At 44.0% G+C, this 143,662-nt stretch overlaps 3 protein-coding genes across 6 annotated transcripts in view; 2 read left to right on the top strand and 1 right to left on the bottom strand.

The window, feature by feature from the left end:
* AGO4 (argonaute RISC component 4) overlaps positions 1 to 43,821 on the bottom strand; it is a 51,552-nt gene extending 7,731 nt beyond the window's left edge. The window contains exons 1-16 of the mRNA XM_030823415.1: positions 43,405 to 43,821; positions 34,773 to 34,938; positions 28,445 to 28,565; positions 25,962 to 26,143; positions 25,641 to 25,777; positions 25,388 to 25,522; positions 24,608 to 24,695; positions 19,590 to 19,737; positions 19,233 to 19,352; positions 18,979 to 19,107; positions 18,592 to 18,725; positions 16,986 to 17,170; positions 15,217 to 15,376; positions 10,123 to 10,438; positions 9,853 to 9,987; positions 194 to 295 (exon numbers count right to left, since the gene is read on the bottom strand). Coding sequence (XP_030679275.1) covers positions 194 to 295; positions 9,853 to 9,987; positions 10,123 to 10,438; positions 15,217 to 15,376; positions 16,986 to 17,170; positions 18,592 to 18,725; positions 18,979 to 19,107; positions 19,233 to 19,352; positions 19,590 to 19,737; positions 24,608 to 24,695; positions 25,388 to 25,522; positions 25,641 to 25,777; positions 25,962 to 26,143; positions 28,445 to 28,565; positions 34,773 to 34,938; positions 43,405 to 43,423 — 2,277 coding nt within the window. The 5' untranslated portion in view covers positions 43,424 to 43,821. The remainder of the gene's footprint in view (positions 1 to 193; positions 296 to 9,852; positions 9,988 to 10,122; positions 10,439 to 15,216; positions 15,377 to 16,985; positions 17,171 to 18,591; positions 18,726 to 18,978; positions 19,108 to 19,232; positions 19,353 to 19,589; positions 19,738 to 24,607; positions 24,696 to 25,387; positions 25,523 to 25,640; positions 25,778 to 25,961; positions 26,144 to 28,444; positions 28,566 to 34,772; positions 34,939 to 43,404) is intronic.
* A 41,617-nt stretch (positions 43,822 to 85,438) lies between these two features.
* On the top strand, positions 85,439 to 135,446 carry CLSPN (claspin). 4 transcript variants are annotated; one of them, XM_030823174.1, is made up of 25 exons: positions 85,439 to 85,570; positions 89,623 to 89,731; positions 90,238 to 90,686; positions 91,942 to 92,103; positions 92,792 to 92,869; positions 93,203 to 93,275; positions 94,367 to 94,475; positions 94,655 to 95,229; positions 101,738 to 101,929; positions 104,453 to 104,703; positions 106,146 to 106,324; positions 106,426 to 106,490; positions 107,353 to 107,552; positions 107,896 to 108,050; positions 108,651 to 108,877; positions 110,076 to 110,187; positions 112,124 to 112,199; positions 112,413 to 112,513; positions 116,138 to 116,302; positions 116,410 to 116,531; positions 117,085 to 117,212; positions 117,518 to 117,623; positions 118,198 to 118,280; positions 118,544 to 118,705; positions 134,687 to 135,446. In XM_030823174.1, the coding sequence occupies exons 1-25, from the start codon at positions 85,547 to 85,549 to the stop codon at positions 134,774 to 134,776; spliced, it is 3,993 nt and encodes a 1,330-aa protein (XP_030679034.1). In that variant the 5' UTR covers positions 85,439 to 85,546; the 3' UTR covers positions 134,777 to 135,446. The 4 variants fall into 4 exon arrangements, with proteins under 4 accessions (XP_030679034.1, XP_030679033.1, XP_030679035.1 ...); XM_030823173.1 differs by lacking the exon at positions 134,687 to 135,446 and adding an exon at positions 119,011 to 119,322; XM_030823175.1 differs by lacking the exon at positions 134,687 to 135,446 and adding an exon at positions 119,011 to 119,212 and having other exon boundaries at positions 106,305 to 106,324.
* A 962-nt stretch (positions 135,447 to 136,408) lies between these two features.
* On the top strand, positions 136,409 to 141,783 carry C12H1orf216 (chromosome 12 C1orf216 homolog). Its single transcript, XM_003273409.2, has 2 exons — positions 136,409 to 136,923; positions 139,334 to 141,783. The coding sequence occupies exon 2, from the start codon at positions 139,339 to 139,341 to the stop codon at positions 140,026 to 140,028; it is 690 nt and encodes a 229-aa protein (XP_003273457.1). The 5' UTR covers positions 136,409 to 136,923; positions 139,334 to 139,338; the 3' UTR covers positions 140,029 to 141,783.
* The last annotated feature ends 1,879 nt before the right edge of the window (positions 141,784 to 143,662 follow it).

Below are 143,662 nucleotides of genomic sequence, written 5' to 3'. Positions count from 1 at the left end.
TACTCCTTAAACTCAGAAATACTTCTGCCTAGCACACCTACAAGCAGATATCTAGACCAAAAGATAACAATTCTAGGATACAAGCATTAACAAAGTTAGGCACGGTGGTAAATAACAAGTCTACTCGAGCTAGTTGCTGAATTTGCAAACATCTCCCTATCAAGTCAAAGATCTGAACCAGCTTCCAAATTACCTGAATTCCTGCATGACTACAGAGGTAAAAGTCAAACTCAGATGGATGTGTGATGGTACTATCCACTGTAGTGCCCGCTGGTACATTGCCACTTTTCCCTACCTACAAAAAACAAAAAAAAAGTAATTAGTCATCAAAGTGCCAAACTGTGCTCAGGCCATTTTTTTTTCTTTTGTGTGTTAATTGGGAGCAAGTTGGTAAATGTCTCTTAAGTTAGTTGTCTTGAAAATCACTTTCATTCAAGATGTTGAATCTTCTGTAACTTTCCCTTAGCCCAACCATTTTAATCTATAGTATTTTCACAAACAAATATGTTCCAGGATCTCTTCAGGAGGATACGGACAAAAAATATTTTACCCATGCCTTTGGGCTACAACATTATTATATATTTACAGATGACACAGTGGTATGTTCACAAAGGGAAAAAACATTTAACATTTAAGATAGATAAACTTTCTGAGAAAAAAACAGTTTTATTCCTTACTTGGAGTAAAAAAAATTCACAATTTTCAGTAAAAGATTAAGGAATCTTTAAACTGGTTTACCAGGTTCAACATAACTAGTAGTTTTTGGTTTTTTTTTTTGAGACAGGGTCTCACTCTGTCACCCAGGCTGGAGTGCACTGGGAGGATCACAGCTGACTGCAACCTTGGACTCCTGGACTCAAGGAATCCTTTCATCTCAGCCTCCTGAGCAGCGGGGGCTATAGGCACACATGCCATCATGTCTATTTTTTTTTTTTTTTTTTTTTTGAGAGACAGGCTCTAATTTTGTTGCCCAGGCGGACTCAAACTCCTGGGCTCAAGCAATTCTCCCACCTTGGCCTCCCAAAGTGCTAGGACTACAGGTGTGAGCTACCACACCTGGCAATAGCAAATACTTCATTAATAATAATAAAAAAAAAAGTCACTGGCAAATGGTTATCAGGAAGAAAGCACTGAAATGGGAACTAAAAAATCAGTTTCAGATCTAGGCCTAGCCTTGCAACTATATACCTTGAACAAAGCTTATTATCTTTACACCTCAATCTAATCAACTGTAAAATTAGATGATGTTCTCTTACCCTTTTAGAATTCCAAGCAAAAACTCTACAGACAAAATTTGAAAATCAAACTTCTAGGAAGGCAAGAGGGGAACTTCAGAAATGGATTACAAGGGAAGGAATTACATCTTGCTATTTGGTCACCCTCTTCTGCTGTACAGCAGAGTTCAGTATGAACACATTTATTTAGCATACAGGCACAAATTTGATGGGAGTTTATTTGGCTCCATTTTAACTATTGTTACCTTCAGCTGAAGATCATATACCTATGCATACATAACTCTATGAGTATAGAAAAATTTCCTTCCATCAAATGCATATGTCATCTTGGGTTCCTAGCTGGATCAGAAGAAATCTAATTGGTTCTAGCATTTTTTTTTCCCCCAAAGTGTGTTCTTTAGGAATATTAGCTTTGCAGGATGTGTTTAGGTATTTTATGGTGGAACAAACCTGAAAAATATGGGATCAAATTAAAGTTAAAAGTATTTTTCTACTGTATGACTTCTCAAAACCTTTATTTAGTCATGTATAATCTTTAAAAGGGATATAGAGTATATAGCATTTTCTAAATTTATTTTACCCTTAAAAAAAAAAACCCTCTCTGGTTCTACATATGACAGCCTGAAGAGGTGATGCCTTGGAGAAAAGGGACTCCAGGCCTTTTCAATTCACCAGTTATTGCTTGAGCACCCATGTGACTGTTAGGCTCCGCAGCAGATGTTGGGGATGACAGTCAGGGGCATCAAGAGAACTAATAAACTTGCCTTCCTGACTTCATGAAAAGTGTACACAATAAACTGTAACACAATGTCATAAGGGCATATGGGAAGCATTGGGAAAAGCTGATGAGGAGGAAATAGGTGAGCCATGCCTTATAAGATAAGTAGGAGCTGAAAAGGGAAGTTGGGTAAAAAACAGGAAACACTCCAAATACCCCTAAACTCAGAAATGGATAAGCAAACTGTGGCTCATCCATATTATGAAATACCACTCAGCAATAAAAAGGGGCAAATTACTGATATATACACAACTTGGATGAATCTCAAATGCCAGACTCAAAGGCTATGATTCTATCTATATGATGTGCTGGAAAAAGCAAAACTGTAGGAACAGAATACATATCAGTGGTTGCCAAGGGCTGGGAGTGAAGGAGAAAGGTTAACTACAAAAGGACACCTGAAGATTCTTTGGTATGACAGAATTATTATACAGTCAGCCCTTGGTATCCACAGGTTCTGCATTCAGGAATTCAACCAACTGTGGATATTCTTTAAAAAGGTTTAGATATTCTAATTATACCCTGATTTGATCACTGTGCATTATTTGTATAAAAACTCCTATGTAACCCATAAATGTGTATAATTATTATGTGTCAATTAAAAAATAAATAAAAATATAAATTTTAAAGACCTGACACAAATACAGAAAATTGTTAACATGTTTAAAAATTTAATTTTAATATGAAAAAATTAAAAACAATAAAACATAGCATTTACACTGTATTCAGTACTAAAGCAACCTAGAAAAATATTTAAAATAATTCAACAGTAAAAACTTATAGACATTTTAAAATACAGTATAACAACTATTTAAGCCTTTATGTTGTATTAGGTATTATAAGTAATCTAGAGATCTTTTAAAGCAAGCTTGTCCAACCCGCAGCCCGTGGGCTGCATGCGGCCCAGGACGGCTTTGAATGTGGCCCAGTACACATTTGTAAACTTGGGCCAGGAGGAGTGGCTTTCATGCCTGCAATCCCAGCACTTTGGGAGGCCAAGCTAGGCAGATTACTTGAGGTCAGGAGTTTAAGACTAGCCTGGCCAACATGGTGAAACCCCATCTCTACTAAAAATCCAAAAATTAGCTGGGCATGGTGGCATGTGCCTGTAATGCCAGCTACTCGGGAGGCTGAGGCAGGAGAATCACTTGAACCCTGGAGGCAGAGGTTGCGGTGAGCTGAGACTGAGCCATTGCACTCCAGCCTGGGTGACAGAGCGAGACCCAGTCTCAAAAAAAAAAAAAAAAAAAAAAGACCAAAAACAAATTTGTAGACTTTCTTAAAACATTATGAGATTTGTTTGTGATTTTTTTTTTAGCCCATCAGCTATGGTTAGTGTATTTTATGCGTGGCCCAAGAAAATTCTTCTTCCAATGTGGTCCAAGGAAGCCAAAAGATTGGACACCCCTGTTTTAAAATATATGGGAGGATGTGCATAGGTTATATACAATTACTATACCATTTTTGTTTTTTGAGATGGAGTCTTGCTATGTTGCCCAGGCTTGTCTCAAACTCCTGGACTCAAGTGATCCTACTGTCTCAGCTTCCTAAGTAGCTGCGACTATAGGTATGCACCACCACACCTTGCTTACTGTACCATTTTATATCAGGCACTTGAGCATCTGTGGATTTTGGTATCTGCAGCAGGTCCTGGAACCAATCCCCCATGGATTCTGAGGGATGACTGTGTATTTTTATTGTAGTGATGGCTACAGAACTGTATGTATTTGTCAAAACTAGGGCCACGTATGGTGGCTTATGCCTGTAATGCCAACACTTTGGGAGACTGAGGCAGGAGGACCATTTGAGTCCAGGAACTCAAGACCAAACTGGGGAACAAAGTTAGACCCTGTCCCTAAATATATATATATGTATCTTTTTTTGAGATGGAGTCTTGCTCTGTCTCCCAGGCTGGAGTGCAGTGGCATGATCTCAGCTCACTGCAAGCTCCACCTCCCGGATTCACGCCATTCTCCTGTCTCAGCCTCCCGAGTAGCTGGGACTATAGGCACCCGCCACCACAGCCGGCTAATTTTTTGTATTTTTAGTAGAGACGGGGTTTCACCGTGGTAGCCAGGATGGTCTCGATCTCCTGACCTTGTGATCCGCCCACCTCAGCCTCCCAAAGTGCTGGGATTACAGGCGTGAGCCACCACACTGGCCAAAAAATATATATATATATTTTAAATTAGCCAAGTGTGGTGGCACTGGCCTGTAGTTCCAGCTACTCAGGAGGCTGAGATGGGAGGCCTGCTTGAGCCTAGAAGGCTGAGGCTGCAGTGAGCCATGATTATATACATCACTGCACTCCAGCCTAGGTGACAGGGCAAGACCATCTCAAAAAAATGAAAAAACAAAACAAAACAAAACAAAACAAAACAAAAAGCTTAAGTATGCACTCAACTAAAACTAGACACTAAAAAATTAGGGTACATTTTACTGTATCTATATTATACCTTAATAAAAATAATGAAAACAGTGGATGGAATGGATGTACTGGTTCCAGGGGTAAGAATGTACAGTGGATATGGGAAGTAGAAGATGTATAAGGTTATGGTGAAAGATAAAATGAAAATGTTGTTTTGGCCACCTTGGGAAAACACTAAACACCACAGGAATGCATTTGGTAAGCAAGGGGAAATACCCGAAGATTTCTGAGCAGTGGAGTGGCACAAAAAGATCTGTGTTTTCACAGCAGGGTAGAGGATGCATTTGTGAAGGAAGAATGGAGACAAGGAGACTGCTAGGAGTCTCCTGCAATAAAACAGTTCTGCCTAGAGCAGTGGGAACATACAACAGGAAGAACTGAGACAAGAGAGATTTCAGGGCAGAACACAGAGGACTATTTTCTTTTTCTTTTTCTTTCTTTCTTTTTTCTTTTGAGACAGTCTTGCTCTGTCGGCCAGGCTGGAGTGCAATGGTGCGATCTCGGCTCCCTGCAACCTCCACCTCTCAGGTTCAACCGATTCTCCTGCCTCATCCCCCTGAGTAGCTGGGATTACAAGCACATGCTACCACATCCGGCTAATTTTTGTATTTTTAGTAGAGGCGGGGTTTCACCATGTTGGCCAGGCTGGTCTCAAACTCCTGACCTCAGGTGATCCACTTGCCTTGGCCTCCCAAAGTGCTGAGATTACAGGTGTGAGCCACCACGCCCAGCCTTTTTAATTTTTTTTTTTTTTTTTTTTTTTTTTTGAGACAGAGTTTCACTCTTGTTGCCCAGGCAGGAGTGCAGTTGCACAAACTCCTGACCTCAGGTGATTCACCCATCTTGGCCTCCCAAAGTGCTGGGATTACAGGTGTCAGCCACCGCACCTGGCCCACAGAGGACTATTTTCTAAATGCGTATGGAGGGACTGGAAATGGGGAAAAGAATTTAAAGACAACTCTGAAGTTTCTAGCTTGGCCAACTTTATATACAGTGATGCCAAGTAATAGAATAAAAGGAAAATTGGGGAGGAATAGGTTTTGGATGGGGATAAAACAATAAATAGAAGGTTTAGACATGCTTTGCTTGAAATGCCTGTGGTAGATTGTATTACTGGTGCCAAACATTCCCATGCCCCTGCCTGGGGGAGGATTATACATCCACACCCAATTATCTCAGGAGTGACTTGCTTTGGCTGATAAAATGTGGCCTGAAATGTGTTACTTCTGGGCCAGCACATGGCTTGTCATGTATCTTTTTTCCTCTCTGCCAGGATGACTGGCAATGTTCCAGATAGATGCTTCTTTGTCAGCCTAGGTTCCAAAGGGAGGACAGCAGGGTCACAGCTGCAGCAGAGCCACAATGAATGTGTAATGTGATCAAAAAACAAGTCTTTGTAAGCCACTAAGATTTGGGTTTTTGTTGTTGTTGTTGGCCTATCTTGACTGATGCAGTGCCTATAGAGAATCTAAGCAAATATGTCTGATAGATAACTGGGAGTACAGATCAGGAGCTGAAGAGTAGATTGGGGCTGGAAATACAGATTTAGGAATCTACAAGCAAGGGAATTAGCCCAGAAAAGTGGATGACACTATAGAGAGGGCTGAAATTGAGAAGAGAAGAGAGAGAAGTATGAAATGTCGGGAAATATCAGTGTTTAATGGACAGAAGGAGAAAGAGGAATCAAAAAAAGTCTGGTTACAGGCTGGGCACGGTGGCTCACATCTGTAATCCCAGCACTTTGGGAGGCCGAGGTGGGTGAAATCTCTTGAGGTCAGGAGTTCGAGAACAGTCTGGCCAACATAGTGAAACCCCGTCTCTACCACAAATACAAAAATTAGTTGGGCATGGTGGTATGCGCCTGTAATCCCAACTACTCGGTAGGCTGAGGCAGGAGAATCATTTGAACCCGGGAGGCAGAGATTGCAGCGAGCCAAGATCATGACAGAGTGAAACTCCATCTTAAAAAAAAAAAAAAAAAAAAAAGTCTGATTATAGAAACTCCATTTCAAAAAAAAAAAAAAAAGTCTGATTACAGAAACTCCATTTCAAAAAAAAAAAAAGTCTGATTACAAAGGTGGGTAGTAAAGCTGGAAAGTCATTTTGTTAAGGCCAAATAAGGCAATCATTGTCTTAAGTGCTACAAAGAAGTCAGTGTGGGAATCTGACAAAGTATCTCTAGATTTGAAATGAGCAAGTCATTGAGACAACAACTTCAATGGAGTCACTGAAATTGAAGTTAGGCTACAGAAAATTAAAGTATGATGTGAGAAAGTACAGATAGAAAGTCAAGTGATTGTTTTTCTCAAAGTTTAGTCGTGAAAGGAAGAAAAGATAAGGTAGCAGTGAGACTGAGGGAGAAGCAGGGTGAGGTGAACTCAGGAAGATTTAAGCCACCTTTATAGGGCGAGAAGGAGGCAACAGAACACGAAAGAGTGAAGTTTTGAAAAATAATGCATAATTAACCAAGTAAGGCTCTAGAGAAGTCAGGAGGGATTAGGATTGAAAGCATAGGATGGGGGAAAGAAAGCATAGGTGGAGAGATACGAGGAAGGAGATAAGAAAATACAAGATGTAACTGAGTTTGAAAGTAGAGGAGAGGCAGCTGAGAAAACTCTTGCCTTCTAGATCTTGTTTTTGGAGGGAAATAGACGATAGGACTTTGTTGGCAATAGAGTTATTATGAATAGGGTAGGGGACTTGAGAAGAGTATAAAGGTGTGGAACAGATGCTATGGGGAATAGGGTAAATGAAAAAATGGCAGCATCCAAGGCCTGGCTGAGATTTGCTCTCATGAATTTGTAATATAGTTCTTTATTAAACAGACACTTTTGGCCAGGTGTGGTGGCTGACGCCTGTAATCCTAGCACTTTGACAGGCTGAGGTGAGCTGATCACTTGAGCCCAAGAGTTCAAGATCAGCCTGGACAACATGGCGAAACCCCATCTCTACAAAAAATACAAAAAAATTAGCCAAGAGTGATGGTGAGTGCCTGTAGTCCCAGCTACTTGGGAGGCTCAGGTAGGAGGATCACCTGAGCCTGGGGGCGTCTAGGCTGCCATGAGCCATAATCATGCCACTGCACTCCACCCTGGGTGACAGAGTGAGACCCTGTCTCAAAAAAATAAAATCCACCACTTTTCCCCCAGCAATTTCTATCAGCCTAAGAGTAGAGGCAAAATAAATGGGCAAGTGGATTGGCAAGAGGCATGCTTAGAGAATAGAAGATATTAGTAAATGTCAGGGTACAAAGTAGACCAAGAACTGGGACTGTCAATTTTGAAAGGTTTAAAGAATAAAACTATGAGATAGCTTAATAATAGCTTAATAGATAGTTTAGGAAGACAAGCCTAAAGAAGATCTTAAATCTACATGGATAACAAGTTGACAGACAGGTGGAGAGATGACAACAGTTAAGGAGAAGGTGGCAGGAGGTTTTGTGCCCACAGGTCAGGCAAGAGTTCAAAGAATTTGTATTAGCAAAGTCTAAGAAGTACTATTTTTTTTTTTTTTTTTTTGCACAGCATATCTTTTATTTATTTATTTTATTTGACATGTGCTGGTCTACTTTTTATTTAAATTTTTATATATTTTGGGGGCACAGGTACAGATTTCTTATATGTGTATATTACAGAGAGGTAAAGCCCAGTTGGTAAGAAGTACTATTAACTCATGGTTTCAGCAATTTAAAGACAGCCCTTTTAATTTAAAACAGCCCTTTTAATTTAAGACCGTCCTTTTAATCTAAGCTGATTGGATCTGGGGCCCAATGAGAAAACAACCTTGATTCAGAAAACAAAAAGAAACAGTTCAGGCCAGGCATGGCGGCTCACACCTGTAATCCCAGAACTTGGGGAGGCCAAGGCAGGTGGATCACCTGAGGTCAGGAGTTCAAGACTGGATTGGCTAACATGGTGAAACCCCGTCTCAACTAAATATACAAGAATTAGCTGGGCATGGTGGTGGGCACCTGTAATCCCAGCTACTCAGGAGGCTGAGGCAGGAGAATCGCTTGAAACTCGGGAGGCAGAGGTTGCAGTGAGCCAAGATTGTGCCATTGCATTGCAGCCTGGGTGACAAGAGCAAAACTCCATCTCAAAAAAAGAGAAAAAAGAAACAGTTCATCCTCGGATTAGAGACAAAAAAACTAGAGTGTACTAGAAAATAATGGGAGTGGCAAACAAGATTACATGATTAGGCAACAGAAAGATCTGGTCTTCCTAGGGGTCGATCAGAGAGGGCCTGGACAAGATGAAGTAAAGTCATTAAAAAATATCAAAGCAGCAAGATTATCTATTAATAATATAGGTTGGGCATTCTCTATCTGAAATGCCTGGGGATTAGAGGTGTTTTGGATTTTAATTTTTCTTTTTTTTCTTTTAGGCAGAGTCTTGCTCTGTGCAGGCTGGAGTGCAGTAGTATGATCTCAGCTCACTGCAACCTCTGGCTCCTGGGTTCAAGCGGTTCTCCTGCCTCAGCCTCCTGGATACCTGGGACTGCAGGCATGCACCATTACGCCCAGCTAATTTTTGTATTTTTAGTAGAGACAGAGTCTCGCCATGTTGGCCAGGCTGGCCTCGAACTCCTGACCTCAAGTGATCACCCGCCTCAGCCTCCCAAAGTGCTGGGATTACAGGCGTGAGCCACAGCACCCGGTCAGATATTGTTCTTAACCACATTTTACAGATGAGAATATTATGGCTTAGAGAAGTTGAGTAATTTGACTGTGGTTTAAGTGTGACACTATAAATATTCAAAGTTTGTGCCCTATGAATCTCCTATGCCAGCAGTCCTCAACTTTTTTGGCAGCAAGGACAGGTTTCATGGAAGACAATTTTTACATGGATGAGGGTAGGGGAGTGGGGGGAGATGGTTTTGGGATGAAACTGTTCCACCACTGCTGATCTGACAGGAGGCAGAGCTAAGGTGGTAATGATCATTCACTGACCGCTCACATTCTGCTGCGCAGCCTGGTTCCTAACAGGCCACAGACTGTTACCAGTTCACAGTCTGGGGGTTGGGGACCCCTGTCCTATGCTGATATAAAATTATTTGGAAGATAAATTCTTCTTTATATCCTAGAACTGTGCAGCAAAAAGTAACAAATAACAAAAAGCACCCCTTAGAAGGTTGCCTATATCATCACAATGTACCTGGCATGTTTCTGACCTACTCCCCCCGACACAAAAACAACTTGAGAAATCAGCATTTCTGTTATACAAGAGAAAGAAAATATTCAGTCTCAAAACTCATATCATTCAGAATTGGTCATCTAAACCCAACTGCAGTTATTGTATTTATTAAATTTTTATCAGGCATTTCTGCTTTTAAGAAAAAAATTGTATAAAAATGGTATATATACATCTCTTGCCAGAGCCTCAGATAACAAAGCTTATACTCTATCTTCTTACCCTTTCTGTTTTATCTGCACAGAAGAGTCGTGTGTGATGTCTTTTTTGCACCACAATATATGTTATTCCTGGCCGGTAATCTTCTTCCAAGCTAATACATGCCTTTCGAATTGCTATTAGTTCTGGCCAAGCTACCTAGAAGGCAGAAATGGAATTATGTTTAATTGAGAATTTGCCTAGTATCTCTCAGATCTACCCAGAACGGTAGATGAGAGGAATCTCCCTCAGACTCCTAGAGGCCCCGAAGGGCAACAGGGATAATGAGAGTACCTGCTTCATTTGTCCCTCAGACACCCCTCCACGGTAATAGATGATCCGAGTGGGTTTGAAGCGTGTGGATTTGTAGAACTGAATCAGCAGCTCTCGAACCATGTTAGTCAGGTCCTGGATGACCTCTTGACTGTAGAGAAGCTCTTGGGAGATCTCCTGCCGGGAAGTCTGCACCCGAACGGTGGCACAGTAGCGGCTGGGGTGGCCATCCATACTGCCAACCACGGCAGCAATGGAAGGTTTCTTCCCATCCCCTGCTGGGGGGTGTGTGACATCCGCTCCCAGGAAGATGACAGGCTGCTGGAACACCGAGGGCCTGCTCAGATTTAAGGAGATGTTGCCACTCAGACATATAAGTGAAAACGTTTGAGTTTAGCAAGATTATATCACCAGATATAATCAGATATAACCTTATAAGAGAGAACAAAGACTTAACCCCATTGGGAAAGAACACTACGGACCACTGAATATTGATGTCACCCAGTACAGTGACTCTGGACTGACTGAAGAAGTGAATCTGGCTCTTCTATAACAGTAGGAAGAGAAGATTTAAAAAACGGGACCTAGGCTGGGCACCGTGGCTCATACCTATAATCTCAGCACTTTGAAAGGCCAAGGAGGAAGGACTGCTTGAGCCCAGAAGTTCAAGGCCAGCCTGGGCAATATATCAAGACCCAGGTCTCTACAAAAAATAAGAAAGCCCAGCGTGGCAGCGCCTGCCTGTAGTCCCAGTTACTTGGGAGGCTGAGGCAGAAAAAAACATTTAAGCCCAGGAGTTTGAGGCTGCAGTGAGCTATATACTATACTACACTACATTGTACGGTGTCACATCACTGCCCTCCAGCCTGGGCGACAGAGCAAGACCCTGTCTCAAAAAAAAAAAATTAGACCGGCATGGAGGGGCTCACCTGTAATCCCAGCTACTTGGGAGGCTGAGGCGGGGGAATCACTTGAACCCAGGAGGTAGAGGTTGCAGTGAGCCAGGATCACGCCACTGCACTCCAGCCTGGGTGACAGAGGAAGACTCTATCTCAAAACAAAACAAAACAATACCCCCCCCCCTTTTTTTTTTTGAGACAGAGTCTCACTCTGTTGCCCAGGCTAGAGTGCAGTGGCATGATCTCAGCTCACTGTAGCCTCAACCTCCTGGACTCAGGTGATTCTCCCGCTTTAGCCTTCCAGGTAGCTGGGATAAATTCTTAAAAGTAGGATTTGGGACTGCGAGTGTTAATTCTTCAAGTGTAATTTAGAGGCATACCATACTTGACAATCTCATGTAATAGGTACTAAAGGTGAGGTCCCATGGGAGAAGAGGCTGTGTCCCATTTATCTCTCTGTATCATCACAGAACATAAGCCTGGCACAGAGAAGTTAATAACAGTGAACATATATAGGCAACATACATATACATAACGTAACAGCTTACATATACAACATACCAGCCACTATGCTAAGCATTTCACACATGTTAACTCATTTAGTTCTTAAAATTTTATGAGGGTGGTACAATTATTATCTCAATTTTTCCAGATAAAAAATAAGACATAAGAGGATAAAGAATGTTCCCAAGATCACACAGCTAGGAGTGGAAAAGCTGGAATCCAAACCCAAGAAGTTTAACGCCAAAGTATGCACTCTAAGCCACTAAGCTATATTGTCTCAAATGTTTGGGGTAAAATTAAATGAAGACAGACTTTAGGTTAACTTCCCCTATGGCCCATATATCTCATCACTAATGTTTAAGGGGGGATTTATTTACCTAGAAGTTTCATTCCAGGACAAAAATGAGAACTGTGTTGGGAGGCTGAGCGGGTGGATAGCTTGAGCTCAGGAGTTTGAGACCAGTGTGGGCAACATGGAGAAACCTCGTCTGTACCAAAAATACAAAAAATAAGCCAGGCGTGGTGGTGCACGCCTGTGGTCCCAGCTAGTTGGGAGGCTGAGGTGGGAAGATTGCTTGAGCCTGGGAGGCGGAGTTTGCAGTGAGCCGAGATTGTGCCACTGCACTCCAGCCTGGGTGACTAAGTGAGACCCTGTCTCAAAAAAATAAATAAATAAGAAATAAGAAATCAACTAATCAAGTTGACAAAATATGCTAAGATTAAATTAAAAAAAAGAGAACTGTGATATGATTGCATAAGAGCAAGGCACTCAATTTTATCTTCAAGTATGGCAATGACTAATATCACAGCCCTAAATTTAACTCTTCAAATCACTTTCACACATAGTATTTCACAGAAAAACAACACTTTCAAGTTAACAAGGCAGATATTATTATCTTGATAGAGAAGGAACTGAGGCCCAGAGATATTAGAAATTCACATGCGTAACAATACTCAAATCTCCCAATTCCCAGCCAGCACTTTGTCTATTATATCCCTGTCTTGCCTTGGTGTTTGTTTACTCTAGAGTCAATCTGACAAACTCAAATTTAAACAAACAAAAAAAACCTATGAAGGGAGGGGCAGACAGGGTTTCTTAAAAGGACATAAAAAGATTGATTCAACTCAGTCCTATTAACATTTTCTGTTCATCAAAAGCCACTATTGACCAGGCATGGTGGCTCACGTCTATAATTCCAACACTTTGAGAGGCCAAGGTGGAAGGATCACTTAAGCCTAGGAGTTCAAGACCAGCCTGGACAACATAGCAAGACCTCATCTTTAAAAAAAAATTTAAGGCTGGGCATAGTGGCTCATGCCTATAATCCCAGCACTTTGGGAGGCCAAGGTGGCCCAATTGCTTGAGGTCAGGAGTTCAAGACCACCAGCCTGGCCAACATGGTAAAGCCCTGTCTCTAATAAAAATACAAAAATTAGCCAAGTATGGTGGCGTGCGCCTGTAATTCCAGCTACTCGGGAGGCTGAGGCAGGAGAATCGCTTGAACTCAGGAGGCAGAGGTTGCAGTGAGCCGAGATTGCATCACTGTACTCCAGTCTGGGTGACAGAGTGAGACTCTATCTCAGTAAATAAATAAATAAATAAATAAATAATTAGGCAGGCATGGTGGCACATTCCTGTAGTCCCAGCTACTCAGGAGACTAAAGCGGGAGAATCACTTGAGCTGGGGAGATTGAGGTTGCAGTGAGTCATGATTGCCCCACTGTGCTCCAGCCTGGGTGACAGAGTGAGACCTTGTCTTAAAAAGAAAAAAACAGAAAACCCACAATTTAGGACAGTGAAAAGGCAAAACACAGACTAGGAGAAGATAATCTGCCTATCCTGTTTGCCTATAGGATATCTGTATCTTGTGAAGGACCAGAAACCACAAAGAACTACTACAAATTAATGAAAAAGACTCACAACCCAATATAAAAAAATGAGCAAAGGACTGAACAGGTCCATTATAAAAGAAGATGTTTAGGCTAGGCATGATGGCTCATGCCTGTAATCCTGGCACTTCGGGAGGCTGAGGCAGGAGGACTGTTTGAGCTCAAGAGTTCTAGACCAGCCTGGTCAACAGGACAAAACTCTGTCTCTATAAAAAATAAAAACATTAGCCAAGCATGGTGGTATGAGCCTGTAGTCCTAGCTACTTGGGAGGCTGAGGTGGGAGGATCAGTTGAAGGCCAGGAGTTTGGGTCTTCAGTGAGCCATGATCACATCACTGCACTCCAGCCTGGAAGACAGAGTGAGACCCTGTCCCAAAAAACAAAACAGGCCAGGCGTGGTGCCTCATGCCTGTAATCTCAGCATTTTGGGAGGCCAAGGTAGGCGGATCACTTGAGGTCAGGAGTTTGAGTCTAGCCTGGCCAACATGGTGAAACCCTGTCTCTACTAAAAATACAAAAAAAATTAGTGGGGCACAGTGGTGTGCACCTGTAATCCTAGCTACTCAAGAAGCTGAGGTGGTAGCATTGGTTGAACCTGGGAGGTGGAGGTTGCAGTGAGCCAAGATCATGCCATTGCACTCCAGCCTGAGTGACAGAGCAAGACTCCATCTCAAAACAAAACAAACAAACAAAAATATAAAGATGTTCAAATGGCTAACGAGCATATGAAAATGTGCTTAACATCATTACTCATTAAGGGAATGCAAATTAAAACTATAATGAGATACTATTATCCCCAAGCAAAATGGCTAAAATTAAAAGGACTGATACTACCAAGTGTTGGTAAGAATATAGAGCAAGTAGAACTCTCAGTGTAAGTGTAAATTGGTACAACCACTTTGGAAAACTATTTGACTGTATCTATTAATAGTAAATATATGTATTCTCTGTAACTCTATTCTCTGTAACTCAGTAATTACACTCCTGGAATTCCACACAAGAGAAAGAGTGTTTCAGTTCACCAAAAATGTAGAATTGTATAATGAATGTATGAAAATATCCAGGGCCGGGTGCGGTGGCTCACGCCTGTAATCCCAGCACTTTGGGAGGCCGAGATGGGCGGATCACGAGGTCAGGAGATTGAGACCATCCTGGCTAACACGGTGAAACTCTGTCTCTACTAAAAATACAAAAAATTCACCGGGCATGGTGGCAGGTGTCTGTAGTCCCAGCCACTTGGGAGGCTGAGGCAGAAGAATGGCGTGAACCCGGGAGGCGGAGCTTGCAGTAAGCCGAGATCGCATCACTGCACTCCAGCCTTGGGGGACAGAGCGAGACTCCGTCTCAAAAAAAAAAAAAAAAAAAAAAAAAAGATCCATCGATAGTAGAATAAATTAAAATTGTGTGGTTTATTCATGTAATGAAATCATACACAGCAATGAAAAAGAATAAACTACTCCTAAGTGCAACAACACAAATTAATCTCACAGACATAATGTTGAACAAAAGAAGACCAACACAAAATAGTACATACTGTACGATTCCATTTATATGAAGCTCAAAAATGGGCAAAAGTAATCTGGATAGGTGATAGACATCAGAATGGTGGTCACCTTTGGGGGTTATCTATTTGGAGGGGCCATAAGGAAGGCTGATGGGGTGCTGGAAATGTTATATATCTTTATCTGGGTGTTGGGTATATGGGTGCATATATATACAAGAGAAAAGGTAATCTAGATGCATATATAATATTTGTGTGCTTTCCCATAAATTATGTAAGTTAGATCTTCAACGAAAGTGGGGAAAGCATTCAGAATCTTACCTTTGATGAGGCACAAGCACATTGTTAATTCCTCCAAGTTTTGCATTTATCTTCAGGCAAAGATTGGAAAGGGTTTGAGGTGAGGTCTTCACTACATTTTTTACCTGGACACACTGTGTGGCCATACCTAGAAGGGTATCTCCAACACGTTTCACCTCCGCTACAAAAACAATTTATTAATTTTAACATGTTTAAATGGTCTCCTAATTACTAAAAGCAAAAGGAAAAAAACCCCACACATTAACTTTATAACCTACTATATACCGTACACTGTGCTAGATGCTTCTCATGTGTCTTCCTTTTAACTGCTAAACCCCCAGGGCAATTTTTTGCCTGTGTTTGGATAGGCCCTCCCTTCTCTCCTTTTTTCCCTCCTGCAGGCCCTGCAGCCAGCCTGCTTCCTTTATTCTCCGTGCTGCCTGCCACGACTTGCTCAGCTCCTTGATGCTCCTCTTCCCACATGACTGATTTAGCAAAAGAATCAATCTTCCCAGCTCCTCCCTCTCAGTACACCAGTACACACACTGGCTCTTTGAATTTTATTTTATTTTGTATTTTTTGCTTTTTTTTTTTCTTTCTTTAAGTACTAGAGATAACTGTAGAGAGAAGGTTAAAGATATTTTATAAAGTTTAAAACTGGGGCCAGCCACAGTGGCTCACATCTGTAATCCCAGCACTTTGGGAGGCCCAGGTGGGTGGATCACTTGAGGTCAGGAGTTCAAGACCAGCCTGGCCAACATGGTGAAACCCCATCTCTACTAAAAATACAAAAATTAGCTGGGTGTGATGGCACGTGCCTGTAGTCCCAGCTACTTGGGGGGCTGAGGCAGGAGAATCACTTGAACCCAAGAGGCAGAGGCTGCAGTGAGTCACGACTGCGCCACTGCACCACAGCCTGGATGACAGAGCAGGATCCTGCCTCAAAAAAAAAAAAAAAGTTTAAAACTGGCTGGGCATGCTGGCCCATGCCGGTAATCCCAATGCTTTGGGAAGCCCAAGGCAGGGGGACGGCTTGAGCCCAGGAGTTCAAGACCATCCTGGGCAACATGGCAAAACCCTATTTCTATAAAAAATACAAAAATTAGCTGGGTGTGGTGGCGGGCACCTGTACTCCCAGCTACTCGAGAGCCTGAGATGGGAGAATCACTTGAGCCCGGGATTTTGAGGCTGAGATGAGCAGTGATCATGACACTGCACTCCAGCCTGGGTGACAGAGCTGAGATTCTGTCTCATCAATAATAATAGTTCCTCCATCGTTTACTTAAATGATAGCCAAAATAACTTTGTATCATTCTTCTTATAATAGATACAAACTAAGCAAATCTTCTTAGGGAAGTGGCACTCTTCCTCACTCTCATATTCCTAAGTGCTTTTCACCAAATATTTCCAGTTCTCTCAGCTTCCAGGACTATGGTAGTATCACACTACATTCTCAACCCCCATCCCCACTGCTCCCACGCAAGTTGGGTAAGGCCATATGGCTGGTTGTGGCCAAGGAGTTGCAGAGAGAAAAAAGAATGTGGGGCCAGCAACATTCCAAATAGCAGCTGCTCTGCCAAGCTGGGTCCCCAAATGGAGATGACATGATGACACAGAGCAGAGGCCACAGTCTATCTTCAGTGGATGCATAACAGGAGCAAGAAACAAATCTTCGTTGTTGTGAACCACTGAGAGTTTGAGGTTTGTGACTGCAGCATAACCTGGCTTATCCTGACTGTTATATCTACTGCTTGAAATCATCTCTCATTCAGCATTAAAAGGGTCCATACCATATACTGGTGTCTTTCCAGGCAGGATAACCACTATTAGCTGTAGGCCCACATAAGTCATTTTCAGATGTTTAAACATAGGCTCCACACTGTCTGCACCTTGTGCATACTTGCAGAAACATGGCTGACCCTGGATGGGCATTCCTGCATCCTTAGAGATTTTACGCAGCTGGTCAGTGAAACTCCTGTTAAAATAGAACCAGTAGCACAGTTTTTTCATTTCAGAGTACATTTCTAGCATTCATTTTCCTCTGAAATACTTCCTTCAGTTTTGTAAATTTCTTAGGCAAATTTAGAAACAAGTAAACAAATAAATAAAAATCTCTAACTGGTTGCCAAAAATGGACGGGCAATTGCAATTAAACTTGCAATTTAACTTGCAGTTAAACAGAAAAGAATCTGTATTACTAAGCTGTCAGATTATCAACTGAAATTTTTAAATAATTATGCGCAGCTGAACTAGAATCGCATTGCTGTTCAAAGATCTTTTAAACATTCGAATCAATAATTCTGGACTGAAGAAAAGCAGGGTCAAAATTTCAGGTAACATGCATTTTGGTAAGCCTGATACAGAAATAGCTGGGTAAGCTTGTGCTCAACTGAGAACACAGAAACATGCTGTTACAAAATCAGTGTATTTAGGACTACATTCAAACTTGGAACAGATTTGGTTCAATAAAAATGTCAAAAGAAATCATCACTTAAAAAAAGCAAAATTCACTTTGAAGTTTTAAATTTTAGATTTAAGAAGTTACTTCAATCTATGTATAAAGCTTTCAGAATATTCCTTTGGTGCATTTGCCAATATTTTGTAGAATTCCTTTCTTTCACTCTAGTTCCCTTTTCTTAATTTATTTTCACTCTTCTCACTAACTTTATTTTTTTATTTTTATTTTTTTGAGACGGAGTCTTGCTCTGTCGCGAGGCTGGAGTGCAGTGGCGAGATCTTGGCTCCCGGTAACCTCTGCCTCCTGGATTCAAGTGATTCCCCTGCCTCAGCCTCCCCAGTAGCTGGGACTACAGGTGCGTGCCACCATGCCTGGCTAATTTTTTGTATTTTAGTAGAGACGGGGTTTCACCATGCTGGCCAGGATGATCTAGATCTCCTGACCCCATGATCCACCCACCTCGGCCTCCCAAAGTGCTGGGATTACAGGCGTGAGCCACTGAGCCCGGCTGCTAACTTCTTTTACATAGATAGCTGCATCTGTAAGATGTGAACCTACTCTTACCCAGAGACCTTGCAATGAAACAAGCTCATTAGTAAATTATAATGATTAAAAGTAAGCTAGTTTTTGATCTTAGCTGAAAAGATACAATTAATACCAAAGGAAGCTTCAATAAGAACTCAAGAATTTGCCAACCAACATTGTCTCTGCCTTGTCACTCACAAATTTCTGCTCTACATATAAGGAAGCTGAGTCAGATTCTTAATGTAATTCCCAAGTTTGCAAATTACTATAATACAAGGTCTTTTTCATATAGCCAGATGGTGTCACTATGGGAGTCAGGGATTTAGTGCCAGTGTACACAGCACATTCACATAAAGACAGTATTTTCATATCTGGAAGGGATATTACTAAGCTGAAAATATGAAGATACTCACTTTAGTAAATCTTCCCTACATTGTTTCTGAGGTGCAAAACAAGCAACTGCCCAAACTTTAATTTCAATGCCAGCATAAAACTGCTTTCCTCGCATGTCCCAGACACCCTGGTTGGGTGTGGCTACTGTTTTATTCTTTGAAAAAAAAAAAAGAAGAAGAAGAAGAAGAAGAAGAAACAAAAGAAAAGAGAAAAGACATTACAATCTAAGGCCATTTTACTATTGACGAGTGAATAAACAAAATTCTATTAGGTATGAGCCAGAACACAAAAGGCAATAATGAACAAAACTATGGGTAAATTCAGCAGTGGCAGAGTAGAGAAACCCTGGATTATTCTCTTTTTGACTGGTTGTGGAAGAAGCTTGCTGAATAAAACAAAAAGCTTACCCGGCCTCCATATTGCAGCATTGGTGCTGGAAGTACCCTGCCTGTGAGCTCTGTCATTTCATTGTGGACAACGATACCAAATTCTTTAAGGTATGGATCAGGTCCACCCACCATACTGTTGCTCTTCACCTAAAGAACAGGAAAGCCTGCATATATAAAAACCAGAGAGTAACTATGTCCCAGGAGGAGTTTTCTATTCTTTTGTTTTTTGTCATCTCAAAGCTAGCTCATCTTGAAGACCATGCCTTACTGACCAGTCTACTGATCTCTTCTTGTCTGTCAGGAGCAGATCTCGCTGTAGCTTTGATCATTGTGGAAGTCTGATTGTCTGTGAGCTTCTTGATACATCGCTGTCCTGCCACTATGTTACAGACCTGCCAAGAGACAAAGAGAAATTGGTTTGTGTAAAGGGTTCTACATCTTAAACCTTTGCCAAACCATATCTTATATCCACTATTTCCAGAAACATTAAAATTTGGTTATATAGTGAAATCATCTGCCAAAAATATTTTAGAAATTAACACTACATTTTACCACTAGTTTAGAACTCTACTTAAAAATATATACTCATTCAAGAGATCGGCAAATTGGCAAAAGAAAATTTAACTTACCTCGAGTGGCAAGTATGTATGCTTTTGTTCTTGTCCCACTTGGAGACAGGGAAGATGGGGGTATTTCAGCTGCAGACTATACTTTTGCTTAAAATATTGAGCTACTGTACATTCCATAGCTTGACCGTTTTCTAGCTGCAAAGGAAAACTATAGGAGAGAATGTCTTTTTTAGAATATTTCTTCAAGTTCTTTCTTTTCTTCTTTTTCTTTTTCTTTTTTTTTGAGACAGTGTCTCACTCTGTCGCCCAGGTTGGAGTGCATGGCGTGATCTCAACCTCCGCCTCCCGGGTTCAATGGATTCTCATGCCTCATCTTCCCAAGCAGTTGGGATTATAGGCATGTGCCACCATGCCCAGCTAATTTTTGTATTTTTAGTAGACAGGGTTTCACCACGTTGGCCAGGCTGGTCTCTAACTCCTGACCTCAGGTGATCCGCCCACCTCGGCCTCCCAAAGTGCTGGGATTACAGGCATGAGCCACTGTGTCTGGCCAAATTCTTTCTTTTCTAAACAATAAACAAACAAAGCCCACTAATAATTCCTACCTTCATCAGTCACTTAAAAAACAAAGGTCAGGCCGGGCGCGGTGGCTCATGCCTGTAATCCCAGCACTTTGGGAGGCCGAGGAGGGCGGATCACGAGGTCAGGAGATCGAGATCACGGTGAAACCCCGTCTCTACTAAAAATACAAAAAAAAAAATTAGCCGGGCATGGTGGCGGGTGCCTGTAGTCCCAGCTACTCGGAGAGGCTGAGGCAGGAGAATGGCGTGAACCCGGGAGGTGGAGCTTGCAGTGAGCCGAGATCGCGCCACTGCACTCCGGCCTGGGCGACAGAGTGAGACTCCGTCTCAAAAAAAAAAAAAAAAAAAAAAACAAAGGTCAATCTTTTTTTTTTTTTTTTTTTTTTTTTGTGAGACAGAGACTCACTCTGTTGCCCAGGCTGGAGTGCAGTGGCACCATCTTGGTTCACTGCAATCTCCACCTCCCGGGTTCAAGCGGTTCTCCTGCCGCAGGCTCCCGAGTAGCTGGAATTACAAGTGTGCGCCACCACCTGTAATTTTTGTATTTTTAGTAGAGATGGGGTTTCACCGCATTGGCCAGGCTGATCTAGAACTCCTGACTTCAGGTGATCCACCTGCCTCGGCCTCCCAAAGTGCTGGGATCAAAGGTGTGAGCCACATGCCCAGCCAAAAAACAAAAGTTAATCTTTATTTGAGCATTTTCACTTAAGTAAGTTTAGTATTTAACCAGAACAATGATTCCATTGAAATTTTCCGTGTTTGCTAAAGCTTGGATGAGAAATTTTTTAAAATTAAAATTTAAAAAGAATTAAAAAAAAAATAAGAAGATACTGCAGAACCAGAACATACATAGACTCACTTGAGGTCAGGTAACACCTACAGGTACAAATACAACCTCTTGCTGGCTTCGAATTAACATAAGGACTTGGAGTAATCCATGTAGGTGTTTTGTTCCCTTAAGATAACTTTTTGTAAAATGAGTGTAGCATAATTATTGGGGCTACATTTTTAGATTCCCAAATTTTCAGATCCTAAAACTAGAACAAATACATGTGGATCTGGAGAAAACAAGACCAAATACATGAATCTGAGACTGTGCCAGAATATTTGGCATAATTAAGATACTCTATTTGGCTTTTCCAGTGGGCAAATTATCTCAAATACTTAGTACAATAATAACTTTAATCTTGCTTTTTTTTTTTTTTTGAGACAGAGTCTCACTCTGTCACCTAGGCTGGAGTGCAGTGGCATGATTTTGGCTTACTGCAACCTCCACCACCTGGGCTCAAGCAATTCTCCCACCTCAGCCTCCCAACTAGCTGGGACAAATGCCTGGCTAATTTTTTTGTATTTTTTGTAGAGGGGTCTTGCCACATTGCCCAGGCTGGTCTCGAACTCCTGGGCTCAAGGAATCCTCTTTCCTCAGCCTCCCAAAGTATTGGGATTACAGTTGTCAGCCACCATGCCGGGTTTTAATCTTGCTCTTTTTTTTTTTTTTTTAAGTCTCACTCTGTTGCCCAGGCTAGAGTGCAATCTCAGCTCACTGCAACCTCTGCCTCCCGGGTTCAGGTGATTCTCCTGCCTCAGCCTCCCAAGTACCTGGGATTACAGGCACCTGCCACCACGCCTGCCACCATGCCCAGCTAATTTTTGTATTTTTAGTAGACACAGGGTTTCACCATGTTGGCCAGGCTGGTCTTGAACTCCTGACCTCTAGTGATCTGCCTGCCTCGGCCTCCCAAAATGCTGGGATTTAGAGGCGTGAGCCACTGCGCCCAGCCCGCTAATCTTGCTTTCTTAACTGCCACAGCCTTACAAAGTAATGATGCAGTAAGGGTCATCTATGTGATATTTAAAGATATGAGTTATAATCTTTCAGCAAAGATTATATATGTCTATAAGTCTAATTATTCTAGCAGGGTTATGTGAAATAATTAAATAATGAAAAGAGCACAGTTCTTGAACAAATGCTACAATTCTCAACAGTGACTTCATAAGGTTTTGGTAACTTTTTTTTTTTCTGAGAAAGAAGTCAATGGTATAATACAAATAATACATGAAATACCAATTTACCACTCTTAAGAAATTCATGTAGTGTGTACATGAGGTCATACTGAAGAATTTATTCAAATCAGACTGAAGTAATACACTTTATTTATCCAGAAGCCATCTGAAAATTTCAACTATCTAGACAAAGCCCTCTGGGTGATTTTGATATGCACTAAAGTTTGAAAATTAAGAATCATGAATCTAAAACAAAGTCAGATTAGAATATAAGCAAAAAAACGTGTGTGTGGTGGGGGGGCTCTGAGTAACCAAAATAATGTAAATGTAGTAAAGCGTATACTGTATATTTAACTCTTTATTTAAAAGAGCCAATATTTATGTTTAGTCAGACATGATCTTGATTACAATAAGATACAGATATAATTTTTAAAGCACTTTCACATATAGTGTCTCACTGAGGCACAGTTTTCAGTAGATTAGAAGTATTGGGTGATGGGCTGGGCGCAGTGGCTCACGCCTGTAATCCCAGGACTTTGGGAGGGCCAAGGCGGGTGGATTGCCTGAGGTCAGGAGTTCAAGACCTGCCTGGCCAACATACAGGAACCCCGTCTCTACCAAAAATACAAAAAATTAGCTGGGCATGGTGGCAGGTGCCTGTAATCCCAGCTACTCAGGAAGCTGAGGCAGGAGAATCGCTTGATCCCGGGAGGCGGAGGTTGCAGTGAGCAGAGATCGCGACATTGCACTCCAACCTGGGCAACAAGAGCAAAACTCCGTCTCAAAAAAAAAAAAAAAAAAAAAGAAGTGTTGGGTAATTAGGAAAATGAGATTGGGGAAATGGAAAGGAGTATGCTGCTGGAGGATGCCAGACACCAACAGCTGTTAAGAAGTGACAGCTACCTACAAAGGGAGGGAGAGAAATCCACACAAAACACAAAGCAATAGATGTCTTCTCCCAGCCTGGGCAACAAAGTGGGACCCCGTCTCTATTAAAAATACAAAAATTAGCCAGGCGTGGTGGCACATGCCTGTAGTCCCAGATACTCAGGAGGCTGAGGTGGGAGGATTGCTTGAGCCCAGGAAGTTGAGGCTGCAGTGGGCCATGACGGTGCCAAGCACTATATATATACGTGTGTCTGTATTTTTTTTAGAAGATACATATATACATATAAAATGCCTTCTCATATATTTTATTTATATGTATATCTTCTCCTGACAGCCTTATATGATATCTAGGCCTTAACAGACCTTTTGAGCCATGTATTAAGAATTATAACAGTAGGCTGGGTGTGCTGGTTCACACCTGTAGTCCCAGCACTTTGGGAGGCTGAGGCGGGCAAACCATTTGAGCCCAGGAATTCAAAACCAGACTGGGCAACATAGCGAAACCCCACCTCTACAAAAAAAATTAGGCGAGTGTGGTGGTGCATGCCTGTAATCCCACTACTTGGAAGTCTGAGGTGGGAGGTTCACTTGAGCCCAGGAGGTGACAGTGTGAGACCCTGTCTCCAAAAGAAAAAAAAAAAAAAGAATGACAACAGTATAATAAAAAAAAGCTTATAATGACTCTGCATCATTAAATAAAAAGATTAAATAAAACATAGATTAAATAAAAGTTAATCTATATTTAACATACTCTACTTAAGAGGTAAATTGAATTAAAGGCAAGGAATGTGTTTTATAAATATCTCTACCAAAAACATTCAGAAAATGTTTTAAAACTTTGGTGTTAAAAGCAAAGATTCTGGTGATCTTGAAAATTTCAGTATAAGATAAGCAATTTCTTTCTTTTTTTCTTTTGAGATGGAGTTTCACTCTGTCACCCAGGCTGGAGTGCAATGGCGTGATCTTGGCTTACTGCAAATTCTGCCTCCTGGGTTCAAGTGATTCTCCTGCCTCAGCCTCCCAAGTAGCTGGGATTACAAGTGCCTGCCACCAAGCCTGGCTGATTTTTGTAGTTTTTAGTAGAGACGGGGTTTTCACCATGTTGGCCAGGCTGGTCTCGAATGCCTGACCTCAAGTGATCCGCCTGGCTTGGCCTCCCAAAGTGCTAGGATAACAGGTGTGAGCTACCATGCCCGGCCAAGATAACCAATTTCTTTTTATTTATTTATTTATTTTTTTTCAGACAGAGTCTTGCTCTGTTGCCCAGGCTGGAGTGCAGTGGTACGACCTCGGCTCACTTTAACCTCTGCTTCCCAGGTTCAAACAATTCTCTGCCTCAGCCTCCCAAGTACCTGGGGTTACAGGTGCCCACCACCACACCCAGCTAATTTTTTTGTATTTTTAGTAGAGACAGGGTTTCACCATCTTGGCCAGGCTGGTCTTGAACTCCTGACCTCATGATCCACCCACCTCGGCCTCTCAAAGTGCTGGGATTACAGGTGTGAGCCACTGTGCCCGGCCAATAACCAATTTCTTAAACAATTATAGTAGCTCCCTCTGTTACTAAAAATGTAATTGTATTACTTTAGATGTGGTTTAACATACGTTTGATGACTGGCTGGCCGTCTAGTCACATTACAAACTCGGTATTTTCGTTTCATCTGTCCACAGTGGGTCACCTCAACTTTGAGACCTGAAATTTTTTTTAAAAGGCAAAACATCAGTTAATTAAAATCATAGTGACAAAAACAGATTCAAATGTTGTCTTCAAAATGTCATGACATTGGACAGGATAAAAATTGCAAGAATATGGGGACAATTTCATCATTATAGGCAAAAAATCTGAGCTAAGCAGAATAAATTAGAACTCAGATGACCTAAGATGCTCAATCTCCTTTAGTTCATTATTTCATCCAATAAATATTTATTAAGCATCAACTATGTTCTGACGCTTATTTTCAGGTCTGGAGACAGCTTTCGTGAAGTTTATATTCTAGTGAGGGAAGCTAACTAATAACAAGTAAAGAAGAAAAGAAATTCCAGAAGGATAATAAATGAATTTATGTTATTTTATTAAAATGGAAGTTTTTAAGTGGGTAAGGGTAGCATTTACTGAGTGCCTGATATGTGACAGGTACTATGCGAGAAAGCTTTATAAGCCTAATTGCATTTAATTCTCACAACAACTCTACAAGGTATATATTATTATTTTTACCTTAGAGATGAATACACTAAGGTTCACAGTGGTTAAGGAACTTGACCAAGGTCCCATTGATAGAACTGGTTAGCCTGAGACCGAAGCCCAGGTCTGTGTGACTCCAGAGCACAGGCAACGTGCAGCATGCTGAGCTGCTTCTCCAAGACTATATTAATGCAAACACTTACCTCTGATTTCTTTGGTAAACTTGACACGCTGGGAGTCTGTTAGAGGTTTGGTCTGTTCATTGATGTTCTGAATGTCTAAAACCTCACACATGAACTCAATGATAGGCTGAGCCCGGTAGAAAGCAGTTGCAGATACTAACAAACAGAGAAGGATACTCCACTTCAGGGAAAAGGGAAGGGCCAAAACAAACAAACAAACAAACAAACAAAAACCAGCCCAAAGAGTTACTGGATAAAGAGAGTTACTTCCTACCATCAATATTGAGCATCATATTCCACATGGCAGGTCTCACAGACTGATGAAAACCAAACCAGACCTCCCTGCCCCCTCCCAGAGGGTGGTAGTAACCTTCCGGGGGTGAGAAAAAGGAACGGCCCACTGGGGTGTACCTGAAGAAATAAAAGTTTGCATGTGTCACATTAAACATGTGAAAGGTCCTTCATTTCACTCTCAACTCTGGGAGCTGAAATCAAATTTGAACTATGACTTATGCAGAAATTTTTCAATGGCTACAGTACAACCTACGAAAAAAGTTTGACATTTGTAGGAAATAATCCAAACCAAGGTACTAACCTCATGGAGGGAAGGTGTCTTGTGATAACATCAAGTGCTTGTACTGAGTCATCTGGGACTTCATTCAAGTGCCCAGCCAAAGCTTCTAAAAGCAACTGAAGGCTCACAACTGACACCCACTGAACAGACACTTTAAATGTTTGGTCTTTACCCTCGCCTGGAAGAGTCACCTCCATATCAACCTAAGGAAAAAAATACATGAATACAAACATAAATGTTTACAATGGCTGTGGGAAAAATCCCAAGAATATACAGTACGATATATGTATAAGGATATTTCTTTTAACTTTTTTTTTACAATTGCGTAACATTGGAAACAACTTAGTGTCCATGAGTAGGGGTATAATTTAATATGTAACATTATACAATAGTGAAAAAATAAGGTAGATGTTACAACATGGATGAACCTTGAAAACATTATGCTAAATGAAACAAGCCAGATACAAAAAGGCAAATATTTCATAATTCTATTTCTATGAAGTACACTGAATAGTCAAATTTAAAGAGACAGAAAGTAGAATAGTGGTTATCGGGGACCAGGGACAGTAGGGTATGGGGAATTATTGTTTAAATTTGTTTGGAATGATGAAAAAGTTCTGAAAATGGATAGTGGTGATGGATGCACAACAATGTGAATGTACATAATGCCATTAAACTGTAACATAAAATCATATTTTTTTTTTTGAAACAGGGTCCTGCTCTGTCATCCAACCTGGAGTACAGTGGTGCAATAATAACTTATTGTAGCCTCAAAGTCCTGGGCTCAAGGGATCCTCCCACTTTAGCCTCCCAAGCAGCTGGAACTGCAAGTGCACACCACCATGCCTGGCTAATTGAAAATTTTTTTTTTGTAGAGATGGGTCTCCCTGTGTGGCTCAGGGTGGTCTCAAACTACTGGCCTCAAGCAATCCTCCCACCTCAATCTCCCACAGCACTGGGATTTTTGGCTGGGTGAAGCACTACACCCAGCCAAAAATAGTAAATTTTATGTTATATGTTATTTTACAACAATAAAAAACTTAAATTTGAAAAAAAAATAAGGTAGATATAAATGTATAGAAATGGAAAGATCTTTCAGGCATATTGTTAAATGAAAGGCAAATCATAGAATGACATGCAAAACAATAAGAATACACATCAACAGATGTATAAATAGCTAATATACATAACATATCTAAAAAGATACATACCAAACTACTATAGTAGTTTCCTTTGAAAAGGAAGATGGTAGTGAGGGTGCAGATAAGTGGTGGAGGCAGTAAATCACAGCATTTCTAGATTGTCTGGATAAGTTTATTATGAGCATATGTTCACACAGTACTTTTCTAATTTAAAAAAAGTTTAAAAAAGTATTGTGCTATTATAATCTATTTTCATAAGTGAGTATTACATAGTTTTCTATAACTTATAAAACCCTGTTGTTCAGATTCAGGTAGTACTTTGTTAAAGTACATGGTTAATGTGAGAAATTATGTAAAGATGACATAATCAACCTAAATCTTAATGCTCATCTCATTTTCAATTATCAATTAACTGAGACAAGAGAATATGGACAGAATAACAAATCTATCAACACTATAAAAAACAACTCTGGCTGGGTGTGGTGGCTCATGCCTGTAATTCCAGCACTTTGGGAGGCTGAGATGGTGGATTACCTGGGGTTAGGAGTTTGACACCAGCCTGTCCAACGTGGTGAAACCCCATCTGTACTAAAAATAATAATAATAATAATAAAAATTAAGGCCAGGTGCAGTGGCTCATGCCTGTAATCCCAGCACTTTGGGAGGCTGAGGCGGGTGGATCACCTGAGTTCAGGAGTTCGAGACCAGCCTGGCCAACATATAGTGAAACCCCCATTTCTACTAATAAAATACAAAAATGATCTGGGCGTGGTGGCACATGCCTATAGTCCCAGATACTTGGGAAGCTGAGGCAGGAGAATCGCTTGAACCCAGGAAGTGGAAGTTGCAATGAGCCGAGATCACAACACTGCACTCCAGCCTGGGCGACAGAGCAAGGCTCCGTCTCTCAAGGAAAAAAATAAAATAAAAATTAGCCAGGTGTGGTGGCACATGCCTGTAATCCCAGCTACTTTGAAGGCTGGGGCAGGAGAATCACTTGAACCTGGGAGGCAGAGGTTTCACTGAGCGGAGACCAAACCACTGCATTCCAGCCTGGGTGACAGAGCGAGATCCCATCTCAAAAAAAAAAAAAATTCTAAGAATTGATGTGTTATTACAGAAACTTTTCTTTCTTCTCACATACAGATTTTTTTAAATTGATATATCACAGTTGTACATACTTTTGGGGTACATGTGGTATTTTGATATCTGTATGCAATGTGTAATAATGAAATCAGGGTAATTAGGATACCATCACCTCAAACATTTATGTTTTTTGCATTTGCCGGGAAGAAAAGGAAACATTTTTGTCATGTATAATTACTACTAAATGAACTAAGTATTTCTTGCTCTTAAACTTACCCTATCCCGTCCAATTGGCAGTGGATGTGCTGTGTACATGTTTCTTTTGCCATCATACCCAGGCTGCCGATCACCAAATATTTGCATCTTGAAGTGCCGCACCATTGTATCTACTACCTCCCTTCACGGTAATGGAGATAATGGCAATTAGCTTTCAGAAATGGTGAACAGTAAGAAAAGCATCATCACACCTTAATCATTTAAATTTGATTCAGTATTACTTGGAAAAAGTAAGAGTTAAGGTTACAATTGATTCGAGTACTTTAAAAAATAGTTAACTAAAGAAAGGTAGCAACAAGTGTACAAAAACAACTATAAGATGATACCAGAAATGGGGAATAAAAGAGAGAATAACATTTATGGTATCCTCTCAACCTCCTCTTTCCAAAATCCTCTCCTGTGATAAACACAGCCTTATAAGAATAACCTGGCTGGGTGTGGTGGCTCACGTCTATAATCCCAGCACTCTGGGAGGCTGAGGTGGGTGGATCACTTGAGGTCAGGAGTTCAAGATCAGCCTGAACAACACGGGGAAACCCTGTCTCTACTAAAAATACAAAATTAGCCGGCATGGTGGCACGTGCCTGTAATCCCAGCTACTCGGGAGGCTGAGGCAGGAGAATCGCTTGAACCCGGGAAGCGGAGGTTGCAGTGAACCGAGATCGCGCCATTGCACTCCATCCTGGGCAACAAGAGCGAAACTCCGTCTTAAAAAAAAAAAAGAATAACCTATCTTGGATTTCTAAGTTTGACAGAGAGGTACATCACTGAATGATGATAAGTTTGTCATCAAATCAATATCCTGGCTGGGCGCGGTGGCTCATGCCTGCAATTCTAGCACTTTGGGAGGCTGAGGCAGGTGGATCACCTGAGGTCAGGAGTTCGAGACTAGCCTGGCCAGCACGGTGAAACCCAGTGTCAACTAAAAAAAATAGAAAACTTAGTCAGGCACGGTGTAATCCCGGGGACTTGGGAGGCTGAGGCACGAGAATCGCTTGAACCCAGAAGGCAGAGGTTGCAGTGAGCTGAGATCGCGCCACTGTACTCCAGCCTGGGCAACAGAGTAAAACTCTGTCAAAAAAAAAAAATCCTTATTCAAGTATATTGGTTTTGAGAAAGAGAATCAGCAGGAATTCAAAAATCTGAGGATCAGTAAATCTAAGATCCATGACACACAAACAAATAAGTCAACCCCTTTGCCTAATGCTGGTGATTTATTATTCTGTATACCGTCTTGTCTTATTCCAAAGTGCTTGTCTAATTTCAAAGTGCTTATTCCAAGCAGTGTAGACAAGGGAATGATGTAAAATATTCTCTTTCCAAAAAGATTATTATTATAGCTTCTTTGTTTTTAGAATGGAAGTCTTTTTCTCAATCAAGCATGCAGAGCTTTACTTAAGTGTTCTTGCATATATGCCAGATCACACTGTATGCAGGCTGTGGAATAAATGCAGTGGCAAAAAAACTGGTGTATAGAGTTTAAGATATGGACAGACCAGGGTTTGCGAGATTTCTGAATGCTAGAGTCAATGAAAAGTTAGGTGCTTTGACTTAGCAACATTTGTGAGTTTCATGTGTGGGAACGATATCTTAAAAGCCAAAATACATCACAACTAGCTAACACATTTATATTACTACGAATGAAATCTATGGGAAAGTCATGTTTACAAACCAAATCATGCGATTGAAAAAAATTGATGGAGAGACGTGGTATTGTACAATCTCCATTTTAAAGAGCTAGCTTGGCCAGGCGCAGTGGCTCACGCCTATAATCTCAGCACTTTGGGAGGCCGAGGCGGGCGGATCACGAGGTCAGGAGATCGAGACCATCCTGGCTAACACGGTGAAACCCTGTCTCTACTAAAATTACAAAAAATTAGCCGGGCGTGGTGGTGGGCGCCTGTAGTCCCAGCTACTCGGGAGGCTGAGGCAGGAGAACGGCGTGAACCCCGGGGGGTGGAGCCTGCAGTGAGCCGAGATCACGCCACTGCACTCCAGCCTGGGCGACAGCGAGACTCTGTCTCAAAAAATAAAATAAAATAAAATAAAATAAAATAAAATAAAAAAATAAAGAGCTAACTTAAGAACTATACATTTTCATACTAGAAAAGAGTAATTTCTCATCTTACATTCTTAAATTCTGACCAAAAAGTTTTAGAGTAAAGAGCTACTTTCACCTCTATTCTCATTTAATCTTCACAGCAACCTCGTAAAACAAATAGGAAAATGATTATGGTCCTCATATTAAAGAAAAGAAAAAAGAAAAATTCAGAATGGGCAAGTGACCTGTCCCTGGTCACACAATGATTAAGTGGCAGAACTGCATGACCCATGACCTTGGACAAGTTACTTAATCTTTCACATGTCTGTTTCTTCACATGTAAAGTTATGATAATAATAATAATAATAATAATACTTCCCTTGAAAAGTGGTTGTCTTAATTGAGCAAATACACAGAGTATTTATTTATTTATACAGTGTTAGGCATAACACATAGAGTATTTAGAATGGTGCTTGTCCCACAATAAGCCTTTTTACTCTGATCTGCTTATGGATATCATTCCAAGAATTGTCTTCTCTCCTAAATCATCAAATTTTTCCTTTTTACTGGATTATTCCCTTCAGCATACAAATACGCTCTAATTTCTCTCATCTTAAAAAAAAAATCAAACTTTCTTGGGCCAGGTGTGGTGGCTCATGCCTGTAATCCTAGCACTTTGGGAGGCCGAGGCAGGCAGATCACTTGAGGTCAGGAGTTTGAGACAAGCCTGACCAACATGGTGAAACCTCGTCTCTACTAAAAATACAAAAATTAGCCAGGTGTGGTGGTGCATGCCTGTAATCCCCGCTACCTGGGAGGCTGAGGCAAGGGAATCAGTTGAATCCCAGAGGTGGAGGTTTCAGTGAGCCAGGATCACACCACTGCACTCCAACCTGGGTGACAGAGTGAGACTCCATCTAAAAAAAAATACATAAATAAAAAATTAAACTTTCTTAATCTCAGTTTCTCCTCGTCTGAACATTCTATTTCTGTGCTCCCTTTCGTATGAAAATCCCTTGAAAGAGTTGTCTGTAATTCCTCTTCCCCTTTCTCCCTTGAACTTTCTCCAGTAAGGCTTTTTCTCTACCAAACTACTCTTATCAAAGTCCTCCAGTGGGCTCCATATAGCTAAATTCAATGCTCTTTGAACATTAGATAATCCATCCTTCCAAATTAAAACATCTTCTTCCTTTGCCTCCAGAGCACCACTCCCCTGGTTTTCTCCTATCCCAGTGTTCTCTCCATGCCAATCTTCCTGCTGATACTTCCTCATCGCCTTTAATCTTTAAGTTAAATCTTTAAATATTGGAGTGCTTCAAGACCCAGCGTAGAAGCCTTATTTTCTCCACACACACTCACTTTCAACATAGTCTCATCCAGTCTCATGGCTTTATCATCAATAAGCTCATGATTCTCAAATGTTTGTCTCCAGCCTCGATCTGTTCCCTGAATCCAACCTTAATACTGTATTCAACCTCCTTTTTTTTTTTTTTTTTTTAAGACTCAGAGTCTCACTCTGTCACCTGGGCTGGAGTGCAGTGGTGCAATCATGGTACACTGCAGCCTTGACCCCTGGGATCAAGCGATCCACCTGCCTCAGCCTCCTGAGGTGGGACTACCGGCATTTGCCACCGTGCCCAGCTATTTTTTTTTTTTTTCTGAGACGGAGTCTCACTCTGTCGAACAGGCTGATGATGTAGAGTAGCACGATCTCAGCTCACTGCAACCTCCGTCTCCCGGGTTCAAGCGATTCTTCTGCCTCAGCCTCCCGAGTAGTTGGGACTACAGGCACACACCACCATGCCCAGTTAATTTTTGTATCATTAGTAGAGACAGGGTTTCACCATATTAGCTAGGCTGGTCTCAATCTCCTGACCTCGTGATCCACCCACCTCGGCCTCCCAAAGTGCTCACATCCAAAGATGTGAGCCACTGCGCCTGGCCTTTTATTTTCTTTAATATAGACAGAGTCTAGCCACGTTGCCTAAGCTTGCTGCAAACTCCTGGCTTCAAGCAGTCCTACCACCTCAGCCTCCTAAAGTGCTGGGATTACAGGTACGAGCTACCACAGCCAATTTCCACTAGCATGTCTAATAGTCATCTCAACCCTGATGTCCAAAACGCACAGGTCTCCTGATCTGCTACTCCCTGCTTCTGCTTCTCTTGCACTTTTCCCCATCTGATAAATGATAACTCCTTTTTTTCCAGTAGCTCAGGACATAAACCCTGGAATTAATCACGACTCATTTCTTTCTTTAACACCACATGTTCAATCCATCAGTAAATCTTATTGACACTAGTGTGAAAATATTTGCAGGATCTGACCACTTCTCATCACTATCAATTATACTACTCAAGTCTAAACCACCATTACTTTTCACCTGAATCATTCCAGGTGCCTCTTAATTAATTTCTATGCTTTTTCACCCTTACCTGCTAGGGTCTAATTTCAGCACAGCATCCAGCGCAATCCATTAAAAATATAAGTTTGTCATGTCTTAGATTTATTTAGTCATGTTGTGGGTTTAGTATTTAAAACTCACCTAACCAGAATAAATGACAAAGTGTTATGAATGCCTACAAGTTCTGCATGATAGAGGCCTTCTGAAGTTTCTCCAACCTCATCTCCTATCACTCTCCCCTACTCACTCACTTGCTCCAGCAATCCAGAATTATCTGCTGTTTCTTTCTTTTTTTTTTTTTTTTCTTTTTGAGACAGAGTCTCCCTCTGTTGCCCAGGCTAGAATGCAGCGGCACGATCTCCACTCACTGCAACCTCCATCTCCCAGATTCAAGTGATTCTCTTGCCTCAGCTTCCCAAGTAGCTGGGATTACAGGAACGTGCCACTACGCCCGGCTAATTTTTGTATTTTTAGTAGAGACAGGGTTTCGCCATGTTGGCCAGGCTGGTCTCGAACTCCTGACCTCAAGTGATCTGCCCGCTTCAGCCTCCCAAAGTGCTGGGATTACAGGCATGAGCCACCACGCCCAGCCCGCTGTTTCTTGAATTCACCAAGCTTCTGACTTTGCCTGGGACACTCTTCATGCAGATATCCCTCACCTCCTCTAGGTCAAATTTCACTTTTCAGTGAGACTTTCCCTAGCTATTTGCATACATATATACATATACATACATGTGTGTATATCTACATATGCATGTATATGTATATATAAACATATATATTCATTCATATATAAATCTCAGTGCTCATCCTATCCCCATTTCCTATCTTCCATCTCTACTTTCTTTTTCTTTATTGCATTTATTACCAACTAACAAAATATATGTTTTGTTTGCTTCTTCATTTATTTTTTGGTCTTCCCCATTAGAATATAAGCTCCTCAAAGGTAGAAACTTTTGCCTGTTTTGCTCATGGTGAATTCCCAGAGCATAGGACAATACCTGTCACAAAATAAACACTCAATAAAATATTTGTTGAATGGAACAATGTTATCCATTACCACCACTTCTACTACTATTAATCTGTTACACAATAGCCAATAATGGGTTTACATGAGAATGAACTATACCAGAAAGCCAAATTTTGATCCATAATGAGAAAAATATCAAGCAGCACAAAATATTTAACTTGACAGCAAAGAGCAATCTTAAAAAAGCAAGAATCTTAATATCAAATATTGCCTAAATGTCACTGCATAGAAACAGAGAAAACGAAAGTGGATGTATACTCGGCACACTGTAAGAATATTTGCTACAGGGCTGTCTTCACACCAGGTAAATTCCTGCTATACAGACCACAACACTTACATTATCTCATCAGGACCACTCTTAGATAATGCTAGAAATAACTAGAGCTTCTCTCTGTGCTTAGTTTTCTCAATACTCCAAGATGACTTTTCTGTCTTTCTTTTCCCCCAAGAAAACATCTGCAAGTAATCTTCTGTATTTATATATATATATATATATATCTTTATCATGTCCAAAACCAACATATAATAATAAAATTTGAATTTCCAGATAGTTCTATTTCCCATAGACATTAATGTCTACACCTATTTTAGTAAATTTTTGCTACCCTTGGTCAATGAAAGAGTGACCTTTCTTTCTCATAATTAAATAAGCGTTTACTGACTAATAATATATCCAGCACTTTACTAGAGCCCACAGAGGATAACCAAGCATGCGACAGCAAACCTGCTATTAAGAAACCTATCATCTTAGAGAATAACAAAGCCTACATGTTGGATGAATTTAGAGAACAATATGATACATAAATAAATTATATGCACTTAAATATACAGAAATCCACTCTTTCTAATCCTTACCTGTTGACTCTACGAGGCCGTTTTTCGGGCTTAATATCCACATCATAGTGATACACATCTATTTTAGGAATCTGAACCTGAAAATGATTGGCTAACAGTCGAATTGGTTTTCCAACAGTTCCAAGGCCAGGACGACGAGGTGGCTGAAACAAGCTAGCCGGAGGTCCTAAAGAGATTGAAAGACATTTGCTGTACTATTTTTTTTTCTTTTTTCTTTCTTTTTTTTTTTTTGAGACAGAGTTTCGCTCTTTCACTAGGGTGGAGTGCAGTGGCTTGATCTTGGCTCACTGCAACCTCTGCCTTCCAGTTTCAAGCGATTCTCCTGCCTCAGCCTCTCGAGTAGTTGGGATTACAGGAGCCCGCCACCAGGCCTGGTTAATTTTTGTATTTTTAGTAGAGACAGGGTTTCACCACGTTGGCCAGGCTGGTCTTGAACTCCTGACCTCGTGATCCAACTGCCTTGCCCTCCCAAAGTGCTGGGATTACAGGCGTGAGCCACCGCACCCAGCCTGCCGTGCTATTTATTCTTCTTGTTGTTGATGATGATGATGATGGCTACAATTATTGAGATCTTATTATTCACTGTATGTACTCTAATATAAAGAATCTGGGGTGTCTTTTGACCTAAGGTTCTCTAGATTTCTAAATATTTTGCCAAGTTGCTATTATTTTTAATATAAGGACATCAAAATTAGAATGACGAATTCCTCTCAAGCATAGGCTACAGTATAAAATCTCACATGAGCATTAGTAAAGCTCTATAGCTAGACTTACAAAATTATATGCATTTTAAAAACCATCTCTAAACTCTGGAGCCACCATCCCCAGAGTTGGAAATGACCTATTAATCTCTCACAAATTAGCCTGCATCATTATAAATTGTACATATAGGAGATTAAACCACAGCTCTATTTATCAATTTATTTGCTAATTTCGATAGTGAAACAATGCCAATAAAGCTAGACCTTCTCGTTTATAACTTGATATTTTTAGAACCTGGACAATCTGAGATTTCTTGTTCATAAGATCTAGTTTATTCCACAGACATTTATTTATTTATTCAGTTATAACATGCCTAACCTGTACTATGGACTCAGAACGAAGACAGAGCCCCTTCTTTCAAAGAATGTACAGTCTAGACCACTGGTTCTCAACCTGGGCAATTTTGTTCCCCAGGAAACATTTGGCAAATATCTGGACACATTTTTGGTTGTCACAACCTGAGGAGTGCTGCTGGCATCTAGTGGAAAGGACCCAGGATACAGCTACGCATTCTACAATGCGTAAGACAGCCCCCCACAACACAGAATTACCCAGTCCAAAATATCAATAGTGCTAAGAGGTTGAGAAACCCTGGTGTAGATTAATCTTTCCAAACTATTTCAAAAAAGAAAAGATTCCATAAGTTAAAGAAACCTTGCATACTCTCTCCCCTCTTAAAATTTCAATGCATATTATCATCTTAAATTCTCTAAAAAGTCATGTAATAAATAAAACTGGTTAACTTTACCTCATCATTTAGCTAACTGTTTTTTTTCCCCACAGAACTCTCTCTCTCTCTCTCTCTAAGACTTGAACATCTATTAATACTCGGCAGAGAAAGATCTTGTGGAGCACAGTCTGGGAGACACTTGTTTAGAGAAAATCTTACTCCTTTTGGATGACAATATCAAGTGGATACTGGCCTAAAAAATGAACATCTTTTCTGCTATGAATAGGCATTGAGCAAAGTGGGCTGTGGTTACAATGGAAAGTTACAACAGGTTCTGTTACTGCAATGGCATTTCAGTGAGAACAAAGACTTCCCTAAGGAGAGAAAACTTGGAAGCAAGAAGTTGTTCTGAGCCAGGCATGGTGGCTCACACTTGTAATCCCAGCACTTTGGGAGGCCAAGGCAGGCAGATGACCTGAGGTCAGCAGTTGGAGACCAGCCTGGCCAGCATAGTAAAACCCCGTCTCTACTAAAAATACAAAAATTAGCCAGGCACGGTGGTGGATGCCTGTAATCCCAGCTACTCGGGAGGCTGAGGCAGGAGAATCGCTTGAACCTGGGAGGCGGAGGTGGCAGTGAGCTGAGATCGCATCACTGCACTCCAGCCTGGGTGACAGAGGGAGACTCAGTCTAAAACGACAACAACAAAAAGAAGCTGTTCTGTTCCAACATCACTTAGGAAAATTAGAGCAAATACTTTATGATATTTATGGTTACAGATCACCATATTCTAACACTTAAAGTATTAAAAATCATTTTACATATTAATTATTCATTTTCCCACTATATTCTACTTATCCTTCAGAATTAGGTTTAGATGTAACCTCCTTGGAAAGCTTTTCCTGATTCTCCCAGACTAGAGGATCCGTCCTCTGTGTTCAAAAGACTCTCTCTATAGGGGAACCCATAGAGCAAGTATAAGAAACCACTTGTTAAGTTACTCTGTCTCCTTCACTAGATTGCAAACTCTTATAAACACCGCATGTTCTCACTCATAGGTGGGAATTGAACAATGAGAACACTTGGACACAGGAAGGGGAACATCACACACTGAGGCCTGTTGTGGGGTGGGGGGAGGGGGGAAGGATAGCATTAGGAGATATACCTAATGTAAATGGTGAGTTAATGGGTGCAGCACACCAACATGGCACATGTATACATATGCAACAAACCTGCACATTCTGCATATGTACCCTAGAACTTAAGGTATAATAAAAAAAAATTAAAAAAAAAGAAATGAACCTCCTGTTAATCTTCTCAATATCTAATGCAACAACCATCATGTTGTAAGAATTCAATAAATGTTGAACTGAACAGTATCAATAATCCCAGATAGAATCTAAACACAAAAATTATAATTATCTTTCTCTCTCCTTCCTTCCTTCCCTTCTGTCCTTCCTTCTTTCCTTCCTTCCTTCCTTTTCTCTCTCTCTCTCTTCTTTCTCTTTCTCTCTCTCTTTTTTTTTTTTTTGAGATGGAGTCTCGCACTGTTGCCCAGGCTGGAGTGCAGTGGCGCAATCTTGGCTCACTGCAACCTCCACCTCCTGGGTTCAAGAGATTCTCCTGCCTCAGCCTCCCAAGTAGCTGGAATTACAGGCACGTGCCACCACGTCCAGCTAATTTTTTGTATTTTTAGTAGAGATGGGGTTTCACTACATTGGCCAGGCTGGTCTAAAACTCCTGACCTTGTGATCTGCCCACCTCACCCTCCCAAAGTGTCTCTCTTCTTCTTCTCTTCTTTCTTCTCTTCTTCTCTCTTCTCCCTTCTCCTTCTCCTTCTTTCTTCTTTCTTCTTTCTTCCTTCTTCTTCTTCTTTTTTTTTTTCTTTTTTTGAGCCAGGGTCTTGCTCTGTTGCCCAGGCTGGAGTGCAGTGGGTCAATCATGGCTCACTGCAGCCTCGACGTCCTGGACTCAACTGATCCTCCCACCTCAGCCTCCAGAGTAACTGGGATACCACGCCCAGCTAATTTTTGTATTTTTGGTAGAGACGAGGTTTGGGGTTTTGCCATGTTGCCTAGGCTGGTCTTGAACTCCTGGGGTCAAGCAATCTGCCCACTTAGGCCTCCCAAAGTGCTGGAAGTACAGTCATGAGCCACCATGCCCAGCTGACAATTATTTTTCAATGAAGCAAAAGCACATAATTTATACTAAAAGTATTCTTTTTTTTTTTTTTTGAGACGGAGTCTCGCTCTGTCGCCCAGGCTGGAGTGCAGTGGTGCAATCTTGACTCATTGCAAGCTCCGCCTCCCAGGTTCACACCATTCTCCTGCCTCAGCCTCCCCAGCAGCTGGGACTACAGGCGCATGCCGCCACACCCGGCTAATTTTTTGTATTTTTAGTAGAGATGGGGTTTCACCATCTTAGCCAGGATGGTCTTGATCTCCTGACCTTGTGATCTGCCCGCCTTGGCCTCCCAAAGTGCTAGGATTACAGGCGTGAGCCACCGCGCCCGGCCCACTAAAAGTATTCTTATTGCTTGGAGTTGAGTTCTACTTCTAGTGTACAAGGGGACCTATCAATACAACTGATAAGACAATTACAAACAAGGTAACAAGGTAAGAAGTAAATAGTAAATAATGTGAGAGGTGATAAACATACTGAATTAAGCCAATTAAATCACATAAATAAGTCAACTCTGCGTATTTCAAGATACACTTAAGCAATCGCTGTATCATTCATAAAGTTGTTATTGGCCAGGCAGAGTGGCTCATGCCTGTAATCCCAGCACTTTGGAAGGCTGAAGCGGGCAGATCATCTGAGGTCAGAAGTTTGAGACCAGCCTGGCAAACATGGCGAAACACCGTCTCTACTAAAAATACAAAAATTAGCTAGGTGTGGTGGTGGGCAACTGTAATCCCAGCTACTTGGGAGACTGACGCAGGGGAATAGCTTGAACCTGGGAGGTGCAGGTTGCAGTGAGCCGAGATCATGCCACTGCAATCCAGCAAGGGTGACAGAATGAGACTTGTCTTAAAAAAAAAAGAAAAAAATGTTGTAAGAAATACAGCTTTATAATAGAAATTTGAAAATAGAAACTTGGATCAAATGACTTGCTTAAGGACGTAAGACTTTTGAGTTTAAATACTAACTAGAATCCAAATCTCCTAACTCCTAGCCTAGCACTTTTTCTTCCCAATATACTTCAAAATCTTGTGATACGTATTATTATCTGAAGTACTTGATGTCAAAGAGGCAGAGGCAGAAGAATTGAAAGAAAAACGATTAAGAAGTGGCAAAAAGTAAATATTATTTTTATCTCCTTTCCTTGGCAAACAGAAAAGTTAGATGGTGAGTGGTAATTTCTTTTAATAAGCTTAGAAGATTTAGTTTGAAAATTATAACTTTTTTCATTCTAGAAGCTAATTTCTTTTTTCTTTTCTTTCTTTCTTTTTTCTTTTTTTTTTTTTCTTTAATTTGGCCTAAACAACAGACATTTATTTCTACAGCTCTGAAGGCTGGGAAAAATCTGGTTTCTTTGAATTTAGCCAGCTATCTACTTAATGAAGCAATAAAGCACAGTGGCTAAAGCTCTGGAACCAAATTACCTAGGTTTAAATCCTGGTTTCACTACTCCCTAATTGCATGACGTTGGGCCAGTTTCTTGGCCTCTCTGCATCTCGGTTTCCTCATTTATAAAATGGGCATGTGTGTAATAATAACGGCATCTATCCCATGAGATGATGTGTATTCAAGGTTTAACATAAAGGCTGGGTGCAGTGGCTCATGCCTGTTAATTCCAGCACTTTGGGAGGCTGGGGCGGGTGGATCACAAGGTCAGGAGTTCAAGACCAGCCTGGCCAAGAAGGTGCAACCCCGTCTCTACTAAAAATACAAAAATTAGCCGGGCGTGGTGGGCACCTGTAATCCCACCTACTTGGGAGGCTGAGGCAGAGAACTGCTTGAACCTGGGAGGCAGAGGCTGCAGTGAGCCGAGATGGCGCCGCTGCACTCCAGCCTGGGCGACAGAGCGAGGCTCTGTCTCAAAAAACAACAACAATAACAACAAAAAACGTTTAACATAGTGCCTTGCAATAGTAAATGCTCAGTTAATATTAGCTATTATAATTGCATTTGTCAATGTTATAATCATTGTTAGTGCTCAAAGGTCCCTGAGGTTGTTGGTTTTTTTTTTTTGATGGAGTCTTGCTCTGTCACCCAGGCTGGAGTGCAGTGGCACAATCTCGGCTCACTGCAACGTCCGCCTCCTGCGTTCAAGCGATTCTCCTGCCACAGCCTCAGGCTACAGGGGCACACCACCACACTCATCTAATTTTTATATTTTTAGTAGAGACGGGTTTCACTACGTTGGCCAGGCTGGTCTCGAACTCCTAACCTCAGGTGATCCGCCCACCTTGGCCTCCCAGAGTGCTGGGATTTCAGGCGTGAGCCACTGTGCCCAGCCCCTGAGGTGTTTTTTTGTTGTTGTTTGGTTGATTTTTTGTTGTTTTGTTTTGTTTTGAGGCAGAGTTTCTTTTTGAAGTGCGATCTCAGCTCACAGCAGCCTCTGCCTCCCAGGCTCAAGCCATCCTCCCACTTCAGCCACCAGAGTAGCTAGGGCTACAGGTATGCCACCATGCCCAGCTAATTTTTACATTTTTAGTAGAGACGGAGTTTCACCATGTTGGCCAGACTGGTCTCGAACTCCTGGCCTCAAATGATTTGCCCACCTCAACCTCCCAAAATGCTGGGATTACAGGCATGAACCACCACAGTTTTATTTTCAGGGTATCCCAAAAATGTGGTGACAAAGTCAGATAACTGCATTCTCTGAAAGGGCAACTGATATGACTTAACATAGAATAGATGAAGTCAGCCTTAATGAAGAGGAGATGATTAGATTAGAAGTCAAATGACCTAAACTCTGGTCGTTATTTCACCACTTGGCCCTTTGAAACCCTAATGAAGTCACTTCATCCTCTCTGAACCTCACTTTTCTCATCTGTAAAATGGGATAGCTACCTGCCCTGCCTACCTCCCAGAGGATCAAATGAGCTAATAGTTATAAAAGCACTTTACAAACTATAAAGTACTGCAAACAACATATTACCAAAATAAGTGGAAATCTAATTAATTATATTTCTGAGTATTGGCAGAAACTGAAATAGGTTGCAGGGGGGCAGTGGGCAGGGAAGGACAGAACAAGACTAGAAGGCTTCAGGGACTGTTCAAGCGAGGAGGGCACAAAGCACTAGATCCAGGTGTGGTCTGCCAAAGAAGCAGGGATGATTCTCTAGGTTCTAAAACAGCCTGGATGAATCATCCCACAAGACGATCAACTCCCTTTGCTCTGATTCTATGCTTAGCAGGCAGCTACTTATTAGTTGGGTTTCCAAGGTACTGCAACACCAAAAAAGGAGTTTGCTAGAGAGCAGACAGCAAAATATTCCACACAACAGAAAAGATCCATGTGACATTTTGGCTTATTCATCAGTGTCTTATAAATGTGGTTAGTAAGAATTAATTTTCCACAATCTGAACAATCCTGAGTGAACCACTAAGTCCTCAAACCTGCAAAAGCTAAAATCAAACCAAAAAAAAAAAAAGAGTCCCTGCCTGGGCAGTGCCTAATATCACCAGGTTGATCCTTTCCATATTCAGTTTATGCCCACGGTTACACAGTTTCTTTTGATATCAGATCATAAATGCAACAGTTGTTTCAATTATGAATTACTAGGGAGAGGGAAGAAATATCTGTTGAGCATCTGTAAGCACAGTCTCTATAATAAGACTTATCATATACTCTCATTTTATTCTCTCAACAATCTTACAGAACATAATTATTATTACCCTCAATTTATAGACGAGAAAATGAAAGTTCAAAGGAATTGAGTAATTTGCCCAGGGTCATACAACTATTACATTACTAGATTGAATCTGTTACATTCCTAAAGACCTGATCATGTCTTTAGCCAGGCAACATATCTGAAGTTAACCTGGCATAATACACTGAACTTTATCAAATAATATTAATGCGGCAAGCCAATTTATTTTTAAAAGGCATATGAAATTTGATTACGAGGGCCTTTAAACAATACCTTAAGAAGCAAATTAGGGTGGGGTTTAATCACTCAGCTATGCAAACAAGTGCTAAGTAAACAAACCTGCCAAGTTTCCAAACTCAAATGGCAATTCGAATTTTCTACGCACTAAAAAGATGAAACACTCTACAACTAAGTTCGTTATGTAGGTAAGGTTTGAATATTAAAGTTAATTCCACCACAGCCCCTAAACCCTGCGCTACTTAGCCAAGGCATTAGAAACCTGTTGGGCTTTGAGGTGGAAGCACCAGGCCCCAATACTCAGGGCACTTGTTACAGCCTGGAATGGTTCCTCTGGTTTGGATAGAGAGAAATAACCAGAGGCCATCCATATCCACAACAAATTACAGTTTCCAAAGCACTTTCTCCTTCATTTGATCCTCACAACCACTCATAACCCAATTAGAAGAGAACTCAGGGCACTGAAGCCTGTGCTGGAGCAGACTGACTGGCAACTCCCGTGTCACTCAAAGGCTGGCTCAGACCACTCTGGGACTAACACACAGACTGAGTGACAGATAGAGGCACAGGACAATGTTCTTTGGGACATCAGGGCCTTTCAGAAAGGGTGGGCATTTTATCCCTTGACCTTCAGAGATCATGAGAGGTGTTTGGATGAAGTTCTTCTTCCTCATCTGAAGGCTGTGGACCGTCTGCCAGTGCAAAGAAAAATAGGGGCGCGGCCCCAAACCAGGACTGCCGGCTGGTAGTAGGCGGCGGGGCCCTTTTCCCCGTCTGGGCCAGGCCTCCGCGCGCACTGGGTAGCGGACCGTCCCTTCTGAGGCCCAAACTACCCTCGTCGCGACCCCGGACACATATCATCTCCCCGAGGTGGGGCCAAGAGTGGCCTCCACCCGGCAGCGCGGGTCACCTTCCCGAACCTCCCCCCTGGACCTCGGGATCCACCCAACGGCCCGCTGGGGCGCGGTCACCGCCCCCCAGGCCCGGGTCAGCTCCCTCCGCTTCGTGCTGCGGGGCTCGGGTCCCCTTCCCCGAGGCCTGGCGGCCCGAACCCGGAGAGGCGACGGGGCAGCGGAAGTCCCGGCCGCCCGCCCAGGGCCCCGGGCCCCGGGTCCCGCCCCGACCCGAGCTCGCTCCTTACCGGGTCCCAACGCCTCCATGGCGGCGGCGGGGGCCGCCTCGCCCCGGTCCCCGGCGCCTCCCGCTCCGGGCCCCGCCGCCGCCGCCGCCGCCGCCGCCGCGTAACGCTTGATCTCCGGAATATTGGCGCTGGGGTGGCGCCGCGGAGACGCGGGCGCTGGGCAGGGGGCGGCGGCGGGGCCCGGCCCGGGGACAGGGACCCGGCTCCGGCTCTTCCGGCCTCAGCGACAACAAAAACAATCTCCGCCGCCGCCGCCGCCGCCGCCGCCAACGGGAGCGGGAGCGGGAGCCAGCGCGCGCGCCCGCCGGGAGGGAAGGGGGCGCGGGGTGCGCGGGCCCGGGGTCCCGGCGGGCGGAGGGGCGTGCGCGGCCCCAGGCGCGGAGTCCACAGAGCCCGGCGGGGGGCGAGGCGGGTCGGCGGGACGGGCGCGCGCCCGGAGGGGGCAGAGCCCGGTGGACGTGTCGGGCACGCGCCCGCTGGCCCGCTCTGCCCCGTCCACCCGAGGAGGCCGTCCGGTGGCCAACGGCTTTGGGGGCTACGTGCCATCCCCCCAGGGCGTCCTGCAAAAGATCTGGATTCCAGTTCCGTTGACCCACAGATTCAGTTTTCCACTTCTGGGAGTGGAAAGTGTACTGAGATTCACAGGAGCCACCTCGCCTCCCTCCTCCCTCCTCCCACCCCAGATCGCTTCTGTCATCCCGTCTTTTAGGGTCACCTTAGACGCTAGCAGTCCTCCTTCATCCCTTCATCCAGCACCACACACCCAACTGTGCGTCCCTCTCCGTATAGCCGGAAGGCACCACGGGAATGGACCTTGATGAATGATGCATTCCCTCCCTGGTCCCATGACAAGCGCCTCTGGTCAGCAAATCACCAGTCACTTTAGAAGAGAAAGGTCTTGGCTGGGCGTGGTGGCTCACGCCTGTAATACCAGCACTTTGGGAGGTGGAGGCGGGTGGATCACCTGAGGTCAGGAGTTTGAGACCATCCTGGCCAACATGGCGGAAGCCCATCTCTACTAAAAACACAAAAAATTAGCCGGGCGTGGAGGCAGGCGCCTGTAATCCCAGCTACTTGGGAGGCGAGGCAGGAGAATAGCTTGAACCCGGGAGGCGGAGGTTCCAGTGAGCCGAAATCGGGCCACTGCACTCCAGCCTGGGTGACAGAGCAAGACTCTGTCTCAAAAAAAAAAAAAAAAAAAAAAAAGAGAGAGAGAGAGAGAAAGGTCTTGCTTTCTTGGATGCCTTCCCCTTAGCAGACAAAAGCCAAGGGAGCAGCACCACCTCCAAGGCAGCATGGTCAGCCCAGCAGGCCCAGCATCTTTAGGGCTTTCAGTAAGGACTTTGAGTGGGAGAACACTGGACAACAGACCAAGAAGCAGTTTCTAGTCAGCAGAATGAAGGAGCCCCTTGTCCACCAATTGAAAAGTTACGATGAGTGTATGTGTGTGTGTGTGTAGTATTCCTTTGCTAGGGCATAAGGTAACAAAGTACCACAGACTGGGTGGCTTAAACAACAGAAATTTATTTTCTCACAATTCTGGAGGCTGGGAGTCAGAGATACGACGTAGGCAGGGTTGGTTCCTTCTGAGGCCTATCTAGTTCACTTGGTAGTTGGTGGCCTTCTCCCAGTGACTTCACATGGTCTTCCCTCTGTGCGTGCCTGTGTCCAAATTTCCTCTTCTTATAAGGACAGCAGTCCTATTAGAGTAGGGCTCACTCTAGTGACCTCATTTTAATTTACTTCTTCAGAGACCCTGTTTCCAAATAGTCACATCCTGGGGTGCTAGAGTTAGGACTTCAATTACAAATTATTGGGGTGGGGGACAATTTAGGCCCCTAGCATGTGTGGTGGGATATTCATTTGAGCACCTGCCATGTGCAGTCATAGAGCCAGGTAGATTTTTTATGTAATGATAAAAAATATTAGCATCACACCCTGGCCATGCACTCTGCTATGGGCTTCTCATTGTCACTCAATCTTTACAACCACCAGTAAGGTAGATATTGTTAAGAAAGGTATTTGTACCTTTGATTTGTACCAGATGATGACACCGAAGCTCAGGGAAGTTAAGTAAGTTGGGCTTTGCATTACATGATGCTGCAGTGAAGCACGGGAAAAATTGGAGTTCAAATCTTGCATTTAAGTACTGGCTAATTCTCTCCCTGATTGGCTCTAGAACTGGGACTTTTAATCTAGTGTCTACATTCTTGTCTACTGATATCATACCCTATATTCTTTTTTGTTTGTTTGTTTGACACGGAGTCTCACTCTGTCTCCCAGGCTTGAGTGCAGCAGTGCGATCTCGGCTCACTGCAAGCTCTGCCTCCCTGGTTCACGTCATTCTCCTGTCTCAGCCTCCCGAGTAGCTGGGACTACAGGCACCTGCCACCACGCCCGGCTAATTTTTTGTATTTGTAGTAGAGACAGGGTTTCACAATGTTAGCCAGGATGGTCTCAATCTCCTGACCTCGTGATCCGCCCGCCTTGGCCTTCCAAAGCGCTGGGATTACAGGCGTGAGCCGCCATGCCCAGCCACCATACTCTATATTCTTTTCACAGCATCATGCTACCTCTCTGTTAAACCAGATAGTAACTGGAAATAGAAATAGGGGACAGAATGTTCAAAGGGGAGAAAGTATTTACTAAATGATCAGACTGCTGCACAGCTAAGAAGAAAAGAAAAACCAACTAGAGTTGGCCAGGTGTGGTGGCTCACGCCTGTAATCCCAGCACTTTGGAAGGCCGAGGCGGGCGGATCATGAGGTCAGGAGATCAAGACCATCCTGGCTAACACAGTGAAACCCCGTCTCTACTAAAAATACTAAAAATTAGCTGGGTGTGGTGGCAGGCGCCTGTAGTCCCAGCTACTCGGGAGACTGAGGAGGGAGAATGGCGTGAACCTGGGAGGCGGAGCTTGCAGTGAGCTGAGATCACGCCACTGCACTCCAGCCTGGGCGACAGAGCGAGACTCCGTCTCAAAAAAAAGAAAAACCAACTAAAGTTCAAGTTTTTCACTTCATGCTAAGTTCCACCTACAGTTTAAACAATGCCGGTGTCTCCAATACCCTGGTTTGTGGCTGACTCTCCCAACCCCACTTCCTAACAAAATTTCTCCATATTCTGTTTGCTACCCTGGGCAGAGACCATAGCTTGTTCCCTGGACTGAAAATAGTTTTTCCACCAGCTTTAGAGACTGAAGTATGAAATTTATTTACCCCATAGTTCCAGGTGGGACCGAAATGTCTCACTCAACAGACTGATTCTTGATTACTCTGATCATCTACCTTCTTATTTCAAAACTCACTCTCACTCAAACACCCACTGTTCCTTTTCCAAAAACTATTCCTACAGAACCCTCCCAAACCAAATTTCTGTAGTCAATAAACTCCTCTAAACCTCGGCCTGCTCAGCAAACCCTCCCTCCACTTCCTGCTGTGGCTGAGAAAAAGCCATGACCCAGAATGTTACTTCCCCTGCAGCTCTCTCTGATGGTGGTTGCTCATTCTTCCACATCCCACATGCCTCCAGGACAGGGTAGGGCATGAGTAAAGAATTGACAACATATTTGCCCCCATCGTACGAAACTTTGAATCCTTATTTTCATATTAAAACCATTTGCCCATCGGGCGCGGTGGCTCACGCCTGTAATCCCAGCAATTTGGGAGGCCGAGGTGGGCGGATCACAAGGTCAGGAGATCAAGACCATCCTGGCTAACATGGTGAAACCCCGTCTCTACTAAAAATACAAAAAAATTAGCCAGGCATGGTGACACGCGCCTGTAGTCCCAGCTACTTGGGAGGCTGAAGCAGGATAATCGCTTGAATCCCGGAGGCGGAGGTTGCGGTGTGAGCTGAGATGGCACCACTGCACTCCAGCCTGGGTGACAGAGAGAGACTCCGTCTCAAAAAAAAAAATAATAATAAATAAATAAATAAATAAAACCATTTGCCATCTAGCCACACCATCACAGAGCCTCCTTTGGGGGTGTAGTTAACTCAACTCCTGGTCTTATGTTTCATTCCAGGCCTGGCTCCCATGATAGTGAAAATCCTTGAGGGCAGGGCTCATTCAAGTATTCAGGTTTGTTCTCTGTTGTCTACCAACCTACCAGGCACCAAATGACTATTTGCGGACATTTATGGAGTGAATGAATGAAAAAGTGAATGTGTAAATTGTGGAAGCTAAAAATGGTCCAGTAGAGGGGCCAAGGTGAAAAACTCTGGGTGAGGTGCCAGCTTCTCTAGAGCACAGATTTTCAAATCAGATGGTCCTGGGTGCAAATCCCAGTTCCTCAATGCACAAGCTCTGAGTGTCTTAGGTATGTCTCATCACCTACTGCTTAAGGATGTCTTGAGGAGGAAGTTAAATTATATATGTGCCTGCTCCTGTGTATCTGGCACAGAGATAGTTACTAGTTCTCCTTCCTTCCTACTGTTCCCCCTGCAAAAAGTCACAATGTGATGTCTCTCTTCTCCCATGCTACTGTCATGCTTTCCTTTGAGAGACACTGAGCTCAAGATCTCAGGTGAGTCAAGAGAGGAAAGCAGCCTGTAATCCCAGCACTTTGGGAGGCCAAGGTGGGCAGATCACCTGAGGTAAGGAATTTAAGACCCGCCTGGCCAACATGACGAAACCTGGTCTCTACTAAAAATACAAAAATTAGCTGGGCGTAGTGGCGGGCACCTGTAATCCCAGCTACTCAGGAGGCTGAGGCAGGAGATCACTTCAACCTGGGAGGTGGAAGTTGCAGTGAGCCGCGATCGTGCCACTGCACTCCAGCCTAGGGGACAGAGTGAGACTCTGTCTCAAAAAAAGAAAAAAAAAAAAAGAGGAGAGCAGAACCCTCAAGAACTGAGCATGTTTACATGTCTTATGCCTGAGCCACCTGAAGACAGGGCCTTGGCTCACCCCTCTTGGGGTGAGAGCCAGGCACAAAGAACATCCTTGATCAAGGTGTATAAGTGGAACTGAACTTCTTGAATATATCAATGCTCCCCTGAAGCTAGGCTGTGCCAGGGGGAGCCTTACTAGTGGATGCTGTGCTAGAAAGCAGGGCTCCAGCCACCAGTGCTGCATGGGGCATTCTGAGCCACTGGCCTCTGTCAGTGCTTTGACTCCCCAGCCTTTCCTCACCCCAGCTTTCCTCAAAGTCTGGAGCTTAGGAGTTGAGGAGGAGCTTCTTTGGTTTATCAATTGGGCCAGGGACTTTAATTCTTCTTTAGCTGGGGAACCCCTTATTCAAATAAAAATCTTTAATGTAAACTGAAGTGGAGCCACTCTGTTAGAGATGGACAGAGACCTTCATTGAACACTACTGAACTAGACCAGCTTGCCACGAGCCACCACCTGGCATCTGAATAGAATTTCGGCCCACCTGCTCCTACTCAATTGGCAGCTTTGCTCTTTTGCATCTTTCTTTTAAGAGATGGGTTCTCACCATGTTGCCCAGGCTGGTCTCAGACTCCTGGGCTCAAGTGATCCTCCTGCCTTGGCCTCCCAAAGTGCTGGGATTATAGGCATGAGCCACCTCGCCTGGGCTTAATTGCTTTTTGTGGCTGAATAATATTTCACTGTGTGGATATGTCACATTTTATTTATCCATTCATTAGTTGGTTGACATTTGGGTTGTTTCACTGTTTGGCTATAATAATACTGCTATGAACATTCATGTACAAGTTTTTGTGTGGACATACATTTTCAGTTCTTTTGGATATAATCCTAGAGGTAAAATTCCTGGGTCATATGTAACTCTATGTTTAACTTTTTTTTTTTTTTTTTTTTTTTTGAGACAGAGTCTCGCTCTGTCGCCCAGGCTGGAGTGCAGTGGCGCAGTCTCGGCTCACTGCAAGCTCCGCCTCCTGGGTTCACGCCATTCTCCTGCCTCACCCTCTCTGAGTAGCTGGGACTACAGGTGCCCGCCACCACGCCCGGCTAATTTTTTTGTATTTTTAGTAGAGACGGGGTTTCACCGTGGTCTCGATCTCCTGACCTTGTGATCCGCCCGCCTCGGCCTCCCAAAGTGCTGGGATTACAAGCGTGAGCCACCACGCCCGGCCTATGTTTAACTTTTGACAAACTGCCAAACTGTTTTTCCTCATTAGCTGTATCATTTTACATTTCTACCAGCAATGTATGAGAGTTCTAATTTTTCCATATTCTTGCCAACACTTAATTTTATTTATTTATTTACTTTGAGACAGGGTCTCCCTCTGTTTCCCAGGCTGGAGTGCAGTGGTGCAATCATGGCTCACTGTAGCCTCAACCTCCCCAGCTCAAGCAATCCTCCCACCTCATACTCCCACCTCATCCTCCTGAGTAGTTGGGACTACAGGCGTGCACCACCACATGCAGCTAATTTTTGTATTTTTTGTAGAGAGTAGAGACAGAATCTCACTCTGTTGCCCAGGTTGGTCTTGAACTCCTGGGCTCAACTGATCCTCCTGACTTGGCCTCCCAAAGTGCTGGGATTATGGGCGTGAACTACTGCACCTTGCCAACACTTATCTTTAGATTAAAAAAAATTATAGCCATTTCTCTGGATGTGAGGTGGTATCGCCTTGTGGTTTGCATTTTCCTAAGTACTAATGATGTTGAACACCATGTACTTACTGGCCATTTGTATGTCTGCTTTGGAGAAATGTATATTCAAATCTTCTGTCCTTTTAAAAATTGGATAATTTATCTGTTTTGTTATTGAGCTGCAGGAGTCCTTCATACATCCTCGATACCAGTCCCTTATCAGGTGATTTGCAAAACTTTCCTACATTCTGCTGGATATTTCACTTTCCTCTTTTGTTTTTAACATTCCTTCCTGCACACTGAACTATTTCACTTTTTTAATGGTGTTCTTTGAAGTACAAAAGTTTCTAATTTACATGAAGTCCAGTTTATTTTTTTCTTTGGTTGCTTGTGTTTTTTTGTTATTATCTAAGAAATCTAATCCATGATCATGAAGATTTATTCCTATGTTTTCTTCTAACAGTTTTAGTTTTAGCTCTTACATTTGGGTCTTCGGCCCATTTTGAGTTAACTTTTGTATACAGCATGATGTAGGGGTTCAAAATCATTCTTTTGTATATGAATACTGAGTTGTCCAAGCACCATTTGTTGAAAAGACTATTCTTTCCCCTAATGAATGGCCTGACACCCTTGTTGAAAATTAGGTGACTGCTGGGCACGGTGGCTCACGCCTGTAATCCCAGCACTTTGGGAGGCCGAGGCAGGTGGATCACCTGAGGTCAAGAGCTCTAGACCAGCCTGGCCAACATGGTAAAACCTCGTCTCTACTAAAAATACAAAAATTAGCCAGGCATGGTGGCAGGTGCCTGTAATCTCAGCTACTCGGGTGGCTGAGGCAGGAGAATCTCTTGAACCCGGGAGGTGAAGGTTGCAGTGAGCCGAGATCGCGCCATTGCACTCCAGCCCGGGGTACAAGAGCAAGACTTCATCTCAAAAAAAAAAAAAGAAAAAGAAAAGAAAATCAGTTGACTGCTGGGGGCGGTGGCTCACACCTGTAATCCCAGCACTTTGGGAGGCCAAGGTAGGTGCATCACCTGAGGTTGGGAGCTCGAGATCAGCCTGGCCAACATGGTGAAAACTTGTCTGGACTAAAAATACAAAATTAGCTGGCATGGTGGCGGGCACCTGTAATCCCAGCTACTTGGGAGGCTGAGGCAGGAGAATTGCTTGAACCTGGCAGGCGGAGACTGCAGTGAGCCGGGATCGTGCCACTACACTCCAGTCTGGGTGACAGTGAGACTCCGTCTCAAAAAAATAAAATAAAATAAATAAAAAAGAAAGTCAGTTGACTATACATGTAAGGGTTTATTTCTAGACTGTTAATTCTATCCTGTCAATCTTATGTCTATCCTTATGCCAGTATCACATTGCCTTAATTACTGTAACTTTGTAGTAAATTTTGAAATCAGGAAGTGCAAGTCATCCAACTTTGTTCTTCTTTTTCAAGATTGTTGTGGCTATTCTGGGTCCCTTGCATTTCCATATGAATTTTAGGATATGCTTGTCCATTTCTGCAAGAAAGGCAGTTGGAACTTGTGTGTGTGTGTGTGTGTTTGTGTGTGTGTTTTCTTTTCTTTTTTTTTTGCGACAGTCTCACTCTGTGGCCCAGCCTGGAGTGCAGTGGCGCCATCTCACGATCTCAGCTCACTGCAACCTCCATCTCCTGGGTTCAAGTGATTCTCATGCCTCAGCCTCCTGAGTAGCTGGGATTACAGGCACGTGCCACCATGCCTAGCTAATTTTTTGTATTTTTAGTAGAGACGGTGTTTCACCATGTTGGCCAGGCTGGTCTTGAACTCCTGACCTCAGATGATCCACCCACCTTGACCTCCCAAAGTGCTAGGATTACAGGCATGAGCCACTGAGCCCAGCCTTTTTGTTGGAATTTTGATACGAATTACACTGAATCTGTAAATCAATATGGGGAGTATTGCCATCTTAACAATATTAAGTATTGCAATCTTAACAATATTAAGTATTGCAATTCATGAACACAGGATATCTTTCCATTTATTTATGTATTCTTTAACTTCTTTCAACAATTTTTTATAATTTTCAGTGTTTAAAAAAAAAAACCCGCCGGGCGCGGTGGCTCATGCCTGTAATCCCAGCATTTTGGGAGGCCGAGGCAGGCAGATCACGAGGTCAGGAGATCGAGACCATCCTGGCTAACACAGTGAAACCCCGTCTCTACTAAAAATACAAAAAATTAGCTGGTTGTGATGGCACTTGCCTGTAGCCCCAGCTACTAGGGAGGCTGAGGCAGGAAAATGGCGTGAACCTGGGAGGCGGAGCTTGCAGTGAGCCGAGATCGCACCACTGCACTCCAGCCTGGCCAATAGAGCGAGGATCTGTCTCTCAAAAAAAAAAAAAATTCTTTGGTTAAATTTATTCCTAAGTATTTTCTTATTTTTGATGCTATTGTGAATGGAATTGTTTTCTCAATTTCATTTAGGATTATTCATTGTTAGTGTTTAGAAATATTATGCAACTGATTTTTTATACTAAACTTGCATCTGCAACCTTACTGAACTCATTTATTACATCTAACACGACACTCCCTGGTAGTCTACTGGTTAGGATTCAGTGCACTCACTTATTACCCCTAACAGGTTTTTTGTGTGGATTCTTTTTTTTTGTTTTTTTGGGGTAGGTGAGGATGGAGTCTAGCTCTGTTGCCCAGGTTGGAGTGCAGTGGTGCGATCTTGGCTCACTGCAACCTCCGCCTCCTGGGTTCAAGTGATTCTTCTACCTCAGCCTCCCGAGGAGTAGCTGGGATTACGGGCACCCGCCACCATGCCCAGCTAATTTTTGTATTTTTAGTAGAGATGGGGTTTCACTGTGTTGGCCAGGCTGGTCTCGAACTCCTGACCTTGTGATCTGCCCGCCTCAGCCTCCCAAAGTGCTGGGATTGCAAGTGTGAGCCAATGCGCCCGGCCTTGTGTGGATTCTTTAGGGTTTTCTATATATAAGATCATGTCAGCCAGGCGTAATGGCTCACGCCTGTAATCCCAGCACTTTGGGAGGCCGAGGCGAGCGGATTGCTTGAGCCCAGGAGCTCAAGACCAGCCTAGGCAACATGGTGAAACCCTATCTCTCCTAAAATCACAAAAAATTAGCCAGGTGTGGGGGTGCGTGCCTGTAGTCCCAGCTACCTGGGAGGCTGAGGCAGGAGAATCACTTGAGCTCAGGAAGTTGAGGCTGCAGTGAGCCAAGATGGCGCCACTGCACTCCAACCTAGGCAACAGGAGTGAAACTCTGTCTTCAAAAAAAAAAAAAAAAATCACAATAGCAAAGACTTGGAACCAACCCAAATGCCCATCAATGATAGACTGGGTAAAGAAAATGTGGCACATATACACCATGGAATGCTATTCAGCCATAAAAAATAATCAGTTCATGTCCTTTGCAGGGACATGGATGAAGCTGGTAACCATCATTCTCCGCAAACTGACACAGGAACAGAGAACCAAACAGCGCATGTTTTCACTCATAAGTGGGAGTTGAACAATGAGAACACATGGACACGGGGAGGGGAACATCACATACCGGGGACTGTCAGGGGGTGGGGGGAAAGGGGAGGGATGGCATTAGGACAAATACTTAATGCATGCGGGGCTTAAAACCTAGATGATGGGTTGATGGGTGCAGCAAACCACCATGGCACATGTATACCTATATAACAAATCTGCACATTCTGCACATGTATCCCAGAACTTAAAGTATATATATAAAAAAACATGTCAACTGCAAATAGAGATAGAGATAGTTTCACTTCTTCCTTTTCAAAATAGATACTTTGAAAAAATGTTCTTGCTTAATTACCCTCCAGTACAAGGTTGAATAGAAATGTCTCTTTTGTATTTCATAGGCAGCTTTCTGCATATTCATAAACGCCAGGAATAAAGAGACTTGGCAACTGTATTTGATTTTACCATCTTTGTCAATGAGATGGCATAGCTAGCAAGGAGAGCAATGCCTCAGGCATTGACAATCAATGAATATGTTTGCTTTTACTTTCAGCCTTTATTTCTACTACACTTTTTAACCACGCCAATTGATTTTTCTTTCTCTTCCTTAAGATGAAGTAAAGGGAATGAATTATGAAATGAGATAAGCCTGCTTTCAAATTCCGATTTATATTCTAATTCTCCAATTTCAATTTTATAGGCCATGTTACTTTGTCTCCTCACCTCTCTGAAACTCAGCTTCCTCAACTGTAAAATGGAGTTGACACCAATCGTTTCATAGGGTTATTGAAAGGATTAAAGGAGTTGATGAATGGAAAGTGTCTAACAGAGTGCCTGGGACTTTGAAAGGGTTCAAAAAGTGCCCAGTCCCTTTCACTTCCTCCCTAGTGCTGAACAAGAATCTTTTATCTGTAGGTTGGGAAAAATGACTGATATTTATTTATTTATTTTATTTTTTGAGACAGGGTCTCACTCTGTCACCCAGGCTCAAGTGCAGTGGCGTGATCACAGCTCGTGTAGCCTCGACCACCCTGGACTCAGGTCATCCTCCTACCTCAGCCTCCCAAGTAGCTGGGACTATAGGCATGCACCACCATGCCCAGCTAATTTTTGTTTGGGCACAAATGATCCTCCTGCCTAGGTCTCCCAAAGTGTTGGGATTACAGGTGTGAGCCACTGCACTCAGCTATAATTTTAAAAAGACCTTTCTAATACCCAGAGTGATTCAAAGAAGGAAGGGGTCTTGGGAAATAGTGAACTCCAGGTTTAGGGGGTGTTCAAGCATGATGTTTGAGGGGCTTGAGATTATATTTGGAGTGTTTGAGATGATGCAAAGGTAAAGTCAGATGACTTTCGTGGCTCCATAGAATCTACTAAGTTGTGTGAAGATATGTATTGACTAATGTGTTATTCTGTTTGTTCGGCAACTATTTATTGAGTATCTACCATGTGCCAGACCCCATGCTAAGTAATGGGAATCCAAGAGTGAGCAAGAGAAGCAGGGTTCCTGTCCTCTGGGAGTTCACAGTCTTGAATGAGACTAACAATAAAAGGCAAAAAAACCAAAACAAAGGAATAAGATCACTACAAAGTGTGACGAGCATTGTAGCAGAAATAAACTAAATGAGAGAGTTTACCTAGGGGAGGCAATTTTAGAAAAAGTAGAAAGGGATTGCCTCTCTGATACAGGGAGGCTCTTTCACTGATTTGAACTGAGCACTTCTGGTGGTTTTAAAACAGAGCCGCAAATTATTTGACATTTCACCCATCAGGAGGTAGGGTCTATGTCCTCTCTCCTTTCATATGGATGGGCTTATGACCACTTTGACCAATGGAGAATGGCAGAATTGATACTATGTGATGTCCAAGGCTAGGTGATAAAAGGCCATCTAGTGCTTTACCTTGCTCAGTACAGCACTCTCTCAGCGGAACCCTGAGCTGTCATGTAAGAAGTCTGACTGCTGGGCACGGTGGCTCACGCCTGTAATTGCAGCACTCTGGGAGGTTGAGGCGGGTGGATCACCTGAGGTCAGGAGTTCGAGACCAGCCTTACCAACATGGAGAAACCCCATCTCTACTAAAAATACAAAATTAGCCGGGCGTGGTGCCGCATGCCTATAATCCCAGCTACTCGGGAGGCTGAGGCAGGAGGATTGCTTCAACCCGTGAGGCGGAGGTTGCAGTGAGCCAAGATCGCGCCATTGCAATCCAGCCTGGGCAACAAGAGCGAAACTCTGTCAGAAAAAAAAAAAAGTCTGATTACCCCCCTGAGGCCACCATGTTGGAGAGGCCCTGTGTAGGTAGGTGATCCAGTCAACTGTCCCAGCCGAGCCCAGCTTTCCCGCTCTCCCTGATTAAGGAGCCAGATATGTGAATAAAAAAGCCTCCGGATGATTCCAGCCACCACCCAGTTGAGTTACCCTCATCTACTTGAGTCTTGCTAGCTGAAGCCCCAAATGTTTCAGAGCAGAGACAAACCATATCAACTGTTCTTTTTTTGTTCTTCTTTTTTTTTTCTTGAGACAGAGTCTTGCCCTGTCGCCCAGGCTGGAGTGTAATGGCACGATCTTGGCTCACTGCAACCTCCACCTCCACCTCCTGCCTCAGCCTCCCAAGTAGCTGGGATTACAGGAGTGCGCCACCACTCCCAGCTAATTTTTTTTGTATTTTTAGGAGAGATGGAGTTTCACCATGTTGGCCAGGCTGGTCTCAAACTTCTGACCTCGTGATCCATCTGCCTCGGCCTCCCAAAGTGCTGGGATTACGGGCATGAGCCACTGCGCCCGGCCTCAACTGTTCTTTTTCTGAATTTCTGACTCCCAGAATCCATGAGCATAATAAAACGGTCATTCCTTTGTGCCACTAAGCTTTGGGGGTAATTTGATACCCAGCAGTAGATAACTATAATAGCAAACAAAACACTTTATTTTTCTTTCCTTTCCCAGTCCTGGATTGCCCTACTGCAAGTATAAATGAGTGAAAACATGACTTAAAGATGTAAAGAGGAGGAGGCAAAGGAAGGTAATGAGAAAGCAGAGCAGGAGGAGATGGAAAGGGTAACAAAAAAGGTTGATGAGGAGGGTGAGGAAGAAGAGGAGGAGAAGGAATAGGAGTCCCCATGATACCAACGCAATCAGACAGGATTTGGGGAAAAACCAGAGAATATGGACCTTGAAGCAGATCAGAAGTGTTGTTAAAGGTAGAGGAAGACGAAGTAGAGACCGGGTGCAGTGGCTCACACCTGTAATCCCAACACTTTGGGAGGCCGAGGTGGGTGGATCACTTGAGGTCAGGAGTTTGAGACCAGCCTGGACAACATGGTGAAACCTCATCTCTACTAAAAATACAAAAATTAGCCAGGCATGGTGGTGGGCACCTGTAATCCCAGCTACTTGGGAGGCTGAGGCAGGAGAATCACTTGAACCTGGGAGACAGAGGTTGCAGTGAGCCGAGATGGCGCCACTGCACTCCCCCCTGGGCGACAGAGTGAAACTCGGTCTCAAAAAAAAAAAAAAAAAAAAAAATGGCCGGGTGCAGTGGCTAACGCCTGTAATCCCAACACTTTGGGAGGCCAAGGTGGGAAGGTCACCTGAGGTCAGGAGTTCGAGACCAGCTTGGCCAACATAGTGAAACCCTGTCTCTAGTAAAAGTACAAAAATTAGCCGGGTGTGGTGGCGCGTGCCTGTAGTCCCAGCTACTGGGGAGACTGAGGCAGGAGAATCGCTTCAACCCAGGAGGTGGAGGTAGCAGTGAGCTGAAAGTGTGCCACTGCACTCCAGCCTGGGTGACAGAACAAGACTCCATCTCAAAAAAAAAAAAAAAAAAATTAGTTGGGCCTGGTGGTGCACGCCTGTAGTGTCAGCCACGAAGCTGAGGCAGAAGGATCACTTGAGCCCAGGAGATTGAGGCTGCAGTGAGCTATAATTGTGCCACTGCACTCCAGCCTGGGTGACGGAGCAGGATGCTGTCTCAAAATAAATTAGTAAATAAATAGGCCGGGCATGGTAGCTCACACCTGTAATCCCAGCACTTTGGGAGACTGAGGTGGGTGGATCACTTGAAGCCAGGAGTTTGAGACCAGGCTAGGCAACATGGTAAAACCCCGTCTCTACTAAAATTACAAAAGTTAGCCAGGTGTGGTGGTGCATGCCGGTAATCCCAGCTACTCCGGAGGCTGAGGCAGGAGAATTACTTGAACCCGGGAGGCAGAGGTTGCAGTGAGCTGAGATCATGCCACTGCACTTCAGCCTGAGCAACAAAGTGAGACTCTGTCTCAAGAAAAAAAAAAAAGAAAATAAGTAAATAAAAAAATAAGTAAATAAGACAAAATAAAAAGTATCCACCAGAAACCAAAAGCAAACATTATGTTTGTAGTGGAGGTCTCCCATAAGGGAATGCCCACACTGTGAATCCCACAAAGGCAATAATTCAGGGTTAAATAAGTATCTGAATGTTAAATACAGATGTATTCTATTAAATATTTTACATTAAATACAGATACATCCTGCCAAGTTGCACATGTTACTGTAATATGCACAAGCTGTCCTACCCATGCAAGGACAAGGTATAAGGGGTAACTGGGAAAGTATTTGGGCAGCCCCTCAGTCTCCATGAAACTCACCTCATATAAACTGTTAACATCTTGGTCACCTGACCAGGACATTTGTATGAGACCAAGAATATCTCTTCCATGATGTCTTGCCATCTGCTGAATGAGGCATCTCTAAGTAAACAGCTTGAATGGATAATGCATGCATGTTTCTCATAAATGACGGTCAATCCCCCAAATTATGTTATAATAAAAATGGCAAACCGCGGCCGGGCGCGGTGGCTCACGCCTGTAATCCCAGCACTTTGGGAGGTCGAGGTGGGCAGATCACGAGGTCAGGAGATCAAGACCATCCTGGCTAACACAGGGAGACCCTGTCTTTACTAAAAATACAAAAAATTAGCCGGGAGTGTTGGCGGGCGCCTGTAGTCCCAGCTACTCGGGAGGCTGAGGCAGGAGAATGGCGTGAACCAGGGAGGCGGAGCTTGCAGTGAGCCATGATCGCGCCACTGCACTCCAGCCTGGGCGACAGAGCAAGACTCCGTCTCAGAAAAAAAAAAAAGGCAAACCGCAAACCTCACTAAAATAAAGAACAAGAAACACATGCCAATTTTTCATCTCTTCTGGTCAACATTATATTGACTAAGGACAAGAAAAAGAAGAGGTATTAATATTTTTAAAAAGAGATAATACAAGTCCCCAGTAGCTGGACTTGAAGATTAAAGACACTACCTAGAAAATCCAAGCAAATCACTAGCCTGAGCAACACAGCAAGACTCTGTCTCTATAAAAATTTTTTAAAAAATTTAGCCAGGCTTAGTGGTGCACTCCTGTAGTCCGAGCTACTCAGAAGGTTGAGGCTGGAGGATCACTCGAGCCCAAGAGTTGAAGGCTGCAGTGAGCTATGATCATGCTGCTGCATTCCATCCTGGGTGACTAAGACCCTGTCTCAAAAAAAAAAAAAAAGAAAAAGAAAAAGAAAAGAAAAAGAGGCCAGGTACAGTGGCTCATGACTGTAATCCCAGCACTTTGGGGGGCCAAGAGGGGCGGATCACTTGAGCCCAGGAGTTTGATATCAGGCTGGGCAACAGTGAGACCCCCATCTAAATAAAATAAAACAAAATAAAAAGTATCCACCAGAAACCAAAAGCAAACATTATGTTTGTAATCACGCCTGTAATCCCAGCACTTTGGGAGGTCGAGGCGGGCAGATCATGAGGTCAGGAGATCAAGACCATCCTGGCTAACACAGGGAGACCCTGTCCTTACTAAAAATACAAAAAATTAGCCAGGAGTGTTGGCGGGCGCCTGTAGTCCCAGCTACCCGGGAGGCTGAGGCAGGAGAATGGCGTGAACCCGGGAGGCGGAGTTCAATCAGAAAATTAGTTGGACATGATGGCACACACCTATAGTCCCAGCTACTCAGGAGGCTGAGGCAGGAGGATTGTTTGAGCTTGGAAGGTAGAGGCTGCAGTGACCCTGTCTAAAAAAAAAAAAAAAAAAAAAAAAGAAAAGAAAAAACTCCAAGCAAATCAACTGAAAATTACTAGAATGAATGAGAGTTAATACAATGATTATGTATACAATTACCATATAAAAATCAATAGCTTGGCCGGGCACGGTGGCTCATGCCTGTAATCTCGGCACTTTGAGAGGTTGAGGTGGGTGGATCACCTGAGGTCAGAAATTCCAGACCAGCCTGGCCAACATGGTGAAACCCTGTCTCTACTAAAAATACAAAAATTAGTTGGGTATGGTGGTGGGCACCTGTAATCCCAGCTACTCAGGAGGCTGAGGCAGGAGAATTGCTTGACCCTATGAGGCAGAGGTTGCAGTGAGCTGAGATTGCACCACTGCACTCCAGCCTGGGGGACAGAGCGAGACTCCATCTCAAAACGACAACAACAACAAAACACCAATGGCTTTCCTATGACCAACGATAATTTATTAGACTATGTCATTAAAGAATATCAATTCACAATTGCTGTAAAGTTTATAAAGAACCAAGAAATAAATTTAAGAAGTGTGAAAATCCTCCATGAATAAAATTGTGCCGTTTTACTCTAAGATATAAATAAGACCAAATAACACATAGAAAGCCACTTCTTTTAAAGATGTTGCTGGGCGTGGTGGCTCACGCCTGTAATCTCACCTCTTTTGGAGGCTGAGATGGGCAGATCACCTGAAGTCAGGAGTTCAAGACCAGTGTGACCAACATGGCTAAATCCCGTCTACACTAAAAATACAAAATTAGACAGGCGTGGTGGCTCATGCCTGTGATCCCAGCAACTCCGGAGGCTGAGGCAGGAGAATTGCTTGAACCCGGGAGACGGAGGTTGCAGTGAGCAGAGATCATGCCATTGTACTCCAGCCTGGGCAACAAGAGTGAAACTCTGTCTCAAAAAAAAAAAAAAAAAAAAAGTCATTTCTCCTCAAATTAATCTATTAATGTGTTTTTTAAAGTGAAATTAAGCAAGTTGACAAAAAATGTTAAAATAGCCAAAAATATGAACCAAGCAGGAGGAGAAACCCTATCAGATATCAAAATGTGTTATAAAGCTATAATTACTCAAATAGAATTTTTTGGCTTAAGTTAAATAAACATAAAAAAACAGTAAAATCTCCAAATCCAGATTATCTATCTACCCATCTATCTAGCTACCTACCTACCTACCTACCTTCCTGGTGGACTTTAGTACATGATAAACATGGCATTTCACATTAGAAAGGAAAAGAATGACTATAGTAAATATTGTTGGGACAACTGGTTATCCGTTTGGAAAAAATGATATGTTCCAATCATTCTTTATATCTTATACAAAATAAATTCCAGTTTGATTAAACAAAAACAAAATAATAAAATAATAATAAAATAACAAATAATTTAAAAAAGTAGAAAATATAGAATATTTTCAAGTTTGGGGTAGGGGAAGGAGAGGCATTTTTGAACAAGACCTAAAATTTAGAAACCATAAAAAAACTGATATATTAATTACATGAAAAATTAAAACTTCTCATAAAAACCGTCATAAGATTAACTATAAAGAGTTACTACAAGTCCATAGTAAAAGATTAACAATCCAGTAGAAAAAATGGGAATTCACATAAGAAGACATGAAAAGGTGTGCAATCAGCAATTGAAACTACAAAGAACAAAAATGATACTTTAAAAAAGTTCATAGTCTAGTCTCGGCTCACTGCAACCTCCACCTCCCAGGTTCAAGCTATCCCTGTGCCCGAGCCTCCCCAGTAGATGGGATTACAGGTGCCCACCACCACATCTGGCTAATTTTTGTATTTTTAGTAGAGATAGGGTTTCACCATGTTGGCCAGGCTGGTCTCGAACTCCTGACCTCAAGTGATCCACCCGCCTTGGCTTACCAAAGTGCTGGGATTATATGCATGACCCACCGCATCCAGCTTACTGTTTTATTTTTTAAGACAGGGTCTCATTCTGTTGCCTAGGCTAGAATGCAGTAGCATGTTAACGGCTCACTGCAGCCTCTATCTCCCTGCTCAAGTGATCCTCTCACCTCAGCCTCCCAAGTAGCTGGGACCACAGGCATGCACCACCATGCCTGGCTAATTTTTTGTATTTTTGTAGAGATGAGGTTTCACCACGTTGCCCAGGCTGGTCTTGAACTCCTAGGCTCAATCCATTGGCTCACCTTGGCCTCCCAAAGTGCTGGGATTTCAGGCGTGCGCCCAGCCTAAAAATATTTTTACAACTGATTATATCTAGATTTATTTGGTATGTATGGAGGTGTTATTACTAGACTGCATAATATAGATTAAAGGCAATAAGTACAAATTTGTGCAGTAGAAATGAAAGTAAAACTAAAGTCCATTGGTACAAACACTTAGGTTATTATCTGAAACATTCATATTTTCATATTAAGATAATCGGGCTGGGTGTGATGGCTCACGCCTGTAATCCCAGCATTTTGGGAGGCCGAGGCAGGTGGATCACTTGAGCTCACAAATTTGAGACCGGCATGGGCAACATTGCGAAACCCTGTCTTTACAAAAAATACAAAGATTAGCTGGGCACGGTGGCACGCTCCTGTAGTCCCAGTTACTCGGGAGGCTGAGGTGGGAGGATAGCTTGAGCCTAGGAGGCAGAGGTTGCAGTGAGCTGAGATCACACCACTGCACTCCAGCCTGGAAGATTGAGCCAGACCTTGACTCAAAAAATAAATAAATAAAATAAATACATTGTGAATTAGCTGGGTATGGTGGCACAAGCCTGTAGTCCCAACTACTCAGGAGGATGAGGTGGGAGGATCACTTAAGCCAGGGAGGTAGAGGCTGCAGTGAGGCATCCGGCCTGGGCGACAGAGTAAGACCCTGTCAGGAGTTCAAGACCAGCCTGGGCAACATGATGAAACCCTGTCTCTACTAAAAATACAAAATTAGCCAGGCATGGTAGCGCATGCCTGTAATCCCAGCTACTTGGGAGGCTGAGGCAGGAGAATCACTTGAACCCGGGAGGCGGAAGTTGAGGTAAGCTGAGATAGCGCCATTGCACTCCAGCCTCCAGCCTCCAGCCTGGGCAACAAGAGTGAAACTCCATCTCAAAGAAAAAAAAAAAAAAAAAACTAGCTGGGCATGGTGGTGTGCATTTCTAGTGCCAGCTACTCGGGAGGCTGTGGTGGGAGGATTACTTGAATCCAGGAGGTCAAGGCTGTGGTGAGCTGTGATCATACCACTGGACTCTAGCCTCATCCTGTCTCAAAAAAAAAAAAAAAAAAGTCGACTGGAATTTTTGTGTATATAGGAATGGTTTATTTTCTGGTGGGCTTCATTCATAAGATTATCTGTTTGGATACTATCGTTGGAGAACTCTCAGCTATCTGACTTTGTACGCATTTCTCTTGGCTTAGTGAGTTTCCGTAGGGAAAGATCCTCCAATCTCTAGATTGAAGATACAAACTTGGCTGGTAGCATTGTCAGAACTAAGTGAGGGAAGAGGGCTGAGGGTATCACCACTCAATATATAGACTTTCACTTAACTGTCTGTTTGATGGTGGTTCACTATGGGATTAATAGGAACAGTAAGGACAGTGGATTGAAACTGAACAAGGAGAATGATAAGAGAGGAAGTCAGAGAAGATGATGGGTATGCTGACAATTAGGGCCTTGTAGACCATTTTAGGAATTAGGAATTTTTCTCTGAATTAGTTAGGAAACCACTAGAGGGTTTTTTTTTTTTTTTTTTTGAGACAGAGTCTTGCTGTCGCCCAGGCTGGAGTGCAGTGGCGGGATCTCGGCTCACTGCAGGCTCCGCCCCCCGGGGTTCACGCCATTCTCCTGCCTCAGCCTCCCGAGTAGCTGGGACTACAGGCACCCGCCACCTCGCCGGGCTAATTTTTTGTATTTTTAGTAGAGACGGGGTTTCACTGTGTTAGCCAGGATGGTCTCGATCTCCTGACCTCGTGATCCGCCCGCCTCGGCCTCCCAAAGTGCTGGAATTACAGGCGTAAGCCACTGCGCCCGGACACTAGAGGGTTTTGAGCAGGGGTAGCATAGCCTTATTTGAGCTTTAAAAGGACCACAATAGGCCGGGCGCGGTGGCTCACGCTTGTAATCCCAGCACTTTGGGAGGCCGAGGCGGGCGGATCACGAGGTCAGGAGATCGAGACCACCGTGAAACCCATATCTACTAAAAATACAAAAAATTAGCCGGGCGTGGTGGCAGGCGCCTGTAGTCCCAGCTACTCAGAGAGACTGAGGCAGGAGAATGGCGTGAACCCGGGAGGTGGAGCTTGCAGTGAGCCGAGATTGTGCCACTGCACTCCAGCCTGGGCGACAGAGCGAGACTCTGTCTCAAAAAAAAAAAAAAAAAAAAGGACCACAATAGATTATGGGGGGTGGGAGTGTCATGGGTTAAATTGTGTACCTAAACAAAGATATGTTGAAGTCCTAGCCTCCTGTACTTCAGAATGTGATTTTTTTTGGAAACAGGGTCTTTGCAGATGTAGTCAAGATGAGGCCATTAGAATAAGCCTTAATCCAGTAGGACTGATGTCCTTATAAAAATGGGAAATATGGACACAGACACAGGCATGCATGGAGGGAAGACTATGTAAGGACACAGAAGGAGATCACCATGTAAAGACAGATGATTGGAGTAATGCATCTATCAAAGAAGGAGCACCAAAGATTGCCGGCAAACCACCAGAAGCTAGGAAGAGGCAAGGATTTCTCCAGAAGTTTCAGAAGGAGCATGGCTTTGCCAACCCTTTCATTTCAGACTTCCAGCCTCCAGAACTGTGAGACAAAACTTTTTTTTTTTTTTTTTGAGATGGAATCTCCCTCTGTCGCCCAGGGCAAAGGGCAGTGGCGCAATCTTGGCTCACTGCAACCTCTGCCTCCCTGGTTCAAGTGATTCTCCCACCTCAGCCTTCCCAGTAGCTGGGACTACAGGTACACGCCACCCTAACTGGCTAATTTTTTTTTTTTTTTTTTGAGACAGAGTCGTGATCTGTCGTCCAGGCTGGGGTGCAGTGGCGTGATCTCAGCTCACTGCAACTGCTGCCTGCCAGGTTCAACCGATTCTCCTTCCTCAGCCTCCTGAGTAGCTGGGATTACAGGTGACCACCACCATCCATGCCCGGCTAATTTTTTGTATTTTTAGTAGAGACAGGGTTTCATCATGTTGCCCAGGCTGGTTTCAAACTCCTGAGCTCAGGCAATCTGCCTGCCTTGGCCTCCCAAAGTTCACTGTGCCCGGCTTAACTTTTTTTTTTTTTTTTAAGAGACGGAGTGTCAGTCTTGTTGCCCAGGCTGGAGTGCAATGGAATGATACTGGCTCACCACAACCTCTAGCTTCCAGATTCAAGTGAATCTCCTGTCTCAGCCTCCCGAGTAGCTGGGATTACAGGCATGTGCCACCATGCCCGGCTAATTTTTTTTTTTTTTTGAGATGGAGTCTCGCTTTGTTGTCAGGCTGGAGTGCAGTGGCGCAATCTCAGCTCACTGCAACTTCCACCTCTGGGGTTCAAGCGATTCTCCTGCCTCAGCCTTCTGAGTAGTTGGGACTACAGGCATGCGCCACCATGCCCAGCTAATTTTTTGTATTTTTAGTAGAGACGGGGTTTCACCATGTTTGCCAGGATGGTCCTGATCTCCTAACGTTGTGATCCACCCACCTCGACCTTCCAAAGTGCTGGGATTACAGGCGTGGGCCACCACGCCCGACCTAATTTTGTATTTTTAGTAGAGACAGGGTTTCTCTATGTTGGTCAGGCTGGTCTCGAACTCCCGACCTCAGGTGATCTGCCCGCCTTGGCCTCCCAAAGTGCTGGAATTACAGGTGTGAGCCACAGCATCCAGTCTGACAATATATTTCTGTTGTTTTAAGCCACCCAGTTTTTGGTACTTTGTTACACAGTCCTAGGAAACTATCCAGGGAGCAAGAGTGAAAGCAGGGAGACCACAAGGCCAACTAGTGCTTGGCTTTAGGTCAGTGTTGATGGTGGCCTGAGTGAAGGTCATCACTATGGATCTGACTACATTTTGAAGGTAGAATTTGATAACAGACCAAATATGGGGTATGAGAAAAGGGGAGGCATTAAAAATCATTCAAAAATTTCAGTGCTGTCAGTGCCCCAGACATCTGCATTTCTGAACCTGAGGCCTTTGCCAGAAGTACAAAAGGAAAGCCACTCTAACAGTTCCTACCTTAGACTGAAAGTGCTGAAAAATTATCCTGCCTGGGGGAAGCCCTCAACCAGCGATTCTCAGGAGCTGAGGTATGAATACTCCCGGCTCTGTCTCCCTTGGGTAGGATAATTCTGAGGCATGTGTTCTACACTATTTCCTAGAGTTTCCCTGCGGGATTGAGATCCAGTCAATCAGTGGTAGCTGGCTTAATAACACACCCTTTATTGGCTGCTGTCCCTTCCACATGTCATTTCCCACTCTCCTTCAAGTGGTCCCTGTACTTCTAAAATAAATTACTTGAACACTTTTAGAAGAACAAACTAATACATAACATTTTTGGCTTGAGCGACTGGAAAGATATTTATTAACATTTATTTATTGGCTGGGCACGGTGGCTCACGCCTGTAATCCCAGCACTTTGGGAGACCGAGGTGGATGGATCACAAGGTCAGGAGTTTGAGACCAGCCTGGCCAACATGGTGAAACCCCCATTTCTACTAAAAATACAAAAAAATTAGCCATGTGTGGTGCTATGTGCCTGTAATCCCAGCTACTCAGGAGGCTGAGGTGGGAGAATTGCTTGAACCCAGGAGGCGGAAGTTGCAGTGAGCCAAGATTGTGCCACTGCACTCCAGTCTAGGGGACAGAGAGAGACTCTGTCTCAAAAAAAAAAAATTATTAATAAGTTGACATTTATTAAGATGAGGGAGACTTTAGTAGATACAGATTCTTGGGAGCAGATCGGTAATATATTTTGGGTTTTTGTTTTGTTTTGTTTTGACACAGTGTATTACCCTGTCACCCAGGCTGGAGTGTAGTGGCATGATCTCGGCTCACTACAACCTCTGCCTCCCAGGTTCAAGCGATTCTCCTGCCTCAGCCCCCCAAGTATCTGGGATTACAGGCATGCACCGCCATACTGGGCTAATTTTTGTATTTTTAGTAGAGACGAGGTTTCACCATGTTGGCCAGACGGGTGTCGAACTCCTGATCTCAGGTGATCTGCCCACCTCGGCCTCCCAAAGTGCTGGGACTGATTACAGGCATGAGCCACCGCTCCCAGCCGGTAATATATTTTGAACACATTAGTTTTGAGGTGCCTGTAAGGTCACCAAGTGGAGAGGCTGAGTAGGCATAGAGATATACAGTCTGGAGTCAGAGGATAAATTGGTCTAAAAATATACATTTGGGAGTCAACGGCATATAAAGAATATTTAGGGCCATGAGGCTGATGAGCTCACTAAAAGAGTGAGTGTAGCTGGAGAAAAGAAGAGGTCCTTGTGTCCTGGGCATTGCAACATGTAAAGGTCAAGGAAGTGATCCAGCAAAGGTGACTGGAGAGGATCAGCCAGGGAGGTAGAAGGAAGAGAAGAGTGTGCGAAACCCCAGACACAAAGGGAGTTACATGTTCTATCAGTCTTTTTCTTTTTGTTTGTTTTCGTCTCCCTCATTTATTTTCAGGCTTTCCTTAAAAGTCTGGTGATCCTTTTTTGTCCATTCGCATCAAAGAGGCAGGTATTAAAAGACTGATTTGAATTCTGTATCTATGTATGAGGTTTGTCCGTTGGTGGATTTTCATAATGGAAGCCCCAACTTTAGGTCATTTCTCTGGGGCTGTTTAGTTTCTCCAGAAAATTCCCCATTTGCATGCCTAGGGAGGGAGCAGCCTAGCCACCAGGATAAGGAGACTGTGGGGGCTGGGGTAGTAATGGACAGAGAAGGGTGTGTCTCATGGTTCAGTATGTAGACTTCCAGTGGCTCGCTCTCTCTTTCTCTTAAGGCTCCCCTTCGGTTCAGTTGCTCCACAGACTAAACCTCTAGACTCCTGAAAGGTTCTAGATCATAGAGGGCTGTAGAGGCTAACTAATCCTTATAGAGACTTTTTTTTTTTGAGACGGAGTCTCGCTCTGTCACCCAGGCTGGAGTGCAGTGGGGCAATCTCGGCTCACTGCAAGCCCCGCCTCCCGGGTTCACGCCATTCTCCTGCCTCAGCCTCCCGAATAGCTGGGACTACAGGCGCCTGCCACCATGCCCGGCTAATTTTTTTTTTGTGTGTGTATTTTTTTTTAGTAGAGACGGGGTTTCAGCATGTTAGCCAGGGTGGTCTCGATCTCCTGACCTCGTGATCCACCCGCCTGGGCCTCCCTAAGTGCTGGGATTACAGGCGTGAGCCACCGCTCCAGGCCTAGAGACTTTCAACCAATCCTCTCGTCTTTCACCCATTCTTCTTCCTGGGTTCCTGGATCCCCTAGTATTTGAGCCTAGCTGGAACTCTGTGGCAGGAAATGGCTAGCTTCTCATGAGCACCACCTCGGCAGACACTTGGTATACAGCTTTCTCACCACAGCTGATTTTTTCCACTTAGCTTTCCATCTTCTCATCCTCTGATGTTTTTCTCCCACTCTCTTTGTTCTTGTGGGTTTATTCTGGTTTTATTCATTTGCTCTCATTTTTTCTGGGGCTCCAGGAAAAAAAGGAGATAAACACATGTGTTCAAACCACCATTGTTCCTCCTTCACAGGGGTATTTTGAGATTATCAAATATCCAGCAATTTTTCAAGTTCTGGGACCACAATTTCAGGAAAGATATAAGTTCTTCCTTGTAGAAGCCACATTCCTTGGAGTTCTTGGTACCTCTGGAGTTCCAGAGTATTCCTTGTTTTCTTTTTCCCAGAGGCTAGAAATGGTCCAGAAGCATTTCTGCCTGGTTCATCCATCTGTTTTCCAGCTATCTGACTGTGGAGGCATGTCCTACTTCCCGAGGAGCCAACTGAGGTTGTCTCCTCCCCGTTGCCAAGCCTTATGTGTCTGAGATCCACATAGCAGAAATATAAGTACAACCATATTAAGTCCTTAAAGTGGGGGTAGTTAGGAAAAGTCATCTTTAAGTTATATGGAGAGAATATTTGGAAACTTTGGGCTGAGAACATGTGTATGGAGTGGGTGAAGGCAATTTGGGCCACAAAGCTTTTTTTTTTTTTTTTTTTTTGAGACAAGGTCCCTCTCTGTCACCCACGCTGGAGTGCAGTGTCACCATCTCAGCTCACTGCAACCTCCGCCCCCCAGGGTCAAGTGATCTTCCACCTCAGCCTCCCAGGTAGCTGGGACTACAGGCGTGCACCACAGCATCTGGCTAATTTTTGTATTTTTTGTAGAGACGGAGTTTTGCCATGTTGCCCAGGCTGATCTCAAACTCCTGACCTCAAGTGATACAACCACCTCGGCCTCCCAAAGTGCTGAGATTGCAGGCCTGAGCCACTGTGCCCAACCCTGGGCCCCAAATCTTAACTTACATTATTGTATACACATCCTGGTGTTTCTAAATCTGCCAAAGTTAGTGCTGATAATAATTTAAAACATTTTCATAATACTTGTTATAAGCCAGTAATATTCTACGTGCTTGTCTATTAATTTATAAAATAAATAATTATAGGTTAACTATATAATTTTCAATAACCTTATGAAGGAGGTACTGCCATTATCTTCAATTTATAGCTAAAGAAACCAAAGCACAAAGTAGTTAAATACAAGCCTAGGGCAAGGGGCTGTCACTCCAGAGTCCATGTGCGGAACCCCCAATCTATGCTGCCTCTCTTCTTAGGTTGTATTTTGTTTTGTCTAATTCATAAGATGAAAATTTTAGGATACCAAGTCTCAGAAACCCATCAAAGGCTTTTATATACTATTTATTTTCTATATATTTAACACCTATACCATATCTCGATAGTACCCTCACTGATTTTAGCCCTCTGTTTAAAAATGAGGTTCTTCCACTATCTGAATAGTTCTGAATCCCAGAGGTCATATTGCTTCTCTGTAGTTGGGGTTACTGATAGAGATGCCTGCACCCTTGCAGCAGAGTCTCTGAGTACTTGAGCGCTTGGTCTGAGTTGTGGTACCAACTAGAAGGAAGGCTCATTCTCATTTTCATGATTTTCCCAGTGGACAAAGTCTGTGGGTCCATAGTGAATTCTATTACAATTTCCTTTTTTTCTTATTGGAGATATGAAGGAAAAAGTCTTAATCTACTTATGGATGCATCTGTTAAAAAATGAAAGGTGGCCAGGCACAGTGGCTCACGCCTATAATCCCAGCTCTTTGGGAGGCTGAGGTGGGTGGATCACCCGAGGTCAGGAGTTCAGGACCAGCCTGACCAACATGGTGAAACCCTGTCTCTACTAAAAATACAAAAATTAGCCAGTCCTGGTGGGCGTTTGTAATCCCAGCTACTCAGGAGGCTGAGGCAGGAGAATTGCTTGAACCTGGGAGGTGGAGGTTGCAGTGAGCAGAGATCGTGCCACTGTACTCCAGCCTGGGTGACAGAGCAAGACTCCATCCAAAATAAATAAATAAATAATAAAATAAAATAAAAGGTGGGGTTGGGCACGGTGGTTCATGCCTGCAAATCCAGCACTTTGGGAGGCCAAGGTAGGCAGATCACTTGAGGTCAGAAGTTCGAGACCAGCTTGGCCAACATGGTGAAACCCCGTCTCTACTAAAAATACAAAAACTGGCCAGGCATGGTGGCGTGCGCCTCTAGTCCCAACTACTCGGGAGGCTGAGGCAGGAGAATCACTTGAACCTGGAAGGCAGAAGCTACAGTGAGCAGAGATCGTGCCACTGCATTCTAGCCTGGGCAACAGAGCAAGACTCTGTCTCAAAAAATCAAAATAAAATAAAATATAAAATAAATTAGTAGGGGCAGGCACTGCAAGCATTAGCCACGGGTACAGAAGCCACTTTGCAAAAGCTAGATGCAGGGCAGCAAGGTGGAGAGGGATGTCCTGAGGCACAGAAAATTGGGGGTGAGAATAAATCTCAGGTGATCCCCAAATTTAGCAGCTGAGCTTTAAAGTAGAAAGAGATCTTCCACAGTTCAGAAAGTTGGCGGCCTGTTGGTTTTTTTGTTTGGTTGGTTCGTTTTTTGTTGTTGCTGTTTTGTTTTGAAACAGTCTCACTCTGTTGCCCAGGCTGGAGTGCAGTGTCGCAATCTCGGCTCACTGCAAACTCCGCCTCCCGGGTTCAAGTGATTCTCATGCCTCAGCCTCCTGAGTAGCTGGAATTACAGGCACACACCACCACGCCTGGCTATTTTTTGTATTTTTAGTAGAGACAGGGTTTCTTCATGTTGGCCAGGCTGGTCTTGAACTCCTAATCTTGGGTGATCCGCCTGACTCGTCCTCCCAAGGTGCTGGGATTACACATATGAGCCACTGTGCCCGGCCCTATTTTTTTTTTAGACACAGGATCTCCTCTGTCACCCAGGCTGGAATGCAGTGGTGTGTTTATAGCTCACTGTAACTTTAAACTCCTGGGCTCCAGAGATCCTCCTGCCTCAGCCTCCTAACTAGCTAGGACTTCAGGCTTGTGCCACCACGCCTGGCTAATTTTATAAAATTTTTTGTAGAGATAGGGTCTCACTATGTTGCCCAGCTGGTCTTAAACTCCTGGCCTCAAGCCATCCTCCCACACAGGCAACCCACTTTAAAGCATAAAGAGTTTACTAGAATATTGCTGGTGCTCAGAGTCTAAGCCCTGCTGAAAGGAATCCTGATATGCCCTCAAAACATGTGAAGCCAGTGGTGAACTGAATCTAACTAAAGCTGCAACAAAGCTCAGATCCAGCTCTACTACAGATCACATTGACTAATTTGGCCGACAATAGTAATCTGACAAAAAGGGGCTTCCCTTTTTTTAAAATTTTTGTTAGTTTCTACAGTTCTTTTACATAAAATATCCCAGCATATAATAAAAAACACAAAGAACACACAAAGACACACAAAGGACAAAAAAAAGTATGGCCATGTCAACAGAGAAAACAGTACTAGAAGCAGATGAAGTGATAGCTGAGATTTTAAATTATCAGACAAGGACTTTGAAATAGCTCTGATAAATATGCAGAGGTTCTAGTGGAAAAGGTGGATAAAATGCATGAACAGATGGGGGAATTTCAGCAAAGAGGTAGAAACTATAAAAAAGAACCAAATGGAAGAGCTAGAAATGAAAAATTAGAAAGGAAATGTTTTTCAATGGGCTTAGCAGACTGAACACAGCAGAGGGAAGAATCAATATGCTTGAAGACAGGTCAGTATAAATTATCCAAACTAAGGTACAAAGAGAAAAAAGAGAGTGAAAATATGGAACAGAGTGTCCAAGAATGGAGACAATATTAAGCATTCTAACATATGTGTAATTGGAGTCCCAGATGGAGAGGGGAGAGAAAAATCAGCAAAAGAAGTATTTAAAGAGATAATGGCTGAGATTTTTCTAAAATAGATGAAAGACAGAATGCACAGATCTAAGAAGCTTAGCAAATCCTAAGCAGGATAACTACATATAAAACCACACCTAGACATATAGTCAAACTACTGAAACCAAAGATTAAAAATAACATTTTTAAAGTCGCCAGTGAAAATGGACATAGTGCCTCTAGGAAAACAACGATACAAAGAATGAATGACATCAGAAATGGAGACCAGAAAACTGGGGGCTGGGAGGAAGGGAGACAGAGGAAAAAACAAGGGAGACCAGAGGACAATGGATAACACTTTTATTTTTTATTTATTTTATTTGAGACAGAGTCTTGCTCTGTCACTCAGGCTGGAGTGCAGTGGCGCGATCTCGGCTCACTGCAACCTCCACCTCCTGGGTTCAAGTGATTCTTCCACCTCGGCCTCCCAAGTAGCTGGCATTACAGGTGCCCGCCAACACGCCTGGCTAATTTTTTGTATTTTTAGTAGAGATGGGGTTTCGCCATGTTGGCCAGGCTGGTCTCGAACTCCTGGCCTCAGGTGATCTGCCTGCCTTGGCCTCCCAAAGTGCTGGGATTACAGGTGTGATCCACTGGGCCCGGCCTGGATGACACCTTTAAAGTGCTAGAAGAAAAAAAAAAATGCTTCGAAAATAAAATAAAAATATTTGCAGGTAGACAAAAGCTAAGAGAATTTGTTCCAGGCAGACTTGTATTATAAGAAATGCCAAAGTAAGTTCTAGAAACTGATAGGAAATGATACCAGAAGAAAGTCCAGATTTGCAGGAAGAGATGAAAACTTGAAATGGTGAATATCTGAATAAATATAAAAGACCTTTTCAAAAATGATCTTTAATAAAGTATATTTTATATATTTATATATGTATATAATATATTGTGAGATTTATAGAATAAATATATAACAAAGATTCAAAGGAGAAGAGGTAAGTAAATAAAATACCACTGTAAGGTTTCTTACATTATTTATAAAGGAGCACAGTATTATTTCAAAGTAGACTGTGGCAAGTTTTTTTTTTCCATAGAGACAGGGTCTAGCTATGTTGCTCAGGCTGGTCTCAAACTCCTGGGCTCAAGTGATCCTCATGCCTCAGCCTCCCAAAGTTCTGGGATTACAGCTGTGAGCCACTGTGTCCAGCTGACTATGATAAATTAAAATGGCTATTATAAGAAGTGTAAGGCCGGATGCGGTGGTTCACACCTGTAATCTCAGCACTTTGGGAGGCTAAACGAAGATGATCACTCGAGCCCAGAAAGTTGAGGCTGCAGTGAGCCATGATTATGCCACTGCTCTCCAGCCTGGGCAAGAGCGTGAGACTCTGTTTCAAAAAAACAAAAAACAAAACAAAATATAGCTAAGAAGCAATAGAGAAAATATGTGGAATATTAAGTTCACCCAAAAAAGGTGGGAAAGGAGAAACAGATGAAGCAAAGAGAAGACAAATACCAAGATGATAGACTTAATTATCCTGATTTGATTATTACATATTGTACCCTTGTCTCAAAATATCACATGTACTCCATAAATATGTACAACTATTATGTACTCATAAAAATCAAAAAGAAAAAGGCCGGGTGCGGTGGCTCATGCCTGTAATCCCAGCACTTTGGGAGGCTGAGGGAGGAGGATCCCTTGAGCTTCAGAGTTCTAGACCAGTCTGGGCAACATGGCAAACACCCGTCTCTACAAAAAACACAAAAATTAGTCAGATGTAGTGGTACATGCCTGTAGTCTCAGCTACTTGGGAGGCTGAGGCAGGAGGCAGGCTTGAGCCCAGGAGGCGGAGGTTGTAGTGAGCCGACATCGTGCCACTGCACTACAGCCTGGGCAACCCTGTCTCAAAAAGAAAAAAATGAAAAAAAGGCGGACATTTGCATTCGTTTATCCTTCTCTCTCAATACAGACATGTAGATATAAGAAATGGCAGAGGGGTTGTGATAACAATACTGTATTTAATGGTCACAATATGTAAGTATCATTTGGTTCCATTAGAAGGAAAAATTATAGCATCATTGTGTCAGGCATTACATTTGGTGATTTTCTGAGTATTACTGGTAGCATCTGGGCTTATTGATCAAATACATATTCTTATATTGGGAACTCTTATATCTAACACTCTTCTAAAACTTGGCATTCCTGACAAGAGTTGATATCTATCTTTCAAGAAGATAACAGGGTCATGCATCTGTCAATACAGCAAAGAAGCATCCTGGAAGAGTGAAAGGAGCATTGGAATTGGAGTTAGAGAGGTGAGATTCAAATCCCAGCTAAGCTATTAATTAGCTCTGTGATCCTGAATAATAAACCCTCTCTCCTACTCTGGACCTCAGTTTCCATTTATAAAAATGGGGATAGTAAGAGTTACCTACTCTACAGGTTTCTTGTGTCAGCTAAATAATATATATGGAAGGCCTCATTCAAACAATGTCTAACCCATGATAGGAGCTTCTTTTAATTATCCATGACTGCATAACAAACCATACTAAACAACAAACAACAATCATTTATTTGCCCATAATTCCGTAATTTTTTTTTTTTTGAGACGGAGTCTTGCTTTGTCACCCAGGCTGAAATGCAGTGGCGCTACCTTGGCTCACTGCAACCTCTGCCTCCCAGGTTCAAGCAATTTTTCTGCCTCAGCTTCCCAAGTAGCCAGAAGTACAGGCATGCGCCACCACACCCAGCTCATTTTTGTATTTTTAGTAGAAACAGGGTTTCACCATGTTGGCCAGGCTGGTCTCGAACTCCTGACCTCAGGTGATCCGCCTGCCCCGGCCTCCCAAAGTGCTGGGATTACAGGCATGGGCCACTGAGCCCGGCCCATAATTCTGTAATTTGGCTGGGTTTAGCTGGTTGATTCTTCTCCTGGTCTCATCTTTGGTCACTCACATGGTTGTATTCATCTGGTGGCTAAATGGGGCTGGGTGGTCCAGGATGGTCATGTCTGGCAATTAGCTGTTGGCTGAGGTGTCTTGATTCTCTTCCATGTGGCCCATTCAATGGGATAACTTGGTTTCTTAAATAGTGGCCACAGGCCAGACGTGGTGGCTCACTCCTGTAATCCCATCACCTTGGGAGGCTGAGGTGAGCGGATTGCCTGAGGTTGGGAGTTCCAGACCAGCCTGACCAACATGGAGAAACCCCGTCTCTACTAAAAATACAAAATTAGCTGGGCGTGGTGATGCATGCCTGTAATCCCAGCTACCTGGGAGGCTGAAGCAGGAGAATTGCTTGGACCCAGGAGGCAAAGATTGCGGTGAGCCAAGATCATGCCATCGCACTCCAGCCTGGGCAATAAGAGCAAAACTCCATCTCAAAAAAAAAAAAATAGCGGCCGCAGTGTTCTGAGATAATGAAACTGAAAGCTGCAAAATCCCTTAAAGCTTAGCCTCAGAAACTACACAATGCTACCTTCTTTTTGTTGTTGTTGTTGTTTTTGAGACAGAGTCTCATTCTCTAGCCCAGGCTGGAGTGCAGTGGTGTGATCATAGCTCACTGCATCCTTGACCTCCTGGGCTCAAGTGATCCTCCCACCTCAGCCTCCTGAGTAGCTGGGATTACAGGCTAGAGCCACTGTGCCTAGTACAAAGCTACTTGCAATACATTCTGTTGATGTGGGAGGGCAGGGGAGTGGGAGAGAGGATCTTGCTGTGTTGACCAGGCTGGAGTGCAGTGGTGCAATCATGGCTCACTGTAGCTTCACCTCACCGGGCTCAGGTGATCCTCCTACCTCACCCTTCTGAGTAGCTGGGGCCACAGGCATGCACTACCAGCCCCAGCTAAATTTTGTATTTTTTGTAGAGATAGGGTTTCACCATGTTGCCCAGGCTGGTCTTGAACTCCTGGGCTCAAGCTGTCCACCTACCTCAGCCTCCTAAAGTATTGGGTTTACAGGCATGAGCAACCATACTCAGCCTATTCTGTTGATTAATACAAGTAACTAGGACAGCCCAGATTTAAGAGATGTTGAATGAGATGGGAGGTACAGCAAAATCACATTGAAAAAGGAGAGGGCACAGCCAAGATTATTCTCTCAGTCTACCATAATGTTCAATAAAGGTTTGTGTGGTGAATGAATGACTGTATGTCTTATAGTTCTATTCTTCATATTCAAGGTCTGCTATGATCCTGCTTCTGGAGCACAAATCTCATATCTTTTCTATAACACTCATCACAGTCTACTTCACAATTTATTTATTTGTAATGATATTTTATCCTCAGAGAAAGATAACTTGTCTTGTTTTCTCTTATATCTCATGAGTCTAGCAGATATTCAGGCTCCAAATAGACACTCTGTAGACGCTTATTGAGTTGGATTTAAACAATCTTTAGATCTTATTCCCTACTCTCCTTACCATCATCACCTACTAGTCCCCTCTAAAGTCATTAGTTGGACATTTCCCTTAATATCTTACTATTATTCCTGTCTCCATGACTTTACGCATTTTATTTTCTCTGCCTAAAATACTTCTCCTTTTCCTCTTTGCCTATTGTAATGTTTCTCACTGACATTTAGCAACCTTGGTCTTATCCACAAAATGCCAAGAGAGTCTGGGCCATTCTGACAATCATGATAAATCCCCTGGTTGAATAACACTGGTAAAACCATCCTTTGGGCCTATAGTAAGCACAAAATTATATTGTCGATCCGATAACACCTCCTGTCTTAGAAGTTCCTAAGTGTTCCCCTATCCCAACTATATTGTGTTTGAAGGAGTTACTATATTCTCATAAGGCTCTACCCTTCTAGGTATAGTTGAATTATCTGGCATTCCTGAAGGGGGTCAAATATTAGCCAATCTATAAGCAGGAGCTGAAATGTAACAGAAAGTAGGAATGGGCCAGGTGCGGTGGCTCATGTCTGTAATGCCAGCACTTTGGGAGGCCGAGGTGGGCAGGTCACCTGAGGTCAGGAGTTCAAGACCAGCCTGGCCAATATGGCAAAACCCCGTCTCTACTAAAAATACAAAAATTAGGCCAGGCACGGTGGCTCACGCCTGTAATCTCAGCACTTTGGGAGGCCGAGGTGGGTGGATCACGAGGTCAGGAGATCGAGACCATCCTGGCTAACATGGTGAAACCCCATCTCTATTAAAAATACAAAAAATTAGCCGGGCGTGGTTGCGGGCACCTGTAGTCCCAGCTACTTGGGAGGCTAAGGCAGGAGAATGGCGTGAACCCCAAAGGTGGAGCTTGCAGTGAGCTGAGATTGTACCACTGCACTCCAGCCTGGGCAACAGTGTGAGACTCCATCTCAAAAAAAAAAAAAAAAAAAAAAAAGGTAGGAATGGACCAGACTCCATTTGTCCTTATGTGGTAGAATTCTTTTTCTCCAAGCATACATAAATGAATAGTCTCTTTAGACTGGTTGAGGCATATGTAACTGAAGTATAATTGACAAGTGCTAGGGATGCTAATGTCTAAATAAACACTACTGTCACCACCAAGCCATTAAGTTTCTTTAATGGAGGTGGGAGTCATGAAAACACTTGGGTTTTTATAAAAACTGAAGTAAAAAGCTTGAGAAAAAAATTGAATACAGCAGGGTAGAAGAATTTCTCGTATTCACTTTTCCTGAGTAGGAAGCCAGAACGAAAAGGGGAATTGAAGAAAAAATATATGAATGGAGGCCAGGCACGGTGGCTCATGCCTGTAATCCCAGCACTTTGGGAGGCCGAGGCGGGTGGATCACGAGGTTAGGAGATCGAGACCATCCTAGCTAACACGGTGAAACCCCATCTCCACAAAAAATGCAAAAAAGTAACTGGGCGTGGTGGCAGGCACCTGTAGTCCCAGCTACTCGGGAGGCTGAGGCAGGAGAATTGCTTGAACCCAGGAGACAGAGCTTGCAGTGAGCCGAAATCACGCCACTGTACTCCAGCCTAGGCAATAGAGCGAGACTCCGTCTCAAAAAAAAAAAAAAAGAAAGAAAGAAAGAAAGAAAATATGTGAATGGAATACAAAAGAGTTCAGGTTTGGGGTGCTGTGGGGATAGCAGTTTGGAAATAGAATGAAGAGAAAGGCTGAGCCTGGGGACCACCTCTTTAGTCACCAGAAGTGACTCCAATTTGGACAATGAGTAGACCGGGGAGAGCTAGGAAGGAGAAATCTTTCATTCTACACATTAATTTGCACCAAGCTAAAGTGAGTCTGTATTTGGAATTAGTGACCTGCATTCTTAATTTTGGTGAATGGCATCACAATCCATCACTCACCAGTACAGAAATGTGGGTGTCACTGGAGTCAGATTGACTCCATTGTCCCTCGCCCCTCAAGGTTAATCATCCATCAAGCCCTGTCAGCTTTGCCTCTTTTTCCAATCCATCCTCTCCTCTCCATTGTTACTACCATTGACCTAGTTCCGGTTTCCATAATCTCCCACTTAGACAACTGGTCTTCCTGCCTCCAGTCTAATCCCCTTCCAATCCATGCTTCATATGCTGCTAGAATAATCTTTCTCAAGCATATATCTGGTCATATCGCTCTCCTTAACAAAGTCCCTCCCCACACCCCATCTGCTCTGTTCATACTGTCTAAAAACTAAACTTCTAGGCATAGCATTCCAGACCTTTTGTTCCTGGTTTAACCTTCATTATCTAACCTGTTCATAACCTGTTTAGCCTTTATTCTGGCCACACCTCCACACCATGCTCTAGTCATACTGACCTACTTTTAGTTCCTCAAACACAACATGCTTTTTCAAGCCCCTTCACAAACCTGGAATGCCTTCTCCTCCCTATACCAGCCTGGAGAACTTCAATTCATCTTTGAAACTCAGTTCAGGAGTCATCTCCCCACTGACTTACCCCAGGCACAGTCAGTTGTCCCTCCCTCAAGGACAAATAGCTCCCTCCTGCAGCTACCTGTACACACTTCCATATCACACATGCTTGTTTGCTTGCCTGTCTCTGACTGCAGTGGAAAGCTCTCTGAGGACAAGATTGTATTTTATTTGTCTTTATATTCTTCGTATCTAGTAGGGGCTTAAAATAGGTGCTCAAATGGATGAATGTTTTATAGGTACTTTAGATTTGCCCAGTGTCATGGTAAGGGAGCTTCTGCATACAGACTAGCTGATGGTGTGTGCATATATACCTTGGGAAAAGGCCCTGGCATTTTTTTGTTTTTGTTTTTGTTTAGTCTCTAGTATTTTAACCACTTATTCAACAATCATTTATTATTTATTTATTCTTTTTTTGAGACAGAGTCTCACTCTGTCGCCCAGTGCAGTGGTGCAATCTTGGCTCACTGCAACCTCTGCCTCCCGGATTCAAGCAGTTCTCTGCTTCAGCCTCCCAAGTAGTTGGGATTACAGGCACCTGCCACCACACCCGGCTAATTTTTTTTTTTTTTTTTTTTGAGACGAAGTCTTGCTCTGTCACCTAGGCTGGAGTGCAGTGGCACAATCTCGGCTCACTGCAAGCTCCGCCTCCTGGGTTGACGCCATTCTCCTGCCTCAGCCTCCCGAGTAGCTGGGACTACAGGCGCCCACCACCATGCCTGGCTAATTTTTTGTATTTTTAGTAGAGATGGGGTTTCACCGTGTTAGCCAGGATGGTCTCAATCTCCTGACCTCGTGATCCACCCGCCTTGGCCTCCCAAAGTGCTGGGATTACAGACGTGAGCCACCACGCCCAGCCTACACCCGGCTAATTTTTGTATTTTTAGCAGAGACGGGGTTTCACCATGTTGGCCAGGCTGGTTTTGAACTCCCAGCCTCAAGTGATCCACCTGCCTCGGCCTTCCAAAGTGCTGGGATAACAGGCATGAACCACTGTGCCCAGTGTATTATTATTTTTTGAGACAGTCTCACTCTGTCACCCAGGCTGGAGTGCAGTGGTGCAATCTTGGCTCACTGCAACCTCTGACTCCTGGGTTCAAGTGATTCTTGTGTGTCAGCCTCCGGTGCAGCTGGGATTACAGGCATGTGCCACCACACTGGGCTAATTTTTGCATTTTTAGTAGAGACAGAGTTTCACCATCCTCTCCTCTCCATTGTTACTACCATTGATCTAGTTCAGGTTCCCATCATCTCCCACTTAAACAACTGGTCTAGCTCCTATTATTCTGGCCGAACTCCTGGCCTCAAGTGATCCACCTGCCTCAGCCTCCCCAAAGTGCTGGGATTACAGGCTGAGCCACTGCACCGAGGCCCTGTACCATTTTAAAAGTCAGAGGCTACTATGATAAGCAAGAAAAAACAGTTCTGGCCTTCAAGCAGGGTACTCTCTAAGAGAAGCTTCATAACTGTATGCAATGACAATATGATTTTTTTTTTTTTTTTTTTTTGAGACAGAGTCTCGTTCTGTCTCCCAGGCTGGAGTGCGGTGGTGTGGTCTCGGCTCACTGCAACCTCTGCCTCACGAGTTTAAGCGATTCTCCTGCCTCAGCCTCCCGAGTAGTGGGACTACAGGTGCACACCACCACGCCCGGCTAATTTTTTTTTTTTTTTTTTTTTTTTTTTGGTATTTTTAGTAGAGACGGGGTTCCACCGTGTTGCCCAGGCTGGTCTTGAACTCCTGAGCTTAGGCAATCCACCAGCCTCGGCCTCCTAAAGTGCTGGGATTACAGGCATGAGCCACCTCACCTGGCCGAAATTATTTTTAAAATAAGATACTGGGAGATGCAGTTATTTTACCCCACCAAAGGAACATTTAAATAACTTGAATAATCTTAAAATGACCCCACGTCTCAAATGGTTTTAGGATAGAGTGGCATAACCAAGGTCCGCCACACAGTGGCAGTGTTTCTCCAGGGACGAAGGTAATTTAGCAGCCCAGGACTTTGGAAAAGCAGGTAGTTCTCAAACTTTACTGGAGAGGAATAGCGGTACTAAAAATGTAACATGGTATCCTTCCTCAATTTGCAGAAAAATAAATAAAAGACATAATTCAGTCAGTTATCTTCCTCCAAACTTTCTTAAGCCTTTGGTTTCTGCTTTTGTCTGCCAAGGAGCACATATAAACAGAGCACTTTTAGAACTGGCTGAGCATGTTAAGTTCCATGGCTGATTTTTTCCCAGACTTGGAATGTCAGAATTGCTTTTTAATTTTTTTTGTGATATAATAATATATCCTACTAGTTAAAATGTTTCGTCATTCAAATGACCAGATTAACAGCATCAGTACTGCAAAATGCTTCCTATTCATTAAACCTATTTGAGTGCCCTACTCATTAAACCTATTTGAGAATCATGATCTCATCCAATGTTTTCTAGTTACAAAAAAGAAGAAGTTTCTTTTCTTTTTTTGAAATGGAGTCTTGCTCTGTCACCCAGGCTGGAGTGCAGTGGCGTGCGATCTCAGCTCACTGCAATCTCCGCCTCCCAGGTTCAAGCAATTCTCCTGCCTCAGCCTCCCGAGTAGCTGGGACTACAGGTGCCTGCCACCATGCCCGGCTAATTTTTGTATTTTTAGTAGAGTCAGGGTTTCACCATGTTGGCCAGGCTGATCTCGAACTCCTGGCCTCAAGTGATCTGACTGCCTCAGCCTCCCAAAATTCTGGGATTACAGGCATGAGCCACTGCGTCCAACCTCCAAAAGAGAACACGTTTCTGAGAAACTAAATTACTTACGTAAGTTTATGAAGCCCTCTATGGGACAGGTTCAGACTAATCCCCGTAAAGTGAGCACTCCAGATGTTTCCTTTGTTGCCATTTATCAACTTGATAAACAAGGATTGTTGGATGACTACAACAATGAAGGGACAGAGAGGTCAAGGTGATTCACAGGTTTCTGAACTGGTGAGTGGATTATGGTTCCATTCACCAAAACTGAGAATACAGGTTACTAATTCTAAATACAGACTCACTTTATCTTGGCACAAGTTAATGTGTAAAATAAAAGTTTCCTGGGGATGGTAGGAATAAGAAGTTGTTGCTTAATGGGCATAGAGTTTCAGTTTTGCAAGATGAAAGAAGTTCTAGGCCAGGCATGTTGGGTCACACCTGTAATCCCAGTGCTTTGGGAGGCTGAGGTGCATGGATCACTTGAGGTCAGGAGTTCAAGACCAGCCTGGCCAACATGGTGAAACCCCATCTCTCCTAAAAATACAAAAAAGTAGCCAGGCGTGGTGGCAGGTGCCTGTAATCCCAGCTACTTGGGAGGCTGAGGCATGAGAATTGCTTGAACCCGAGAGGCAGAGGTTGCAGTGAACCAAGACAGCACCATTGCATTCCAGCCTAGGCAACAAGAGCAAAACTCCATTTAAAAAAAAAAAAAAAAAAGAAAGAAAGAAAAAAAGAAAAGAATTATGAAGACGGGTTGCATAACAATTTGAATGTACTTCTGAACTGCATACTTTAAAATGGTTAAGATGGTAAATTTTATGTTACGTATGTCTTACCACAATAAAAAATGAATAAAAGGTTTTCCTTTCCTAGCTTACCCCTGTCCACCCATTGTTCAAATTGGAGCTTTCTCTCTTAGCTTCTGTGATGAGTGAAGAGGTGCTCCCCAAAAATATTTTAAAATACTAATATAAGGAATATTATTTCACTTATTCACTTTCAGAGGGAGCTCAAGAAGTTGTCAAGTGAATGAATTAATTAGTTCAACAAATATTTATCAGTTTTCCTACCTTGAACCTGGGATGTTCTAAGCCCTTTGTTCTCAAAGTGTGGTCTCCAGATCAGCAACACTAGCATCACCAGGGAATTTGTTAGAAATATACATTCCTGTGGGGCACGGTGGTTCATGCCCGTAATCCCAACACTTTGCTAGGCCGAGATGTGCAGATTGCTTGAGTCCAGGAGTTTGAGACCAGCTTGGGCAACATGGTGACACCCCGTCTCTACAAAATAAAAAATCAGCTGGGCATGGTGGTGCACACCTGTAGTCCCAGCCTCTTGGGAGGCTGAGGTGGAAGGGTTGCTTGAGCCTGGGAGGTTGAGGCTACAGTGAGCTGTGGTCATGCCACTGCACTCAGGGAGACAAAAAAAAAGGAAAGACAGAAGTATACATCTCTGGACCCCACTTCAGACATACTGAATCAGAAACTTTGGCACTAGGACCCAACAATCACTGTTTTTACCAGCCTTTCAGATTATTCCGATGCATGCTCAAGTTTAAGAAAGACAATTCTAGGTTGCAATGATACAGAGGCAAAGAAAGCAAAGTGCCTGTCCTCTTGGAGCAATACAAGACAAATAGATATAAATAAAATTTCAGGAAAAGGAAAGTGTTATCTGGGAAACCAGCACAGAAGAAGGAGGGAGAACACAGAGGATGCTCAGGCAGGGTCTCTCTGAGGGGTATGAGCTCTGAAGTCACATCAAGTCTAAAAATTGGCTCCACCAGTTTCTAGCCTTTTAAAAGTTTGGTTTCCTCATCTTCTAAGAAAGAGATAATAATATTACAAGTTTACTCTGAAGATTAAATAAGATAACGCTTATAAAATCCTTGCAACTGTTTCTGCCACTGAGTAAGGCTTCAATAAACGTTAGCCCTCCACATATGATGGGGAGTGCCATAGATGTATATCTGGGAATCGTTGATGTAGAAATTAATAGTAAAGTGGATGAAAAGGTGGATAAACCAAGACACAAAAAGAGAAGAAGACGGATGATGGGCTCTTGTTGGTGGGGACAGAAGTGGGTTGAGACACGTTGGGGAGGTAAAAAAATGAAGACGTGGAGAGGGAGCTTTTTTCTGAACCCAGCTAAAGCTGGAAACTTGGAAGAGGAGGCCAGTGGATTGGGTGAAGAACCAACCATTTGGTATGCCTGTGACTGAGGAGGTTCTCAGGATGCAGGACTTTTAGTGCTAAAACTAGGAAACTCCTGGGCAAGCTGGGCCAAGCTGGCCACCCTGGCAGTGGATATGACCATGGAGGGTGAAGTGAGCAATAAATACTCTGACCTTTCTTTCCTGGTGGCCTCTCATCTCCTTACAGTAACCTTATAAGGTGCCTTTACAGGGGCCTGACCCAACCAGAAGCCAGAGGGCAAGGGAGCTGGGATAATACAGTCTAGAGAGGTCAGCCTTGCCTTGACACACATCAGGGTAAAGGAAGGACAGAGAATTGACCTGGAAGGGCAAAAAATAATGGCCAGCACAGTGGCAAAACTGGGATTAGAATTGTCTGGGATAGGCCAGGTACGGTGACTCAAGCCTGTAATCCCAGCACTTTGGGAGGCTGAGATGGGCGGATCACGAGGTCAGGAGTTCAAGATCAGCCTGGCCAAAACAGTGAAACCTCATCTCTACTAAAGTTACAAAAAATTAGCTGGGCGTGGTGGCACACGCCTGTAATCCTAGCTATTCAGGAGGCTAAGGCAGGAGAATCGCCTGAACCCAGGAGGCAGAGGTTGCAGTGAGCCGACATCACGCCATTGCACTCCAGCCATGGTGACAGGGAGAGACTCCGTCTCAACAACAACAACAACAAAGAACTGTGTCTGGGATAAACCTGATTTCAGAGCTTCAGTTTTGTTCCAGCCTTGTTTAAAGGTAGAATGCCCTCTAGGAGTGATGAGTGCTTTCTACATCCTCAAATTAACCCTACATAAAATTATAAAGATTATCCAACCATATTCTTTGGTATCTGAGCAGCCCACAAAACTTTTTTCTTTAGAGACAAGGTCTCGCTCTGTCGCCTAGGCTGAAGTGTGATGGTGCGATCATAACTCACTCTAACCTCAAACTCCTGGACTCAAGCCATCCTCCCACCTCGGCCTCCCAAAGCGTTGAGATTACAAGCGTGAGCCACGGCGCCCAGCCCTCTTTAAAAAATAAAACTGTGCCGGGCATGGTGGCTCACGCCTGTAATCCCAGCACTTTGGGAGGCCGAGACGAGGTTCATTTGAGATCAGGAGTTCGAGAGCAGCCTGGCCAACATGGTGAAACCCTGTCTCTACTAAAAATACAAAAATTAGCCAGGGGTTGGTGGCGGGTGCCTGTAATCCTAGCTACTCGGGAGGCTGAGGCACGAGAATCGCTTGAATCCGGGAGGCGGAGGTTGCAGTGAGCCGAGATAGCGCCATTGCATTTCATCCTGGCTAACAGAGGGAGACTCCGTCTCAAAAAAAAAAAAAAAAGGTGTGTGTGTATGCATATATATGTGTGTGTGTATATATGTGTGTACATATGTGTGTGTGTATATGTGTGTGTGAGTATATATAGATATATTCAGTGGTACAAGAGGCAGACAGGATCTAGCTGCTCCAGAAATGAAGTCAGTGGAGAAAAGCCCCACGGGGACCTTAGAATTCCTCTAAAAAGTGCAGGTACAGGACACTCCCAGGTGCCCAGGAACCGTTTCCCAGCTCACTTCCCCCCGAAAGACTCACCCCTCCAAGCGCACTTGATGCTTTGGCAAGTGTCAAAGGTCAGAGACCAGGGTTCGCCTGGTACCGACGGCCCCGCCCCCGTGCACCTCCAGCTCCCCCAGGCTCCGCTACCAGCAGCTGCGACCCGCCAACTCAGCCTGAGTTATATGAGATTGGGCGGCCGGAGGCGCTGCGTGATTGGTGGGTCGGAAGGGGGCGGGGACTCGCTGGAAAGCCCCCTCTGGATTGGTGAAAACCATCTGGGTGGGACCTCCACTCTGGCTGGGCGGGAAAGCAAGAACAGCACTGCTGGGCTGGAGACGGCGGGAGCCGCTGCTCTCCGGCTGAGGGAATCAGAGACAGCTCCGTCCCTAGTGGAGCGCAGGGGAGGCAGGAGTCATGACGGGCGAGGTGGGTTCTGAGGTGAGTTTATGCACACGCCCCCCACTGGGGCTGCGAAGGCCGGGCACCGAGAGGTTAGGTGGGGCCGGGGTAGACCCCGCTGACCCGAGGCGCCCGGGCGGGAGGACTGCGGCTCCCAGCGTTCGCCGCGCCGGCTCCCGCGACCTCGAGACTCGGCCGGGATGGGTTCCGACCGGGCGTCCCGTCCCGCCGCCGGGCTTCCCGCGCTTCGGGCTCCGTGGCCAGGGAGCTCCAGGTCTCTGCGGCGCGCGCTGCCGGCAGCCCAGCCCCTCTTCAGCCGGTTCCTGCCGCCAGCCCTCCCCTTTCGCGCGCTTCCTGTCGCGGAAGCTCCTCCCCTCAGGGTGCCCTGAAAGCCAGGAGGCTCTGGCCGAACCGGGCGGCAGCGGTGCGGGGGGATTCTCCGCAAAGAGCGGGCGAGCGAGGGTGTTAGGGAGTTCCACACTGGGCCTGGGAGGGGCCCTGGAGGTCATCGCGCGCAGGCCCTTTGCGTTTTCCGACGGGGCCCCGAGTGGGGAAGTCACCGTTGGGGCTCCTGGCTGGTGGCTGGCAGCTCCCTGGCGAAATTGGGCATAGAAAACAGATGTTTCCAGACGTGTGTCCTTTCTGGGGCCAGATTCGGGCAGGGCACTCCCGCCTTAGGAGCAAAATTTAAAGGGGCGCCAAAACCCTCAATCAAACTCATATTTTAATGCAATATTTTTTAAAAACCAAAATTAATTCAAAAACTTTTTATGATTTGATATTGAACAAAATATCAGACGTTTAAACAAAGACAAGGTCCGACCAGTCATTTGCACGACCCTGCCTCACTCACCTCACCCTAATCCCATCCCTGTTTCCAATAAACTTTATTTATAAAAGCGGGCGTATTATTTACCTCATGGGCCGTAGATTATTGATTTAATTTTTTAAAAAAATATTGTATTAATATGTTATTTATTTTGATTACTGAATTTTTTGAGACCTCACCCCACCCTGTTCCTGGCTCTGCCCTTTGACATTGCTGCAAATCGCCTATAAGATAATCGTCATTCAAAGCAGCCCTATTCCTTGAGCTGTCTGGTTACCTAAATTCGGTTTCCACATTCACAAACAGAAGTAATAGTTTTACTGCTTTGGATTGTTGAGAGGATCGTCAGTGCATATATATTAATTCTCAGCAATCCCAGCACTTTGGGAGGCCAAGGCCGGCAGATTGCTTGAGCTCAAGAGTTCGAAACCAGCCTGCGTAGAAAACGTGGCAAAACCCCGCCGCTACAAAAAAAAAAAATTAGCCGGGCGTCACCTGTGGTCCCAGCTACTCGGGAGGCTGAGGTGAGAGAATCCTTTGGGCCTGGGAGGTCAAGGCTGCAGTGAGCCATGATCCTGCCACTGCACTCCAGCCTGGGTGACAGAGTGAGACGCTGTATCAAAAAAAAAAAAATTTGTACCTCGCATTCAAATCAATTTAGTAATTTTTTTTTTTTTGAGGCGGAGTCTCGCTCTGTTGCCCAGGCTGGAGTGCAGTGGCGCAATCTCGGCTCACTGCAACCTCTGTCTCCTGGATTCAAGCGATTCTCCTGCCTCAGCCTCCTGAGCAGCTGGGACTACAGGCACACACCACCACGTCCAGCTAATTTTTGTATTTTTAGTAGATACGGAGTTTCACCGTATTGGCCAGGCTAGTCTCGAACTCCTGACCTTGTGATCCACCCGCCTCGGCCTCCCAAAGTGCTGGGATTACAGGCGTGAGCCGCCATGCCTGACCAATTTAATAATTTTTTGAGAAACCACTAGGGTGAGGCCTTGTGCCCTGTTACATTACTGATGTTCATATTTCTCCCTTTATTAATAAGTTGATTCAGAGCCCTGAGAACACTAAGGAGGTAGACTTGGCATCTAGGGTTAGCTTTAAGGTCACTAACTGATCGAGTCACCTAACACAGCCCTCCTCCTTAGGTTTTTATTTGCGACTTTTTAAACTGTCTTATTTAGAAATTTTCAAACCTATACAGCCGTAGAAAGGATGGTATAATGAACCCATCACCTTACTTCAACTACAGTTTGAATATCTCTCGTCTGAAATGCTTGGGACCAGAAGGGTTTTGAATTTCAGATTTATTTTGGATTTTGGAATATTTGCATACACATAATGAGATATCTTGGGGGAGGGAACCAAGTCTAAACATGAAATTCAGTTATATTTCATATATACCTTACACACATAGTCTGAAGGTAATTTTATACAGCATTTTAAAATAATTTCGTGCATGAAGCAAAGGTTTTACTGCAGCTCATCATATGAGGCCAAGTGTGGAATTTTCATCTAGTGGCATCATGTCAGTGCTCAAATATTTGGAATTGGGAGCATTTCAGATGTTCAGGTTAGAGATGTTCAACCCGTATTTTCAAATCATGGTCAATCTTGTTTTATTCATACAGCTACCCATTTTTCCTCTCACAGGATTATTTGGAAGAAAATCCCAGATATCATATTATTTGAACCACAAATATTTTAGTGTGCATATCTAACAGACAAGAGCTTTCCAAAAATACATACTACGATATTATTACCACACCTAAGAAGTATCTAGTCAGTGTTCAGATTTCTTTGACTCAGAGATATTTCATTTATTTTTATATGCCATGTTAGTATATTTACATTTTTAGTTTTTTGAATCATCATCCGAAGTTGGCATATTGCAATTGTTTATATTATATATGTGTATATATGCATATATGTATGTATTTTAAAGTATACATACATATATAAAGCATACACTTATGTATATAGAAATATACAGGGCCGGTTGTGGTGGCTTACGCTTGTAATTCCAGCATTTTGGGAGGCTGAGGCAGGCGGATCACCTGAGGTCAGAAGTTCGAGACCAGCCTGGCTAACATGGCGAAACCCCATTTCTACAAAAAATTAGCCAGGCATGGTGGCACGCGCCTGTAATCCCAGCTACTCGGGAGGCTGAGGCAGGAGAATCGCTTGAACCCAGGAGGTGGAGGTTGTAGGGAGCCAAGATCGTGCCATTGCACTCCAGCTTGGGCAATAAGAGCGAAACTCCATGTCAAAAAAAGAAAAAAAGAAAAAAGAAAAAAAGAAATATACACATAACCGGGCTTGGTAGCTCACGTCTGTAATCCCAGCACTTTGGGAGGCCGAGGCGGGCAGATCACCTGAGGTCAGGAGTTGGAGACCAGCCTGACTAACATGGAGAAACCCCGTCTCTACTAAAAATACAAAATTAGCCGGACGTGGTGACACACGCCTGTAATACCAGCTACTCGGGAGGCTGAGGCAGGAGAATCGCTTGAACCCAGGAGGCAGAGGTTGCAGTGAGCCGAGATTGCGCCACTGCACTCCAGCCTGGGTGACAGAGCGAGATTCTATCTCAAAAAAAAAAAAAAAAGAGAGAGAAAGAAACCACCCAGTTTGACTTGTAGTTTCCCACATCTAGATTGCACATCTGTGGTATTATTCAACATGTTCCCCTATTCCCTCTATTTCTTGTAACTTGCTAGTTAGATCTAGAGACTTGATAGGATTCAAATTTGATTGTTCTGTCAGGAATACTTTATAGCTAGTATTGGGTACTTCTATTAGGCAACACATAATGTCTGGTTGTTTCTCTTTTGGTGCTGTTAGCAGCCATTAATGATAATTGCCGAGGTCTGTTATTTAATTGAGGGTTGATAAAATTGTGATAATCTATCATTTATTAATTCATTAGGATATTTCTCTAAATAGAAACTTCCCCTCATCAATCATATGGATATATTGGGGAACAGTTCACACAGAAAAGGCATAATAAATGGTTGATTCTTTTCATTTTTTTTTTTACCATTACTAAAAGAGTTGGTTCTGTTAGCATCCTTCAAAGGTGAAAAATGAACTTTTGTTTGTTTGTTGTCCAGTAATTCTAAATGTCATCCCTTCAAGGAACCATTGTATTTGGTTCTTTCCTTAGTTCAGGTTGATGATCCCATGATGATTTGTGTGTCATTATGTACTTGGAGCTTTTGGTCACCTGCTGGTTAATACAAAGTATATTGTCATTTCCTAGGTTCACCTAGAAATCAATGATCCAAAAGTCATTTCACAAGAGGAAGCAGATAGTCCTTCAGATAGTGGACAGGGCAGCTATGAAACAATTGGACCCTTGAGTGAAGGAGGTTTGTAATAGTATTTTTATTTTTAGGAATAGGTTGCGGGAGCCTCCGTTGTAAGTAGATTGGATTGATTTCATTATTCTCTTGATTTATTACATTATTAATGCCCCATCCTTATTGTTTGTTTTATTATAAAAGCAAAATAACAGTGCTTGTACCTTTTCAAAACTATGTTATATTGTTGAATATCTAATAGCTACCATATTGCCTGGTTAATTGCATTCATCCTATAATAAAAGGAATTTTAACACCTGCCAGAGGATTAGAACAACTTTACACATTGTAAATATACGTAAAATTACATTTCCCAGTAAGAAATATTTTTCCCAGGGAAAATGTTTTTCAAAATGTATTTTTAGATTTGCTTTGCTACAATCAGTTCTTAATAGTAGTTACATAATTTCACAAGGTAATATATCACTTGTATAATTGAATATATTTTTGAGGAGTAGTGGGACTAGGAGGAAGATCAAATGATGGTATAATTGAAAGAAAATTGTTTCCTCCAGATTCAGATGAAGAGATATTTGTAAGTAAGAAGGTGAAAAACAGGAAGATTCTACAAGACAGTGATTCTGAAACAGAGGACACAAATGCCTCTCCAGAGAAAACTACCTATGACAGTGCCGAGGAGGAAAATAAAGAGAATTTATATGCTGGGAAAAATACAAAAATCAAAAGGATTTACAAAACTCTGGCAGACAGTGATGAAAGTTACATGGAAAAGTCTTTGTATCAGGAAAATCTTGAAGCACAAGTGAAACCTTGCTTAGAGCTGAGTCTTCAGTCTGGAAACTCTATGGACTTTACCACTGACAGAAAGAGTTCCAAAAGGCACATACATGATAAAGAAGGAACTGCAGGAAAAGCAAAAGTAAAATCAAAAAGAAGACTTGAGAAAGAGGAGAGAAAAATGGAAAAAATTAGACAGCTAAAAAAGAAGGAAACAAAAAACCAGGTACATTTTAAAGAATAATTTGCTATTGCTTGGGTAGGTTAACATTTTAGAAAAGGTTGCTATTAGTACTTGAGGTTGTTTCTGCTCTCCGACTATTGCTTTGAATTGACTATTTTGTGTTGAGAATTATTCTCAATAGGTATATGATTTAAAACTAACTGGTCTTGGCCAGGTGCAGTGGTGCATACCTCTAATCCCGGCACTTTGGGAGGCCAAGGCCAGAGGGTCACTTAAGCCCAGGAGTTCGAGACCAGCCTAGGCAACAGAGTGAGATCCCATCTCTACAAAAAATTTAAAAATTAGTTGGGTGTGGTGGCCGTAGTCCCAGCTGTAGTTCCAGCTACTTGGGAGGGTGAGGTGGGAGAATCACTTGAGCCCAGGAAGTCGAGGCTGCAGTGAAGCTGTAATTGTACCACTGCAGCTGGGCGCGGTGGCTCAAGCCTGTAATCCCAGCACTTTGGGAGGCCGAAGCGGGCGGATCACGAGGTCAGGAGATCGAGACCATCCTGGCTAACACGGTGAAACCCCGTCTCTACTAAAAATACAAAAAATTAGCCGGGCGTGTTGGCGGGCGCCTGTAGTCCCAGCTACTCGGGAGGCTGAGGCAAGAGAATGGCGTGAACCCGGGAGGCGGAGCTTGCAGTGAGCCGAGATCGCGCCACTGCACTCCAGCCTGGGGGACAGAGCAAGACTCCGTCTCAAAAAAAAAAAAAAAAAAAAATTGTACCACTGCATTCCAGCGTGGGTGACAGAGTGAGACCTTGTCTCGAAAAAAAAAAAAAAAACCAAGAAAACAAAACTTATTGGTCTTATTCTATTTTGGGTATGCAGAGGACATTTCCAAATAAATGGGTTTCTGATTTTCTTTATGAGCACATGGAGTAATTCTTTGCTATCTCTGAGCTGACGAAAATTAACTGAGAGAAGGCTTTTTTATGCATCTATCAGTCAGTAGTCTTGTTTGCTAACTAGAAAAACCATCGTCAAATTTATAAACTAGTTGCTTAACAAGTATTCTACTTCAAAAAAATATTTACTGTTTATTCAGTTAGTTTTAGACAGTTACATAAAATCACAACTTGGACTTCAAAGGATATGTGTGAGTTAGGAACCAGTGAGAATGTTCTAGATTTTATATGCTTGTCTGTTGATGAAACATGGGCTTTTTCTGGCCTGATCCAAATTGCCATATGATGTTGTGAAATACTGGATTTTTAAATGATTGGATTATGCTTTTTGTTTATGTATTACCTAGGAAGATGATGTAGAACAGCCATTTAATGACAGTGGCTGTCTTCTTGTGGATAAAGACCTTTTTGAAACTGGGTTGGAGGATGAAAATAACTCTCCATTGGAAGATGAAGAGTCATTAGAATCAATAAGAGCAGCTGTAAAAAACAAAGTAAAAAAGCACAAGGCAAGTAAAGCATGATTGTAATGAGAGTTAATCAACTGCTTCTAACCTTTGCTATATTTTTAATTTACTGCTGGAACCTTAATTTTTTTTTTTAACTGAAGAAAAACATGTGTCAGTTGACTTAAGTTTTTCAGCTGTTAATTTTGGAGACTTGCAGTACAAGTGATAGACATGCTAACTTCTTTGGAAACTAGTGCTTTATTATTACCCTTTTAGGAATGCTGAAAAAAAAAAACACTAAGATATTTGATGGTGTAGTAAGATGCAGGTAAATAATAGGGAAGAGATGTAAATTTTGCAATCCTATAGCCTTTGAGAAATGAACCCTATAGGGTTTCAGGAAGGGTATCAAAGAGAGGCATCAGTCAAAACATTGTTGTCCCGAGTGTTTGGAAGCATAATTTTTCTTCCTAAGATTTTTTTTTTAGCTTCCTGCGAGTTATTATCCCTCTTCAGGGAAAGATGTAAGCAGAGGTAAAAGAAATAAGGGTCCAGACTCCATCTGAGGTATCTAATTTGTTTTCTAAGCATAATAGGATGCTGTGTGTTTAATAATTTCTATTTGATGATTATTGATTTATTAACGTAGCATGATGTGGTGTTGGACTACAAAAGTAGTCTTCAACTAAAGCATCCTCTTATTTGAATTTCGTTTTTGTCCTAATAATCAACCTGCCATTTCTTTTAGAACAAAGAACCATCTTTGGAGAGTGGGGTCTATTCATTTGAGGAAGAAAGTGAGTTATCAAAAGGAACCACGAGGAAGGTGAGGTAGAGCCCTGTATATTAGTCACACTAATCTCTTTACACAGGAGATTATAGATTTCTTAGGGATAAATATTTTATTTTGTCTATCATATTTTTCTGTTACCCATCATATTGCTTTGTACATGGTAGGAACAAAATATGGATTGGGTTGAACAAATTCTCTGAGACTTGGGAATAAATGAATTCCTTGAGTTTATACTGCATTTGGGCTTACTCATGCTTACTATTTCCTTTCCTCTTTTCTTGGAGAGAGCAAACTCTTGAGGGATGAATATCTATCTTTCTGGATATTCATATAATTAATGTAGTCTCACTTTTTGTTTTCTTTAAGGAAAGAAAGGCAGCCAGATTAAGTAAAGAAGCATTAAAACAACTGCATAGTGAGACTCAGCGCCTTATTCGAGGTAATGCATCCCAGTAAACTTTGAGGCAAAATCACAACATTTCTTTTAAGCTCAACTTGGATGTTGGGGACTTTTATTTTTTTAACACTTCTAATGTGAAGTCAGGTTATAATATTAAGTTTAGAATTGATCTTGGTGAAAGGTCATTGTTCTAAAGCCCTTGGAACATTAGTATAAACTGAAGAAATTTTCAGAACTGTAGTGCAGGTAAGGAGGAAATTTTTTTTTTCTTTTTTGAGACGGAGTCTTGCTCTGTCACCCAGGCTGGAGTGCAGTGGCGCAATCTAGGCTCACTGCAAGCTCCGCCTCCCGGGTTCACGCCATTCTCCTGCCTCAGCCTCTCTGAGTAGCTGGGACTACAGGCGCCCACCACCACGCCCGGCTAATTTTTTGTATTTTTAGTAGAGACGGGGTTTCACCGTGGTCTCGATCTCCTGACCTCGTGATCCGCCCGCCTCGGCCTCCCAAAGTGCTGGGATTACAAGCGTGAGCCACCGCGCCCGGCCTAAGGAGGAAATTTTTTAATGGTTGTCTATGGACTGATTGTGTCAGGATTCTTTGGAGAGGTAGTAATCCCTCCCTGTTTGCAGTTTTGGTTACCTGTGGTCAGCCATGGTCCATGGAATTTAAAAATATCATCCCTTTGTCCAGAGTATCACGCTGTGTACATTACCTGCCTGTTAGTCAGTTAGTAGCCCTCTCAGTTATCAGATCAAAAAAACACTGCATGGTTTAGTACTATCTGCAGTTTCAGGCATCCACTGCAGGTCTTGGAATGTATCTCTCTGGATAAGCGGGGACTACTGTATATAAATGTTTAGGTCCCACAGAGATTCTGATTCAGTAGGTTTGAAATGGGATCCAAGAATCTGTATTTCTAAAAAACTTCCTGGATCATTTTGATTTCACATCTAGGTTTAAAAGCCACTGGTCTTCAGGGAGCTCTTTTGTACTTAGCTCCTCTGCCTTTGTTAAAGGGGAGTTTTCTATTTCTAGTGATGGCTTTGGTTATTATGTTTAGTTAACTGAATATGAAGTGACATTTCAGAATATACAGTATATATATTTGCTTGTTTTATTCCATTTTATAGAGTCTGCACTTAACCTTCCATATCATATGCCTGAGAATAAAACCATTCACGATTTCTTCAAACGTAAACCCCGGCCCACTTGCCAGGGAAATGCCATGGCACTATTGAAGTAAGAACCCTCTTTCCTTATTATAATTTTCATGAACATTTAGTTTTGTGGCAAACATCTGGCATAAAAAGTTCAGATTTCTCACTCCCTTAAAACTGATTTAACTGATATATACTAAGGGATGAGAATGTTTCACATTTAGGATAATTTTCAACTCCAGCTCATTTTCTCTTCTCTAGGTCATCTAAATATCAGTCAAGCCATCACAAAGAAATCACAGACACTGCAAATACTACTGAAATGAACAGTGATCACCATAGTAAAGGTTCTGAGCAGACAACAGGTGCAGAAAATGAAGTGGAAACTAATGCACTCCCTGTGGTTTCAAAGGAAACCCAGATCATTACTGGATCAGATGAGTCTTGCAGGAAGGATTTGGTAAAAAATGAAGAGCTAGAAATTCAGGAGAAACAGAAGCAGAGTGACATTAGACCTTCACCTGGGGACAGCTCAGTGTTACAACAGGAATCCAACTTCCTCGGGAACAATCACAGTGAGGAATGTCAGGTTGGAGGGCTTGTAGCATTTGAACCTCATGCCCTGGAGGGTGAAGGCCCCCAAAATCCAGAAGAAACAGATGAGAAAGTGGAAGAGCCTGGGCAGCAAAATAAATCATCAGCAGTTGTGCCACCTGAAAAAGTGAGACGGTTTACTCTGGATAGACTTAAGCAACTGGGAGTAGATGTTTCCATTAAACCACGGCTAGGTGCTGATGAAGATTCCTTTGTGATACTTGAACCTGAAACCAACAGAGGTAATCCTTTAAATTGTGGGGAGCCTCCCTGGAGTGATTATCCTGGTAGCTTTTGATTATTGACTACTGTCGAGGACAGAGAACACAAGAGAAACCAATAAACACATTTGATCTTATCCTGCAGTTGTTCCAGATATGGGCAGAGTCTCTTTTAGAGAAATTTGGCAGGGTATCAGAATGATCTAAGCCGTGTTTAAAATGGAAGTCTGTTGGCCGGGTGCAGTGGCTCACACCTGTAATCCCAGCACTTTGGGAGGCGAAGGTGGGCAGATCACGAGGTCAGGAGTTTAAGACTAGCCTGGCCAATATAGTGAAACCCTGTCTGTACTAAAAATACAAAAATTAGCCGGGCATGGTGGCACTTATCTGTAGTCCTAGCTACTCGGGAGGCTGGGGCAGGAGAATTACTTGAACCCAGAAGGCAGAGGTTGCAGTGAGCCGAGACTGTACCATTGCACTCCAGCCTGGGTGACAGAGCGAGACTCTGTCTCAAAAAAAAAAAAGTTGTTGATAGTTAATATAAAAAAGAGGTACATTGCTATTGTGTTATGGTATTTAGGAATTTATTATTTCTGCCTTTCCAATCTGAAATTAGGATTTTTCTATAATCCTGAGTCAAATTTTTTTTTTTTTTTTTTTTTTTTGAGATGGAGTCTTGCTCTGTCGCCCAGGCTGGAGTGCAGTGGCGCAATCTCGGCTCACTGCAAGCTCCGCCTCCCGGGTTCACGCCATTCTCCTGCCTCAGCCTCTCCGAGTAGCTGGGACTACAGGCACCCGCCACCACGCCCAGCTAATTTTTTTGTATTTTTAGTAGAGACGGGGTTTCACCGTGGTCTCGATCTCCTGACCTCGTGATCCGCCCGCCTCGGCCTCCCAAAGTGCTGGGATTACAAGCGGGAGCCACCGCGCCTGGCCAAGTATTATTTTCTTAAAGAACATTTAGAATAAAGTACTGTGGGAATTCAAAGAAGGATAAATTTCTTCCAATGAATGGTTAAAGGACAGCTTGAAGAATAGGTGGATTAATTACTTGTTCACTGCCTTCCCTTTATACTGCGAGTTGGTATCTCCTGCCTTGTTCCCTACTCTATCCCTAGTGCTTCCTCAGTGGATGACACATTGTAGGCACTTGTATTTATCAAATGAATGAATGATCCCTCAACACTGAACTCAAGTATTACCACGTTGAATAAATTTCCTGACTCTTAGATAGAGCTGGATGCTCCCCACTCTGCCTTGAGGCAGTATGGCATGGGGGTTAAGAGCTTAGACTTTGTAGCAAGACTAGGATTTGAACCTGAACTATCATGGTAATTGTTTAACATTGTATATGCCATTTGACCGCTTCAAGCATCTTTTTTTTAAAAAAGAGAAGAAAGCCAGGCACAGTGGTGCGCACCTGTAGTTCCAGCTACTCGGGAGGCTGAGGCACAAGAGGGTCACTTGAACCCAGGAGTTTAAGGCCATCCTGGGCAGCATATGAAATCCTGTCTCAAAAAAAAAAAAAAAGAAAGAAAAAGAAAAAAGCACTATATGGCTTGTGGGCTATGGTGAAGATTTGTTGAAATAATGCATGCAAATGGATAGTATAAAGAAGCACTCAAAAAGTTATTGCTGCTTCTACTGTTATTAGTGAAATGGTTCACGTCAAGACTTTTTTTTTGAGACGGGCTTTCACTTGCTCTTGTCACCCAGGCTGGAGTGCAATGCTGCGATCTCAGCTCACTGCAACCTCCGCCTCCTGGGTTCAAGCAATTCTCCTGCCTCAGCCTCTCAAGTAGCTGGGATTACAGGTGCCCGCCACCACACCCAGCTAATTTTTGTATTTTTAGTAGAGACGGGGTTTCACCATGTTGGCCAGGCTGGTCTCAAACTCCTGACCTTAGGTGATCTGCCTGCCTCAGCCTCCCAAAGTGCTGGGATTACAGGTGTGAGCCACTACACTCAGCCAAGACTCTTTCATTAAACCAGGCACAGTCGGTGGCTTATGCCTGTAATTCTAGCACTTTAGGAGGCTGAGGTGGGAGGATTGCTTGAGCCCGGGAGGTCAAAGCTGCAGTGAGTTGTGAGCTGAAATTGCACTACTGCACTCCAGTCTGGGAGACAGAATGAGACCCTGTCTCTTAAAAAAAAATAAAACACAAAAAACATTATCTTTCATTAAACATCTTATTGTTGGCAGGTGCTATGTCAGTGACTATATCTGGTGTGTAAAATATGCTCAGTGAGTCTGTTAATTGAATGGGTTGACTTTGCAGATGGAGAAGATAGAAAGAGCACCTTGTCTCATTAAAAAAAACAAAAACAAAACACACACAAAAAAGATTCTGTTTCATTAAACAGCTTATTGTTGGCAGGTGCTATGTCAGCCACTGTATCTGGTGTGTAAAATATGCTCAGTGAGTCTGATAATTGAATGGGTTGACTTTGGAGATGGAGAGAAGGATAGAAAGAGCTCTGTATGCTGGTGCATATTGGGAAGATGTGAAAGTCAGTTTGACCAGGACTGGAGGTTGAGGTGGCAGAGTTGTGTAACAGAACTAGCATAGCTCCATTAGCAAAGAAGCATGAGAATAAGCTGTTGTCCGGAACACTGAGGGAAAGTTTTTGTTATATGGTACTAAAAGTTACCTAAACAGTCCTAGACTGATAGGAAAGGGAGAAACATTTTTTGAGTACCAACTATATTAGACACTGGTACATTCTTTATTAGTTGTCTTTCTTAATTCTCATAGCACCAGGTATTATTTTGCAAAATGAAGAGACTGAGGCTCAGAGAGGTTAGGTAATTTTTCCAGCATTATACTTGGCTTATAAAGGGACCTATACAGTGGCTGGCATATAGTGAGCACTTATTTTTTAACTTGGAACATGTTTTCCTTTAGAAATAATTGACATGAAATTTGGGTTTCCAGACCAGCCATAATATACATGAAGTTAGAATCAACATTCATTCATTCATGCAATAAACTTTTATTTAGCACTGTGTTGGGTGTTGTGTATACACGTAAAACACTCCCTGCTCTCAAAGAAATTAAAGTGTAATAGGAGTAATAGGCAGGCAAACAGACTATTACAATACTGAATGGTAAGTGCTGCAATCAAAGTATATAATTGAGGGTGCATTGGGAACCTAGAGGAAAGGTACCTCACTTGGAGCCTAGAAGTCAGGGAAGTTTCTGAAATGAGCTCAGTAGAGATACCAAGGCAGAGAGGTGAGGGAGGGCTTTTTTGGTGGAGGGGTTGGACCTGCAGATGTCAGAGACAATAGAAAGCACAGGGTGTTCTCCCTGGCTGAAGTGAAGATAGCAAGGACATTGGTGATCACAGCCCAGATCATTCAGGGTTTTTATGCCATGCTAGGAGCTTGGACTTTAGCTCCTTGTAAGTAGAGGACCACTGAAAGGTTTTCAGCAAAGGAAATATTCAATCAGATACTCATTTTAGGAAGTTAAATCTGGTAGCTGGTGTGGTGGATGCATTGGAAGGGGTTAAGAGTAAAAACAGTGGGGGGAGGCTGAGGCGGGAGAATGGCGTGAACCCGGGAGGCGGAGCTTGCAGTGGGCCGAGGTCGCGCCACTGCACTCCAGCCTGGGGGACAGAGAAAGACTCCGTCTCAAAAAAAAAAAAAACAGTGGGAACAGCTCAGTTTCTTTACCTCATATAGAATAAGGTTTCCATGAGAAAATGCATGTAAATTTAAATTTTGTGATGTCAGAAATACATTACTTCTGTTGCTTGCAATAACATATGGAATAATCCCTGCCTCTAATTCCTCTACTTTCTGGACAAGAGCAATGTGAATGAGAACAGTTCTCATGCTGCTGATAGAGACAAGCTAGGGCAGAGACTTTTCACTTAAGAGAGGAGATGAGAGGTGATGGAGGATGAGAGGTGATGGACTAATAGAGACTAATGGAGGGAGAGGAACTTGAACAGGGGTTTTAGGATAAAGACAGTGATGGTTGCATCATGTAATGAAGGCCAAAGAAAGTGGTTGCACCAATGGGTTGGGGGAGGAAGAGCTTTGAGGATCCTAGCTTTCTCCAGTTATGAATGAAGGTACCTCTTGCCTGACTACTATTTTAAGTCCCAGGTAATCTTCCCACCCAAGCATTTCTCTTACTCTAGTGGCACCCATAATAACCTGCCTATTTCTATTCCCCTTTCCCTGCCACCACCTGTTGCTTTCAGCTTTACTGAACCACTGCAAAATAGGAGGCAGACTTACAGCTTGTCTCTCTACTCTTTTGTTTGCAATGTAAACATACCATCCTTTAGAGTTGGGTTTTTGCTGCTAATAATGTTGGGGTTTCAGGATAAAAAGATTTCCTTCATTTTTCTCTTTTTCTAGTAAGACTGTCTAGAGGAAAAAAAACACACATCTAGATGCTAGTCACAAAAACACTGAAGTATGATTTGAGTGCATTTTAGAAAATTAGCCAAAGTTTCATGCCTATAGTCCCAGCACTTTGGGAGACTAAGGTGGGAAGATCGCTTTGAGGCCAGGTGTTTGAGACCAGCTTGGGCAGCATAGCAAGTTCCTGTCTTTACAAAAAATAACAAAGCCAGATGTGGTGGCATGCACCTGTAGTCCTAGCTACTTGGGAGGGTGAGGTAGGAGGAATGCTTAAACCCAGGAGGTCAAGGTTGCAGTGAGCTGTGATGGCACCACTGCACTCCAGCCTGAGCAACAGGGCAAGACCCTATCTCTAAAAAGAAAAATGAAAAGTGGCCGGGCACAATGGCTCACACCTGTAACCCTAGCACTTTGGGAGGCTGAGGAGGGTGGGTCATTTCAGTCCAGGAGTTGAAGACCAGCCTGGACAACATGGCAAAACCTGTCTCTACAAAAAATACAAAAATCGGCCAGTCGCAGTGGCTCACTCCTGTAATCTCAGCACTTTGGGAGGCCGAGGTGGGCGGATCATCTGAGGTCAGGAGTTCAAGACCAGCCTGGCCAACATGGTGAAACCCCATCTCTACTAAAAATAAAAATAAAAAAATTAGCTGGGTGTGGTGGCGCACGCCTGTAATCTCAGCTTCTAGGGAGGCTGAGGCAGGAGAATTGCTTGAACCCAGGAGGTGGAGGTTACAGTGAGCCGAGATTGTGCCACTACACTTTGGCCTGGGCAACAGAGTGAGACTCCGTCTCAAAAAAAAAAAAAAAATTAGCTGGGTGTGGTGGTACATGCCTATAGTCCTGGCTATCTCAGGAGGTTGAGGTGAGAGGATCACCTCTAAGCTTGGGGAGATTGAGGCTACAGTGACAGCCAAGATTGCACCACTGCACTCCAGCCTGGGCGACAGAGTGAGACTCCATTTAAAAATAAACCATTTTATCATGGACGAGAAGGCCGCCTGAAAATATCCAGTGTGCATCAACTCCAAAGGAACTTGCTCCTTAAAACTGCCAGCTCTCATCACAGATTCTATTATGATATGAAGTGTTATGCAGAGTGAGTAGGGATTAGTTCCAGGTAACAGCTGGCTGAGGGAGAAAGGAGAAGGAAATTCTAAGATATTGCAATGGGGAAGAGGGGTAAGTTTATATCACTATTGGATTGCTGAACTTACTGTTCCCAGTATATATGTATTTCCATTTGTATACAAGTTGAGCATGTGGTACTGGGGCTACAGTATTTCCTTTCTCATTGTACCAATTGTACTAGTGTAACAGTTTTCACCAAAAAACTTTTTACAGTCCTGCTGCTTAGTTATATCACTGACTGGATTGTCATTTTATTTTCCCTTCTTTAAAAAAATTGACCTTGCCTATATTTAGTAAGATTGCCAATAATGAAACGTTCAAAATAGGGAATTTGATCCCAGCACTTTGGGAGGCCAAGGTGGGCTGATCATTTGAGGTCAGGAGTTCGAGACCAGCTTGGCTAACATGGTGAAACCCTGTCTCTACTAAAAATACAAAAAAATTAGCTGGGCATGGTGGTGTTCACCTGTAACCTCAGCTACTCAGGAGACTGAGGCAGGAGAATCGCTTCAACCCGGGAGATGGAGGTTGCAGTGAGCTGAGATCACGTCAGTGCACTCCATCCTGGGCAATAGAGTGAGACTCTGTTTCAAAACAAAAACAAAAAACAGCAATAACAAATAGGGAATTTTAAAAGGAGACAGAAACCCATGAAAAATTAAGCCCTTGAATAGATGAGATTATAATCTTTTTTCCTACCAGTTTAATACTTTTAAAGAATTTTTAAAGAATGTTCAAAAGAATTGCACATGTTTAGAAATTTCAGGTATAAATTTCTGTCTGATTTTTTAAAGTCTGATTTTTGAAACGTTGAGGAAGAATAGTTGCGGTAGTCCATTAGTTTGGGTTAAGTTGTATGAATTTGACTCAGGAGTTAGTAGCAAGGGGTTTTTGGTTTCTCTGTGTATGTGTGGTTTCCCTCATCATTGTTGAGCTAAAAAAAACTTAGCTTATAAGTCTTAAAGGAAAGAGTTTTGAGCATGGCAAACTGACACACTGGTTGGCGTTTGGGTTTAGAACTGGAAGCCTTGAAGCAGCGTTTCTGGAAGCATGCTAATCCAGCAGCCAAACCCAGGGCTGGTCAGACAGTGAATGTGAACGTCATCGTGAAAGACATGGGCACTGATGGAAAGGAGGAACTAAAAGCAGATGTGGTACCTGTGACTTTAGCACCTAAGAAGTTGGATGGAGCAAGCCACACAAAACCAGGTATTTGAGCCCACAGATTTTCTTTTTGGCTTTTTGCTTTGTATTCTAACAGATCTTCAAGGCTATTGAAAACCTTATAATGAAAAGTTATAGAATCTTTTTCCTTGGAGGCTTTGGACAGCAGTATCTCTGGCATGATTCACATGTAGCACACCTAGAGGTGTGGGGTGGACAAGCTGGCTTTATTTTTTTTAAATATCATTTGTCTTATTATAAAAAACAAATCCCATTATAGACAAATATATAGAATAAACGAAAAACTTAATCTTCTATCAGAAACAGGTTCTATAACCATATTGTGTGTCCTTTTAAACTCTCTTCTTTGCACATATGTATATGTATTTAAACAAAAACAGGCCGGGCGCAGTGGCTCACGCTTGTAATCCCAGCACTTTGGGAGGCCGAGGCGGGCGGATCACGAGGTCAGGAGATCGAGACCACAGTGAAACCCTGTCTCTACTAAAACTACAAAAAAATTAGCCGGGCGTGGTGGTGGGCGCCTGTAGTCCCAGCTACTCGAAGAGGCTGAGGGAGGAGAATGGCGTGAACCCGAGAGGCGGAGCTTGCAGTGAGCCGAGATTGCGCCACTGCACTCCAGCCTGGGCGACAGAGCGAGACTCTGTCTCAAAAAAAAAAAAAAAGGCTGGGTGCAGTGGCACTTGCCTATAATCCTAGCACTTTGGAAGGACAAGGCAGGAGGATCTGTTGAGCTCAGGAGTTGGAGACCAGCCTGGGCAACGTAGTGAGCCCTCATCTCTACCAAAAAAAAAAAAAAAATTATCCAGGCATGGTGGCCTGCACCTGTGGCCCCAGATACTTGGGAGGCTGAGACAGGAGATCATTTGAGCCAGGAGGTTGAGGTTGCAATGAGTCATGATTGTGGCACTGCACTCCATCCTAGGCGAGAGAATGAGACCCTGTCTCAAAGCAAAAAACCCAAAACAAAACAACCCACCTAATAATGTGATCATAACATGCATTCTACTTTGTGTTTTAGAAATGTATTAAGGACAGCTCTCACCCCCCTCTTGAAATCACAAGTAATATATCACTTGGAAAGCAGTTTTAAACACTGAAAAAAGGTATCAAATAACTAGTCTTCCCAAAGATAACTATTAACAATTTCTTGTATGTCTTTATAGGAGTATTTTTATCCATATACCGTTTTTTGTGAATGTGTGTGACATTGAACATGACTCCCTGTCAGGCATTGCTCTAGGTGCTTTATATGTTCTATCTCATTTAATCCTTACAACCCTATGAGGTAAATAACATTAGTATCCTTATTTTGTATATGAAGAAACTGATATGCAGAGCACTTAAGCCACTTACTCAAGTTTACACAGCTAATAATTGGTAGGACCAGTGGTCTAATCCAGACCACCTAACTCCAGAGCTCAGATCTACTTTATATTGCTTTTGAGGCTCTTTTTTTTTTTTTTTGAGACAGAGTCCTGCACTGTTGCCCTGGCTGGAGTGCAATGGCACGATCTTAGCTCACTGCAACCTCCACCTCCTGGGTTCAAGCGATTCTCCTGCCTCAGCCTCCCGAGTAGCTGGGATTACAGGTGCCCGCCACCATGCCTGGCTAATTTTTGTATTTTTAGTAGAGATGGGGTTTCACTATGTTGGCCAGGCTGGTCTCGAACTCCTGACCTCGTGATCTGCGCGCCTTGGCCCTCCAAAGTGCTGGGATTACAGGTGTGAGTCACTGCGCCCGGCCTTGAGGCTTTTTAAAAAATGGCTGCATAATATTCCATTGAATTAATACAACATGACTCATTAAACCATACTCGTATTGACAGATGTCTTGTTTGTTCCAGTTGTTGCTATTGCATACAGTGTTATATTATAGTGCCAGATATATGGTGGTATATTACATGCGAAATTCCTTACAGTGGAATTGTCATGATATATATCACATTTTGATATATATCATCCAGTTGTCTTTCAGAATGGTTATAGCACTCTGAATCACAGTGTATGAATTCCTGTTTCCTCTCAATAATAGGTATTATCAAACCTTCTAATTTTTGCCAAACTAACATGTTGAAAATGTATCTCGTTATTTTGATTTGTAGCTCTTTAATTAGAAGTGAGATTAAGCATTACTTTTAATGTATTAACAATATATGTTTATTTTTCTGTGAACTGCCAGTTCATATTATTAGCTCATTTTACTCTTGAGTTGTTTCTCTTTTTCTTTAATATAGGTAAATTTATCAGTGTTTTTCTTCATGGCTTTTGAGCCACAGACTTTTGAAGCTCTACTCCCTACGCCCCTTTTCTCTCTTTTGAACAATTATTTTATAATCCCTGAGTAGGATACTATCCAGGGTGCAGAAGTTCTCTTTGATACTTCAATTCATAATAATACTCTTGTGTTCAAATAACAAAAAAGCCCAGAATACTAGAGTCTCAGATTTTCCTTTTGGGATGTGACTAGAATACTTCTGGAGTTGCCTAAAATGCATACCTAATTATTGTATTATGTCCAAAGCATTTCTACATATTTCTGTTCAGGTGAAAAGCTTCAGGTGTTAAAAGCTAAACTGCAAGAAGCAATGAAACTCCGAAGGTTTGAGGAGCGCCAGAAGCGCCAAGCACTGTTTAAATTAGATAATGAAGATGGGTTTGCGGAAGAGGAGGAGGAAGAGGAAGAAATGACAGATGAGTCTGAGGAAGATGGAGAAGAGGAGATAGGGAAAGAAGAGGAAGAACTAGAGGAAGAGGAAGAGAAAGAAGAGGAGGAGGAAGAAGAAGGAAATCAGGAGGTTTCTGGCAATTATGTTGTTTTGTTACCTTGTCATGGTGAATATGAGAGAAAAAGTCAGACTTGAAAAAGAGTATAATAAGCATGTTCAATTGTATAAGAGGTTTTAGGGGCATGATGAGGGTAATTACCTCATACATCCCTAAATCTTAGGACCTTCAGTTCTGTCAGTACCACTGAATATCTGTAGATCATCATTATATATCTGAATACAGATATGCAGTGGTACTGACAGAATACCATTGCCTGGGCTTCCACCTGTTTATTTATATATTTTAATATAATACTAACATTAAAAATGGCTTTGTATTCGTAGGAAATTTTATCTTTGTTGTTTATTTAGGTTTCTCTATCAGATTAAAAAGCAGTCCTAACCTTGGCTAGATTGAGGCCTGGAGTAAATTCTCAGGGAGGTAGAGGCCTTTCTAAGTTATTTTCGTTCTTCGTTGAAGACGGCATTTGTAGAAGGGCCTCTTGCCCTTGTTCCGTAGTACTGTTTTCTGCCTAGGGAAAACTGGTGATGATACGATTGTTAAGTATTAAAAAGCTTTCCTTTTTGGGCCAGGCGGGGTGGCTTGTGCCTGTAATCCTAGCACTTTGGGAGGCTGAGGTGGGCGGATCACCTGAGGTCAGGAGTTTGAGAGCAGCCTAGCCAACATCGTGAAAATCCATCTCTACTAAAAATACAAAAATTAGCTGTGTTTGGTGGCACACACCTGTAATCCCAGCCACTCAGGCAGGAGAATTGCTTGAACTCGGGCAGTGGAGGTTGCAGTGAGCCAAGATTGCGCCATTATACTCTAGCCTGAGCAACAGAGTGAGACTGCATCTCAAAAAAAGAAAAAAAAAAGCTTTCCTTTTTGTATGCTGGGATCACTTAATTTTATTTTATTTTATTTTATTTATTTATTTATTTAAATTTTTTTGAGATGAGGGTCTCACTATGTTGACCAGACTGGTCTGGAACTCCTGGCCTCAAGTGATCCTCCCATCATTGTGGCCTCCCAAAGTGCTGGGATTACAGGCATGAGCCACCATGCCCAGCAACTTGAGTTAATATTTAATTTTGGGTAAAGGAGAAAGAAAGCAATGGCTGAGCTATACAGCCTGTCTCAGTCTGTGCTTGGTTTGAGATCAGTAGTCAGCCTGCAATCTTAGACTGATTAATTAACCTCTTACTGCCTCAATAAAATGATAATCCAGTCGTCCTTTATAATCTTAGCAATTTCAGGAGGGTAAAAGGTAAAAAAAAAAATACAAAAAAGTTCTAGAAGTGTCAGGGAAAATTATGTTGATAATGGTCATATGGAACTTCCTTCAGTTTACCTTTTTGAATTTAAGATGTGATCTGTAACCAATCAGCCATATTTCAGGCTAACAGTGTATTTGCTTTTAAATGTTTTGACTTGTATTTTTTGTTTTGTGGTGGCATGATTGGTAAAGACTGCAGAATTCCTTCTTAGTAGTGAAGAAATAGAAACCAAAGATGAAAAAGAAATGGATAAAGAAAATAATGATGGCAGTAGTGAAATTGGCAAGGCAGTTGGCTTCCTCTCTGTTCCCAAGTCTCTCTCATCAGATTCTACTTTACTTCTATTTAAGGACAGCTCTTCGAAGATGGGGTAAGTGATTCTCTCTAAGAAAACTTAAAATTGCCTTGGATTTGCCCCTCCTGTAAAAACTAGGAACAGATACTGAACCAATTTACTTTCTTATTTTGCAGTTACTTTCCTACTGAAGAAAAATCAGAAACAGATGAAAACTCAGGCAAACAGCCTAGCAAACTGGGTAAGTAGTGATTCTTGTGCAGAACTTGACATTTCTTTTGTCCCTCAGCTTTGATATTTAAGGACTGCAGTATGGTAAGTTTCCATGTTTTTAAATCTGGTCACTTCCCAGTTTCATGTGTAGCTATGAAAAGGGTTTATGAATTAGAATATTTTTCTTGGTCTATTTTTTGCAGTTTATTTATAGTAGACCATGGTACATAATGTCCTTAGTGAATGTGTGTTGATTGAGTGAGCAATGAAATGTTTCTGTATGTAGATCAAAGGAAGACGTATAACTGATTGGATAATAAAGAGTGTGATCATAGGCATTAGGAAGGATAAGAGAAGGAAGAGAACTTTCGGCCAGGCACAGTGACTCACGCCTGTAATCCCAGCACTTTGGGAGGCCGAGGCAGGTGGATCATGAGGTCAGGAGATCGAGACCAGCCTGGCTAACATGGTGAAACCCTGTCTCTACTAAAAATATAAAAAATTAGCCAGGTGTGGTGGCACGTGCCTGTAGTCCCAGCTACTTGGGAGGCTGAGGCAGGAGAATCTCTTGAACTCAGGAGGCGGAGGTTGCAGTGAGCCGAATTCGCGCCACTGCACTCCAGCTGGGGTGACAGAGCGAGACTCTGTCTCAAAAAAAAAAAAAAAAAAAAAAAGAACTTTCAAGTGTCACTTAGCTCAGAGTAATAAGCCCTGATTATATAATGCTACCTTAGTACTGTAATTTACCTTTAACTTAATGTTTTGGAACATATAACTTGAGGGGTTTGCCTATGAATTTTATCTGACAGTTTCATCCTCAACTCTTTTTCCTAAACAAATCCACCTTATTTCTGTAATCCTGCGCTTAAAAGGTGTTTCTCTTTCTCTAGATGAGGATGATTCATGTTCCTTGCTCACAAAGGAGAGCAGCCACAATAGCAGCTTTGAGCTGATTGGCTCCACGATTCCATCCTATCAGCCTTGCAACAGACAAACAGGCCGTGGGACCAGTTTTTTCCCTACAGCAGGAGGATTCAGATCTCCTTCCCCTGGGCTATTTCGAGCCAGTTTGGTCAGCTCAGCTTCTAAGGTAAGATGGTGATGGTTTTTCTAATCTCCTCCTCTCTTTGCTTCCCACATTGCTAAATAAAGTTTGTCCCAGCCAACCAACTCCCACCACGTTGGTACTGAGCTTATGTGTGTTCAGTTTAAAAAATCCACCCCCTTTGTGTATTAAAAACAAGCTTCATCCAGTATTCTTACTTTCTTGGAGGTATTTTTCTTTATGCTTCTCATGGCTGTGTATTGTCCTCCTCAACTACAATTTCCTGAGAGTAGCTTAAATATTGCAAATAGCAACTTCTGTTATTGTCATGACAATGAATGACATTTGTAAAATGTTTTGTTATTGTTTGTTTTTGTTTGGGTGCCAGAGTTCAGGGAAACTGTCTGAGCCTTCACTTCCCGTAGAGGATTCCCAGGATCTGTATAACGCCTCCCCAGAGCCTAAGTCACTTTTCCTAGGAGCAGGAGACTTCCAGTTCTGTTTAGAAGATGACACTCAGAGCCAACTGTTGGATGCAGATGGGTAGGTAGTTTTATGTTTCTGTGGGCGGGAATGGTGCTGGGTACTGCTTAATTTTGTTTAAAAATAAGTGAGCTTCTGTCACTCCATCTGTGCTTTCTCTTCTGAGAAAGAGAAGGTGTACAGACCATTAGTATTACATTCTATAAGTTTGAACAAAGTCTGTCCAGAAAATAAACATAAATAGCTCTTGCTAACATTCTGGTCCTTAAATTTCTGTCTTATTTGAAATGCATAGATCTTGTATTGTAAGGTCATCAAATTTCCCTGTATCCATCCTGCTATGTTATTATTGTTGGGTAAGGTTGAGAATTCACAGACTGGTGGCACATTACAGGACATAATGCCAAGCCCTGCTCTAGCATCATCTGAGGCTAAAAGTTATCCTTTACACTTTACCTTCTGAGTAACATTTTATTCTTTCACAAAACTTTTCCCTCCCTCTTTAGATTAACACAAGCCTAAAGTTTGAATCTTTTGCTTTCTGGTTTGAGATTCAGCTTTTAACTGATGTAGGAAATGAATTCAGAGGTTTTTCACCCCCTACTTTGCCATTTCTCTGAGGAATTTTTTACACTATTCGTTGTGCTCATTGGCTCTTAGGTTCTTAAATGTTAGAAACCACAGGAATCAGTACCAAGCTTTGAAGCCTCGATTGCCATTGGCCAGTATGGATGAGAATGCCATGGATGCCAACATGGATGAGCTGTTGGATTTGTGTACTGGAAATTTTACATCTCAGGCTGAAAAACATCTACCCAGGAAGAGTGACAAGAAAGAGAACATGGAGGAACTTCTGAACCTTTGTTCAGGAAAATTCACTTCTCAGGGTAAATATCCAACCGAGAGTATCAGGCCTACCACACCCAAGTATCAGTGTGTCCTTGAAAAGAATTCCCTGGGCGGGTGGGGTGGCTCATGCCTGTAATCCTAGAACTTTGGGAGGCTAAGTTGGATGGATCACTTGAGCTCAGAAGTTTGAGACCAGCCTGGGCAACATGGTAAATCCCCATCTCTATGAAAAAAAAAAAAATTAGCCAGGCATGGGGGCACGTGCCTGTGGTCCTAGCTACTTGGGAGGCTGAGGTGGGAGGATCTCTTGATCCTGGGAGGTGAAGGTTGCAGTGAGCCGAGATCACACCAGTGCACTCCAGCCTGGGTGGCAGAGACCCTGCCTAAAAATAGAAAAAAAGAAAGAAAGAAAAGAAGCCCCTTACCCTCAGGTGAAAAGTTCACAGAAAACAGGGCTGTGGTGGAATCTGTGTATAAACTGAATTCACTGCTTAGTGCCCTAACATTTAGAACTCTTACTTTCTTAGAGTGGTAAAGTATCAACTTAAGACTACTTTAGGCCAGGCGCAGTGGCTCACGCCTATAATCCCAGCACTTTGGGAGGCCAAGGCGGGGGATTTCCTGAGCTCAGGAGTTCGCCACCAGCCTGGGTGGCACGGTGAAACCCCATCTCTACTAAAATACAAAAAATTACTGGGCGTGGTGGCCTGTGCCTGTAATCCCAGCTACTTGGGAGGCTGAGACAGGAGAACTGCTTGAACCCCTGAGGTGGAGGTTGCAGTGAGCCGAGATTGTGCCACTGCACTCCAGCCTGGGCAACAGAGAGAGACTGTCTCAAAAAAAAAGTCTCAAAAAAAAAACTGCTTTAGCTTTGCCCATATGATACATCATTTATGATTAATGTATGTACAAAGTTTAGAACAGCATCTGATATATAATAAATTTCATATAAATGTTAACTTCCTGTTCCCTGCCCCCAATGCACACAACTGCTAGATCGAACATAAGCTCTATGAGACCTGGGATAGTGGTTTGTTCATTACTGTATCCCTGGTGGCCTGGCACATATGGGACATAGTAAGCACTAAATAAGGATTTGTTGAATGAATAGATGGTAGGCTCTTCTTGGCAAGCTTACCTTAGAACTGTATCGAGCTGGCATGGCTTTAGATGGCTGGGAAAAGAGTATAAAGCTATCATTCCTTGGTGACACATCTTTTCCTTGTTGTGATGTAGATGCCTCCACTCCAGCCTCATCAGAGTTAAATAAACAGGAGAAGGAGAGCAGCATGGGTGATCCAATGGAAGAAGCACTTGCTCTTTGCTCAGGCTCTTTTCCCACAGACAAGTAAGTCTCAGATTGCTGGGAATTTGGGAAGGCCTGGCCTTTTGATAAAATCAAAATAACTGATCATCTTAAGGGCTTTGCACCTTTTCTGAGAATCTTGCAGTGGATTTCAGTCTCATATATGCCTAGTAAGCAAATTTTAATGCTTTGGTGGAGAACAGGGTAAAAAAGGCAAGAATATGAAAGATATTTAATATCATTAATAGGGAAATGCCAATCAAAACCACAGTGAGACATCCATTATGACTTTTATCAGAAAAACCCAAAAAGTGTTATTAAGAATGTGGAGAAATTGGAAACCTTGTGTACTATTGGTGAGAATGTAAAATAGTGCAGCTGCCAGGGAAAGTATGATGGCTCCTCCAAAATTAAAAATAGAGGCCAGGAGGCCAGGCACGGTGGATCATCTGAGGTCAGGAGTTCGAGACCAGCCTGACCAACATGATGAAACCCCGTCTCTACTAAATACAAAAAATTAGCTGGGCATGGTGGCGCATGCCTGTACTCCCAGCTACTTGGGAGGCTGAGGCAGGAGAATTGCTTGAACCCGGGAGGCGGAGGTTGTAGTGAGCCAAGATCATGCCATTGCACTCCAGCCTGGGCAACAAGAGCAAAACTCCATCTCAAAATAAATAAATAAATAAATAAATAAATAAAATAAAAATAGAATGACCATATGATCCAGCAATTTCACTTCTTAGTCTGTACCCCAAAAAAGTGAAAGCAGGACTTGAACAGATATTTGCACCCCTAAGTTCAAAGCAGCATTATTCACAGTCAGTAGTCAAAACATGAAAGCGACCTATGTTTATTAGCAGATGAATGGGTAAACAAAATACAGTATATATATGCAAAGGAATATTCAACTTAAAATGGAAATTCTGGCTGGGCATGGTGGCTCACACCTGTAATCCTAACACTTTGGGAGGCTGAGGTGGGTGCATCACTTGAGCTCAGGAGTTTGAGACCAGCCTGGATAATATGGCAAAACCCCATCCCTATAAAAAAAATACTAAAATTAGCTAGGCGTGTGCCGGCAGTACCAGCTATTCAGGGGGCTGAGGTGGGAGAATTGCTTGAGCCTGAGAGGTCGATGCTGCATTGAGCCATGATTGTGCCACTGCACTCTGGGCATCAGAGCAAGACCCTCTCTCAAAAGAAGTTCTGACACTTGCTACAACATGGATGAATCTTAGGATGTTATGCTAAAAGAAATAAGCCAGTCACCAAAAGACAAATACTAGGAGTCCACTTACATGAGGTACTTAGAGTAGTCAAATGCATAGAGACAGAAGGTAGAATGGTGGTTGCCAGAGGCTGAGGTTATGAGAGTGTAATGAGTATAGAGTTTTAGTTTTGCAAGGTGAAAAGAGTTCTGGAGATTGCTTAACAATATGAATGTACTTAACACTACTGAACTATAGAAAGATCTTTAAAAAGGCAAATTTTATATTATGTGTATTTTACCACAATTGAAATTTTAAAAAATTTTCTTCCTGTTTAATTGAAGAGATTATTGGTGATAATAAAAGTTTTAAATTTGGCTGGGCGAGGTGGCTCTTATCTATAATCCCAGTACTTTGGGAGCCCAAGGCGAGCAGATTGCTTGAGCCCAGGAATTCAAGATGAACCTGGGCAACATGGTGACATCTGTCTCTACAAAAAATACAAAAATTAGCTGAGCATAGTGGCTTGTACCTCTAGTCCCAGCTACTCAGGAGGCTGATGTGGGAGGATCACTTGAGCCCTGGAGGTGGAGGTTACAGTGAGCTGAGATGGTGCCACTGTACTCCAGGTGGTGTTAAGAGACCAAGACTGTCTCAGAGAAAAAAAAAAAATTAACACACACAAAATTTTTTTTTAATTCCTAACTTGGCTGACTACTTGTAGTTTGCTTTCAACAACTTATTTATTGATTCATTGATTTACATTTTAGGGAAGAGGAAGACGAGGAGGAGGAATTCGGAGACTTTCGGCTTGTTTCAAATGATAATGAGTTTGATAGTGATGAGGTGAGTATGAAGGGAACAAAGTAATCATAACTGAGCTCCATGTATTGCTGCCCTCAAGTGTTTTTTTCCCCTCAGTTCTTGAGAATTCTAAGTTTGGCATCTTATCAGAAACAATTTCCTAGAATGAGGTGTTTGGGCAGATGTTTATAAATCCTTTTTTCATTGAGGACACATTTTATTCTGCTTAATTTGGATATGATGCTGATTTTGTAGGATGAACACAGTGACTCTGATAATGATCTGGCACTGGAAGACCATGAAGATGATGATGAAGAAGAACTCCTGAAGCGATCTGAGAAGTTGAAAAGGCAAATGTATGTGTTATTAATATGTCCATTCCTTCAGGTGTATTTAAAATTTGGTCACTAGGCCAGGCACGGTGGCTTGCGCCTGTAATCCCAGCACTTTGGGAGACTAAGGCAGGCGGATCACCTGAGGTCAGGAGTTCAAGACCAGCCTGGTCTTGGTGACACAGGTCAAGCGATCGAGACCATCCTGACCAATATGGTGAAACCCTGTCTCTACTAAAAAATATAAAAATTAGCCAGATGTGATGGTGGGTGCCTGTAGTCCCAGCTACTCGGGAAGCTGAGGCAGGGAGAATCACTCGAACCCAGGAGGTAGAGGTTGCAGTGAGCCGAGATCGCACCACTGCATTTCAGCCTGGGTGACAGAGCGAGACTCTGTCTCAAAAAAAAAAAAAAAGTTGATCACTTAATATGTCCTGTGTGCTAATAACTGCTTTACAGGCATTAACATATTATCTAATGCCAGGCGCAGTGGCTCACGCCTGTAATCCCAGCACTTTGGGAGGCCAAGGCAGGCATATTACTTGAGGTCAGGAGTTTGAGACCAGCGTGACCAACATGGTGAAACCCTCTCTACTAAAAATACAAAATACAAAATAAAGTACAAAAATTAGCCAGGCATGATTCTGGGCGCCTGTAGTGCCAGCTACTTGGGAGGCTGAGGCAGGAGAATTGCTTGAATCCGGGCGGCGGAGGTTGCAGTGAGCCAAGATTGCCCCATTGCACTCCAGCCTGGGTGATAGAGCAAGACTCCATCTCAAAAAAGAAAAATTATCTTATGAGTGGGTACTATTATTCTCCTCATTTTACAGTTGAAAGAACTGAGTCTCAGAAAGATTAAATTTACCCAAGATCACATAGCTAGAAGGTAGCAGAGCCTGGATTCAACTTAGATTAGGTGAAATCTCCCCTAACAGTCAAGTTAATAGTTTGCCACTTTTTAACTTAAATCCTCCCGCCTCAGCTTCCCAAGTAGCTGGGACTACAGGCATGTGCCACCACACCTGGCTAATTCTTTTTATTTTTTGTAGAGATGGGGCCTTGCTTTGTTCCCAGGCTGGTCTTAAACGCATGGCCTCAAGTGATCCTCCTGCCTCTGCTTCCCAAAGTCTGGGATTACAGGCATGAGCCACCAGGCCCAGCTATTTTTTTTTTTTTTTTTTTTTGAGACGGAGTCTCGCTCTGTCGCCAGGCTGGAGAGCAGTGGCATGATCTCGGCTCACTGCAACCTCCGCCTCCCGAGTTCAAGCGATTCTCCTGCTTCAGCCTCCTGAGTAGCTGGGTCTATAGGCACGTGCCACCACACCCAGCTAATTTTTGTATATTTAGTAGAGACGGGGTTTCACCATGTTGGTCAGGATGGTCTCGATCTCTTGACCTCACGATCCACCCGCCTTGGCCTTTCAACTTGCTGGGATTATAGGCGTGAGCCACCCCACCCGGCCGGCCCAGCTCATTTTTTTGATATGTTGTTCTGGTCATGAAAGTAAAATATTTATTTTAGGATATTTAAAAGAATACAAACCGGGTGCAGTGGCCCACGCCTATAAGCTCAGCACTTTCGGAAGCTGAGATGGGTGGATCACCTGAGGTCAGGAGTTCGAGACCAGCCTGGCCAACATGGCGAGACCCTATCTCTACTAAAAATACAAAATTAGCCAAGCGTGATGGCCAGTGCCTGTAATCCCAGCTACTCAGGAGGCAAAGCTGGAGAATCGCTTGAACCGGGAGGTGGAGGGTGCAGTGAGCTGAGATTGTGCCATTGCATTCCAGCCTGGGCGACGAGAGAAACTCCATTTCCCCCAACCCCCGCAAAAAAAGAATACAGAAAGATATAAATAAAAACTTATCCATGTCCACCATCCAGGATATAAATGAAAGTTAGTTAGTTCCTCTTAATCCTTTTTATGCATATATTTTTATATAGTTGAGATTTGTACAATCTTTCTATGTGTATAATTTTGCATCTTTTTTTTTTCCTACTTAGCATATCCAGAAACATTTTCCTATGATGTTAAAAAAAAAAGTTTTATAAAGACAATTCTAATAGGTATTTAATATTATATTGTATGTGAATGATTTGGAATTCACATATGGGACATCATATTGATCCCTATTAGATTTATATGGTTTCTTTTATCCCATCATTTCATTCTATTAAGATTCACTTTGGTTTCTAATTTGTCACCTATCAAATTAACTCTCATACAGCTTTAGGTTATCCATAGATTTTTCTAAGGTAGTGGTTCTTATCTGCAGAGCTCTTTGTTCAAATAAAATCTTTTAAAGAATGACAGATAAAAGTTGAACTGTTCAAAGATGGTAAGTGGGAAGTTTGGGAAACTTAGTGACTAGTGGCCCCTGAAGGAATTTTCCAGAAACCCTAGGATTTAGAACAACTTAGCTTTAAGAAAATACAGTATAGGCTGGGCGTGGTGGCTCACGCCTGTAATCCCAGCACTTTGGGAGGCTGAGATGGACAGATCACCTGAGGTCAGGAGTTCAAGACCACCCTGGCCAACATGGTGAAACTCTATATCTAGTAAAAAAACAAAAATTAGCCAGGCATGGTGGCATGCATCTGTAATCCCAGCTACTCGGGAGGTTGAGGCATGAGAATCGCTTGAACCCAAGAGGTGGAGGTTGCAGTGAGCCGAGATGGCGTCTCTGCACTCCAGCCTGGGCGACAGAGCGACACTTCATCTCAAAAAAAAAAAAAAAGAAAGAAAGAAAATACAGTATATAGGTCTTTGATAAAAATCAGTTTTCAGAAAGCCACCAAACTTCTGCCATTTTGGACCACATGGGACCAAGATGACTTTGAATCCAGGGTGACACCAGATTTATTCTCAGGGGGAGCTGAAGTCAGAAGAAGTAACTAGTAGTTGTTTTGATTACCAGTAGAGCCCTGAGCCTTAGTCAACCTTCTGATGTGGGGGTCAAGATTTGTTAGGCTGTAAAAAGATCCCAGTTTATTACCTTTCTACACCACACCATCTCTAGTTTGTCTCTTAAAGCTGGTGTGCTCAAATGCAAAATGAAATAGTTTGAATCTTCCAGCAGGTATTCTAATACATGTAGAAGAGATTAAGAGTTTTCTGGCTTTCAAATCACCCAATCTAAGTTGAATCCAGGCTCTGCTACCTTCTAGCTATGTGACCTTGGGTAAATGTAATCTTTCTGAGGCTCAATTCCCTCAACTGTAAAATGAAGAGAATAATGGTACCCATTCCTAAGATAATATGTTAATGCCTGTAAAGCACAGTTATTAGCACACAAGACATATTAAGTGATCGACTTTTAAATACAAATGCTCCACATCTTACAATGGGGCTAGATCCTGATCAATCCATCATAAGTTGAAAATGCACTTTCATCTTATCCAGATATAACTCCATCGTAAATTGAGAAGCATACTAAGTGCATATCACATTCATGTCATCGTAAAGTTGAAAAATCATTAAGTCAAACCATCATAAGTAGGAGACTATTACCAAAAAAATTTAAATATTATCAAATGTATTATGTTTATTATTATTAGAAGTGACTCTGTGTTCTGCTTTTCTCTGCTTCCATATTCTGTGAGTATATTCATTGTCGCATTTTCTAATCCTCAAAATTGCTTTCTAGGAGGTTGAGGAAATACCTGGAGGATGAGGCAGAGGTGTCAGGAAGTGATGTGGGAAGCGAAGATGAGTATGATGGGGAAGAAATTGATGAATATGAAGAGGATGTAATTGATGAAGTACTTCCTTCTGATGAGGAACTGCAGAGTCAAATCAAGAAAATACACATGTCAGTATCCCAACAAGCCCTTCTGAGTAATAGGGTACATCTTAAGACAAGCCATATAACCAGCCAGAATGGTCCTTGTTTTGAACACCTTATTTCTCCTGTTGCAGGAAAGCTATGTTGGATGATGATAAGAGACAGCTACGTTTATACCAAGAGAGGTACCTTGCTGATGGGGATCTGCACAGCGATGGTCCTGGGCGAATGAGGAAGTTTCGATGGAAAAACATAGGTATCTTGGTTGTTGTCTTTAAAAGCAATCAGTTATGGGCTGAGCATGGTGGCTCACACCTGTAATCCCAACACTTTGGGAGGCAGAGGTGGGCGGATCACAAGGTCAGGAGTTCAAGACCAGTCTGAACAACATGGTGAAACCCTGTCCCTACTAAAAGTTCAAAAATCAGCCGGCTGTGGTGGCACGTGCCTGTAATCCCAGCTACTCAGGAGGCTGAGGCAGGAGAATTGCATGAACCCGGGAGACGGAGGTTGCAGTGAGCAGAGATCACGCCATTGCACTCCAGCCTGGGCGACAGAGCGAGACTCCATCTCAAAAAAAAAAAAAAAAAAGCAAACAGTTACAATGCACATTTGTCCAGTTTCAGATGGCAAATGGCAAGCAAAACTATAACAGGCTATGTGAAGACCTAGTTGTAACTGTTTTCTGTTAGTGGATGGGAAAAGTTTACATCATTATGTAGTAAATGATAAGGTTTTATTTTTTGTCTGTCCAAGCACCCTCTCTTGTGAGGACTGCCGAATGCTGATTACCTTCACTCTTTGTTTAGATGATGCTTCCCAGATGGACTTGTTCCACAGAGACTCTGATGATGATCAGACCGAAGAACACCTTGATGAGTCAGAAGCCAGGTGGAGGAAGGAGCGAATTGAACGAGAACAGTGGCTTCGGGACATGGTAGGAGTTCACATACTCTGACCCTAGTTTATGAGTCTGTCCCTTAGCTTGTCATGATAGTTTCAAAATCTTAGGCAACATGTTGCTATCTCTTTTAATCCTTGAGCTATCTTTTGTGTTTTGAGAAGGCTATACCATGGACAGTTCTCTTCATGTTTGTCTAAGATTAATTTTTTTTTGTCTAAAGCAGCAAAGGCTGCAAAAAGGAAAACAAATACCCCAGGAACTCTAGTTTCACAATCCAGGCCATGCTAACTATTTAGGAAGGCTATAGACTTTTAATGCTGTATAATTTTTTTTTTCAGGCACAGCAGGGGAAAATTACAGCTGAAGAAGAAGAAGAAATTGGGGAGGACAGTCAGTTTATGATACTGGCCAAGAAAGTTACAGCCAAAGCACTGCAGAAGAATGGTGAGCTCTTGTTTCTCCTTAGAGTCTAGCCCCCTGGATTGTTCGTGGTAGAGCTTTGGAGGTAACTCTAACCTTCAGGAGCTGTTGCAGCTTAATCATAAGCTTGTGTCTAATACTGTCTTAAAGAGGCTTCACAGAGGTGGTGGGAGACAGTGTACTTAGATCTTAGACTATTGGGCAGTAGAGACTGTATTCGTGAGTATATGTGGCTAGTTTTACTTTATGTTCTAAGGCTCAGAGTAGTTAATTCTGGCTTTCTCTATTTAGTTGCCCAGGATTGTATACCTAAGTGTTAGAGGTGGGATTTGAATCCAGGAATATTTAACTCCAGAAATGAAGCTCTTCACTATTCCATACACTGACCACTTCTGTTTTTCTTAAATGATTACTGTTCAACTTAGTTGTGTCTCTTCTTGGAGCCAATTATTATAGTTTCAAAGTCACCATTGTATAGAACAGAGTTCCCATGGCTTTAGCATATTGATTTAGTTACAAGATTTCTAAGCTTGTTTAGATTTAAAAGTAATTCTAATCAGCTTTTCCCAGAATAGGCCTCTCTGTCTTTTCTTTCCAGCCAGTCGCCCTATGGTTATTCAGGAATCAAACTCTTTGCTCAGAAATCCTTTTGAAGCCATCAGACCAGGAAGTGCTCAACAGGTTGGTTGGGAACCTTGTTAATCTGACATCATAGTCTACAGGTTATAAAGGCCCAGGTCCAGCTTAGAGAATAGTCTCTGTCATTAGAGGAAGGAGGTGGCTGCAGGGGAAAAGTTAATGTCAAAGGAGTCTGCTATTTCTTTTCTGTTTGAATAGGGTAGGAATATGTACCCTCAGTATCTGGGGGGAAGCAGGGAGGGAAGGACCTTTCATTCTTTAATTGGCACTTGGGATTTGATACCAGATGACTCTTCTTTCCTCAGGTGAAGACAGGCTCACTGCTAAACCAGCCCAAAGCTGTGCTTCAGAAACTGGCTGCTCTCTCTGACCGTAACCCCAGTGCTCCTCGAAATTCAAGAAACTTTGTCTTTCATACACTTTCTCCTGTCAAGGCTGAGGCGGCAAAGGAATCGTCGAAGTCTCAGGTATGGAATTTGAGAACTAATATAGTGGCTTCCCAAACCAGAATTTATTTATTTATTTAAATTTAAAAACAAACATTCTGGCTTAACCTCTTTATGCTGCAATGTTGAAATCTTGCAGTCCCCGATAAGGTACAAGAGAATTGCTACCCCAGTAGGTAGTCAACTTTTAAACTTGCCTAGAAAGTTTATCTTTCTTTTTTTCTGTTGTTAATCATCCACAATTTATGAGTTGCTTGAGAGCTAATTGAAGATAAGTACTTGTATGAAGGTCTTAAGCTGGCCCTGACTCCCTCTCTGGTCTCTAGGTAAAGAGAAGGGGTCCATCTTTCATGACTTCTCCTTCACCTAAGCGCCTCAAAACAGATGATAGCACTTCAGGACTGACGCGAAGCATCTTCAAATATTTGGAGAGCTAACACCATCAAAGGTGCCAAAATCTACGTTGAGACTGCTTTGAGAAGTTTCTAGCTCTGAAAGTTGGAATTGACACTCCAGCCAATGATCCTTCCTTCTTTCATAATCAATGCAATAAGATTGCAGACAGAAATTCCAGTTATTTCTACTGCACAGCTCTGGACATCTCTCTTCCTAGTATTATTCCCTGGATTGGCCACTGATTTCAATTCTGCAGTATTTACAACATCAACAACTCATGGAATACTTGGGTGAGGTTTCCTTTTTTTTTTTTTTTTTTTTTTTTTTTTTAAGATGGAGTCTCACTCTGTTGCCCAGGTTGGAGTGCAGTGGCGTGATCTCGGCTCGCTGCAATCTCCGCCTCCCAGGTTCAAGTGATTCTCCTCCCTCAGCCTCCCGAGTAGCTGGGATTACAGGCATGTGCCAATACGCCCAGCTAATTTTTGTATTTTTAGTAGAGATGGGGTTTCACCACGTTGGCCAGGCTGGTCTTGAACTCCTGACCTCAAATGATCCACCCGCCTCGGCCCCACAAAGTGCTAGGATTACATGCATGAGTCACCGCACCTGGCCTTGGGTTAGGTTTCACTTCCTCCATTAAACATTTGACATTTTATCGTAGCAGCTTTCTGGGTTAATATCTGTTTGTGATAGAAGTGGCTGGAAGAGGAAGAGTAGGGAAAAGTGTGACATTACAGATTAAACAGTGAAAATCAGTACCATAATGACTCCTTTACACCCATGAGATATGTACCATGATGACCGGGGTTCGGTGAAAGAAAGATTTCTTTTTTTTTGAGACAGTCTCACTTTGTTGCCCAGTCTGGAGTGCAGTGGCGCAATCTTGGCTCACGGCAACCTCTGCCTCCCAGGTTCAAGTGATTCTCCTGTCTCAGCCTCCCAAGTAGCTGGGACTACAGGTGCATGCCACCACACCTGGCTAATTTTTGTATTTTTAGTGGAGACAGGGATTCACCATGTTGGCCAGGCTGGTCTTGATCTCCTGACCTCAAGTGATCCAGCTGCCTCAGCCTCACAAAGTGCTGAGATTACAGGCGTGAGCCACTGTGCCCAGCCAAAAGAACTATTTCTTAGATGGAGGATCTAGGAACCAATAGATGGGCTGCTGTATTACTCTTACCCCTTTCATTTTCCTGTATGCTTCTTCCTAAGGCAGCATCAAATTTTCAATTAATTTTTGCTGCTTATTAAGGACTTAAACTGGTACCCAAGTCAGAAAGACTGTGCCTCTAATTTTCTGGAGCTTGGGGATGAAGCTAAAGTGTTACACCCAGTGTTTGTCCACCACAGTCTATGGGGCAGAGAGACCCTTCCTGGGACTGAATTCTCAATTTGAAGCACTGTTGTTCAAAGATCTCCCTTCTGGGTCTGACAAGAAGAAACATAACCATTATTTATTGCATTCTCCTGGCTTACATACATTGCCCTCACTAATCAGTGAACATTTCAGTATTTCATTACTAATTTTGAGAGAAGACCACCATGGAATTTAATAAAAATATTATTGAAGAGAATTACCATCATTCTCCATTTTCCCCGAACTACCACAAGCTTCTCAGAATTTTAGACAAATGTTTTTCCCCTCAGAACTGAGCATCAGTGCTGCTTTGGAAAAACATTCCATGTGAATACTGTGGTTTCAGTGTCAGGACCTGGACTTGGGCAGTTGGAAGAGAGTGTGCCAGTTTTTTACTGGGAGATGGGAACACCAATTTAATTGATGCAATTAGGTTGTAGGTTTTCTACAGTTTTTCTTTTCTTTTCTGTCTCTTTTTTTTTTTTTTTTTTTTTGAGACATAGGCTGGCTCTGTCACCTAGGCTGGAATACAATGGCACGATCTCGGCTCACTGCAACCTCCGCCTCCCACGTTCAAGCAATTCTGCCTCGGCCTCCCAAATAGCAGGGATTACAGGCGCCTGCCACCACGCCCAGCTAATTTTTTGTATTTTTATTAGAGATGGGGTTTTGCCATGTTGGCCAGGCTGGTCTTGAACTCCTGACCTGAGGTGATCCACCCGTCTCGGCCTCCCAAAGTGCTGGGATTACAGGCTTGAGCCACCGCACCTGGTCGGTTTTCTACAGCTTTCTAATACTCAAGATATTGACTTTGACAATACTTATGTTTGTATACTTGTAATCTTATAATGGGGAAAATATATATAAAGATGTTTTAATATGTATGTAGTTTTTCAATAAATCTTAATGCCTTGAAGGGAAGATTTGCTGTCCAGCGCCTGTCTAACCTTGAGGAGCATTTCATTTTCAGGTTATCTCCATCCCAGGGAAACCCTCTGGGTCTAAAGTGAGAGGCTGCTGCAATTGTCCCCTCACTGACTTCTTAGTCCTAGTGAACTGATCAAGTTAACTTACCAAGTGGTTTGGGTTCAGCTCAGGTGAAGAGGGTAATTGAGTTTACATAAATGGTACCTTCTATTATAGCTCTTTGTTTAAAAAATTTATTTTTTAGAGACAGTCTCATTCTGTTGCCCAGGTTAGAGTGCAGTGGCACCATCATAGCTCACTGTACCCTTGAACTCCTGGGCTTCAGCATCCTCCTTCCTCAACCTTTGGAATAGCTAGGCCACATTACAGGCACATGCCACCGTGCCCAGCTAATTATTTTAGTAGAGACAGGGTCTTGCTGTGTTGCCCCAGCTGATCTTGAGCTCCTGGCCTCAAGTAATCCTCCCACCTTGGCCTCCCAAAATGCTGGGGTCACAGGCTCAGCCACCATGCCCAGCCTGTTACAGCTTTGATTGGCCTTTCTCTTTAGCTAAGTTTGTATGTACTTCATTTTATCCATGGGTTCAAGATACGTGTTTTTACCTCTTTCTTTGAACTCTCTAAACAGTTCCCAAGGCAAGGTAGCCCTTGCTGGGCAAAAGAGAACTGAGAAATCCAGGGAGAAAATGGTTTCTGGGCTGGGCGCAGTGGCTCATGCCTGTAATCTCAGTACTTTGGGAGGCTGAGGCAGCTGGATCACCTGAGGTCAGGAGTTGGAGGCCAGACTGACCAAAAAGGTGAAACCCCGTCTCTACTAAAAATACAAAAATTAGCCAGGCGTGGTGGTGGCAGGTGCCTGTAGTCCCAGCTACTTGGGAGGCTGAGACAAAAGAATTGCTTGAACCTGGGAGGCAGGGGTTACAGTGAGCCGAGATCGCGCCACTGCTCTCCAGCATGGGCGACAGAGTGAGACTCCCTCTCAAGAAAAAGAGAAAGAAAATGGTTTCTGATTGAGGCTCCTGGGAGAAAGCACTCTTTGGAGAAAGAAAACTTGAGTCAAACTCTGGGTTACTTTTCCTTATGCCAGGATGGCTGCTCTAAAGTCAGCTAAGCCTTGATCTTGGTAACAGGATTGACATGGACAGTTTCCATCTGACCCATATGCCCTTTGCCCAAAGCACTGAGCCAGCAGCATCAGCTACGTTTTAATGAAATTGAAGCCCCAGGACCTGCCACTATGGCTCCCAGGAGGACTCAGCTTCACTAGCTTGGAAATTACATATTTGGAGGGATGAGAGCCCATGAGTGTGGGAGATAGGGTAGGCTCAGTGTCAGTGTTTTTGTTTCTTCCTTGTTCCGTATGCTTGAGTAGGGATACATGGTATTAACCTCTTTAAACCGGTCTCTAATTTCATCTCATTAATTCACAGTTGCACAGCCATACTAGGGCCTCCCATAAACCATAAGATTTTATTCACCAAAGCTCTAGAGACAAGGTGCTCAGATCTCTGTGGCATCCCTCATTTTCTCAACTGCTTCTCTACAAACTTCTCCTCACTTTGAGAGTTTCTAGTGCTCAGGCTGGAAGACTTTTTAGGGGGTGTTTTTGGTTTTTATCTCCTAGGGTTATGTCTAATCACTCTTGGGGCATCCTCTCCGGGATTTGTGCACCTAAGGATAGAGGAGAATATTTCTGGGAGGAGTGTTCCCATGATACTATTCGATTATGTCATCCTTGAGGTGGTATTGTATCTTCTACCCTTATATCCTACTCATCGCCTGGCACACAGCTTGGAATGTAGTGGTGCCCACCACAGTTTGAATAAATAACACCTTTCAGAGCCTCTGTTTATAAAATGAGGATACTAAGTCGTGGCTGTCTCAGAGTTGCTGGGGGGCTTCAGGTGGAAAATGTATGTCGGTGCATTATGTCAAGTGCCACTCTGTACGCATAAGAAATTGCCAGTAGCTCCCAGAAAAAAGAAATTCACCTCCTTTGAGAATGAAAGAAATTACCAGTATCACAATTATATCATATACTGTAGGCCACTTCTGAAAGGCCCATTGTTTCTCAAATATCTCAAACTTAACACGAAAATGTGATTTTCTCTAAAAACCTGCTCTTCCTCCTGTATTTGCCATTTCAGTAAAAGGTACCTCCATATATCCAGTCACTCAGACTGGAAATCTGAAGAGCATTCTTGACCCCTTCCTTAATCCTGTAATCAGACAATCTCCAAGTTCTGTTATCTCTACTTCCAAATTGCATCTTGAATCAGCTCATTTCTTCCAGCTCTGTGGCCAGCGCCCTTGTCCAAGATTCCAGTTTCTTTCCAGGGTCCTACCGTAGCCTCCTGACCTCCCCACTTCTGTTTTTGCTTCCCTTTCATCCAATCTGCACAGCAGCCAGAGGCGACCTTTATGTAAATATAATTTGGAGGATGACACTTCCCTACTTAAAATCTTTTAATGTCTTCCACTGCACTCAAAGTTCAAACTTCTCATGGCCGATGCATGACATAGCCCTGCCTCCCAACCTCCTGTCTACTCTTCTTTCTCATGACATGCAGCCTCAGGAGCATCTGAAGTGTCTTCTTTTCCTGGAATGCCCTCCCCTACATCCTTCTTCTTTGTCTGACTAATGGATAATTCTCAAACCGTTAGCTTAAGCCTAATTTCCTCAGAGAAGCCTTCTCTGACCATTAACACCCCTTTCTTTTTTCTTTTTTTTTTTTTTTTTGAGACGGAGTCTTGCCCTGTCGCCCAGGCTAGAATGCAGTGGTACGATCTCGGCTCACTGCAACTTCCGCCTCCCGGGTTCAGGCGATTCTCCTGCCCAGCCTCCCAAGTAGCTGGGATTAGAGGCGTGCGCCACTACGCCCAGCTAATTTTTGTATTTTTAGTAGAGACGGGGTTTCACTATGTTGGTCAGGCTGGTCTCGAACTCTTGACCTCGTGATCCGCCCGCCTCGGCCTCCCAAAGTGCTGGGATTACGGGCATGAGCCACCGAGTCCAGCCTAACACCCCTTTCTTAATTAGGTTACTTTTGTGTAAGTTTCCTATTCTTTTTTTTTTTTTTTTTTGAGATGGATTCTTGCTCTGTCGCCCTGGCTGGAGTGAGTGCAGTAGCACGATCTCGGCTCACTGCAACCGTTGTCTCCCCCATTCAAGCAATTCTGCCTCAGCCTCCCAAGTGGCTGGGGTTACAGGCACGCACCACCACACCCGGCTAATTTTCGTATTTTTGATAGAGACGGGGAAGGTGTTAGCTTAAGCCTAAATTCTTCAGAGAAGCCTTCTCTGACCATTGCCACCCCTTTCTTAATTAGGTTACCTCTGTTTAAGTTTCCTATTCTTTTTTTTTTTTTTTTTAATATGTATTCTCGCTCTGTCACCCAGGCTGGAGTGCAGTGACGTGATCTTGGCTCACTGCAACCTCGGCCTCACGAGCAATCAATTCTCCTGCCTCAGCCTCCCAAGTAGCTGGGGTTACAGGTGCCCACCATCACATCTGGCTAACTTTTGTGTTTCTAGTGCCCAGCTAATTTTTGTATTTTTAGTAGAGATGGGGTTTCGCCATGTTGGCCAGGCTGATCTCGAACTCCTGACCTCAAGTGATCCAGCTACCTCAGGCTCCCAAAGTGCTGGGATTTATAGGCATGAGCCACCTCACCCAGCCTTAAGTTTCCTGTTCTTTTGGGTCTGTCATCATGATGTGTTACCTTAATGTTTGTTGGGGCTTGCTTTCCCTACTAGACTGTAAGTGCTGTGAAAACAGACCTTATCTGTTTTGTTGAAAAATGTATGCTTTGGGTAGCACCATGCCTGGCACATAAAATAACTCAATGAATTTTTTGAGCAACGAGTGATGGGAGGCCTCGAAGAGCTAATGGTGAAAAGCATAGAGCTGAATTATATACAGAGGAGCTTTCTAGTGTAGGACAGAATAGAGGTGGAGAGCTTTAGTCCTTGCTCTTTCTGCAGCTTGTAAGCATCATGACTTTGGGTAAGTCAGTCTCTTAACTTTTTTCCTCAACTGGAAAATGGGGCTCATGTGAAATGACTTGGTTTATATGGTTAGGATCAAAGGTACAAATTAATGTGAAGTGAATGTGCATATTTAAGAGGCTGCACTAATGCAGGCTAACCCACTGCTGAGGAATGGGTAGAGCTGAGTGGGAAGGAGAAGCCAAGCCCCAACAAAGCTCCGTAGTCCACCCCTGGTGGCTAGCTATGTGCTGAGACTTGTTATAGCAGTAGAAATGGAGGCCTGCATGTATGCCTGGACTCTCTAGCGAACTGGGGAGATAGACATGGCTTGTGTATGGCTGGTGTCACCTCAGATTTTACCTTTTGAGACCAAGGTGCCTGGTTTCTGTCCCTAGTAGTTTTATCGTCTTGGTCTGTACCATCCACGTCCTTCCCATCCCCTCTTTTTGTCCTCTCTTCTCTCACCTTAAAGGTTTTTCATTTTCAGTTTATTGATTTAGTTCCTCCCTGTGGTGGGATTCATAATGGGAAAAGGGAGTCTGAAGTAGCTACAGCCTAAGGGTGATGGGAAGAAGTTGGGCTGGACACCTGAGTTCCTTCCCTTCATTTTAGAGAGAACCATAGTCCGCAGTATTCTTGATGGCTGGTGGGCTGGATGTAGGGCTGCAGAGGCAGCTCCCAGCTCCAGGCTGGAGAATTATTGCCTAGTCCAAGGGGTAGAAAGTGCTGGGGCAGGGTTGGGAGTGAGCCCGTGGTTTGGGTTTTTCAGCCCTCATGTCTTTTTCTCAGAGGCTGAGGGAAGGAAAAAGGCTGACTGCCCACCCTTCTGTTTGTTTGTCTTGTCTAATTTAACTTACGTTATTTATCAAAAAGACAGGTTATTTGGAAAACCAGATGGACCTAGGCAGAAATCATCTGGGTTTTCCAAACGTGAAAAATTAGGTTCTGGGGGCCCAGGAGGAAAGGCGTGTGTGTGTGTGTGTGTGTGTGTGTGTGTGCGCGTGTGTGTGTGTGTGTGTGTATGGTTGAGGGGAGGGTGAGGTTGAGTGAATGTCTCTGTAGTTAGACCCAGAAATTGTTCCATGACTTCCCAGCATACTCCCTCCTTCATTTTCCTTCAAGTTCTTTATGATTAGAATCTAAATGAGAAAATTAAAATCTTCATGTTGGTTGCTGGATGTCTTGACTGACCAAGGATGAGAACCCATCAGGGCTATAGAAGAACAGCAGCTGACAGTTTTCTCTATCTTTCCAGCCCTCAGTCCCTTACACAGAGTGGGCAGGTTAGTGAGAGGTGTAGGGTACTGAAAGTTTTCTGAAGCAGAAGCCTGTGCCTCTTGTCCCTTCAATGCTATTGTCCCAAAACAGTTGCAGCAAATATGGAGGTTAGACATTAGGGAAGAACTTATCATCTCAACCTTCTGATGATCAGATGGCTAAAAGAACACTGAGGATCCAGGGCTGTCTCTCCATTGACTATCCAGGGAAGGAGCTAGCCCAGTTTCCTTTTGGGCAATGGTGGCTTGCTCTGTAGCTACAACCAGGAATTTGTAAAGCTTGTGGTTTTGGGCCAGGCATGGTGGCACATGCCTGTAATCCCAGCACTTTGGGAGGTTGAGGTGGGGGGATTGCTTGAACGCAGGAGTTTGAGACCAGCCTGGGCAAAATGGCGAAACCCCGTCTCTACAAAAAATACAAAAATTAGCTGTGCATGGTAGCGTGCAGTTCCGACTACTTGGGAGGCTGAGGTAGGAAAATCACTTGAGCCTGGAGGTTGTGGCTGCAGTGAGCCAAAACTGCAGCATTGCACTCCAGCCTGGGTCACAGAGTGAGACTGTCTCAAAAGAAAAAAAAACAAAAACCTTGTGGTTTTGTTACCTTGGGCAGCAACATGTTTAGGAAGGAATTAAAGCAGGAGGCTACTGAGGCATAGCTCTTGGCTGCCATAGAGGAAATGTTCTGGCTGAAAGCAGAAAGCAAGCCATCTCGTTCATACACATATATATGCACACACACAGTAGACAGCCAAGACCCTTTCTGGCCTGAGAAATCTTTGGCGGCAGCAATAGCACTTGTCCCATTGTGAATGGCATTTTTTTCAAAGTGTCATTGTACTGTGAAAGCTACTTAATAACTTGATCTCATCTGAATAATCTGAGTTAATACTAGCTTCACAGTTGTGAGGATTAAATAAAAAAAATTTGTAAATTGTCTGCCTCAAGGCCTGGCACACAGTAAATCTCAACAAACGCTCATTGAATGAATGAATCCATGAATCTGAGCATTAAGGCCCCCCTCACCATTTCCAGGGATCAGTGCATAACAGCCCTGGTAACTGAGACTTGTAGACTGTCCCAACTGAGCCTGCAGCTTGAGGCATGATCTAAACCTACTGTCTCTTTGACAAATATTTGATGAGTTATGGTGTGGAGGGTGGACCCTTCCATGAAGGCCTTTTGGCTCAGCTGTTGGAGGCACTATGCAGACAGCCTTCCGGGGTGGGAATTGCCTCAGAGAGCACCTTGCCCAAGGTCAAGGATTAGCCCACATTCAATGGCAACAGGTGTATAAAGGCTCGGCCTTCTTAGCTCATTTTGGGTCAACTCTGAAGAGCCATTCTAGCTTCAAAGCTCCCTGTGGAGTTGGCTGAGGCTGTCACAGGCTTGTCTTGTAGATCAGCTTCTTCCGCTGCCCACTCCTGCTCATTCTCATTCTTCCACAGCTGTTGATCCCAAAGGAGGTTCTTAATAAACATCCGGCACATTAAACAGGCTCGGAGTTGGCTTCCTGGGAAATCCAAGCTATGAATGCACTAGTCCTGGTGGCCAAGCCTTTAGAACAACAAAGAACGGAGACTCCTTTGCAATGGATTTCCAGCGTTGGAGGTGTGGATACTGTCTCTTTATGCCCACCAGAGGGCAGCAGCATCCTAGCCACCTGCCATTCTGAGGCTCCAGGAGTGGTCTTGAAGCCTTTTTCCTGGCTACTTCATGCCCCACACCAGTATTGGGCAGGATCACCTCCCTTAAGGTGTTCACCCTCCTGACTAAAACAACGAAACGTTCTTAAACTGTCCAGGCCTTAGTTTTGTTAGTCTCAAGCTCCTGCACCACCAGCACTGAAGGCCAATCAGTCTTCCTACCGTGCCCCTTCCCCTGCTCCCTGGCTGGCAAGCTCCGTGCCTGGGATCCCCCACCTTTCACGCTTACCACCCACAATAGATTTGTTTTCTGTGTGACAAGGTAATTACAAGCTTGGGGCCAGTAGGGCCAGGGGCCAGTCTGAGGATGGTCACTTCATTCTGGCTCTCCCTGTTCTGCTAACGGTATTGATTTTCAGTTTTATTTATTATGATGATGTGTGTGTGTGATCTGGCCCTGGTGACATGACATATGGAGGCAAGAGGGCGACAGCAAATTTCCTCTTGTCACAATTTGACTTCTTGAAACCGCGCCCCTCCCCGCCAGCCACCACCCAGCATTGCTTATCTACAGGTTTTAGCATCTTTGCTTACCTGTCTTCATTATGTCCCCTCATCCCCAAAGATTTCTAAGAGATTCTTCTGGGAATTGGAGCCAGATGGATGTGGCTACAAGAAGGAGGAAAGGGTCTGGGAAGAAAAGCGAGAGCAGCAAGCACACCACCTTTTGTTAGCAGCCATTAACTCATCCAGCAAACATTTACTACATTCCCATCACCTGTCAGTTACTTCTAGGCTCAGCTCCCCAACTCCCTGCTGGGGGCCATCCTGGAGACAGGTTTTGCTATGCACCTTTTTTTTTTTTTGTCTGCATCTGTTTCTATGGCTGTGAAATGGGTGTGAGGAAAACCTGGCCAGGAAGCTTCCAGAGAGAGTGAGATTGAGTTTGGGTGCAACCAACTCAAAGAACGATGCTTGCCTGAACTTAAGGCTACTTAAGGCCTCCCGTAATGCAGTCTACTTCCTTACGAGGAACAGGAAGGGCAAGCTTGAGGCAAAACATTACAAGTAGGAGGGGGCACACTGAACTGCAATGATTGCTGTGGGAATCAGCCGAGGCTGAGGGCGATTTGTGGGGCCATGTTTCCCCAGCCTGCCTTCTCTGTGCGTGGCAGGAGAATGAATAAATCATTGTTCAGGGGCGGGATGCAGCTGCCGAGCTCCTCCCCTCGGCACATGCCCTGACTCTAGCTCCTCCATTGAGGGCTGCTGGAGCAGAGCGGTTTATACACCCAGCTCCCCAAATCCTATTGAGGCCTCCCCCTCCGCACGAGCCACCAGCTCCAAGCCCATTCAGGATGGCCCTTTGTGCTGGGGGTTAAGTGGTTACATGTGGGGGGCACCCAGAAAGGAACTGTCAGGCCTTGAAAGGCTGTGCTGATACAGTGCCCTCCTACTGATGAATGGGGTGGGTGGAGGAGAGGTGGGCGGCGGCCCGGAGGGTGGGGTGGGGGAGAGGGCATGGGGATTATGGAGCCCACAGAGGCAGCTGCTAGGAAGGGGGTGGAACAGGCCCCACCTTCTGTCTTTCCTCCTTCACTTCAGCTTCTCCGTCTAGCTCACTCCCTCTGTCGTGGGCACTGGATGATTAAGAGCCTCGGGACCTTGGATTTGGCTTTTCTGGTCTCCTGGTGACCGCTTGAGTGCACTGGAGAGAAAGAGTTTATATTACCTTTCATTCTTCCAGCAGCTCTGAAAAGACCTGTTTCTCCCTTTTCCCTTGGAAGGGGTGGGTGAGAAGGGGAACAGGGTCGGGGACAGGGGGAGGATTCATTTCCTAGGTTCATCTGGTGCAGTGGATTTGCAGCTGTGCCCTGCTGAACTTTAAAAGCTTCTCTGAAGTTCCCTCGGAGCCCTTAGGTGGAGGGTTTAGGGGAAGGCAGATCTCAAACTGGATATATTGGAAAGATTTTGTTGAGGAAAAGGAAATGACTTCAAGGCTCTAAAAATGCTTTAAAACTTCTAACTCAATGTACCGCCTTGTCATTTTACAGCTGGGAAACAGCCAAAATGGGCATATTTTACCTAAGGTAAACACATAGCGATTTCTTGAGAGACTAAAGAGGCACTTTACCTTTAAGAAGCAGTAGAGAAATGGATGAACAAAACAAGTAGGTCACCAGCTTCCTAGGCCTTCCTTTCCCAAGATGAACCAATTCTGGGGAATAATGTTCGTTCAAATCTGCCTTAAAGGCTCTTTGGCATGTCAAAGGTCCTCTGGGGTTGTGCCTGGTCTTGGGAGCCCAAGTAACAATGTTCACCACTACGTTATTGAACAATTTTTAAGGCATATTATTTTATTTAGCCCAAAAAGGTTAAAATGATTTGATTTGCCTAAGTTCCCAAAGCCATGTGGGGAAGTTGACAGATGATGTGACCTCAGGAAGAGAGAAGAAAGCAGGTTAGCAATGTAGTTTGTAATCCAGGATTGTGCTTTGTTCTGATATGGAAACTCCGAGGGCTTCCTCAGTTATTTCCCTGCTGCCCCCAGGATGGAGCCCAAGCTCCTTGGGATGGTGTCAAGAACTTTCACAACTGGGCCAACTTTATCTTCTAGCCTCACCTTACCTCCATTTCCCACCGAGCTTCTAGCTTCACCTTATCTCCATTTCCCACCGAGCTCCAGCCACACTGGCCTACGGGGTGTTTGCTGAACTCACTCTGAAAATGCAGTCTCCTATGCCTTCTCTTGCTTTCTCTTGGTGAGCTCTTATTCATCCCTCAAGGCCTGGCTCAAATATCACCTCTGTGCTAGCTGGGTGTAGTGGCTCATGCCTGTAATCCCAGAATGTTGGGAGGCCAAGGTGGGAGGATCACTTAAGGTCAGGAGTTCGAGGCCAGCCTGGGTAACATAGCAAGACTCCCATCTCTTTAAAAAAAAAAAAAAAAAATCACCTCTGTGAAGCCTTTCCTTACCCTTTTTTGGGCGTACTACTTTTGCCTCCTGGCTCTGTTGCAGGGCCCATTACCTTGTTATAGCCCATTCTTCTGTCTATTCCTTTTTTTTTTTTTTTTTTTTTTTTTGAGACAGGGTCTGGCTCTGTCACCCAGGCTAGAGTGCAGTGGTGTGATCTTGGCTCACTGCAACATCTGCCTCCCAAGTTCAAGCAGTTCTCGTGCCTCAGCCTCCCAAGTAGCTGGGATTACAGGCGTGCGCCACCACGCCTGGCTAATTTTTGTATTTTTAGTAGAGACGGGGTTTCACCATGTTGATCAGGCTAGTCTCAAACTCCTAGCCTCAAGTGATCTGTCCGCTTCGGCCTCCCAAAGCGCTGGAATTACAGGCATGAGCCAACACACCAGGCCTTCTGTTTCCCTTTCTAAACAAGGAGCTCCCCAAGACCACGACCAGTTCTGATTCTGCTCTGAATTCCCAACACAGTACCTGGCACAAAGTAAGCACTCTGTAACTGTATGATACATGTAAATGAATGGGTGGGAAGGGACAAGGTCTTTGAAGCTGAAACACCTTGATCTTACCCACCCCTTTCTTCCTGAGAATACTGACATTGAGAAATTATCCACCTATGAATAATCCTTAGGCCTGTCCTATTTCCTGGATGAGAAATTCATCTCATCTTCTCTGGTCTCCTTGCCTGACACCCCAGGCCCTGGGACCTGGATCTGGCTACTCACTGCTAGCCTCTCTTGGCTCTGACATCTGTCTGTTCGCCAAGAGGCTTACCCACTGTCCATCATTGGGTCTTGATGGCATGGCCTTTTGCAAAGCCCTGTTCAGGCTGATACTGGCCATCTCTGGAGATTTCTGCGTCCCTGCCACTTAAGTCCCTGGCATATATGTGGGTAGGTGAACCCAGCCACAGATACCCTTTCACTTGGGGGTGAATTATTCTCTGGTGTCCTCACTGGAAAAGCCTCTGGTGAATGAATAACAGGCATCTCTATAGCTGCTTTTTTGTCTTCCTGTGGACATGGATATCCCTGCATTTGGAGCTTTTTTTTCTTCAGGCTTTGAGCTCTGAAAATTATGGAGTGACCAGGACTGCTGTGTGAGCACTGACTGTATTAATTATACAGTGCTAGAGTATTCCATACAACACTGCCCTTGATTAACAAAACAGGCTAGAGGCTGGGTGCGGTGGCTCACGCCTGTAATCCCAACACTTTGGGAGGCCGAGGTGGGCAGATCACTTGAGGCCAGGAATTTGAGACCAGCCTGGGCAACATAGTGAAACCCTGTCTCTATTAGAAATACAAAAATTAGCCAGGTGCAGTGGCACACACCTGTAGTCTCAGCTACTCAGGAGGCTGAGGCATAAGAATCGCTTGATCCTGGGAGGCAGACGTTGCAATGAATGGAGATTACACCACTGTGCTCCAGCCTGGGCAACAGAGTAAGACTCTGTCTCAGGAAAAAAAGAAAAGAAAAGAAAAGAAAGAGAGAGGCTACGATCTGATTTCCTTCAAATGAATTCACTTGACTTAGCAGGTATTGTATTATTTAGGAATAACTAGCTTTAGGCCAGGTGTGGTGGCTCACACCTGTAATCCCAGCACTTTGGGAGGCCAAGGCAGGCAGATCACCTGACGTCAGGAGTTTGAGACCAGCCTGGCCAACATGGTGAAACTCTGCCTTTACTAAAAATACATTCACCCAGTGGTGGGCACCTGTAATCCTAGCTACTCAGGAGGCTGAGGCAGGAGAATTGCTTGAACCCAGGAGGCAGAGGTTGCAGTGAGCCAAGACTATGCCACTGCACTCTAGCCTGGGTGACAGAGAGAGACTCCATCTCAAAAAAATAAATAAATAAAAGGAATAACTAGCTTTTTAGAACAATGGAATTGATGACTCAGCTATTCCAGGCTGGGGTGCTGCCCTGCAGAGCACGGAATAGGCTTTATTTATTTTATTTTTATTTTTATTTTTTTGAGACAGGGTCTTACTCTATCACCCAGGCTGGAGTGCAGTGGCGCGATCTTGGCTCACTGCAACCTCTGCCTCTTGGGTTCAAGCGATTCTCCTGCTTCAGCCTCCTGAATAGCTGGGATTACAGACACGCACCACCATGCCTGGCTAATTTTTGTATTTTTAGTAGAAACGGGGTTTCATTATGTTGGCCAAGCTGGTCTTGAATTCCCAGCCTCAAGTGATCCGCCTGCCTCAGCCTCCCAAAGTGCTGGGATTACAGGTGTGAGCCACCACACCAGGCCCAATATAGGCTTTAAATCAATGTATATAGCCGGGCGCAGTGGCTCATGCTTGTAATCCCAGCACTTTGGGAGGCTGAGGTGGGCGGATCACGAGGTCAGGAGATCGAGACCACGGTGAAACCCCGTCTCTACTAAAAATACAGAAAATTAGCCGGGCGTGGTGGCAGGCGCCCGTAGTCCCAGCTACTCAGAGAGGCTGAGGCAGGAGAATGGTGTGAACCCGGGAGGCGGAGCTTGCAGTGAGCCGAGATTGCGCCACTGCACTCCAGCCTGGGTGACAGAGCGAGACTCTGTCTCAAAAAAAAAAAAAAAAAAAAATCAATGTATATAATGCTTTGTCCTTTGTGGCCAGAATGCATAGGAAGAAGAGGTAGCGGTGGTTGTGGCACCTTATATGATTTACCTAAGGACTAAGAGTTTTCTTCCTGTCTCTGAGATTCTGGGTATTGCAAGTCAGAAGGTGATAGCATGGGCCGGGCACGGTGGCTCACACCTGTAATCCCAGCACTTTGGGAGGTCAAGTTGGGAGGATCGTTTGAGGTCAGGAATTTGAAATCAGCCTGACCAACATGGTGAAACCCTGTCTCTACTAAAAATACAAAAATTAGCTGGGTGTGGTGGCATGCACCTGTAACCCCAGCTATTCGGGAGGCTGAGGCAGGAGAATGGCTTGAACCTGGGGGGCGGAGGTTGCAGTGAGCTGAGATCGCACCACTGCACTCCAGCCTGGGTGACAGAGTGAAACTCTGTCTTGGGGAAAAAAAAAAAAAAAGATGGTGATAACATCATGGGAGGAATGTTTCTAACCAAGAAACACAAAGACGATTCCCTGGGATTTCGGCTCCTGGTAGCACTAGAGGAATAGGAGAAGGGGGTGGTCACAGTGTAGACTGGACTGATCATGGCTATCAAGGAGAAAGGGAATTACTGCTACCTAATAAGAGTTGAGAGGTACGTGAGTGGAACCCAGAGATCCTGGGGTCACCACCTTGTGCTATTGTATTAATCAGCATTCTTTCGATTGTCGGTGAAAGAAATTCCACTCAAGTTAGGCTTGGCAAAATAAGGCATACAAACCTAGAAATTTACATGCAGGAAACGGGGTCTGCAACATTATCAGAACTTCTGTCTCTCATCTCTGTTTCTTCCCTATCGCATCTTCCTTTAATTTCATTTCAGAAGATCCCAGAGAAGGACTCTGACTGGCTCACCTGGAGTGGAGCTCCTATCCCTGGATTCTTCAGGCTTTCATTTGACCCACATGGTTAAGCTGGGAGAGACAGAGTCCAAAGAGAGGCGGAGAAGGGCTATTCTGGGCAGAACAAACAATTGATGACTTTATGGCTCTGTGATCTGGGCAGAACTGTGCAACCCTAGATCACCAAAGCTGAGAGCCTTTAAGAGTGAGGATTTGGGCCAGGCATGGTGGCTCACGCCTGTAATCCCAGCACTTTGGGAGGCCGAGGTGGGTGGATCATGAGGTCAGGAGATCAAGACCAATCTGACCAACATGGTGAAACCCCATCTCCACTAAAAATACAAAAATTAGCTGACGTGATGCGTGCACCTGTAATCCCAGCTACTCAGGAGGCTGAGGCAGGAGAATCGCTTGAACCCGGGAGGTGGAGGTTGCGGTGAGCCGAGATTGCGCCACTGCACTCCAGCCTAGGCGACAGAACGAGACTCTATCTCAAAAAAAAAAAAAAAAAGTGAGGATTTGGGTCACCCCAGGCTGAAGGCCAGGGGAACCTGAAGTGGATAAGGGAAGGGAGAAGACTTAGGCCACAGGATCTAATGTAGAAATGGGGCTGATGTCTCCACCTGTATTTTCTTAGCTGGAGGAGTGTGCAAAGTTTGAATTACTTCTGCTTTCTCCTTCTTATTTCCTTTTCCCTCTTAAAATAGTCATCATAATCATAAAAATTTCTTTTCCGTTTTCCCTGTTTTTGCATTTAGGATTTCTTGGTGTGATTTAATTTGCCAATTAGTCTCTAGGTTGCAGAATGGTGACTTGGAATCAAATTGAAACTGGAAGAGGGCACCTCTTATATTAGGGTCAGCAATTACTGAACTCTGTTCTCTTTTATTCCAAACAGGGTCCCCAACTTCACATTTCCCCAGGGTGCAAAAGAGTGAGGGGGATCAAGCTTCAGTAGAGTGGAGCTCTGAGAAGAATCCACTGGAGTTTGGAACCCAGGACCCTTTTTTATCACGTTGTTCCTCCTCACCTGGGCAAAAGCACTGGTGCCCACTGTGCAGGCATCGTGGGTGGGCTGTGTCCTGCGGAGAGCTCCCGTCCTGGGTACAGGACATCAGCCCTGAGCCCTGTCCCAGACTTGGATCTTCTTCTTTCTCTCTCTCTCTCTTTTTTATTTGAGACGGAGTCCCACTCTGTTGCCCAGACTGGAGTGCAGTGGTGCAGTCTTGGCTCACTGCAACCTCCACCTCCCAGGTTCAAGCGATTCTCCTGCCTCAGCCTCCCGAGTAGCTGGGATTACAGGCGCCCGCCACCACGCCCAGCTAATTTTTATATTTTTAGTAGAGATGGGGTTTCACCATGTTGGCCAGGCTGGTCTCGAACTCCTGACCTCAGGTTATCTGCCCGTCTCGGCCTCCCAAAGTGCTGGGGTTACAGGCGTGAGCCACCGCACCCGGCCTCAGTGACTTTAGTCAAGTAAGCACAAAAAGGAATATATAATTCCAAATTGTGATAAATGCTATGAAGAAAAGTAACGTGCTCTGACAAAGGAGGGAACGAATGTGATCTAGGGAGTCAGAGATCTCTCCGAGAAGAGATCTGAAATAGGAGTAAGTTGAGAGGGGGAAGAGAATGCTAGACCACGTGCCAAAGCCGCGTGGCGGAAAGGGGCGTGCGGGAGGGTAGCTGCGGAGAGGGAGGGTAGAGGACGAAGCCAGAGAGGCAGACGGAGGGCAGGACGCGCAGAGCCCCGCGGCTGCCGCCTTAGGGGTTGTCCCGGTGGTGGGGAAGCCACTGAGGAGTTTAAAGCCGGAAGGTGGTGACTAATCAGATTTCACTTGAAAATGGCACGGTGTCTGCAGCGAGGCCAGCTGATGGGAAGGGCCCAGCGAATGCCAATAGGAGAGAGCACCGGACCTGGAAGGCCTGGATCAACGCGGCTCCGCGCGGGAGCGAAGCGGTTCCGGCGCAGGGGCTCGGCGCGCGGCTCCGCGGAAAACCGAACCGGCCCACGTGGGACCGGCAGCTCCGCCCAGCTGCGCAGACGCCGCCTGACTCCGCAGTCCTGGTCTGGGGCTGGGCGCGCTGCCCGGGAGCCCCGCACCCACGCCTGGACCGCGGAGACGCCCAGGCCGAGGAACCCCCAGCCCAGACACTAGACACCACCGGGGCCGGGCGGAGCCAGAGCCAGACGCGCCGGAGCGGGCGCCTCTAGGCCGTGAGTCCGAGTCTGGGGCCCGAGGCGGGGGGCTTGGGGCCCAGCCGCGGGAAGCTGGGAGTCACAGCGGCCTCCTTCGAGGAGACTAGGGAAGGATGGTCTCTGTCTCCTGGGGTGGTCTCCCACTCCCGCAAGGCCAGGAAAGGAGGCTGCCTCCTGTTTGGGTGGAGACCTAGTCCTGGGGTGTCGGGGTTCCCATTTTACGATCTCTGAGAACCCTGTGATCCCTAGCGCCACCCCTACCCCATCCCAGCTTCCTTCACGGCCCCATCCAAGTATAGGAAAAATAAAAAATTGGGGCGAGGGGAGATCTCTAGGCACCTTCCCACAAGCCTTGCTTAGAGGGCGATTAGAAAGGAACTGTTCCTACACCCTTCTCCCCAGGACTTCTGCCCATTGCTGGGGGTGGGGAGGGTCCATGCCACCTATGGAGCGCCTTCCAGTGCGGGCTCCACTTACAATATCCTTCCTCTTCATGCTCTTCAATTGTTCTAATCCCAGTGCTGTTTGGTCAGTAGAATCCCTTTGTCAATTCAAACCCTAATTTTGGTTAGGAGCAGGTTATGGAGGAGAGAAGAGTGGTGTGGTATGCCCTCCCTCCAGGGCCTCAGGATGGAGCAAGCTAGGGACAGGGACACAAGATAGTGGCCGTGTTCCAGAGGCATTGGGAGGGAAGGGGGCAGGCTCAGAAAAAAACCTTGTCACTGGGGAAGGCGGGGCTCCCTGGCTGTGGTACGAAAGGGAACCAAACCCAGCTCTTCCAGAACCCAGCTCTTCCAGCCCTGGGGAGTCGAGAGTAGATTCCTGAGCATGGAAATTCACTGCAGTCTCTTCTCCCATTCACTCACTTAGCAAGTACCTGTATGCACAGGCGGCCTGGTTCAGGGCTCTATGCTGGCTGACTCTGGGGAATATGATGGAGGATATATATATATATATATATATATATATATATATATACATACATACAGGAGGTCCAAGCCAGATTACAAACTGCTATTACAAGATCATTACCACAAACCAAAAATGCCAGTTGAATAGACATTCACTGATCATCCACCATGTATGCCAGGGACAGACGCAAAGTTGGATAAGACAGTGTGTACCCAGGGCAGTGGGGACCCAGAAGAAGACATAACTAACCGTGCTTGTTTATGTAATATTGATTGGGGCAGTATCAAGACGGCTTCAGAGACATGGGGACATGGAAACATGGGGATATTACAGCTGATTTTGAAGTACAAAAAGGAATTTGCTGGGTGGAGAAGGGAGGAGCTTTGAGGGGAGGAGAGAGGAAGGATATTGTAGGCCAAAGGAATACTGTAAGAAGAACAATGGTGTGTTTTGAGATCTCTGGGCAGTTTGCAATGATGGGAGGGGCAGAGTGGCAAGAGGCAGGTATGGAGGGGTGAGCAGGGGCCAGATCAAACAGGGCGTTGTAGGCCAGGTAGAGGTTTAGCAGGAATTCAGGGAGGGCATTCGGAGTGGTGACAAGTGAAATTTACATTTTTAACTGGAGGCAGAGAGATCAGTGAAAAGGCCGAGACAATAATCCAGGTCAGAAATGGCCTGGAAGAGGAAGAATGGTCAGAATGTGGTTATTAATGAGATGGGAGAAGGAAGGATAGTGAGGAGCCCAGGATGCTCCCAGCCTTCTGGATGGAGGACGGAGCCATCTTGCTGAGGATACTGAAGGAGAGCTTGTTTGCTTATGTAGAATTTTGGCGGGGGGCGGTGGTGGAGGGGGATGATGTCTCACTCTGTCACCCAGGCTGGAGTGCAGTGGCGCAATCTCGGCTCACTGCAACCTCTGCCTCCTGGGTTTAAGTGATTCCCCTGCCTCAGCCTCCCAAATAGCTGGGATTACAGGTGCCTGTCACCACGCCTGGCTAATTTTTGTATTTTTAGTAGAGACGGGGTTTCACCATGTTGGCCAGTCTAGTCTCAAACTCTTGACCTCAGGTGATCTGCCTGCCTCGGCCTCCCAAAGTGCTGGGATTACAGGTATGAGCCACCATGCCTGGACTGGTTATGTAGAATTTGAGGAGCCTATGGTTGTTTGCAGGGTTGGATAGCAGTTAGATCTGGGCTGAAGACAGATCTGAGAGTCACCAGCATATGATGGTCCTTGAAGCTACAGCAGAGAATGAGGTCCTCTGGAGAGAAATGCACAGAATCAGAAGACAGCCTCTGAGGACTGAGGAAAAACCCGCTGCAGGAGACTGAGAATGAACAGGTAGACAGGGAGGACGAAAACCGTGAAGGGAAGTGTTACCAGCGTCAACAGAAAGGGCTTGACAGGGAGTGGCCAGGCTCTTGCTTGCAGCCTTGTCCCTGCAGCTAAGTTGCCCTGACTTCAGGCACCCCACCCTGTCCTACTGTGACTCGGTCTCCTGCTTTCCCTTTACAGACTAGATGTTCGCCATCCAGCCAGGGCTAGCTGAGGGGGGCCAATTCCTGGGGGACCCACCTCCTGGAGTATGTCAGCCTGAGCTCCAACCAGACAGCAACTCCAACTTCATGGCAAGTGCCAAGGATGCTAATGAGAATTGGCATGGGATGCCAGGCAGAGTGGAGCCTATCCTGAGGAGGAGCTCCTCGGAGTCACCCTCTGACAACCAAGCCTTCCAGGCCCTTGGATCCCCTGAGGAAGGGGTGCGCAGCCCCCCAGAGGGGGCAGAGATTCCCGGGGCTGAGCCTGAGAAGATGGGTGGTGCTGGCACAGTCTGCTCCCCTCTGGAGGACAACGGCTATGCCAGCAGTTCCCTGAGCATCGACAGCCCTAGCAGCAGTCCTGAGCCTGCCTGTGGGACCCCGAGAGGCCCTGGCCCTCCCGATCCCCGTCTGCCCTCAGTGGCCCAGGCTGTACAGCACTTACAAGCCCAGGAGCGCTACAAAGAGCAGGAGAAGGAAAAGCACCACGTGCACTTGGTGATGTACCGTCGCCTGGCACTGCTCCAATGGATCCGGGGCCTGCAGCATCAGTTGATTGACCAGCAGGCCCGACTGCAGGAGAGCTTCGACACCATCCTAGACAACCGGAAGGAGCTTATTCGCTGTCTCCAGCAGAGGGCAGCACCATCCAGGCCCCAGGACCAGGGCTAAGGGTGTGCCTCTACAAGTGTGCAAGGGTATATGTATATATTTGCAGGCATGTGTGAGGTTGTGCACTAGTAAGTACATAATTTGCTGGCATGATTGCAGGTAGGCATGAGTGTGTATGTGCTAACATGTAGGCTGGTGTGTGTAGGCATGTGTGAATAAGCATGTATAAATGAGCTTAAGTGTGCTGTGTGCACATGTGTACACAGCTAATTTATCTGCAGACCTATATGTGAGCATGTAAGAGTGAACATATGTGTGTGTGTGTAGTATGTAAGAATGAGGAACTCTGTATGTGCATGTGTAGACAGGTACCCAGCAGTGTGTGTATATGTGCATGAGTGAGGATGTATATGTAGAAGATGTGTGTGTCTATGAGTGAGTTTGTGCAGGCTTGTGTTAGGTGTATGTGAGGGAGCCTTTGTGTGTGCAGAGGTGCACATGTTTGGCTGCAGGCATGGAAGGTGTAAGGAGCATGTGTGTTTGCAGGCAGACTCATGAGCAGGTGTGTGCAAATATATATCCAGCTGCACTGTGGGGTGTCCACCCACACCTTGTGTTCCTCATGGCCTACCCTAGCCTTTCTTCTCCACTGGGTCCCACTGTTCCCTGGAGACAGAGGGCTAGCATGCTGTCATTTATCTGAGGGTTGTGGCTGACCCATTCTCCTGGGATTTCCCAGGCCACCTCTCCTTTCCCTTTCCCTCACTTAACCCAGACTTCCTCAGCTGAGGCTATTGTCCCTGATGTTGGCTTTGCTTGTAGGAGGTTTAGTGGCTGCTCTGGCCTGCCATGGAATTTTGGCTGCAATTTTGGCAGTGGGTGGAGAACTGGTATCAGGAAGGGGAACCGGGAGTAGTGATGAAGATGATGGTGGGGGTGGGGACAGAGGACATAGGGGACTGTCCCTCTTGAACTCTGCCTTTGGGCACATGGGAGATGGGGACAGGAGGGATGATAACAGTGGAACCCTGTGAAGAATAGGAGAATGAGAATTCTAAAATACCAGTTCCCAAACAAACCATCTCTCCATTGGAAAAAGAGCTGTTGCAAACCCTGTTCATTTAAGCTTCTGATGAAAAGCAATGTATGTTTATAAGCTTGCAAGTAACAGACAAGATGTTCCAAGGCTGATGAGGAAAATATCGCTTCCCTGTCTCTGCCTCTACCTTGCTGTGCCTCTCTGGCTTTAGCAGCATTGGATGTTGAATTGGTTTGGTTCATTTCTCTGAAGTCGGACTGTCAGGGGGAGCCAGAAGTTGGCTTTCTGGGATGGGAAGGGGACAGTGACAGCCTAAGCCTCTGGAAATGCTTAGGATGCTGAATTTTAACCCCTTCTTTCACTGCATGGCCCTTCAAACAGGGATTGGCAGGCTCCGTGAGTTACACAGTGGGTGAGTCTTGGAGAGAACCAACGACTAAGATAGCTTAGCTCTCTGCTTTGTTCCGGGGAGCCAAGAGAATGCAAGATCCTGGTGGGTTAGCAGTGGTATGAAGAGGGGACACTGGTGGGTGAAGAGTGGCATGGAAGTCACTGATGCAGCCTCTGGCCCTCAGTCTCCCTATCGGCAAAGTGGGGGGCTCTTCCTGTCTATCTCTAAAGAGTTTCATCCCTGACGGGTGGATGAGTGAAAGATCCAGGGAGTGGGGGTGAGGGGTGGGCTCTGAAGACTTTTTGTCTGTAGCTCTTGCATATTGAGTGTGTAAACCCGGCCTCTGGACCAACCCAAGATGAATAAACTGGGGCAGAGAATTACATTTCTTGAGTATGTGTTTTGCTTCTACCTGTTGTCTGGTGGCCTCTTTTTCATACCATCTGAGCTCCCCTTTTGAGTAGGGTCCTGGACTAGGAGCTAGGGAGGTGGTTTTGGGGAAAGACACTGAAGAATTTAGACTGCTGTGCCTGGCGACCCAGTGGGGTGGAGAAGTCTCTCAGGGGCCTCCCAGTGTGACAGGGGAGACGTGACTTCTACCCTGAGAACCCCATATGGGATTGTCCTTGTCCTGTGTCACCTTTGGGCCTAAACGAATTGTGAGGGACACATACCATACACACTCTCACATACTCAACTGTACCCTGGGCAGGGCACGGTGGCTCACACCTGTAATCCCAGCACTTTGGGAGGCTGAGACGGGTGGATCACCTGAGGTCAGGAGTTCAAGACCAGCCTGGCCAACATGGTGAAACCCCACCTGTACTAAAAAATACAAAAATTAGCCAGATGTGGGGACGGGTGCCTGTAATGCCAGCTACTCAGTAGGCTGAGGCAGGAGAGTCACTTGAACCCGGGAGACAGAGTTTGCAGTGGGCAGAGATCGTGCCACTGCATTCCAGTCCGGGCAACAAGAGGGAAACTCCATCTCAAAAAACCAAATAAAACAAAAAACTGTACCCTGGTGTCATCACTTCCCTGAAGGGCGCTCTGACTATGACTATGAGTTTGGGTCCTTAGATGGTTTTGACACACATGTAGTTATAATATACAGTCACCCTTTGTTATCTGAGGGGATTGGTTCCAGGATCCCCAGGGATACCAAAATTCACAAACCTGAAATACTGTATTTTATTTTTATTTGATTTGATTCTTTATTTTTGGAGACAGCGTCTCGCTCTGTCGCCCAAGCTAGAGCGTAGTGGTGCAGTCATAGCTCACTGTACCCTTGAACTTCTGGGCTCAAGTGATCCTCCGCACCTTAGCCTCTGAGTAGCTGGGACTACAGGCATGCACCACCACACCCGGCTAATTCTTAAGTTTTTTTGTAGTGATGGCTTCTTGCTCTATTGCCCAGGCTGGTCTCAAACTCCTGGCTTCAAGCCATCCTTCCACCTGAGCCTCCCAAAGTGCTGGGATTATAGGTGTGAGCCACTGCGCCTGGCCAACATTTTTATTTTATTTTATTTTTATTATTATTTTTTTTTGAGACGGAGTCTCGCTCTGTCGCCCAGGCTGGAGTGCAGTGGCGCAGTCTCGGCTCACTGCAACCTCCACCTCCCAGGTTCACACCATTCTCCTGCCTCGGCCTCCCGAGTAGCTGGGACTACAGGTGCCCACCACTGCGCCCAGCTAATTTTTTTGTATTTTTAGTAGAGACGGGGTTTCACCGTGGTCTCGATCTCCTGACCTCGTGATCTGCCTGCCTCAGCCTCCCAAAGTACTGGGATTACAAGCGTGAGCCACCGCGCCTGGCAACATATTTATTTTAAATCTCACAAAGTATACTTCTCACTGAAACAGTTAATAATTCTTGTCATCTCCACACTTGACACTTAAACAGAAATAGTATTGAACCAATTTTAACAAATTCCACTTACTAAGAGATGTTTTGGCAAAGGGCTAAGGCTAAATTTGAATGGAGATTTCTGTCAATGAGACGTCTGTCAAACCTTCAGAGCATAAGAGGGTGAATTTTTATAAGGAGCCTTTTTTTTTTTTTTTTTTTTTGGAGACAGTCTCACTCTGTTGCCCAGGCTGGAGTGCAGTGGTGTGATCTCGGCTCACTGCAGCCTCTACCTCCTGGGTTCAAGTGATTCTCCTGCCTCAGCCTCCCAAGCAGCTGGGACTACAGGCACATGCCACCACGCTTGGCTAATTTTTTGTATTTTTAATAGAGATGGGTTTTTGCCATGTTGCCCAGG

The sequence above is a fragment of the Nomascus leucogenys genome, chromosome 12 (assembly GCF_006542625.1).
Source record: "Nomascus leucogenys isolate Asia chromosome 12, Asia_NLE_v1, whole genome shotgun sequence".
In the NCBI taxonomy this organism is placed as follows: Eukaryota; Metazoa; Chordata; class Mammalia; order Primates; family Hylobatidae; genus Nomascus; species Nomascus leucogenys.
Note: the sequence above shows the minus strand (reverse complement) of the source record. Positions and strands in the feature narration are given on the sequence as shown.

Excerpts from the sequence above, each read along its gene's own strand:
- C12H1orf216 (XM_003273409.2), top strand. The coding sequence starts at position 139,339 with ATGTTCGCCATCCAGCCAGGGCTAGCTGAGGGGGGCCAATTCCTGGGG.
- CLSPN (XM_030823173.1), top strand. The coding sequence starts at position 85,547 with ATGACGGGCGAGGTGGGTTCTGAG. Across the intron at positions 92,104-92,791 it reads ACAAAGTAAAAAAGCACAAG|AACAAAGAACCATCTTTGGA; the intron begins GCAAGTAAAGCA and ends CATTTCTTTTAG. Across the intron at positions 118,281-118,543 it reads GACCAGGAAGTGCTCAACAG|GTGAAGACAGGCTCACTGCT; the intron begins GTTGGTTGGGAA and ends TTCTTTCCTCAG.